This window comes from Monodon monoceros, unplaced genomic scaffold (assembly GCF_005190385.1).
Source record: "Monodon monoceros isolate NGI ecotype Baffin Bay Population unplaced genomic scaffold, NGI_Narwhal_1 Super_Scaffold_9, whole genome shotgun sequence".
NCBI classification, from domain to species: domain Eukaryota; kingdom Metazoa; phylum Chordata; class Mammalia; order Artiodactyla; family Monodontidae; genus Monodon; species Monodon monoceros.
The window spans coordinates 7839423-7983601 of record NW_021703786.1 but is presented as its reverse complement, the minus strand read 5'-3'; the positions used below and the strand labels follow the sequence as shown (position 1 = coordinate 7983601).

Below are 144179 nucleotides of genomic sequence, written 5' to 3'. Positions count from 1 at the left end.
GAGTGTTAAGATACCTAATTTGCCCTTAAAACAATGTTTCTATGGAAAATGTATTTCTAAGCCTAGCCACTGAGTCCAGAACATACCTCTACCAACTCCTCTCACCAGAGGCAAGGCTGCCGTACTTTCCCCCTTCATTTCCCTGTGTTTTGATGTTGAGACAGGCTCTCTCAGAAGACGATGTGTTTGGAGCTGGTCCTTTTGAAAGGGAGCATTTTTGTGGCAGTGGGAATCTACGGGTTTTGTAAAGAGGAACTGTTTTTTTAAACTGTACTGCAATTATGTTCTTTTCTCCTTGCTGCCAAATACTTGAGTGGTATGTCATACAGTGTGCCTTTTATCTAAAGCCTTAAGCTTATCATAATAAAAACTAGTATGACGGAATGTTGTGTTTGTGAAATATGTGGCATGCTCTCTAAAACTCTAAATTATTTCCTGAAGTATTTTTTTCCCATTTGTACAGTATCGTCCTTACAATCGCAGTCTTCTTCGAAGGATGTCCAATTGGCAGAATGTAATTTGGTGGTCTTTGGGGCTTTAACATTGATTTCCATGGACTTTTCCCAGCTAAATTGCATATTTTATTTACCACTCTTAGGATTGATATAAAACTTTTCCCATTTATTTTTATTACTGATTTAGAGAAAAACTGTGAATATGAAATATGAATGTCTTGGGCTTTAAAAAATTCACTAGTTTTATTTTAAATATTCTAATATGCCTAAAAATAAGACAGGTAGCTAAAACTAATTAAACAGCAACCTCATTGTTTACAAGGCTTCCAATGTGAATGAAGTTTAGCAATATCATTTTGTTCCATTAATCAGACACTAATGAGTTTTGGAGACTGTCATAATTGGTCAGTAAATTTCCTACCGTGTAACTAAAAATTTTCCTGTTTATCACCAGATCCTAGAACCCTATCGATATTGTCTCTGCTGTGTAAATAGTTCTGAGTAGTGCAATATTGCTTATAGGGTTTTGGTGTTTGGGAAGAACAATGGGCAGGTTGCAGAAATGATGCAGCTGAAACTGAAGCAACAGTCATCTTTGTTTAGGAAGAAAACAAATAGTAGAAGCTACTTTTCAATACATACATTAAAATCTGAAACTCAAAGGTCAAATTTTTTTTTTTTTAATTTATTTTTGGCTGCGTTGGGTCTTCATTGCTGCGCGCGGGCTTTCTCTAGCTGCGGCCAGTGGGGGCTACTCTTTGTTGCGGTGCACAGGCTTCTCATTGCGGTGTGGCTTCTCTTGTTGCAGAGCACGGGCTCGAGGCACGCAGCTTCAGTAGTTGTGGCACGCGGGCTTCAGTAGTTGTGGCATGCGGGCTTCAGTAGTTGTGGCTCGCAGGCCCTAGAGCGCAGGCTCAGTAGTTGTGGCGCACGGGCTTAGTTGCTCTGAGGCATGTGAGATCTTCCCAGACCAGGCCTCCAACCCATGTCCCCTGGATTGGCAGGCGGATTCTTAACCACTGCACCACCAGGGAAGCCCCAAGTTTTTATATATTAGAAAAAAGAAACACTTTCATTAATTTTAACATTTTGACAAATTAAACTTTGGTTTATTTGTGGTATAATGATATAATAGAAGTTTAGTGTTGAAAGGGACTAGATTTCCATCTCTCTCATTTAATAGGAGAGACTCAGAGGGAAGGTACTGGAGGCCACATAGCTGGTTAGTGAGACCAGAACTAGAACTTCTGCCACATATCTCAATCCTCTTATGTTCTTTTCTTCTGTACCAGACTACCAGGTTATATTCAGAGAGAATTTTTTAATGGACTAACTGCAGAGATATTAGATTTAAAACTTTAAAAAAACTGTTTAAATTTAATATTAGGTAAAGTCTTTACATTTTTCCCCCATCTGTGTGATTCTTATTGGATTTAATGTCATGTATAACTTTGGTCTAACTACATAAAAACAGAGTAATGAAAATAGAAGTAGAGGGAAGTCACTTAGACTATTTATTCATTTATAAAATGAGGGGTTCAGATCAGAGAATCTTCATTGTTTTTCTCTTTCTCAACATTGCATTGGCACCCTTTTTCCTTTTTTGTCCCCTGCTTAATCCATAGCCCACTGACTTCGCTAATAAGTAAATACTTCCCCTAGGTTTTATCACAAAATGTTCTGTTCAGTTCTTCAAGGAGGATAACATTCTACTCTCAAACTGTTTTTCCTCTTTTTAAAAAGTTTTAAAATTGTGGTTAAATACACATAAAATTTACCATTTTAGGCATTTAAAATGTAAAGAACTCAGCAGTATTAAGTACATTCTCATCATTGTGCAACCATCACCACCATCCATCCCCAGAACTTCATCTTTCCAAATTGAAACTCCACATGTTAAACAATAACTCCCAATTCCCTGTACCCCCTGTCTTTTAAAATCTGTTTAAAATTCTATTTGTTCTCTGAAATATTTTCCAAATAGAAGTGTGGGTATATTACTTAAAGGAGGGATGGAAATTTTTTTAAAAACCTTTTGAAAGCAGTGGTATACATATAAGTGCAGCTGTGGTGGGAAAGTGGGAAGTCCTGAATTTTAGCATTTGCCAATTTCCCTGGTGTATATATTTCCACCTTAGCCGAGTTTAAGCTATCAGCATGATGTCACTGAAAATGGAGTTGGAAAGACATGCAATAGTAGCATGTGATATATTTCCACTGTATAGATATGATAGACCTCAAGAGCATAGATAAGAGTAAAATATAGTAAAATAACTAGGAAGTTATGGTTTTTGTGTATATATTTGTTTTTAATAATTTATTTAGTTGTAAATTTAATAATTTAATTTTTAGTGATGGCTGTGTTTAACAATTGGCTTGCAAAAATGCCTAAAAATTTAGCCGGCTCCATCATGCCATTGATTGGAAGCACACTCTTTGGTATCATTTATTTATTTATTTATTTATTCATTCATTCATTTATTCATTTATTTAGCTGTGCTGGGTCTTAGTTGCAGAACGCGGGATTTTAGTTGTGGCATGCGGGATCTTGTAGTTGTGCAACGTGGGATCTAGTTCCCTGACTAGGGATTGAACATGGGCCCCCTGCACTGGGAGCGCAGAGTGTTAACCACTGGACCACCAGGGAAGCCCCTGGTATCTTATTAAAATATAAATTACTTAAGGGAAGGAACCACTTCTTTTTGGTACTATTTGGTGATTTTAGTACGTTGTGGACCCCCAGGTATTACGTGAAGCCATAGCTGAAACCACTCTCTTGAAGAGAAGACATTGTTAAATGGACTGTGGGATTATACTAGATAAATTTAAGCAGAACTAAAATATCAAGTTAAAAAACATTGGGCTTCCCTGGTGGCGCAGTGGTTGAGAGTCCGCCTGCCGATGCAGGGAACACGGGTTCGTTCCCTGGTCAGGAGGATCCCACATGCCGCGGAGTGGCTGGGTCTGTGAGCCATGGCCGCTGAGCCTGTGTGTTCGGAGCCTGTGCTCCGCAACGGGAGAGGCCACAACAGTGAGAGGCCCGCATACCGCAAACAAACAAACAAACAAACAAACAAAAATATATAGGCTTGGGACTTCCCTGGTGGCACAGTGGTTAAGAATCCGCCTGCCAATGCAGGGGACATGGGTTCGATCCCTGGTCCTGGAAGATCCCACATGCCGCAGAGCAACTAAGCCCGTGTGCCACAACTACTGAGCCTGCGCTCTAGAGCTGGTGAGGCACAACTACTTAGCCTGTGTGCCAAAACTACTGAAGCCTACTGCGCCTAGAGCCGGTGCTCCAAAACAAGAGAAGCCACTGCAATGAGACACGCGCGCACCACAACGAAGAGTAGCCCCCGCTCACCGCAGCTAGAGAAAGCCCACGCGCAACGAAGACCCAACACAGCCAAAAATAAATAAATTAATAAAAAAAAACAAAAACATAGGCTTAAGAATATCTGTTCCATAAACAAGGGCTCCTAGAATAGAGATTCTATTTTAAGGTAACCCTGGAGCAACAAATCCCATAATCCTAAGAATTTTGTGGTAACTTAATAAGTTTTAAAAACTTTTATTTAAAATTATGCGTTAGCATGTTATACAGGCCTTGAATTATACATAAAGCTACAGAATTGTGGTCTACTTCAATAATTAAAACAAATCAGGTCTTCAATGTGTAGAGCCTTTGCTTTATTTGATTTGTTCTACCCCATCCCCTCCCCCTACTTTCCATCCACATGTCATACAGGTTAGTGTACTTTTCTATATAAAGGAAAAGATAATTCTTGAGCATATTTTAATGTGGGAATTATGCCAACAGGAATTTCTTTATATATACACACATACATATATAGTAATTACTAATATGCTTAAAGAAGTCTAATTATTGATAGATTTAATCATGGCAGCTAATAGAACAAGTATATATGACAAATGAAATGCCTCCGTTTTTGGAAAACATTATAAACACTTTTTAAATAGAGAATTTCTAGATTTGTTTTTCTGGCTCATAGCAACTGCTTGATGTTAGAGATGCAAATCAGATACTGATTATTGGAAAATTTTTAAAAACAAAGGCTGACTCTTCAATTTCTACTCTAGAAGTTTTTGGTTATAAAGATAGAATTTTATTAATTGCAAAGTTTTCCAATCAAATTTAGGCCAATGATGAGAGAAATTATTAGTGATGGAAGCTTTAGTTTATCTCTTTCTGAAATTCTGTTCAATAGTGACAGCTTCTGACTTCAGAAGCATTTTAACTTCTGAGAACCATTTTTTCTTCCTCACTCTACCTTCCAAAGTAGAATCCTTGGTTTACTTTTTGTATAATAAAAATATCTGTATACTGCTTCTCATTGGATCTGAGAACTACTTTTAACAGTTTTTGTTGGTTTATACTTTTTCCATTAAGGATCCAAATTTTCAAGAAGCAATCTTTAGTCCAGAGCTTAAGTTGACAGAAAGGTCAGAAAGTCTTCTCAGCTGTGGGCTATGAACAGGAGACCTTCCCTGAGGAAATCATGTTTTGCCTTTCACAGTAAACTCAAAGGATGGTGGTTGTTTCCCTGACAAATTCAAGGCAGTACATGCTTTAAGATCTAGTAAAAGATGTAGAATTCCCCCAAATTAAGAATAATTTGTAGATTATATCACATTCAGAAATAAACCACTTTTAACACCCTGATATATATCCTTCCCAACGTTTCTCTATGTACGCACAAGTATTTTACAGCCTATGGAAGTTTTCTGCTTTTTCTCTCTTAGAAGTTTACTGCAGATCAAGGTCCCACGCTAGGACCCAGGTTAAATAAATTGGAGTTATTCGGACTGCTACTCCTGTATTAACGTAGCTTTTTGTGTGTAATTTATGACTCTTTAAGCCTTCCAGTTTTGGTCTGTGTGGCACATATTTGTAGTTCTTTGGTTAATGGGGTTGCAAATTATGTTAACAGCCGGAGTATCCCTGAAAATAAGTTTGTTCAGTGTTTTAATTTGAAACCATGTATCCTACCAGAGGTAGAAAAACTGCCTATTTGATGAGAGTGTTAGTAACCTTAGGGAATTCTTGAAGCCATTGCTAGTTCTTAATAGGGCATGGGTATTCTAGGTCAGGGGTCCCCAACCCCCTGTTAGGAACCAGGCTGCACAGTAGGTGAGCACAGTAGGAGGTGCGTGGTGGGCGAGCGAAGCTTCATCTGTGGATCCCTTGCATTACAGCCTTAACCATCCCCTATCCCCACCCCCGCCTACTCCCCCGTTCCGTGGAAAAATCATCTTCCACAAAACTGGTCCCTGTGTCAAAAAGGTTGGGGACCAATGTTCTAGATTATGGAGGTTCTGTATACTTTTCTATTTCCATATTTTCAAAATCAGTGTATATCATATTAAAATATGATACAGTATCATGTTTAGTAATACATCTTTTGGTTCATGAAATAATTATTTCTGCTGATCTTTAGTTCCAGAAGGCTGACTCTGATCTGGATTACATTCAGTACAGGCTGGAATATGAAATCAAGACTAATTATCCTGATTCAGCAGGCAAGGTAATCGGAAAAAGAAATGTCTTTTTAACAGAATATTTTATTAAAAGATTTTCTGATAGTATTTCTAATAGTAGTAGATTATAACAATTACATTATTAAATTTATAGAATCTTTTTTGTGTTGGAAACTTGGTCACAGAATATTGGAGAGATTATACCCATAGTCAAGGAAATTTGTGGCTCCTCTTTTTTTTTTTAACCCATAAATAAGAATTATTGAGTACAGGGGTGTAAACCACTATGGAAGCCTCTGAAATTCTGAGAGAATATAGATACCTCTAGGGCAGTGGTTAAATAAGAGGGGAGAAATCCTAGCAGTGATGATATTCTCTGAGGAAGATGATGATATACTATTAAATTCGATACATGAACTGTGATTTTTGCATAAAATTATGTACTTAGTTATTTCTAAGTTTAGGTTGATTATAAATATTATCTGTTTATATGCCATAAATTATAACTACATGTATACACGCCTATCTATAGAGATAAAGCAGACAATTTTTAAGCATTGTCTGCTAACATTAATTTAGCACTTAAAATATTAATTTACCAGTTAAATCATTAATGTTTATCTTTTATAGCATTTGCTAGCAGACAAGAAATATCATATTTTACTGTTTCTCAAAAAATTTATACAATTAAAATTTGGGAGGAATTGAGTGGAAGTGCAAATTAAAATAACATTTTATATAAAATTGGGAAAGCATTGTGAATGTTCAGTTTTTACTGCTTTACATGAAATAATGGAATGCCAGGATTCTATGGGAGTACAGTTTTAACTGTTCTACCTCCTTAGCTGACTTGACTTTTTCTTTGTCTTTTCCTCTTTTCTCTTTTACTGAAGAACAACCAACCAATTCTGGTCCAGTGGTACCACCTAATTGACTGGCCAAAGCACTCATCTGAGTCAGTATCTTTCGAGTACCATGTGGAAAACATTTCATGTGGGGCTTCCCCTTTTCTTCCACCTTCCATCTCTCATTTTAGTTACACTTCCAGTTGTTTTTCTATTCTACACCTTTTTTTTTTAAAACAGCTTTATTGACCTATAATTCACATACCATGAAATTCACCCTTTTAAAGTATACAGTTCAGTGGTTTTTAGTATATTTAGTTCATTGGAATTTTTAGTAATTTAGTATATTGTACAGCCATCATCACAATAAATATTTGAATATTTTCATCACCTCAAAAAGAAACCCATACCCATTAGCTGTTTCTCCCCATTAACAACCACTTCTCCTGCCCCTGGCCAGCTCCCAACAACTACTAATCCACTTTCTGTCTCTGAAAACTCTACAGATTTGCTGTCTGAACATTTCATATAAACGGAATCATACAATATGTGGCCTTTTATGTCTGGTTTCTTTCACTTAGCATGTTTTTTTTTTAAATTGACATATAGTTGATTTACAATGTTTCAGGTGTACAGCAAAGTGATTCAGTTTTACATACATACATATATATATATTCTTTTTCAGATTCTTTTCCATTATAGGTTATTACAAGATATTGAGTATAGTTCCCTGTGCTATACAGTAGGTCGTTGTTATCTATTTTATATACAGTAGTATATATCCGTTAATCCCAAATTTCCAATTTATCCCTCCCCCGCCTCTTCCCCTTTGGTAACCATAAGTTTGTTTCCCATGACTGTGAGTCTGTTTCTGTTTTGTAAATAAGTTCATTTGTATCATTTTTTTTTTAGATTCCACATTAACTGATATCATGATATGTCTTTCTCTTTCTGACTTCACTTAGTATGATAATCTCTAGATCCATCCATGTTGCTGCAAATGGCATTATTTCATTCTATTTTATGGATGAGTAGTATTCCATTGTATACATATACCACATCTTCTTTATCCATTCATCTGTCGATGGACATTTAGGTTGCTTTCATGTCGTGGCTATTGTAAATAGTCCTGCTATGAACATTGGGGTCCATGTATCTTTTTATTCATTTATTTTTTGTGGTTCGCGGGCCTCTCACTGCCGTGGCCTCTCCCGTTGTGGAGCACAGGCTCCTGACGCGCAGGCTCAGCGGCCATGGCTCACGGGCCCAGCAGCTCCACGGCATGTGGGATCTTCCCGGACCGGTGCACGAACCCGTGTCCCCTGCATCGGCAGGCGGACTCTCAACCACTGCGCCACCAGGGAAGCCCTTTTTTTTTTTTTAAAGAAGATGTTGGGGGTAGGAGTTTATTAATTAATTAATTAGTTTTTGCTATGTTGGGTCTTCGTTTCTGTGCGAGGGCTTTCTCCAGTTGTGGCAAGCGGGGGCCACTCTTCATCGCGGTGCGTGGGCCTCTCACTATCACGGCCTCTCTTGTTGCGGAGCACAAGGCTCCAGACGTGCAGGCTCAGTAGTTGTGGCTCACGGGCCTAGTTGCTCCGCGGCATGTGGGATCTTCCTGGACCAGGGCACGAACCCGTGTCCCCTGCATCGGCAGGCGGACTCTCAACCACTGCGCCACCAGGGAAGCCCCCTTTTTTTTTTTTTTTTTTAAATTAATTAATTTATTTTTGGCTGCATTGGGTCTTTGTTGCTGCATGCAGGCTTTCTCTAGTTGTGGCGAGCAGGGGCTACTCTTTGTTGCAGGGCGCGGGCTTCTCGTTGCAGTGGCTTCTCTTGTTGCAGAGGGAGCATGGGCTCTAGGCGTGTGGGCTTCAGTAGTTGTGGCACGTGGGCTTAGTAGTTGTGGCACACGGGCTTATTGGCTCTGCGGCATGTGGGATCTTCGTGGACCAGGGCTCGAACCCGTGTCCCCCGCATTGGCAGGCGGATTCTTAACCACTGTGCCACCAGGGAAGTCCTGTAGGTTCTTTTAAATTTAGTAACACAATTAATGGCATGTTTCCTTTTGTTTCTTTCAAAAGACTTAGTTTTTTGCTCACATATTGGCTTTTCTTCTTCCTCATCACTAGCACTGTCGTAACCAGAACACTTCTTGTATATTTTTGTGAGCTACCAAAAGTGATCACCCATTTATAATAAATAAAACCCTAAAACGAATTGAAATGTTATAGGCACAAAATTAAATAAAGTGCAGAATAGTTTGCAAACACTAATAAAAGAACACAGTGGCTCCCAAGAAGCCAGTCACTCAAAACAGGCTGTGTGCACAATAATGTTTTCCTCTGTGGTGTGGTGCTAAGTCCTAAAATCACGTTTCCTGAGTTAATCATTGCCATCTCAATTTTACTAGACTCAGTTACTGTCACAAAACATGTAGTATGGGTAATTGACTAACTACCCTACGTTAACTCTTAGCTCTATGGCTGTTTATTCCTTACACCTTATTCACCAATTCCTTCTTTTTTCCTAGTTTGGGAGATCATCAGGATTAGTTCTTAACACATTTTTTCCCCTATAAATTTGTATCAATATTTGGGGAATTCGTTATTCTTATGGTTTATATGTACAGTTCTCTGATCAATTCACTACTGAGCTCCATTCTAAAGATCATTTATAATTGCCTGATCCCCTGCCATCTCACAGTTGATGTCCTCTACCCTCAAATCAATTTTCCTCCCAACCTGAAACTTTTATTTTTGTCAAATTAATTTTTATAAATAATTAGAAAAGTAACAGAAGTACATAGTTACAAATAGTAATTCCTTGTTTCACACTTTTATTTCAGCATCTTCTTGTATTTACCTCTATATTTCTAAGTAGTATGCTTATATTGCTATTTTTCCTCTGATCTGAAATATCTACTGATTTCCTGGATACAGACTATTCTAGTTCAAATCCCAGCTCTGCATTGTGATCTTAGGCAAGTCACTTAACCTCTCTGTACTTAGTTTCCTCATCTATAAAATGGTTTATTACTTCCTACTTTGTAGGTTAAGAGAGAATAAAATTATATATATACATAATGTGTTTAGAACTGTTTGGTCCAGAATATGCGATATATTTTAGCTGTTATTATTAATAACTTCCTGTTATTGAAGATAAAGATTAAATACTTTACTATCCATAAGTATCCTCATCTTCACAATTTCTGGATATATCATTCAGTATTTGTTTATATTATTACGTCTTAGTCTGTTTTGGGGGCTGCTATAACAAAATAGTAGACTGGGTACTTTTTTTTTTTTTTTTTTTTTTTTTTTTTGCAGTACGCGGGCCTCTCACTGTTGTGGCCTCCCCCCGTTGCAGAGAACAGGCTCCGGACGCACAGGCTCAGCGGCCATGGCTCACGGGCCCAGCCGCTCCGCGGCACGCGGGATCCTCCCAGACCGGGGCACGAACCCGTATCCCCTGCATCGGCAGGCGGACTCTCAACCACTGTGCCACCAGGGAAGCCCTGGGGCCTTCTTTTGGGTTGCAGACTTTTGGTTGTATCCTTAAATGGCAGAAGGGGAAGATCTCTCTAAGGCCTCTTCTATCAGAGCACTAATCCCATTCGTGATGGCTGTACCCTCATAACATAATCACCTCTCAAAGATCCCACCTCTTAATTCCATCACCTTGGGGGTTAGGTTTCAACAAATGAATTTTGCAGGGACACATTCAGATCACAGTAATTATGGCTCTGCAAATATTGCTTTTATCCAAGTCGTGCAATATACTATGTTTGCTTTTCCTTTCTTACACAACTTGTTTTTCTGGAGCTAATAATTGTTTTCTTTTTTTCCCCTTCAATTTTCTTAGTTTTTCTATGCATTTATCATTAATTCAGCCTCAGACTTTTCTACCAGAACTGTTAAACTCCTGTCAACATTGTCAGACACATCACATGATCCCTAAGTTTCATTTTCTTCCACATCCCTTGTGTGCTGTCTGTCCTCTTGCTCCAATCTAACCTTCGGCTCTACAGGCTTCCTGCATGGCTGGGAATTTCTTTAACATAATTTTGGTAATTCCCTTTGTTTTACTCCCTTTAGTTTGGATCATATATTTCACTCTTTGAGATGTCAGATGTTTGAAAATGTATTTACTTAACCCTTATTTAATCCTTTAGTTGATGGATGGTTTGGTTGAGTATGGAATTCTAGATTAGAGATTATTTTCTCTTAATTTTAAAATCATGGTTTTGTGGTTTCCTAGCTTCCAGTGTTCTTGTTGAGAAATAGATGCCATTCTAATTCCTGATCGGTTGTATTTGTCTTCCTTCTTATTTTATACCTTCCATCCCCCCCCCCCCCCGCCCCCAAATCCTGCAGCACACCTATCTGTCTTGGAACTTTAAGAATATTTTATCTATGCTGTGAAATTTTATAATTATTTTATAATTATGATATAGGTCTTTTCATTAACTGTGCTGTCACTTGGTGGGGCTCTTTAAATATGAAACACGTGAATCTAAAGTCATATCACTTTTCTTACCTATATATTCATAAGAAAAGAAATCCTCTTTTGTGGCCTTTCCCATTACTGAAATATTGGACTCCCTGAATCTATCCTCTATTTTTCTTATCTTTTCTTTCAATTTTGTCTATTTCCCCCCTCCTTTTTAGGATATTTTTTTGACTGTATTTTCCAGTTTTTCTACTGGCAATCTCTTAGAATATCTAGATACATTATGAGAAATGAAGGGTTAGGGTACAGGTCTCAGTGTCATTGGGGTGTTTACTGAGTAGATATCCCAAAAGGCATCTTAATATACAGTATTTGCCAGACTATACATTTGGTGTCATCTATATTTCTTTGCCCATATCAAACATACTATAAGTTTTCTTAACTTTTTTATGGTGTCTCTTTTGTCCTTTTCCTGCTTCTACTCTTCATGCCATAGGTCTTGGTCACTCTCTGCAGAGTTATTTTAACAGTCTTTAAGTTAGATTTTCTGTTCTTATTCATTCCTGTTAGAATCATCTTTATTTATCAATCTCCAAAGAGGGGAGTAGAGGGCCATGAACTGAGCCTCTGACTATAGCCATGAGGTAGGGTCCACAAAGGAGATACTTGAAGAGTGGGAAGATAACCAAGATACTATAGTTTTGTGGAAATCAAGAGTCCATTTTAAGAAGATTAGAATAGGAAAGAAATAAGGAGAGGCAAAAAGAGGGATATCAAAATTATAGAGCAAGTCTGACTTTTTGATTGTTTAAAATAATTTGGCAAAGGACTCTGGTCTATGGGGTCTTCTATTATTATTATTTATTTATTTATTTTTGGCTGCTTTGGGTCTTTGTTGCTGTGCGCAGAGCTTTCTCTAGTTGCGGCGAGCGGGGGCTACTCTTGGTTGCGGTGCGCAGGCTTCTCATTGCTGTGGCTTCTCTTGTTGCGAGGCATGGGCTCTAGGGGCACGGGCTTCAGTAGTTGCAGCACACAGGCTCAGTAGTTGTGGCTCACAGGCTCTAGAGCGCAGGCTCAGTAGTTGTGGCGCACAGGCTTAGCTGCTCCACGGCATGTGGGATCTTCCCGGACAAGGGCTTGAACCCGTGTCCCCTGCATTGGCAGGTGGATTCTTAACCACTGTGCCACCAGGGAAGTCCCAGGGCTATTTATTATTAAAAGGCCTAGGAAATGTATTATTATAGGACCTAGAAGGTTGGTGGCAAATGGAGTAAGAAAAATGAAACTGGTTTTGAATTGCAACAGAGTCAAGAGAAGAGTTAATTTTCCCCTCAGTATAGGGAAAATTTATAAATATTTGAGGTCTGTATAGAGGGAGGTATGAAAAGGTTATTGAAATATAGGAAATTTAAGGTTCTGGAGGATATGGGGAGGACACAACAATAATAGTGGTAGTGGGACTTCCCTGGTGGCACAGTGGTTGAGAATCCACCTGCCAATGCAGGGTACACGGGTTCAAGCCCTTGTCCGGGAAGATCCCACACGCCGTGGAACAACTAGGCACATGCGCCACAATTACTGAGCCTGCGCTCTAGAGCCCGAGAGCCACAACTACTGAGCCTGCGTGCTGCAACTACTGAAGCCCGTGTCCCTACAGCCTGTGCCTCGCAACAAGAGAAGCCACGGCAATAAGAAGCCTGCGCTCTGCAACCAAGAGTAGACCCCGCTTGCTGCACCTAGAGAAAGCTCGTGTGCAGCAAAGAAGACCGAATGCAGCCAAAAATAAATAAATAAACTAATTTATTAAAAAAAAATAGTGGTAGTGTTAGGGGCTAAGTAAGGATCAGAATGTCCAAAGTGTTTTCATTTTCAGTGAAAACGCAGGAGTAGAAACTCCTAGATGGTTTCTGTCTTCTCAGTAAAGTAGTTGGGGTGAGGTCTTTTGCCAAGAAGGGGTGGATGGGAACTGGAGGGAGTGGAGAAAGTTTGGAATAGCTAGTATTGGAGGGTTTGCTAAGAAACCACCAGGGAATGAAAAGAATAACCAAGTGGCAGAAAGCACCCAGTTGAAATGTCTTTTATGGAATAGTGGTTTATATTCCAAAATGAATTTGAAAAACTAATGTAATTTATAAATATAGTTGCTTGAGTTGGCATGCATTTTGTATAGTGAGGTCAGTGAATTGGTGCTCATACATACTTTAGCCCCATGACAGTGTATTTAAGAATTTCAGGACTTCCCTGGTGGCGCAGTAGTTAAGAATCTGCCTGCCAATGCAGGGGACACGGGTTCCAGCCCTGGTCCGGGAAGTTCCCACATGCCACGAAGCAAATAAGCCCGTGCGCCACAAGCCTGCACTCTAGAGACTGTGAGCCACAACTACTGAACCAGCGCGCCTACAGCCTGTGCTCTGCAACAAGAGAAGCCACGCAATGAGAAACCCGCTTACGGCAACGAAGAGTAGCCCCGCTCTCCTCAACTAGAGAAAGCATGTGTGCAGCAATGAAGACTGAATGCAGCCAAAAATAAATAAATTAATTAAAAAAGAATTTCATCATAAGTGGTTTCAAGTTGTCTTATTCAACAAATCATAGTTCCTTAAATCACCTTCTGTATAATAACATTTAGAACTGTATTTTAGAAGTATGGTGTAATTAATTATTGTGAGCTATACATCAAATATTACATATCTAATGTGACCTTATTTGCTGTTTAATATTGCTGTTTTGTGTGTGTGTGTGTGTGTGTGTGTGCAGGGGAGGGGTTATTTCTGTGCCTAGGCTTTAAATTCCTTGAGAATAGGATGTAGGTCTTATACTTCTCTCTTTTTTCCTTCCTCCCATCCTCTGTCCCATAGCTGTGTATTAAATACAGTGTTCTATTAAATGGATGGTAGAATGTGCTGTATATATTTTAATTCTTAAAAGAAGCTTAATTTTTCCTTTCCAGGTTTAATATATATTAATTTTTTTCCTGCTGTAGAAAAATCCTGTTACACTCTTAAAGGAATTGTCAGCAATAAAGTCTCGATATCAAACTTTGCATGCACGCTTTAAACCAATTGCTGTCGAGCATAAAGAGACTAAGAGCCACATTTGTGCTACTTTCAATAAGACTATGACCTTGATACAAGAACTACAAAAGCAAACAGACCTGAAGGTAATGCTTTCAATTGACCTGTTGGATTTGTAGAATTTTAATTCTGAATTTCTCTTTGAAAGATAAATCCCCAGTAACTCTCATTTTGAAATTCAGCAGTTGGAACTGTTGATAGAAATGAGATTTTCCTGATTCCCTGAAGTATAATAGCTCTCATCTTCTTTATTTTATAAATTTAATTTATTTTTGGCTGTGTTGGGTCTTCTTTGCTGTGCGCGGGCTTTCTCTAGATGCGGTGAGCGGGGCTACTCTTCATTGTGGTGCGCAGGCTTATTGCAGTGGCTTCTCTTGTTGCAGAGCACGGGCTCTAGGCACCTGGGCTTCAGTAGTTATGGCACGTGGGCTTAGTTGCTCTGCAGCATGTGGGAATCTTCCCGGACCAGGGATCGAACCCTTGTCCCCTGCATTGGCAGGTGGATTCTTAGCCACTGCACCACCAGGGAAGTCTCCCTCCTTTTATTTTAAAATGAGCAGGTGGACTTGACATGGTTAATGAAGAGGTATGCTGTCTTGGATTATGTAGCCATGGCAGAAGAGAAATCTTACTAATACTTATTAAATCTACCAGTTCTGCTGGTTCCTGTAAGAACTAGTGAGACTGAGAAATCTAGAAAGCATCTATACCAGTGACTTTTTTTTAGTTCTCCTTTTCTTCAGTTGGGTTGGTGGACTTGGGTAAGCCTGACCTTCATCCTCTTCCTCCATTCTGCACCCCCTTCTCATTTACTGTAAGAATCTCATTTAGTGTAATCCTCTATCACTGATGTGTAAAACTCTTTAGATATGTTGGAGTAGGAAAAAGAATATGAACTGCTGACCTAGGCACTGAGATCTCGAACAGCCAATTGAAGAGTTTGCTCGCATTTTCATTTACAATGCAAAGGTGAGGGCTTTTGAAAGAAAAGATAGCCTAATGTAGATGGAATCATAGAGTTGAATTTAATTATCTGGACAAAAGATGTCCAATAGGTTTTAATTTCTGGTGCTAACTCCAATCGGTTAACTGGTAACACCTGCTTAGAATGCTGTATTAAGGAGCTGTGTCTGGGCATGGCAAAAAAGCTATCTGCTGTGGCATGCTGCTAGGGGCAGCATACATGGTATTTATTTGCCAAGTCTGAACTAAATTATGGCTTAAGTTACTTGAATTATAGGCTTGCAGCAAGAGTAGATCTCAAAGGTTGATTACCCAGGTTAATTTGATGAAGAATTCTTTATGTTACCAATGGAGGAAAAGAGAACAGTGCCTGGGTAAAAATCGTAAAATGACACCTTAAATGTATGTGTTATGTCATGGAGAAATGAATAGTGGAAGAGGGGAGGGCAATTAAAAAGGGCACAGAGGGAATAGGGAGCAGGAATTTAAATAGTATGGGTGGCGTCACCTGCTAATAAATAAAATGCAAAAAAGATGTAATAACCTTTATAAATAAAATCAAGTCACATATTCTTCATTGTACATGTGATCAGAGCCTGACAACAGAAGCACATAAACTTGTTCTAAGGAAACAAATCTTGAAGAGAGACTAAGAGTAGTTCTGGATGTATATATCAACATATATGTATAGAAATCCATGAATTTATTGAAGCACAATAAATTTGGGTGAGTAAAGAGAAAAATGAAAGAGAAAAATGATTTTTTGAATATTTACTAAAAATTGTCTCCATTAGATACAATAAATAAATGGCATATTTATGAGATTAAAAAAGTGGTACAGAAAAGTAGTTATGATAGTGATAGGGGATGTCAAATCATTTAAATATCTATAAAAGTCTTCATTTAGTTAAAAGAAGTATCTGAAATGAGGAATAATTATATCAAAGGTAGGAAGCTAAGGGTTTTCACTTTGGATCAGATGATGACAAATAAGGAGAAATGACTGAAAGGCAGGTTATAAACCTTGAAAAAGGAGATCATATTTTAGAATCAATGATAGCCAGGTTGGGAAATGTTGAATATAGTGGGTCTTATACCCACTAGTTTAAAAATGAGATAGTAGTAGAAAATTAAGGGAAATTTTTTTTTTTTTTTTTGCGGTACGCGGGCCTCTCACTGCTGTGGCCTCTCCCGTTGCGGAGCACAGGCTCCGGACGTGCAGGCTCAGCGGCCATGGCTCACGGGCCCAGCCGCTCTGCGGCATGTGGGATCTTACCGGACCGGGGCACGAACCCGCGTCCCCCGCATCGGCAGGCGGACTCTCAACCACTGCACCACCAGCGAAGCCCAAGAGAAAATTTTTATGATCAAAATGTGGAAGAAAAGGGAATGGCATCTATAGAGAGTTATATAACCAAAAATAGTTCTATGAACCCAGAGTGTAAAGGACGTGTAAAGGAATTTCAAGTATAAAAAGAGGTATATTAGACATATGGTCAGAACTGTGAGAATAGTTAAGAAAGCCAAAGGCTAGATTGAGCTGAGGATTCTGAAAACTTCTAAAATAACCAAAAGGGCTTTTAAAATTATTTTGGGAACATGAAGAACAAGAAAGGGATCTCTACTTAGGGCAAATGGTCCTTTATTCATAAACAAAAGAAAGCAAACAAAGTAAAACGGTTCAGTTATCTTGCTATGATTTTTATCAAGTTGAGTGGTTTTTCATTTGGAAGGACAGAAAATGTATATTTGAATTAAAAGAACTTGAATTGGTAATAGTAAAAAATAAATAGGGAGATAAGAATAGAAAAGGAGGTGGAAGGAAGGGAATACATATTAATTTCCTGATCTTTTTAGTTGCTGTTAAGACAATGAGGCTTAAATATAGTTAATTGTAAAGGTGACCATCAAAAGAAAAAAAGGACTAAACCTGTTCCAAATAGAAGATAGCAAAACAACCCCTCCCAAACAAAAGTATAGCAATAAATAGAAAATTAAAAAGGCATTAAAGATAGAATGTATGGTATTCCATCGATGCTCTGAAACATTTGTATTAAAGAAGAAAAATTTCTACACATTTTAGACTAGTTAACTCCTGGAAAACCTCTTTGAAGTTTTATTTTATAAACAGATGGTCTGAAATCTCTCTGAATTTCAGAGATCACAATGAGAAACATGGATTCATGGAGAACAAAGTCTTGCCAGAATAATGCCATTTCCTGTTTTTGAGACAGAAGAGGGAAATTCTGTTACTATTTGAGCTGCAGTAAGGCCTATGATTGTTTTTCATTTTATCCATGTGAACATTTTGGGCAAATGATGGCTTGATAAACGAAACCAGGTGGGGTGTCCAATGGCCTCATGTGGCTATATAAATTAAAATTAAAAGTAATTAAATAAAATTAAAAATTCAGTCCTTCATCTACTGATTGGACCGTGCAGATACAGAATATTTCCAGCATCACAGCAAGTTCTATTGGACAGCGTTGCCCTAGAGCTTCTGATTCTGTAGGTATGAGGTGTTCCAGATTTGGCAGTCTCTCTAGAGATGACCTATATAGTTAAGCAGATTTGTAACTATTTGAGTGATTCTTCAGGTCCTACCTCCTATTATTTCCTCATTAACCCTATGTTTCAGCTAGCCTGTTTGTTGGTGCTCTGTGAAAGCCCCTTACAACTTGCCTTCGGCTTTTCTTTGTTTTTTGTTTTTTAATATATAAATTTATTTACTTATTTATTTTTGGCTGCGTTGTGTCTTCGTTGCTGAGCGTGGGCTTTCTCTAGTTGCGGCGAGCAGGGGCTACTCTTCGTTGCGGTGCGCAGACTTCTCATTGCGGTGGCTTCTCTTGTTGCAGAGGGTGGGCTTCAGTAGTTGTGGCTCATGGGCTTTAGGCACAGGCTCAGTAGTTGTGGCGCATGGGCTTAGTTGCTCTGCGGCATGTGAAAATCTTCCCAGACCAGGGCTTGAACCCGTGTCCCCTGAATTGGCAGGCAGATTTTTAACCACTGCGCCACCAGGGAGGTCCCCTTCCCTTTTGATATTTAGTAGTCCTTCTACCTGCTTTTGTGAATTCTGTTTGCTGGTTGTTTTCTCAGCATCTGTTCTCTCTTCCTGCCTAAAAGATTACTGACTCTCTTGAGATGTGTGCCATTCCTCAGACTCAGGCCTGAGGTAAAGTTGCTGCTATCCTCAGCTTCAGGGGTGTGTGCCTGATTTGCAAGGGGAATGGATTTTCCTTTAACTAACATTGGTTCAGGAATAGGTTTGTAATGCAAATGACATATGAGGAGGGAAAGTCTGAAAGTAGGAAATTAGGAAGAGTTTCCCCACTGCTGAGAGAACCCTGGGAAGAGAAAGCTTTACTTCTTCTAAACATTGTGTACAGATGTGATACCTAGCACCGCTAGAGCCACTTTCCTGTCAGCTTGAGGATAAAGCCACCATCAAGGATATCAGAGCTGTTAGATGGAAAAAACTGAGTCCTTACATTGTTGAGCATAAACCAGCCCTGAAACCTGCCCTTCTTCTGTATTTATTGTGCAATGATAATACATTTTCTTATTTATCCATTTTCAAATGTGTCTCTATTACTTGCAGATAAAAGCATCTTAATTATCCTTCAAAATTTAACCCAAATCTCTACTTCTGAAGAAACTTCCAGACTATTTTTGTTCCCATTTCTTTTTCAAAGTACTTTTAGAATATGCTGTTCAAATGTGACTTCCTTGGTTCTGTTAAATTACTGTCCTTAAATTGTTTGATTTCTTGGTCTTGTTTCTTCAATTTAATTGCAAGTTCTTTGGAAACTCAAACATCAAAGTAGCTTGTATATAGATAGCCAATATGTATTTTTTCCTTGCCTTCCTAAATTTGTGATTACATACATAGTATGAACTTATGGAAACATTTATTGGTGTAACAAAGCAGAAATTAATTTAGCAGTGTTTAAAGATTTTTTTAATTAAAAAAATTATTTTATTGAAGTATAGTTGATTTACAATGTGTTAATTTCTGCTCTTCAGCATAGTGATTCAGTTATATACATATATACATTCTTTTTCATATTCTTTTCCATCATGATTTATCACAGGATATTGAATATAGTTCCCTGTGGTATACAGTAGGACCTTGTTGTTTTAAGGGATTTTGAAATAAAGATTTTGTCATTTGTTTTGTAGCTGTTACCACTGACTGAAGAAGAGAAAACTGCGGCAGAGCAATTAAGAGCTCACATGTCAGACTTATGATGAAGAAATGGACTTGCAAAAGGGAACTCTAATGGGGAAGAGATCAATTCCAGAGAGATTTAGGAAGCTGTCTTGTTAGCATTTGATGACTGTTGGTGGGGGGATGACAAAGGAGATTTGGCTTGGGTTACTGGATAGTGATGCCTTCCACGAGAGAGGGGAATACAAGAAGAAGGTCAGATATTGTACTCATAATGTTCAGCCAAAGGGATGGAATGGAAATAAAGAGATTTAAAAATATATATGCGTGTACACTTAGTCTTGTAATTTCAGGCAAGTCTCAACACCATTTTGTATCTGTTTTTGTATAATCAGGATAACACAGATGTCCTGGCCTATTGTAAAAGAAAATTATGTACCACAAGTCAGTCAAATGTGACTGAACATGCTTTGGAAATTAAAGGATAGAAAAAAAATTTGTATTATGTTATATATATGTATATAATTTTATTATTGAAAATTCTGATTGCAGATGTGGTCACATTATTGGTGAGACTGCTAATGTGTGACTTAACAGCCTCCCATAAAACCTAACTTAGTAATAAGCTGGCTTTTCTGTGACAGCCTCACTTTTATTTTTGTCCTATTCCTTCTTCCTGCTAATGTTGAGCAGCATGAGCTCTGCTTTCAAACGCTGTTTTAGATTGTCCCTGTTATACTTCAATACTACCTTTGTTCTCCTCTGGTCTATATTACTGTAATTGTTCATTCTACTGTATATGAAAGCTAAGAAACTGAAATGAGAGGATCACTGGCAACCGCTACTTGCCAGTTTGTCTTGTGTGTGCGTGCGCGCGTGTCAACTTCCCTATTTATTAAAAAAAAGAAAAAACTAATGGCAAGTAAATATGAAAGTAAATCATGGTATATCTATACAACAGAAGGTCAGGTTGCCAGTAAATTATTACTGTTAATGTTCTGGGAAATGTTAAAGCTACGCTAAATAGGTAAGAGGAGAAGCAGATACTGTAGCTTTGTCGTCAAGATTGAGCTTTGGACTCATACCGGATATGTAAACACAGGTTTTAAATTCTAGCTGTACGACCTTGAGCAAACCACTTGACTTGTGTGTGTCAGGATGGCTGGAAGCACAATAAGATGGTAAAGTATTAGGGTTTGATATTTAGTAGTCCTTCAATAAATATTTCTATATATGTCATAAAAACAAGGCATTGAAAGATTAGGAAAAGTATATCAAATGTTAGTTTTACAGGTTATAGAATTATACTTTAATGTAATTTTAAAAGAATTTGTTATGTTATTAACAAACTTACAATAGCTGACAGACAGGGTTGGAAGAGTAGCTTCAGTTAAAATTGTCTTGTCTCTTCTGAATATCTGGAGAACAGAAAGTAACCCCCCCCTTTTAAATTACAGATAAATAAGTCACACCTTAGTAACAGATAATATTTTTCTTCAGTACTCAGGCAATTAATATTGAGGAAGTTCCTGTCATGGTATGGCTCTGGGATGTGATGGTGATGGTGATATTGAAAAATGGTGGTTATCATGAAGAGGTCTTAACAAGTTACTGGTGTTAAAGGGTTTTGCTTTCAATCAGAAAAAAAACTAGATTGTACTGTTTTTCCTCTATGACTTACTTCACAAGTTACCTTCTAAATGTTGGTTCTTCCCCTCATCCCTCTTAAAATTGCTCTTGTTTATATATTCATTTATTTCCCAAGGTTCATTTATTGCCCTTTTGGGGAATGATTCCCAAGTATAACTTATTTCACTAGACCTAGATCCAAATTTCCAATAAAAACCTCTACCTGAATATTCAAATTGAACATGTCCAGAATACTTAACAGATTTTCTTATTTTGTTAACAGCAACTATTCTGTTAGCTGGAATTAAAGTTTGCATCCCTTTATCTTCTTAGTTAATAAAATCTATAATTCTATAATCTATAATTCTTTGAAATCTATAATTCTTTGAAATGTTTGTTGTATCCAACCTTCACTTTACCTTCACTCTTACTACCTAATTTAGACCTTTTTTATTTCTCATCTGGATAATTGTTTTCTCCTATGTGACTACTAGTGTTTTTGTCTTAAGTTGTGATACAAATTAATTTTAATTAGGTTGTATTTTAAACACAACTTTAATTTTAAGAAATTAAAAAAATATAAGTATGCTTATTCTCCCAAATAACTGCAACTTTTTCAGATGTTTCTACACGTATACAAATTAAAAAACATTTTAAACAAAAATAGGCTGATACCATATACTGTACTGCAGCTGCACCCTTTTTTTTTATCTTAAAAATATTTTTGGTATCTTCATATCATTCTTTTGAACAGCTGTATATATAAATTTACCATAATTTTTACCAGTTCCTCTTTTATAGGCGTTTAAGCTGTATAATACACAAGTTAGGAGATTTGGAGGGTGGGTAAAGGAAGACGGCAAGGTCAGCCTTTCCTTAAGGAATTCTCAAAGAGCACATGACAGTTTTCTCAACGACACACAGCGGTTTAGCATCCTGCCAACTAAATTCCTTTTTTGCTTAAGTTAGCCAGAATCTGACTTAGTGCTTGCAAGCAATGACCCCTAATTAGTTGTACGGGTTTTCTAATTTTCCACTGTTATGAACTATTGCAATAAATCTTTAAACATTTTGGGGCTCTTGGGCAAATATATCTATTAGTACAAGAACCTATTTTAATATTTATCATACATTGTAATTTTACCTATTTGCTTTCTGCTATGCTGGGTTGCAAAGACCACTTCTCATTACCCTTTGAGTCCCAAGTAGTATAGTACCGTGTTTCACAAGTAACTTTTTAAATTGGGGTAAAATTCACATACCATAAAATTAACCATTTGCCATTATTAAAATGTACAACTGAGGGCATTTTAGTATAAAAGATGTGCAACTGTCACATCTATGTAGTTCCAAGACCATAAATAATTTTTGCTGAAAGAATTTTTTCAGGCACAATTATTCCTAAATTATATCTTTGTACATGGCTCATGTAGTTAAAAAAAATTGTTATGCCCACTACTTATAAGAAAGTCCAAATGCTGTGATATTTAAGAAATTCTTCCTAGATAATTGTTGATTCTCTTCAGGTGCATTCACTTTCGGTTAAGTGTAACAGTTGTTTGCAATAAACTGGAAAGGAAAAATTAAACTCAAGAATTTGATGTACATCCTTTGCCTCACACCTTCAATTTCTGCAATCTTTAAACACTTCTTACGCTAGAAAACTGTAGAAAGCAGACGCCAATATGGGAAAGCTGAATACAGCTGATACTCTTGCACTTTCCACAGTCTCATGGCGATAGCTCACCTCGAGCCCCAAGCAATGCAGGGCGAGTGTGGTTGGGTGTGGGTCTGACGTCTACACCGTCCGTGGTCCCGTCCTCCCACTCCCGACTCTGAAATTACCGCTCTAGGCTTCACAATCTGGAGCTTTGCTTCCGTACGTGGGGCGGAAGTCTTAAAAACCTGAGAATCTGGGCTTGCTCCCCGAGAAAGAAGCACTAGCCACGAATCCTCTGCACCACAGTTTCTCAAGGTGCGGGCCACAAGCCACCTGCAGCCAAATCACCGACAGAATTTGTTGAAAACGATTTCGTGGAGCCCCACCCTAGAATCACGGAGTCCGAATACCTAGGGGTGTGGCTCCGGAGTCTGCATTTCCCACAAACCCTCCAGGTGGCTCCAGCCTTTGGCGCGCGAAAGTTTGAGAAGGGTAGAGCGCCGCCCCTCCCCTGAGGGAGACGGGGCGCGGTTAAGCGCCGCGCCCTCCTCCGCCTGCGCTAACACGGGCCGAAGGCACGCAACCCTGCAGCAGCCAGCGGCCAAATCTCGTGTGCTCCCCTGCACCGCGGGAACTAGGCGCCCGCCGCTGGTCCGCTCCCTTAGCGCTGCGGCCTGTGCGCATGCGTGCACGCGGGCCGCGCCTTTTCTCACACCGCACCTTCCGCTACCCTGGTTACCGTTGGTGTTTGCGAATTCCCAGCGGCAACTGAGTCGCGGAAGACCAGCGCCGCCGGGCTTCAGCTGCGGTTTGATAGGCGCGCGCCCGCGTCACGTGGGCAAGGCTCCTGCTCGGTCGCTGGCGGGCCGCTCAGCCGGGAGGAAAGAAGCTTGTGGCTAACGCTCACCCTCCCACTGCGCCCTAGGGCTGGCGCGCGGATAAAAATGGCGAAGTGTGGGTAGCTGGCGCCGAACCCGAAGTGATGGGGCACGCAGGTGGGGCGGTGGTCGGAGACCCCTGATGTAGGCTCCCGGCTGTTCTCCGCGGCGATTTGACTTGGTGACCTCAGGCCGGCGCCTAACAGGTCAGACCACGGACTCCGCGGGTCGCCGAGCGCCCCGCCGAGAGCCGGAGGCAATGGATGAACAGAGCGTGGAGGTGAGGGGGCTTGAGGAAGGTGGTGCTTAGTCTCCCTCGCCACCCGCTGAGCGTTCTTTATTCGAGGCGCTTTGCCCTAGTCCACCCTCTCGTAGGGCGCCTTGCCCTAGTACCCCCACCCCGCCGCTGCCTTTGTGGAGGGGGCTGGCCCAGTGCAGAGGACGCCGTGCTCGTTCTGCAGCCCTCCGGCTGCCCTGTGCTCTGACCCGCAGTCAGGTGGTGCGTATCCTGGCGTTTTCAGGATGTCTTGGCACGGGTACTCATCCCCACAGGGTTTCTGCAAACTACAGCCTGTTCAGAGCAGAACTACAGATTCTTTAGACGAACGTGCGCTGCGACTTGCCACCAGTTCTTACGAGTTTTTGCGCGGATCCAAATCTCCCTCCGAATGAATAATCATTCCCTCCCAGTGGTACATTTTGTAGACATCTGCCCTTCCTAGATTGATTGAGGATATAATTTTACTATCCTGTTTGACTGTAGTTTTCCAGAGCAACCTATTCTTTTTATATATGACTCTTGTAAACGATGATTTCAAACGTTTGGGGTATTTACGTTAATGCTAGGAACTTTAAAAAGATTGCTTATTGGACATAATTGTATAATAATAATAATTGTCAAGACTTGAACCTTGCAATTACTAAAATACTAAATCCTTGATAAGGAACAGCTATATTACCTGGGCACTCCACTTGAAACTAGTTCATCCAATGGTCGTATTGTCCCCCGCCGTACCCCCCATCCCCCAACGTCTGCATCTCACAGATTCTTTCTGGTCCTGCAGAGTCATGGTTAGACTCGTGAGTAATTTTCTCCTTAATTCCTCATGTAAAAGTATTATAAAAGTTTTGTAACCTTATCTTGGTTTTAGAAGAGTTTAATTCCTCTGGAATGGAGTAAAAATAAATGTGAGTACTGTAAAAATAAACTTAAAATATATAATAACCTACATTTAATTATATCTGTTTTCTTGTCAGATACTTCCTAAATGGATTCATGGATTCATGGCTGGCAAAGATAATACTGCTTCTTCTGTTTACGTATTTTTTTTCTTCCCAAAGCCTTCATAGAGCTACCACCAAAATTCTCCATACGGACAGAATTTCAGGCTCAAATAAGTAGCTAGTTGGTTGCAGCAGCATGGCAGAAATTCAGAGCAGAAATTCAGATTTCTGGATTCTGAATTACATTGTTTCTCTCTTGATCAAAGTATGCTGCCATTAATGTATCTTTTTATACTTAAATTATAAAAGCAGTGCATCCCCCTTGGGGAAATTGAAGAAAAAGTCACAAGTTCATAGTGTTCATACAGTCATAGTTTGCCTTTTTTTTCCTTACTGTTACACATCATAAGGGTTTTTTTTGATCATTAAACAATTCAAAAATATTTCTGTGACTATCATAGTCTATGTTAACTCCTGTAACTTAATATTTTGACGTTTGGGCTATAGCCAGATTCTTGCCATTATAATTGATGTTTCCATGAAAATATTTGTGCATGTCTATGTTTGCATTCCATATTCTTTTCTTAGACTAGAACCACTGTGAAGCTTAGAAAAAAGGCAGCATTTTTTTCCCAGGAGATGTTCTTAGGTACCCTGGACCTTGACTAACCAAGTCCTGATATGGAATATAGTTAAAACTGGGATGTTATCAACCCAAAATAAATGTAATTGTCAGGTGAATTATTGCAAGCATGCCTTTTACTCATGATTCAGTAGCGTAATCTGGTGAACCTTATATCTTTTATTATTTTCAGAGCATTGCTGATGTTTTCCGATGTTTCATTTGTATGGAGAAATTGCGGGATGCACGCCTGTGTCCTCATTGCTCCAAGCTTTGTTGTTTCAGCTGTATCAGGGTAAGTGGTATCTCTTTTTACATACATTTAGTATATATAGGGTGTATTGTAAAAACCATTTTCTTTATCTTGTTTTAATTTTACATTTTATGTCCTTTTAAAAATGTTATGATTGTTTCTTAATAGGGAGACCATCAATGTATATTGTTTAGTACTATGGAGATGAATAATCATCAAGTCATAATTGCCATGAAGTGTCTGGAGACCAAAGCCCAGTGTAATTTTAGTATATTTACATTATTAAATCACTGTGCATTTAACAAGTACATACTTAGTGCTTACCTGCGTTGTGTTTGGGGTTGAGGATACTAAGTGATGGAAGTGCCTGCCTTGCAGGAGCTTAAATCTAATTGAGAGAATGGTCTTTGTGTTTATATTGAAGAATGTGCAGTGTCCTCAAGAGGCACTCACAAAGTGCTATGAGACTCAGGAGGGAGAGTTTATACTTGTTTGATGGGTAAGATAGAGAAAAAGCTAGTAATGGGTTAAAAGGCACATAATAAAATCATATAATCTTATAGTTAAAAGAGACCTTAAAGATGAATATAATCCAGTGGCTTTAAAAATTGAATGTAGGTGAACCCCAGAAACAAAATTATTAGGAAGCTTAAGATGTAAAGCAGAAGAGCTTATTTTGGTTGTGTGTGGGGATTCAGTCACACATCTGCAGGCCATAGTTGAAAACTGCCTGGCCCACATGACTCTTAGTAGATTATTTCCTTTATTGAGAAAGTCAAAGTCATCTAACATGCTCATCATCTCAAAATTTCTCTGTGGTTCCTTATTCCTGCCTGAGGAAGATAAATATCCCTTTGTCAAGAGTAATATCTGTAACACTTAAATCATTTGCTTCCAGTCACATATTTAGCAAATGATGGAGCTGGATTTGAACCCAGGAAGCCTGGGTCAAGAGTCTGTGTTCTTTGACACTACACATCTACAGAGGGCCTAAGTTACATACCATGCTGGTTCTCCCACTCATAAACTGAGAGACTTGATCTTAGCGTTGTTTTCTCAAACAATAGAATGTGGATAACAAGATCTGTCTCACAGGATGGTTGTGGTGTTGAATGAGATAAGCTAAAAGGTAATTTAGAAACTAAAATGTAGTTAAGACTTCACCTTCCAATGCAGGGGGTGGGAAGTTCGTTCCCTGGTTGGGGAGCTAAGATCCCACATGCCTCTCCACCAAAAAACCAAAACATAAAACAAAAGTAATATTGTAACAAATTCAATAAAAACTTTAAAAATGGCCCATATCGGGACTTCCCTGCTGGCGCAGTGGTTAGGAATCTGCCTGCCAGTGCAGGGGACACGGGTTCGAGCCCTGGTCCGGGATAATCCCACATGCCATGGAGCAATGAAGCCCTTGCGCCACAGATACTGAGCCTGTGCTCTAGAGTCCGTGAGCCACAACTACTGAAGCCTGCACGCTTGGAGCCCGTGTTCTGCAACGGGAGAGGCCACTGCAGTGAGAAGCCCGCGCACCGTAGCGAAGAGTGGCCCCTACCCCCTGCAACTAGGGGGGGCACGTGTGCAGCAACGAAGACCCAACGCAGCCAAAACTAAAAATTAAAAAAAAAAAAAAAAAGGTCCACAACAACAAAAAAAGAAAAAAGCTGATGGTGGACACTTGTTTAAAAAAAACACTAGAATGTACTCTCCATTTGTAAGGTGTTGTATTATTCTGTTGTAAAAATAGCAACTCATACATATCATTATGTTTTATAAATGGTAAAGCTGAATGAAGCTAGAGAAATTAAGTAATTGGCCTCTATCACTGTAGTTAATTTATTGGTAGAATAGATCTGGACTCAGCCCTTTTGATGAAGGTTCAGCATACATATGATCTCTGGTTATTACCTTATACCTCACTGATTCTTTTTTTCGTTAAGTTTTTTTTTTTTATTTTTACGTGGACCATTTTTAAAGTCTTTATTGAATTTGTTACAATATTGCTTCTGTTTTATGTGTTTTGGTTTTTTGGCCCTGAGGCATGTGGGATCTTAACTCCTGGACCAGGGATCAAACCCACACCCCCTGCATTGGAAGGCAAAGTCTTAAGCACTGGACTGCCAGGGAAGTCCACTCATTGATTCTTCATTTCTTCACTTTTCCTCTTCCTCCTCCTTTTCCTTACAAGTATTTATTCCTTAAATATTGTGCTGACATTCTCTATTTTGAAGTTTCTGGGAAATTTTTATCTACTTTGAGAAATTTGATTTACTGTTGCAGGTTTAACTGTCATCTTTGTGCAGGGCTCCTAAATCTACTCCTTCAGCATTGACCTATAAGTGTCTTATCTGATTGTCCTTCCAGCATCTTGAACTTTGTTCTAGATCAAATTCTTCCTATTATTTTCTCAAATTGACTCTTTTTGAATTTTTTTTGTTTGTTCTTTTCTACTAATCAAACTTGAAACCTCTGACACCAATAATTTTTGTCTTGTCAGTTATCTCCTAGTGTCATTTATATCTGTCCTACCTTTCCGTTCTTATTATTACCATCTTAATAGAGAAATACAGACACCTATTACCTAATGCTTAGATAATTATAGTTACTATCTAACTGATCTCTCTGTCTTGAGTCTTTTCTTCTCTCGTCCATTTTGTATCCTGCTGCCATATTGATATTTTCCAGTAATGTCATTCTTTTTCCTCCCAGAAGCCTCAGAGATTTATTGCCTGAAGGATAAAGTCCAAGAACATTAGCCTTATATTCAGACCATCTGAATAATATGGTTCTAACCTTCCTTTTTCAGAGTTGTTCTGGTTCCTGAATTCACCATTCATTTGTTCATTCATTGAACAAATATTAATTGTGGACTTGGAGTTAGGCACTGACTTCTCAAGGAATTGACTTGTTTTCTAGTTGGGATATAGGCAAAAAAGTAAATGGCTATATGTTAGATATTCTTCATAGCATAAAGAAAAATGAAACTGGTTGAGGGTATAGAGTAGGGACTTAGAGAGGTAACTGGCAGGTTGGTAGCTATTTTAGATAGAGTAATCTGGGAAGGTCTCTCTGAGTAGATGGCATTTGAGCAGAGACCAGGATGAGAGTGATGGGAATATGTAGGGAAAGAAAGTCCCAGGCACAGAAATCAAAAGGGGCAAACGCCGTGAGAAAGAAATATGTTTATTGTGTTGAGAAATACCAAAGAAGCAGTGTGTTCAGAGCAAAGTGGACAGAGGGAGAGAGGGAAAGGAAATGAGTTTGAAGATATAGCTTGAGGCCTTGGTCAAGACCTTGGATTTTATTTTAAGTGTGCTGCTAGCCATTGAAAGCTTTTGAGTGATTTGAAGTAATTAATGTTTTGAAAGCTGTCACTCTGGCTACTGTGTGGGAAGTGGACTGTAGGCAGATGGGGAGAGAGTGAAGAGAGCAGTTAGGATGTGCTTTATTAGTGAAAGATGAATGGTAGTTTAGACCAGAATGGTAACAGTGAAGGTGGTGAAAAATAGGGCAATTCTGGGTATGGTTTGAAGGTAGAATCAATGGATTTTCATACAGATGGGATGTGAGGAAAGTTTTTTACAGCATCTGGGTGAATTAATGGTTTCCCATTCTGAAATAGAAAAAACTGAGGGAAGAACAGATTTGGGTAGGTTATAGATGTAAAAGTGTTTTTTTTTTTTACTTTTAAATTACATTTTACTTAGTAACTACAGAAAACCATTGTTTTTGCTAGTGAGAGCAATATGATTTTTTATTATTAATTAATTTATTATTGGCTGTGTTGGGTCTTCGTTGCTGCACATGGGCTTTCTTTAGTTGTGGTGATTGGGGGCTACTCTTTGTTGCGGCGCGCTGGCTTCTCATTGCGGTGACTTCTCTTGTTGCGGAGCACGGGCTCTAGGCACGAGGGCTTCAGTAGTGGCTTGCAGGCTCAGTAGTTGTGGCACATGGGTTTAGTTGCTCCGTAGCATGTTGGATCTTCCTGGACCAGGGCTCAAACCCATGTCGTCTGCAGTGGCAGGCTGATTCTTAACCACTGTGCCACCAGGGAAGCCCGCGGTATGATTAAATATAGTTCTTTCTTTAAAAAAAAAAAGAAACAAAAAACTAATTTGTGACTCTGTGATACTCCAGTTCAAAATTTTGGACTAGTTCACTTTATTACAATACTTGTAATTTTTAAAATCTTAAAAAAAATTAGATATAATTCACATAACATAAAATTCACCCTTTTAATGTATAAAGTTTTTTTTGTTTTAATATGTAAAGTTTGAGATGTTTATTATACATCTAATTGGAGAGGTTGACAGTTGGAAATATGAACCTGGATTTGAGGAAGGGGACGTTAGAGAGATTGAATAATTAGCATATAGACAGTATTTAAAGCCAGGGGACTAGATGAGACCACCAGATTACCTCCTGTGGGAAGAGATTTTTAGGTCTGAACTCTGGGTCACTCAGTGTTTAGATGTTAGGAGAAGGATTCAGCAGGATAATAAGAAGGAGCCAGGAGTAGGGAGGCATCACAGAATTCAACTGAAAAACATGTTTCAAAAAGGAGTGGTTTAGGGCTTCCCTGGTGGCATAGTGGTTAAGAATCTGCCTGCCTATGCAGGGGACACGGGTTTGATCCCTGGCCCAGGAAGATCCCACATGCCGTGGAGCAACTAAGCCTGTGTGCCACAACTACTGAGCCTGTGCTCTAGAGCCCGCGAGCCACAACTACTGAGCCTGCGTGCCACAACTACTGAAGCTTGCGTGCCTAGAGTCCTCAACAAGAGAAGCCACCACAATGAGAAGCTCGTGTACCACAACGAAGAGTAGCCTCCGCTTGCTGCAGCTAGAGAAAGCCCACACACAGCAACGAAGACCCAACACAGCCAAAAATAAATAAAATAAAAAACTAAAAAAAAAAAAAGAGTAGTTTAGCTGTGTTATATGGTTCTAGCCTGGGAATTGACCATTGGATCTGATTTTTTTTTCTTTTTTTGGCTGCACTGCGCAGCACGTGGGATCTTAGTTCCCCGACCAGGAAGTGCAGTGTCTTAACTACTGGACCACCAGGGAAATCCCTTGGATTTGAGAATATGTAGGTTATTGGTGACCCCGATAAGTAGTTTCAGTGGAACAGTGGGGGCAAAAACTTGATGTCAGAGAGTGGGAGGAGAATGAGACAGCAAGTATAAAAACTGTCACAGAATCTTGTTGTAAAGGGGAGAACCAAGGTAATGGGTTGAAGGGGGATGTTGAGAGTCATCTTTTAGGAGAAGGTTTATACCTTCCTGGGACTGAACCAGTCGAGAATAATTGACGCTGGAGAGAAGAGGGGTAATTCAGGAGCAAAGTCCTTGAGATGCTGAGCACTCCACACAATCATATTGTAATATTGTTTATTTGAATGCTTTCCCTTCTCTTCCATCTCATCTCTGTTCATTTGTCCACAGAAATTGAACTATCTTTGGCAGTCCAGATACTTGTGTCATTTTAACAAACTAAGGCCCAGACGCATGAATAGACTTGTCCAAAGTCACATAGTAGTTGGTGACAGACCAAGACTAAACTTATCCCCAGGCCAGCACTCTACCCACGACTCCCTGATGCCTCCACAGGCATACCCCAAAGCAGGGACATTGGCTGTGTTTTCAGGCCAGGTCTTCATTTATCTAGCTGTACTCAGCTGATTTTCTCTCAATACCTGTTCCTGTTTTGTATTTTTTCCCGTTATTTTGCCACATCTTTCTCATCCAGTTTTTTCTTACCCCCTCTTGATTTTTAACATTGGTAGCAATTTGCCAATAATTATTGACTTTGTTCTTAATTTTTCAGCCTTTTAAAATTAGGTATGTTTGACATACAATAAACTGCACATATTTAAAGTACACAGTTTGATAAGTTTTGACAAATGTATACACTTGAAAAACCCTCCCTACAGTCAAGATAATGAACATATCTCTAATCCCCAGAAGTTTCTTTGTGCCTCTTGGTAGTCCCTACCTCCTCTTATCTTGTTCTCAAGCAACCAGTGATCTGCTTTCTATCACTATAGATAAGTTTGCATTTTCTAGAATTTTATACAAATGGAATCTTATAGTATGTACTCTTAAGGGTCTGGCTTTTTTCACTCAGCAAAATTATTTTGAGATTCATCTATGTTGTTGTATCAATAGTATTCCTTTTTAAAATGGTACAGATGAACCGGTTTGCAGGGCAGAAATAGAGACACAGACGTAGAGAACAAATGTATGGACGCCAAGGGGGGAAAGTGGCAGGGGGAGGTGGTGGTGGTGATGGGATAAATTGGGAGATTGGGATCGACGTACATATACCAATATGTATAAAATAGATAACTAATAAGAACCTGCTATATAAAAAAATAAATTAAATAAAGTTAAAAAAATAGTATTTCTTTTTATTGCTGCATAGTAGCATTCCGTTGTATGCATATGCCGTAATTTGTTTATCCATTCACTTGCTGATGGACATACAGGTTGCTTCTAGTTTTGGGCATTTACAAAGAAAACTGCTATGAATGTTTGTATACAGGTCTTTCAATGGACTTAAGCTTTCATTTCTCTTGGGTAAATAGGAGTGGAATGGCTATATCATATCGTAGGTGTATGTTTAACTGCTTAACAAATTGTCAAACTGTTTTCTAAAATAATTGTATCATTTTACATTCTCAACAGCAGTGTATGAGAGTTCCCATTCTTCCATGTTAATGCCAACACTTGGTATTGGTATGTTCAGTCTTGAATTTTAGCCATTCTCATAGGTATGTAGTAGTACATACTTCCCCCTTAAGATCAGGAAAAAGACAAGGATGTGTACTTTTATTACTTTGGTCCATTACCCTCCCCCAACCCCTGGTAACCACTGTTCCTTCTTTACGAATTTGACTACCTTGTATAAATGGAATCATAGAATATTTGTCCCTTTCTGTTTATTTCTGGGCTCTCTATTCTATTTCATTGTCCTTATGCCAGTACCAAACTTTTAATTTACCGTAGCTTCGTAGTAAACTTTGAAATCAGGAAATATGAGTCCCCTAACTTTGTGACAAGTTTCCAGTCTTTCACCATTGAGTATGATGTTTGCTGTGGGTTTTTTATGTATGGACTTTTATCAAGTTGAGGAAGTTCCCTTCTTTTCCTGTTTCTTGAGTGTTTCTTTGTTTGTTTGTTTTTGTTTTTTTTGCGGTACTCGGGCCTCTCACTGTTGTGGCCTCTACCGTTGCGGAGCACAGGCTCCAGACGCGCAGGTTCAGCGGCCATGGCTCACGGGCCCAGCCGCTCCACAGCATGTGGGATCTTCCCGGACCGGGGCATGAACCCGTGTCCCCTGCATCGGCAGGCGGACTGTCAACCACTGCGCCACCAGGGAAGCCCACTTGAGTGTTTTATTTTTGCGGTACGCGGGCCTCTCACTGTTGTGGCCTCTCCCGTTGCGGAGCACAGGCTCCGGACGCGCAGGCTCAGCAGCCATGGCTCACGGGCCCAGCCGCTCCACGGCATGTGGGATCTTCCCGCACCGGGGCACAAACCCGTGCCCCCTGCATCGGCAGGCGGACTCTCAACCACTGCGCCACCAGGGAAGCCTGAGTGTTTTTATTACGAAAGGTTATTAGATTTTGTCAGATGCCTTTTCTGTATCCATTGAGATGATCATGTGGGTTTTTCCTTCATTTTCTTAATGTGATTGATGTATTATATTGAATGATTTTTGTAGGTTGAACTATCCTTGTATCCCAGGAATAAATCCCGCTTGGTCAAGGTATATACTCTTTTTGAATTTGGTTTGCTAGGTTTTTGTTGAGGATTTCCCTTAAACAGCTTTGCAGAGTAGGAATGCTGATTCTCTTGTTGCATATGAGGAAACTTGAGATCAGTCACATGTCTGGTGTCGCATAGTAAGTGCCAGAGCTAGGAATAAGACTCAGGTTTGAATAATGTCTCAAGCTTGTGATTCTTCCATTTAATGAAGGAGAGAAATTAATTCTTGTTTTTTAAATTTTATTTATTTATTTATTTTTGGCTGTGTTGGGTCTTCTTTGCTGCGTGCGGGCTTTCTCCAGTTGCAGCAAGCGGGGGCTACTCTTTGTTGCTGTGCGTGGGCTTCTCACTGCAGTGGCTTCTCTTGTTGCGGAGCACGGGCTCTAGGCGCGCGGGCTTCAGTAGTTGTGGCTTGCGGGCTCTAGAGTGCAGGCTCAGTAGTTGTGGCGCATGGGCTTAAGTTGCCCCGCGGCATGTGGGATCTTCCCAGACCAGGGCTAGAACCTGTGTCCCCTGCACTGGCAGGCAGATTCTTAACCACTGCGCCACCAGGGAAGCCCGAGAAATTCTTAAATTGAATGTGAGGGAATTGCTACAAAGGTGTTTCTTTAATATTATTTGAGTACTAATATTGTATTACTGGTTCTTACCTTTGGTTTTGGTTTGGTAGAAACATTGTTTTTCCTCAAAGTATTAAAATTGCCATATTTGTTTTGTGATTAAATTAGATTATAGAATACAAGGTAAAAATGCCACAAATAATAAGAGAAGGGAAAGATCACTAGCCTGGGATAGGCAGGAAAGTATTATGGACATAATCAGTGGACATTCCCATGGGACAGCACATGGATAGAGGGACAGTATAAGCAAATACACAAATAGGATGCCAAGAGTGGTATATATTATAGCAATAAGCCTGTTTTGACTGGAAGGGAGGGGCATAATAAAAAATATAGACTGGGTCATTCCTTACCATGGTCCCAACCTTTATAGGGCTTTTACTTTAGTAGGGCAGGGGAGACAAACAAGTCAGTATACCAAGTGTTATAGGTACAATGAAAGGGGAAGTATAGGTTACTGTGGTAAAGCATGACAGTGGTATTTAAATAGTCTATAGACGGAGTTTTCTGGAGGAAGTGACATATAATCTGAAATCTAAAGGATGAGCCGGAATAATCTAGTTAAAGAGAGTTGTTGAATATCCTGGGCAGAGAGGGGAAACATATTTAAAGACTTAATCTTGCTGGATCCCCTAGGGTGAGGTAGAAGATGAGGCTAGAGAGGTGTGGGCTGAGACCAGTTCTGGAGGAGTGCTATGACTTTAGCAGAGCATTGTCTGAGGGAAAGAAACCTGACCTAAATCTTGTTTTGCTCAGGGACCAAAGAAATGATGTTCAAGGTTGTTAATGGAATCCTTTCCCATCTATTTTTTTTCTTACAGCTTTATTTTCTGTGCTATGAAGTACACTTCCCCCATTTAATCTTCTATTGTTCTTTGAGGATTCCTTGGGAATTTTATTTCTGAGTTAATTATTTGCCTTTAGGTAAAAGCTTAGGTTCTTTCATAGAAATAGGAAAGGATAAACAGAAGTAACAGATATTGAGAGTACATAGCTATTGGATTATATATTTATCTACCTCAAAACCTGTTTACCAGACAATTAAAACAAAATATTTAACCATGGAGCTATTGTTTTTGGAAAGATATTAGCATCTCCTTTGTATATGGTGTAAAACTGCTCCCTATCCAATAATAACTAAAATGGTTAAATTAATAGAATTTGAGGTTTAGTAGAGATATTATTCTCTTGTAAAACTTTTTATAATTACAAGGAAACCAGGTTATATAGATGTTTAAATGACTGAACTGTAGAACTCTTTTAAGACAAAGTTTTGCTGTATTGCTTATTTATGTTTTTCTGTCTAATTTATATAGCCATAATGTATATACCTTACAATTAGATTGCTTTTCAAAAAGGAATTTAGTAGTACCTTAAAATTCCTCAGAGATTTTATGGTGGTGGGTTAGTTACAAGTAAATCATCATAGTGGCTTATTTTGGGGGGGGTAGTAACAATATCATTATTATTTTTGTGAAGATTATTCACACCTTCCCTGTGAGATCCAGAGTCCTAGGATCACTTTCTTACCTGTGAGAGAATAGCTTCTTAGTAATTATTTTGGAATGAGTTCTGTGCCTTTGAAAATTTATTCCTGTCACGATGATAATGAGACAGATTGCCTGCTATTCTATATGTATCTCTATAATTAATGCAGGCACTAGAGAGTTAAACTCATTAAATTTGGTATGTAAGGTTTCAGTATGTACAAATTAATGGTGTTATCTGCAATCAAAATCTAATTTTTTTGCCTCCTTAGCGCTGGCTGACAGAGCAGAGAGCTCAATGTCCTCATTGCCGGTAAGTGTTTTACTATGATTATTTGTGAATTTGGAAAGTAGTAAGGTGATGGGGTCAGCGTGTGTCCTAATACTCATAACGTTCTTTCTGCAACCTGCCACATTTCTACTCCTTGCAAATACAGTTGAAAAGAAAATAAGCAATCTATCTCGATAAAGAAATGCAGACTAGTTTACCTGACTTAGAATTATGTAGAATACATTACATTGTTTACTTTCTTTTGGAAAATCATTGTGTAACTTCTTCACTTACCTTTTATAACTAAAAAAAAAATAAAGTTTCTGTTAAAAAAAATCCAGATAGTAATAAAAAGGTTTCTGATTCTGATACCCGACTTGATTTTTTCATGATTTAACTTTCAGAAGAAATTGTTAGTGTTAGGTTTGGGTACCTGTTCTTCTAGACATTTTTCTATATATGTACTGATGTATACATAGAAATGTTTTCTTAAAAAGCACAAATGATATAATATTATTTTGCTTTGCTTTTTTTTTCCATGTAAAATATGGTGATGCCTTTATTGATCATATGTACATATATGTCATTTAAAATCAGTGTTTGAATAATAATCCACTGTAAGATTATACATTGATTTTTTTTTTATGCTTATATTGAGAGACATATAGGTTGTTTCCATTTTCGAATATTTCAAATGATGCCAGATTGCATTGAAGGGAAAGGTTTTTTACCATTTTATGTTCCTAATAATAGATATTGAAAATGCTTCTTCCTCACATTCTTGCCAACACTGGGTATTACCAGTCATTTATTTTTTTGTCATTCTGCTAAGTGAAAAATGGTATCTCGTTTTTAATCTGCTTTTTAAAAAAATGATTGAAACTGAGCATCTATTAAAACATTTTTAGCCATTTATAATTTCTTTTTTTCTTAAACTACTTCATATCTTTTGCCCATTTTTTTTCATGTACTGTTCACTTTTTTCATACTAACTTTTAAGAAGATCAGCAGTATCAAATAGAACTTTCTGTATGATGGAAATGTTCTATAGCCTTGCTGTCAACTGTGGCAGTAGAGCACTTGAAGTAAGCCTAGTGTAACTGTGTAAAGAAATTTTCTTTTTTTTTTTTAACTAATTTGAATTTTTAATTTAAATAGTCACATGTGAGTAGTGGCTGTCATTTTGGAGAGTATAGCTTTAGACTAAGGAATTAAGAATTCAGTCCGTAATCTGAATTGCTAATTTTTTTATTCAGTTTTTTTTGTAAATGATACATTATTGTAAAAATAAGTTACAAACCATACTTTTCATTGTGTCTTTGTTACTATTTTGATAGTAATATGGTATGAATATGACTGTGAGCCCTATTTTGAGGAGTGTTTATTTTTTCTTGATTTATAATTTCCTTTTTTTCCCCAGCTTTGTTGAGGTATAATTGACAAAATTGTAAGGTATTTAAAGTATAAAATGTGATTGTTTGATACACATATACATTGTGAAAGGATTCCCCCCATTGAGTTAACACATTTGTCACCTCAGTATTTACCTTTGAAATGTTTTAGAAAATGATCTCAAATTCCTGACTGAGAGTACATGTATGTATATTTTCTCTCCAGTGCTCCACTCCAGCTACGAGAACTAGTCAACTGTCGTTGGGCAGAAGAAGTAACACAGCAGCTTGATACTCTTCAACTCTGCAGTCTCACCAAACATGAAGAAAATGAAAAGGACAAGTATGTCCTTAGTTTCTTTGTTCAAGTGTTTCATAGATTGTGCCACATAGTATTTTAATGACATTATTGAAAGTTTAAGCTTCCTAGGTGAACACTAAGACAATTTTCTTCTGGCATGGTGTGGGTGTCTCTATTTGGAAAGCCCCTTCTAACTCTGACTTCTTTTATTAAAGCCTCTCATAAAGGATTAGAACTGCCACAATTTGCTAATTACTAATCTCTCTTCTTTGCTTCTTGATGCCTACTGGCCCCCCCCTTGGGTTTGCTAAAGGTGCCTATATATAAGCCATTGATTAATAATGGTTCTGATAAATTTCCTATATTGTAAAAGCTATATTCTAAATTCAGTAGTGTGGAAATCATGCTAAATGAGATAGTATCTAATATGCTGTTTCTTCATGCTTTTATTAATTTCCTATTGGATATTCAGATTACTTATAAATGAGAAATACAAAATGTCGACCTATTTAGGTATTTTCTGTAAGCTCTGTGTGATTTATCAGTGAAAAGCTTTTTAAAATTGCAACAGTGTGTCCCCTTTATAGGCAAGAGAAACAATTTTTTAAATTGTGGCAAAAGAAACAACATAATATTTACTATCTTAACCATTTTTAAGTATACAGTTCAGTAGTGTTAAGTGTATGCACGTTGTTGTACAGCAAATCTCCAGAATTTTTTCATTTTGCAAATCTGAAGCTCTCAATTCATTAAACAATAATTTCCTATTTCCCACCATTTTACTTTCTGTTCCTATTTTCTCCCATTCCATAGATTGCCCTTTTTCTCTGTTTATTGTGTCCTTTAATGTACAGAAGTTGTTAATTTTGATGTAGTCCAATTTATCTATTTTTACTTTTGTTGTGTGTGCTTTTGGTGTCATATCCAAGAAATCATTGCCAAATCCTGTATCATGAAGCTTTTCCTCTGTTTTCTTTTAAGAGTTTTATCATTTTAGGTCTTATGTTTAGGTCTTTGATCTATTTTAAGTTACTTTTTTAATATGGTATAAGTTAAAGGTATTTAACTACTAGGGCTGCCATAATAGAATACCACAGGCTGGGTGGCTTAAACAACAAAATTTATTTTCTCATGGTTTCGGAGGCTGGTAGTCCAAGGTCAAGGTATTGTCAGGGTTGGTATCTGGTGAGGCCTGTCTCCTTGACTAGGATATAGGTACTTCTCACTCCATCCTCACGTGGCATTTTCTCTGTGAGTGCACACTCCTGCTGTCTCATTCTCTTCTTGTAAGGACACCAGTCCTATTGGGTAGGCCTCCACCCCTGTGATTTCATTTAACCTTCATTACCTCCTTAAAGGCCCTAACTCCCAGTACAATTACATTAGGGCTTCAATGTAGGAATTTGGGGGCACACAATTCAATTAATAACCATGTCCAACTTTATTCTTTTGCTTGTGGTTATTCAGTTTAAGGGAAAACTTTTTTAAATTGAATTGTTCATTTCTAATGAGGATCTGGTATTGTGCAATTAATCACCTGTGTCTTGGTTATTGTTGACTTTGGTCACATGTAGAAAAAGTGTGCATGCATACATGCTCATGTAGGCATGGACACATAATCTGATTTGCCCAAAATGTAGTAATAGGATAGAATTTATCGTCTATACAGTTTCTCAGAAATGATGTTATCTTTGTACTTTAAATAGAAACTAGTCTGCATTTTCATGTAATTTTAAAGTCCTTATAGATGGATGAAAACAATACTTAAAAAAAATTGTCTCTACATGTAATTGTTCAGCTTAATTCACAGAAGCCATGGAGTACATTTTATATTTCCTGAGATATAGTCATTTAAAATTGACTGACCTGTTTGCCCAAACTTAGGAGTTTGTTGCAGTAACTGTGTTCCAGTTTTTAAATTTATTTAATTTATAACTGTACTTTTTTTTCATAATGTATAGATGTGAAAATCACCATGAAAAACTTAGTGTATTTTGCTGGACTTGTAAGAAGTGTATCTGCCATCAGTGTGCACTTTGGGGAGGAATGGTAAGCGGAACAAATTCAGCATATTATTTTTAATTAGAGTGTAGAAAGCACAGAAATATTTGTTTGATTTAGATAGAAAGTAATATCATTTTACTCTGTTTTTGAATGAAAATTAAATGTATCTGCTTTATAGCGGAAGGTATTGTACCTTCTCTTATTCCAGAGAAACTTCTTTTGTTGGAGATTTTGATGTATGATGTGCAACCCTTACATAAATATTTTATTTTAATTAAAAACCTGTAAAATGTCTACTCATATCAGTTGATCTGATATCCTGGCTGTGATTTCCAATTTTAGTTTCTTTAAAATGGAACAAAAACTTTATAGACATTTGTGAAACAATATGAATGCAGACATCTAGTTCTTATGATTTTTTTTTTTAATCTTTCTTCCTCAAGTACCTTTCTAATTTATTCATTTGTGCTAGAGACTAGGGGTTCAGAGATGAACACGGCAGATATCAAACAACTAGTTCTGTACTTAATTACTGTTGTGATAAATACTAGGAATAAGTATACAGTGCTGATGAGAGTGAATAACCATGGGACCTGACCCTGAGTTAAGCTCCAAAGGATTGAGTAGGAGTTAAGTGGGTGGAGAATTTGGACAGGGTGGATGAAAGAGAATTATTTTTGAATAAGACGTTTCTTTTGCAATGGGCTGTGGGAAGAGGTTTGAGGTCATGGAAGGAGGCTAGTACTGACCAAAAGAAGAGTGACAAATAAGGTTGTGTCAGGTGGTTTGGGCCATTGTTAAGGATTTTGCTTCTTTCTAATGAGTGAAAACTTCTAGATAAGTAAACATTTTGCTAAAGTCCATTATCTAAAATCTTGAAGGATTTCCTATATGGGCCAAGCGATTTTAAGCAAACTCTGGCCTGTTTTAACTAAGTGAAGGCAGCCAAAAGATAAAATTCATTTGAAATTATTTACCAGTTTATTAGTATCCATAGAGTGTTAAGGAAGGAATGTAAATGCAGATGAGATATATGGAAATGTTCAAAAACTACTCATTACTTTAAATAGCATGGTGGACATACCTTTAAACCTTTGGCGGAAATTTATGAGCAGCATGTTACTAAAGTGAATGAAGAGGTAGCCAAACTTCGTCGGCGTCTCATGGAACTGATCAGCTTAGTTCAAGAAGTGGTAAGACTACTACTGAAAGATCATTATCCCTTTTATAGTCTATAATATATATTTTTTATAATATAAACCAATCAGATGTTGAACTCAAGATTTGAAATTTTGATAAGATATATTTATAGTTCTCACCAACTTCAAACTAGCTGAGGAATTTGCATCCAAACCCCTTGCCTGTTCTGAAGTTGGAGCCAGAGAATTGCCTCCTCTTATGCAGAAATAGCGAATCAGTGAATGAATTAAATAAGCCTGTTTGTTACATAGTCAGTAATTGACTCCTAAACAGAATCAGTATTGACTTTTACAGTCATTAAGTCATTCATTCTTTGGGAGAGTTTCTGCTACCAGGGAATGAACTATTTCTGATGTCCTGAATTAAAACTGAAGAATTCAAAGAGTAATATTTAACACTACTCTTTAGATACTGTATGGGTCAAAGAGCTCTGGTGAGCTATTTACCATTTGTAATATTATTTCTATGGGAAAATGTAATAAGCATCAAACATTTAAGTACTAAATATACTTTTGGAATATATTTTGTTTAAAGTTACCAGAATGACAGTTATTCCTGAGGTTTGCAGACCATTCCTAACTCAAGATGTTGTCTTTATTTTACTCATGTAGGAATCAAGATCGAGATCATCATTTATAACATTCTTTATACAGAAAATAATGTTTTTGAGTTACATGTATGCTACACAAAGTCATTTTGGAATATAAACAAGTTGGATGGCTTCTATTTGGCCTTCGTTTAGTTACCTTTTTTTGTATTATTTTCTCTTGACAGCATTTTAATTTGCGCATTAGGGAGGTTGTTCTAGTTTGAGATTTTCACTGCTTGTGCTTATAATAATACTAAGTATAGGAAAGATTGCTTTTTATTTTTGGTAGTATGCTATTAAAAAAACTATGTACTCTGCAGTCTTTAAAAACCCTATTTTTTTCTTTGTTTGTTTCGTTCTGAAAAAAATTTTAAACTTTGTAAATTGGAGTAGATGTGGTTTTTCAAATTTTTCATTTGTTTTAGAGTTTTGTGTGATGTGAACTGGCTTTAGTATAATTTTTTGGTTTTGAACAGTGGTTTCCTATATGACTGGGGCTTTGAGTATGTGTTTTGTATGTGTTACCCAAAGCAGTTTTTTTTTGTGATTACATATCTTTCTGTTTAACTGTTAAAATATTGTATACTTTGTTACGCTTTAATTGTTTAAGAATTTTTTTCTGAGTTTCAGGAATTCAACTGACTTTAAGAATAATTGCAGTGATTGCATTAATGTCTGTTTACTTCTATTTAAAAAATTCTTCAATTAAAATTTTTTTATACATTTATTTATTTTTGGCTGCGTTGGGTCTTTGTTGCTGTGCACAGGCCGTCTCGAGTTGTGGCGAGCGGCTGCTCTTCGTTGCGGTGTGTGGGCTTCGCATTTCAGTGGCTTCTCTTGTTGTGGAGCACGGGCTCTAGGTGCTCAGGCTTCACTAGATGTGGCACGAAGGCTCAGTAGTTGTGGCTCGCGGGCTCTAGAACACAGGCTCAGTAGTTGTGGCGCACGGGCTTAGTTGCTCTGTGGCATGTGGGATCTTCCCGGACTAGGGATCGAACCCGTGTCCCCTGCATTGGCAGGTGGATTCATAATCACTGCACCACCAGAGGAGTCCTAAAATTTTTTTACCTGCTTATCTTCTAGGAAAGAAATGTCGAAGCTGTAAGAAGTGCAAAAGATGAGCGTGTTCGGGAAATTAGAAATGCGGTGGAGATGATGATTGCACGGTTAGACACACAGCTGAAGAATAAGCTTATAACACTGATGGGTGAGTTTTTCTATGCTGCTTGTGTACATGGTGCTTTGAACCTCCTTGAGGTTCAGTGGTTGGTGAGTTATTATAGGCTAGGAAAAGATTGCTTTAAAAAATAGAAGTTCTACCTGTTAATTGTTCCTCTGTATCAATTAACATTACACCAAATTGATACAACTTCTGCTAACTTCATGGGATATGCTTCCAGCTCTTCAGACTTTGTGATTTACAAAGTAGGTGGTCTGATTTGGCAAGCGTGCCTATCTTTTTTTTGTTTTGTTTTGTTTTTGTGTCATGTAAAGCAGTTTCTTTCTTCCTTCTCTATAATAATAATTTCTGTAACAATAATTCCTTTATCCTTCTGTGTTTCCAGCTTCTTTGAGACCATTTTCCTCTCTGGACATTCTTTTTTACAGGTTCCTATTATGTTCAAAGCACATACCTCTTGCTGACATTTAATATAAACAAATGGCCCACTTAACTACATTCTTCTTTTTAGGCCGCATTTAAATTTGGGGGGAGGAATTATTTTAGAATAGTTGATTGATTAAAAATGTTAGTTTTCTATAGCTTTATATTCCTTTAGAAGAAGCAATAATGTTAATTTCATTACAAAGTATACTGTCACTGTATATTTCTTAGAAGTATTTAATAGACCTGCATTGTCTGTAACTGTACTTAGGGTTGGTTCTGAAATCCTCTTGTCAAAGCTACTATAATTAAAACTCTGGAAAAAATTTTTAGGGTAGCTGTAATGAAGAAGTTTTGCTTACTTGAGATTGATTCCTTGTCATTGAACATGTTCAATGAAATTTAACTTTACTCTTGAACCATAAGAAGCCTGAGTGTTGGTCTTCTCCTGTTTTTTAAATAGGTCAGAAGACATCTCTGACACAAGAAACAGAACTGTTGGAATCCTTACTTCAGGAAGTAGAGCACCAGGTGATGAAAAATTAAATGAAATGAGATAAAGTCTTTATCCTTTTTCTGTTCATGTACTTTAAAAGTTTTTTTGTGTTTTGTTTTTTGACAGATTATGTAAGATCAAAAGATCTGGGGATCTGTGTGCTATAGTAGGGATTTTTATGAAATAGGAATCAGCTGATTCAAGGTTTCTCCATCATGTATAGGAACTAGATAAAATAATACTAATTTTGTTTTTGAAAAAAACAATTATTTTTACTGGGAATAATAGCCATTAGGAATCTTTAAAAGATTAAAATCTTCTGACATTGTGACTTAAGTGGTGACTTCGAGATAGAATATTATTGCCAATTACTTACACATAATGATTCTTAGGGTAAAATTAGCATTTTTATTTATTAAGGAAATTTTTATTACATACCAAATAGATAGCAGGCATTGCTTTAGGTGCTTTGGAACACAACAGTGGACACAATGGCAAAATAATCCTCAAAGAGTTTATAATTTAGATTCGGGGTAGGTGGGGATAAAGTACATAGTGAATGAATAAATAAAATGTATCGTGTCACATAAATATTTGATAATTTTATCTGTCTTGAATTTGGTTTTTGGAATTCTCGAATTCCTCTTTATGCCTGATACACAGCTGTCTCATGCAGTTGTTCTCTTAATTATCATCCTGGGGATCCCCTTCATTTCTTTCTTGGGATTCAACCCAAGAATCCTGATTCCTGATTTTCATGGCTTCCATGCTCTTGATTTACACATTTGTTTTGGTATCACACTTCCTCTGTGGCTTTCATGAAAGAGTAATCAGAATAAATTTTTTGAGACTGCATGTCTGAAAATATTTTTATTCAGTCTTTACATTTGGTTGATAGTTTGGCTGGTAGAGTTCAGTACATAAGTATTTATATATTGTTTTTCTCTTCAGTATTTTTTTTTGACCGTGCTGCATGGCTTGCGGCATCTCATTTCCCCAACCAGAGCCCTTGGTGGTGAAAGCTCGGAGTCCTAACCACTGGACTGCCAGGGAATTCTCCAGTATTCCCATTCTTAATTGTGCATGTTGTTCTCCTAGTCCAGAGATTTTATTTTATCCCTTCCGGAGAATAAACTAGCAGCCTTCTGCTGGAGTGATAGGACAAATTTAAACCAGCTATAAGTGGAGTAGGGGTGGGATCTGGGGATCTGTGCACTTTTTTTTTTCTTTTAACAGCTTTATTGAAGGATAATTGACAACAAATAAGCTGCATGTATTTAAAGTGTATAATTTGATAAGGTTTGACAAATGTATACACCTGCGAAACCATCACCATAGTCAAAGTAGTAACTTTTTTCCTCCAGAATTTTTTGTGCCTCTTTATAAATTCTCCTGCTTCTCCCAACATTTCCCTCTCCAGGCAACCCCCTATCTCCTTTCTGTCATTATAGATAATTTTGCCTTTTCTAGCATTTTATGTAATTGGAATCATACACATTATATACTTGTTTTATGTCTGACTTCTTTACTTAGCAGAATTATTTTGCAGTTCATTCATATATCAATAGTTGTTTCCTTTTTAATTGCTGAGTAGTATTTCATTGTATGTATATACCACAATTTGTTTTTCCATTCAACTGTTTATGGTCATTTGGTTTGCTTTCTGGTTTTGGGTTTTACAAATAAAGTGGCAGTGAACATTCATTTACAAATCTATAGATGGACATATATTTCCTTTTCTCTTGGGTCCTCCTAAGATAGAGTGGTAGATACATGATTAGGTTTTCAATAAATGCTGTCTGTTTTCCCAAAGAGATTGTACCATTTATATTTCCATCAGTAGTCTTTGAGAGTGCCAGTTCCTCCACATCCTTGCTAACACATGATATAGTCAGTCTTTAATTTTAGCTGTTCTCATAGGAGTGTAATAATATTTCATTATGGTTTTAATTTGCATTTGCCTTATACCTAATGATGCTAAGCATCCTTTATTGAACTTATTTGCCATCCATATATCTTCTTTGTTGAGGTGTCTGTTCAGATCTTCTTCTTTGTTGTTTGAAGTTCAGATCTTTTGCCCATCATTTTATTGACTTGTTTGTTTTCTTACTGAGTTTTGAGAGTTTTTTATAAAAAAACTGGATAGAAGTCCTTTATTAGATATGTACTTTGCAAAGATTTTCTTCAAGTCTATGGCTTGTCTTTTCATTCTCTTGAAAGTGTCTTTTAAAGGGAAGTTTTAAAATTTTGATGAAGTGTAAGTTACCAATTTGTTCTTTTGCTGTCATAGCTAAGAAATCTTTACCTAACCCAAGGTGGCAAAGATTTTCTCCTGTGTTTTCTTCTAGAAGTTTTGTAGTGTTAGGTTTTATATTTAGGCACATGATCCATTTTGATCCTTTTTTTTAAAAATTTTATTTATTTAGCTGCACCAGGTCTTAGTTGCAGTATTCAGGATATTTTAGTTGTGGCATGAAGGATCTAGTTCCCTGACCAGGGATCGAACCCAGGCTCCCTGCATTGGGAGCATGGAGTCTTAACCACTGGACCACCAGGGAAGTCCCTGGTCCATATTTGTATGTGAGGTCTGGATCCAAGGTAGTCTTTTTGTTTTTGTTTTTTATATATGGCTATCCAGTTTTTCCAGCACCATTTGTTGAAGACTAGCCTTTCTTCACTGAATTGCCTTTGCATCTTTTTCAAAACTTAGTCCATATACACATTGTCTATTGATTTATTTTATGTCACTACTGCACTGTTTTGATCATTGTTGGTTTATAATAAAAGGCGGTGTTAGCTCTCCAACTTTGCTCTTCCTTTTTTTTTCTTGAGTTGTTTTTTGTTATTCCAGATCCTTTGCATCTTCATCTGAACTTTAGAATCAGCTTATTAATTTCTGCCAAAAAAAGTTTTGGGGTTTTGATTAGAATTACATTGTATCTATAGATCAATTTAGGGACATTTTAGCAATACTGAGTCTTCATTTCATGAAGACTTTATTTCAGCAGTGTTTTGTAGCTTTCAAGGTACAAGTTTTTCACATCTTTTGTCAGATTTATTCAGTATTTCAGAATTTTTTATATGATAAAGGATGTTTTTTTAAAAATTCCAATTTCTGACTTGTATCTATACAATTGATTTTTGTATATTGATCTTGTATCCTGTGATTTTGCTAAATTCATTTATTAGTTCTAGTGGCTATCTTGTAGGTTCATTGAATTGCCTGCAGATAGTCATGTCATCTCTGAATAAAGACAGATTTCCTTCCTTCCTTCCTTCCTTCCTTCCTTCCTTCCTTCCTTCCTTCCTTCCTTCCTTCCTTCCTCCCTCCCTCCCTCCCTCCCTCCCTCCCTCCCCCCCCTCCCTCCCTCCCTCCTTCCCTACCTCTCCCTTTCCCCCCTTCCCCCTTCCTTTCCTGTCTTTCTGTGTTTCTATTTATTTATTTACTTGGCTGCTAGGTCTTAGTTGCGGCACATGGGATCTTCAGTTGCAGCATGTGAACTCTTAGTTGCGGCATGTGGGATTTAGTTCCCTGACCAGGAATTGAACCCGGGCCGCCTGCATTTGGAGCGTGGAGTCTTAGCCAGTGGACCACCATGGAAGTCCAAGACAGATTTTTTTCTGATCTGGCTGCCTTTTATTTCTTGTTAGGTGTTACTGCCCAGAACTTCTCGTATAGTGTTGATTCAAGTATGATGTTAGCTGTGGGTTTATTGTAGATGTCCTTCATCAGGTTTAGGAATTCGTTTCTATTCCGTTTGATGAGAGTTTTCATTAGGATTGAATGTTGGATTTTGTCAAATTCTTTTTCTGCATATATTGAGATGATCATATGGTTTTTCTTTTTAGTTCTTAAAATAGATGAACATTTAAGAAAAATATTAAACCAACTTTTATCCTGGGATAAAAACCCTAAGTTGATTGATGTATTGTCCTTTTAATATATTACTGGATTTGATTAACTAAAATTTTGTTTAAGATTTTTGCACTTCTGTGCATGAAGGATATTAGACTGTAGTTTTCTTCTCTTAAAGAATTGTTGTCTGGCTTTGTTATCAAAGTAATGCTGGCCTTAAAGAATGAGATTTAAATTATGCCCTCTTCAGTATTTTGGAAGAAGTTGTGTAGAACTGATAATGTTTCTTCCTTAGTTGTTTGATAGAATACACCAGTGAAGCCATTTGGGCCTTGTTTTCTTTGTGGAAAGAAAGAAGGAAAACAAAAAGTTTTCAGTTTCGTTAATAGATACAGGCCAGTTCTTGGGACTTCCCTGTTAGTCCAGTGGTTAAGACTCTGTGCTTCCTCTGCAGAGGGCACAGGTTCATTCCCTGATCAGGGAACTGAAATCTTACATGCTGCGCAGTGCAACCAAAAAAAAAAAAAAAATTTAGATATAGGGCAGTTCATATTGCCTACTACTTCTTTTTTTCATTCATTCATTTATTTTTGGCTGCATTGGGTCTTCGTTGCTGCGTGTGGGCTTTCTCTAGTTGTGGCGAGCGGGGGCTACTCTTTGTTGTGGTGTGAGGGCTTCCCATTGCGGTGGCTTCTCTTGTTGCAGAGCACGGGCTTTAGGCGCACAAGCTTCAGTAGTTGTGGCTCTCGGGCTGTAGAGTCCAGGCTCAGTAGTTGCGGCACAGGAGCTTAGTTGCTCCGCGGCATGTGGGATCTTCCCGGACCGGGGCACGAACCCGTGTCCCCTGCATTGGCAGGCGGACTCTCAACCACTGCGCCACCAGGGAAGCCTGCAAGCGGATTCTTAACCACTGTGCTACCAGGAAAGTCCAAGGACTGTTATATTCTCTTGATGAATTGTTTCCGTTATCAGTTTGAAAGACCTGTTTGCTTTGAAATCTAGTTTATTTGATGTCAAAAAGCCATTTTAGCTTTCTTTTAACTAGTATTACTATGTCATATCTTACTCTGTCATTTTATTATTAATGTATTTTTTCCTAAATATTTAAAGTGTGTGTGTCTTGTAGGCAGCATACAATTGGCTCTAGTTTTTTTAATTCAGTCTGACAGTCTTTGACTTTTAACTGGGATGTTTAGTGTGCTCACTTATAGGGTGAAGTTTGAGTCTAATATCTTGCTGTTTGTTCCACCTGCTCTTTGTTCCTTTTTTTTTTTTGGTTATTTTTAGGTTGAGTATTTTTTTGGATTTTGTGTATTGTCATTAGTGGATGACACTGACATCAGTAATAAAAATAAATGTAAATGGATTAAGTTGAAGTTTTAAAAATCCCATGGTGAACTTCTTAAGACAGATCTAGAGAATGATGAGAAATTTAAAGTGAAAATATTACGAGTGATAAAAAGGGAACAGTCTACCTTAGGAAGATAGGACAGTTATGATTTTGTGTTCCAGAAACATAAATTCATTATATATAATGCAGATGCTGACAGAATTATAAGATTTTCATAAAATTACTATCTGTAGTGAGTGATTAAAAATAAATTATTTTATTTTATTTAAATCTGATAAACTAATAATTCCAACTAACAAAAGATTGTAAGAATAGAAGATCCTTGAAAAAGAAAATTGAGAGCTTTATTTAAAAGGTATATGTGGAATTCTGAATCCCAAACTGAAGAATATATATTCTTTTTAAATCCACAAGGAACAGTTTCAACATTTTGTCACATACTAAGGTATATAGAATTCTGAAGAAATTTAATAAATTTATATAAACAACATGTTCTGTGACCACAGTATAATTAAGATAGACATCAAAAACACAGTTTAAAAATTTACATATATGTATGTAAGTACGCATTTAAATATATGTTAGGGCTTCCCTGGTGGCGCAGTGGTTGAGGGTCTGCCTGCAGATGCAGGGGACGCGGGTTCGTGCCCCGGTCCGGGAAGATCCCATATGCCGCGGAGCAGCTGGGCCCATGAGCCATGGCCGCTGAGCCTGCGCGTCCGGAGCCTGTGCTCCGCAACGGGAGAGGCCACAACAGTGAGAGGCCCGCGTACCGCAAAAAAAAAAAAAAAAAAAAAATTAAATATATGTTAAATATCTACATAGTTCTTAAGTGAAGGAGGACATTGCCATTGGAATGATAAATTATTAAAATAGATGTAGCTAAAGGATATTTAGAAGGAAACTTTTAGTCTAAAATGAAGTTTAAGAAATTATGAATAAGTGAAAAAAGACAGAAAAAAGAACAATGGTATAGAAGCATAAAATGGAAGGAAATCACAGAGGCAGTGATGAAATAACAAGAGAGTGCCATGAAATAGTTGAGAGGATCAACATACCCAGTATTGGATCTTTGAATAAATTAATTTAATAGAAGATACTCTAACAGGGTTGATTAGGAAAAATGAAGAAAATGTCCAACAGTATATTGGGAAGAAAAATGGGACATGACTACAAATATAGTAGAAATTTAAATAATAAAAATGTTTTACAAAGTAAGTATGGATATAGCATTTACTATATACCAGGCACTATTCTATGTGCTTTACAAAAATGAGCAACTTTATTCAGGTAGAATCTACATGAAGAAGATAGTTTTCCAGGAAATTGTAATTACCAAAAATGACTTAAGAAAGAGTATAATTTAAACTAAGAAACATTACGTAAATTATATTGGAAGTATATAGTCAAAAGACATCAAAAAACATCAGATCCAGACTAATGGAAAATTTTTACCGGATCTTTAAATATCTGTTATCTATCATAAGCACTTTTTTTTCCTAAAAGAATACAAAATGTACCAAAGCTAACATCTCAGTCTTTGAGATTGATGTAATGTTAATAACGAGTCAGCATAAGAACACTGTAAGAAAACGAAATTAAAGCCCAACTCTATTATAAACATAAATACCATAATCTTAAAATACTGACAAATCAAAATTAGTAGGATACTTACTAAAACAAAACAAGAAAGCAAGACTTGGTAGAGTTAATCAAAGGAATGAAAGGAATGTTTCATTATCAGAAAAATCTCTTGATTGTAACTCAAGAGTTTAAAGGGCAAAACTACAAGAACATATAAGTAGAAATGAATAGAATAATATTAATTTTTAAAATAACATTCAATTATATTCGATCCTCATTCATGGCCAAATTATTCAGCAAACTAAGAGTAAAAGGAACTACCTTAGCTTTATTAAAGGTATCTATTTAAAAGTCTACCTTTGGAGGAAATAAGGTCAAGGAGGGATACACATAGTATGCATTCAATAAATATTTGAATGAAAGCTATAAATTTTGGTATTTATCATATGATACCAGTTATATCGTTATTCTTGGTGAGCTATAAGCAACTATCTTTTAAAAGACATAAACCCAGTTGTAGTGGGTTTTATGAATATCATTTGTATGGCACTTGATAGTGTATTAGTTTGTTAGGGCTTCCGTAACAAAACACCACAGACTAAGAGGCTTAAACAACAGAAATTTATTTTCTCAGTGTTCTGGAGGCTGGTAGTCCAAGATCAAGGTATTGGCAGTTTGGTTTTCCCTGAGACCTCTCTCTCCGGCTGCAGATGGCTGCCTTCTCGTTTTGTCCTCTGAAGGACTTATCTCCAAATATAGTTACACTATGAGGTACTGGTGGTTGGGACTGGAACAAATGAGTTTGGGGTGGGGACACGATTCAGCCCATAGCAGTTTCCAAGCTGTCTCACATACAGCTTCATGCTTGATCTAACAAACCAGCAAAGCAAGCAGCGGTAGATATTATTCCAGTTTTACACATTAACAGACTCTGAGCCACATAATTGGTGTGTGGCAGGACTAGGACTTCAAACTGGTTGTCTTGAGTACAAAATCAGTAGTCTTTTAACTACCATGCTTATTTTGCTAAAGTTGGATTTCTCACTTTTTACCTTTGGTATAACTTAATGTTTCCTAGATTGATAGAGGTTAAGACTTTTTTCTGTGTGTTAGGTCGTAACATTTCTCTGTTCCCTGGAGTGCAATTTGAGAAATCCTTGTTTGAAGGTCATTGACTTTTAGGGGTTTGTTCATTTATATACATAATGGCTTCACTGTACCAGTCTAAAATACATTTGTAGTTGCTTAGAATTGGATTTATGCTAATATACAATGAGAGAAAAATACATTAAAATCAAATACATTTACTCAATAACTTTACTGTTATAATGGAAATTAATAAACCTAGATTCTTAACTTTCAAACCCACTTTGAAAGAAGCTATTGTGTTGGCCAAAAAGTGCCTTCGGTTTTTAAGTAAAAATAAAAGACACATTTTTCATTTTCACCTAGAACTTTATTGAACAACGTACTCACCCTTTTGTTCCACTACCTTCTGCCATTTTTCAGACAACTTCATAATTCCGTCTTCTGAAAACTTTTTATCTTTTTGAGCAAAGAATGTTCCAGGTACCTTTTGCAGTTTTCCAGGGAATTGAAATTTTTTCCATTAAAAGAATTTTGTAAAGACCTAAATACGTGGAAATCTGAAGGTGCAGTGTCTGTTGAATACAGCACATGAATCAGAACGTCCCAGCCAAGCTGTAACAGTTTTTGCCTGGTCATCAAAGAAACATGCAGACTTGCGTTGTCCTGATGGAATATTATGCGTTTTCTGTTGACGCTTTTTGTCGAGTGCTGCTTTCAGTTGGTCTGATTGGGAGCAGTACTTGTTGGAATTAATTGTTTGGTTTTCCGGAAGGAGCTCATAATAGAGGACTCCCTGCCAGTCCCACCATATACACAGCATCACCTTCTTTGGATGAAGACCGGCCCTTGGTGTGGTTGGTGGTGGTTCATTTTGCTCGCCCCATGATCTGTTCTGTTCCACATTATTGTTCAGTATCCACTTTTCATCGCCTGTCATAACTTGTTTTTTTGTTTTGTTTTGTTTGTGTTTTTGCGGTACACAGGCCTCTCACTGTTGTGGCCTCTCCCATTGCGGAGCACAGGCTCCGGATGCACAGGCTTAGCGGCCATGGCTCACGGGCCCAGCCGCTCCGCGGCATGTGGGATCTTCCCAGACCGGGGCACGAACCCGTGTCCCCTGCATCGGCAGGCGGACTCAACCACTGCGCCACCAGGGAAGCCCTGTCATAACTTGTTTTAAAAACGGAATATTTTCATTACGTTTAAGTAGAGAATCGCATGCGGAAATACGGTCAAGGTTTTTTTCACTTATGTGGAACCCAAACATCAAAGCAATGAACGTAACCAAGCTGTTGCAAAGGATTTTCAACACTTGATTTGGATATTTTGAGTATGTCGGCCATCTCCCGCATGGTATAACGTCAATTGTTCTCAATTAATGTCTCAATTTGACTGCTATCAACTTCAACTTGTCTACCCGACTGTGGAGCACTGTCCAGCGAGAAATCTCTAGCACGAAACTTTGCAAAACACTTTTGACATGTTCAGTCAGTCACAACACCTTCTCCATTTGCTGCACAAATCTTTTTTTTTCATTTTGGTTGCGTTTTTACCTTTCTTGAAATAATAAAGCATAATATGCCGAAAATGTTGCTTTTTTTTCTTCCATCTTCAGTGTTAAAATGGCTACACAAAAATTCACCAATTTTGAGAAGTCTTTCTTTAAATGCACCCTGATATGACAGCTGTCATATACAATCTAACAAAACTTTTGAATGAAGTTAAAGACAACTAAGTGCTACTACAGCCAGCTTACAGAAAAAACCGAACAAAACTTTTAGCCAACCCAATATTTTTCTTTATCTCAGTTTTTTCAGTATATAACAAGAATAATTTCCATTTTCCTTCTTTATTAAGGGTTTTGGGGGTGCCAGTGCATAGTAATTTTTTTATTCAGACAGTTCTTTTCCTCAAACAGTTGCGATCTTGTAGTAAGAGTGAGTTGATATCTAAGAGCTCAGAGATCCTCATGATGTTTCAGCAAGTTCATCGAAAGCCCATGGCGTCCTTTGTTACCACTCCTGTTCCACCAGACTTTACCAGGTACGACACATTTTTTTTTACTTTATTTTCTTTTGAAGTTTATGTGCAAATGCATATACTTGTTTCAAAAGAAAGCTATTGCTAACAACTAGAACTCAGGTAGTTCTCCCTGACCAATAAGGTAAGTCTTCATTTCTTTGTGAATTAACAAGCCAGATACAATATTTATATTTTATTCAAGCACTGAATATTAATAAAAGGGCTGGGTATTTGCTCTTGTTAAATAGATTTGAGTCAACTAAGGATATTCATTAATATTCCAAGGCTGGCTCTTTGATAGTGTGGTCAGCCATTTCAGTTTTGAAGATACCTTTTCTGAATTACTCTATCCGTCATCAGTGGAATGAAACGAGTTTTGATATAAATACCATATATGAAGATAAGGGTTTTACAATTCAGAATAGGGTACATGGATCTCCTGTATCAGAGCCAGCAGGAGTGTTGTTCCAAAATGAAAATTCTCAGGCCTGTTCCCTGACAGTCTTTGGAGATGGTATCTAGAAAATGAATCTTGAGCACCTCAAGTAACTCTGCAGTAAAGTTTGGGTACCATTGATAGAGGTAAACTCCTATACTGATACTACTTGCAACAGGTTATCAGGCAAGCAACTCTGCTTGACTTCTTTTTTTTAAAAAAATATTTATTTATTTATTTGACTGCGCCAGGTCTTAGTTGCCGCACGTGGGATCTTCGTTGTGGCATGTGGGATCTTCAGTTGCGGCATGTGGGGGTCTAGTTCCCTGACCAGGGAACAAACCTGGACACCCTGCATTGGGAGTGAGGAGTCTTAGCCATTGGACCACCAGGGAAGTCCCTCTGCTTGACTTCTTGAGTGTCAGTCTCTGTCACATCCAGTGATTATTTTGATTTCCTTTTTTTTAAAATTTATTTATTTACTTATTATTATTTTTTTGGGCTGTGTTGGGTCTTCGTTGCTGCGTGCGGGCTTTCTCTAATTGCGGCGAGCGGGGACTACTCTTCGTTGCAGTGCGTGGGCTTCTCATTGTGGTAAGCTTCTCTTGTGGAGCTTGGGCTCTAGGTGTGCGGGCTTCAGTCGTCATGGCACGCGGGCTCAGTAGTTGTGGCTCATGGGCTCTAGAACGCAGGCTCAGTAGTTGTGGTGCACGGGCTTAGTTGCTCCACGGCATGTGGGATCTTCCCAGACCAGGGCTCGAATCATGTCCCCTGCATTGGCAGGCCGATTCTTAACCACTGCGCCACCAGGGAAGTCCCTATTTTGATTTCTTCTTCCTTTCTAATTGCACAAGGGACTCAGAACCCCAATAATACCTTCCTTTCACTACCTTCTTTTTTGGGTATAGATGGAAGGGACTGAAACTGGGGTTGGGATGGGGGAGGTAGGAGGCACATCAATAAAGAAAAAACCACCAAAAAATAAAAAATAAAACTCTGATAATTAAGGAGATTTCCCTGGGAAAAGGTCACCTTAGGGCCCTCTCCCTCTCTAGTAAACCTTACTGTCTTACTGGAAAACTTGCCTTATAACTTAACTAATTTTTATTAGAAACTTAGTTTATGATTTGCAGTGTAGAGGAAGCAGGTGTTCCATCTGTTGATTCATTGATCAGCAAAGAAAAGAGGCCAAATAAGAAAGGCTAGGGGCTTCCCTGGTGGTGCAGTGGTTAAGAATCTGCCTGCCAATGCAGGGGACATGGGTTCGAGCCCTGGTCCGGGAAGATCCCACGTGCCGCGGAGCAACTAAGCCCGTGCACCACAACTACTGAGCTTGGGAGCCACAACTACTGAAGCCCGTGCACCTAGAGCCCACGCTCCACAACAGGAGAAGCCACTGCAATGAGAAGCCTGTGCACCGCAATGAAGAGTAGCCCCTGCTTGTGGCAACTAGAGAAAGCCTGCGTGAAGTAAGAAAGACCCAACGCAGTCTTTTTTAATTTATTATTAAATAAATAAAAACATACATACATACATACATAAAAAGAAGAAAGAAAGGCCAGCATTTATGGACATTAAGTTACAGACCAAAGTTTAGATGTTCAAAGCAGTGGTGATTGTTTCTAAGCTTTGAGGTCATGGAACTGAGTACCTTATATTCCATCGGTTGATGATTTGTGATAGAGCTACAATGGTGAATAAAAGGTCATTAAACAAAGTAATGTTATTTATTAAAGGTCATCTATGTGCTCAGCACTGTTGTAAGTCCTGCATAGGAGCCATGGAAGAGGAAGTAATCTTACTGGATATATATTCCACATGAAATGGTAGAGAATTGTATATTAAAATTGAATATTTGTTACTTAGTTACATCAGAAATTTTGAGAAGTCAGGGTAGACTGCTGTGGTAAAGATGACTTCATAGCCTAGAAAGGAATTATGGAAGACCTTGAAAGATACTTAGAATTTCATTAGGCAGATGAGAATAGGATATGTATACAAGAGCAAAAATATGGGGATGTGATAAGAGCTGCTATATTTGGAAGTCAGCAGAGAAATCATTTCAACCAGAATTTGAAGGGCTGTATTGTTGGGGCATTTAAGTCTCTCAGGGAGGACTTAAATAGCAGAAAAGTACAGTTCTCAGTCCATAAAGAGTTTTGGTTTCTGGGAGAATGGTCAAGTTGGGATGGAAAACCAGTTTTTATGTAGCTGACCAGTCTGTTTTCTCAAGGGAACAATGGATACTTATCCTGTTTTTCTTCCGTTCATCCCTTAAGTCATGATGAAGTCTCTGGTCTAAAGATTTGCAAATCAGTATTTTTCAGAATAGTGGGCTAGAGATGTTTTGAGGCTAGCCTCTCCATATTCCGTGAAGCTTCACTGACATCATCGTGAGATGAATCCAGTCATCATAAAGACCAGAGTAGAAGAGGTATAGAAATAAAAGTTTGAGAACATAAAGCTGTGCCTTATTTGCAGACACAGAGTGGTAACACCAGTATGATTATAGATAACCTCTGAACAAGCGAGCATAATGTGGAGATGTTAATAAATACTTAAGGATGGTAGAATTGATAGAAGTAGGTGGCTTAGTGGTCGTTGTGGCTTTGTGTATATATGTAAAGAATGCAAAAGAAATTTTGAGTAAATACTTCTACCAAATTACAAGAATTTTCCAGGAAGTATTTGTAAATATCCATTCATTCAGTGAATATTTGAATGCCAGCTATGTTCCAGGCACGTGCCAGGTACAAGTAGAGAGCACAATAGAGAGTTCTTGTTTCCTCATATTATGATTTAGTGAAAAAGATAGGTGATTGAAGCAGTAATAAAATAAAATGTGATGAATTGAAGCAGTAATAAAATAAAATGTGATGACTGGTGATAGGGGAAGTATATGTATCCTGTTTTAATGCTTCCCCATAGCACTAATTTATTATAATGTTATTTGTGTCTGAAAAGTTTTGGCTAAAAAATTATACATATGTAGGAGTATGTCATAGTAGGATTGATAATTGTTTTCTGTGCTCTGAATGTTAACATTTATTCTCAGCAAGTGAGAGCCATACTGTACCCTCTTGGTTAGTAAGCTTTAGCTACCTGTATGCTTTAATTTGTAAGCTTTCTATCTTGCTGTTCTAAGTTAAACATGTCCTCTTCATCTTCTGTTTATTTTGTGTCTTGGTGAGCTCTTTGGCCCTCAAGAGCTGATTAAAAATAGGACAGTGATATTCTGGTCTTAGAACAAAAACAACAACAAAGGAAATATATCACACTGAGTATTAAGGACATGGTAGAAGAAACAGTATGAAGATCAGCAGGCAACTGGGGATTGCCTGCATAATGTCTGTAGACATTTTGAAAGATGTTTAGGGGGAGAACTGAACGACGTTTGTGCAGTTGGAAGTTGCACAAAATTATAGCCAAAAGCATATTATAACTTGACCAAATTTGAAGACTATCCTGGAGAGATTCCTTGGAGCTCTGATTAGGTTTTTGGTTCCAGGAAGGCTTCCCAGGCATTAATTGCATTGGTTCTGATAATTGGAGTTTTGTGTATATTGAATGCTAAGAGAGCATATCAGTGGGGAGAAGTTAGAGCAGACCTCCAAAGGTATGTGACTTCTAATTTGTTATCTGAAGGAATTGTAAGGATTAACCAGACAAAAGGATCTAGGAATGAGGAATGTGAGAAAAGGTAACTACTGCCTAGGGCTATGGTTAGGGGTGCTTGACAATTGGAAAATAGCTCTACAGTTAATAGTTGCAAGGCAAACCACATCTACTTGTGAAAAAGATGTGAGCTGTTTAGCTACATATACTTAACCATAAAATAAGACTGATGTATTTTTAATAATGTATACTATATTTTCACTGGCAAACCACTGATTTCTTCAGGTACTGTCACAGTGTGAAAATGCTTTAGATGCATTTTATGTCTTATTTTGGTAATAACACATTTTCATGAACTGAACTTTAGAAAATATAGCTGAATATGTGGTGAAATGGCTTGCAGTTTATCTTTTTGGTAAATTTATAATTTTATATATTAAATATATTACACTGTATTACAACACTATGTATGATAAGTGTCTTTATCATAAATGTTTTACTATCTCTGACTTTTGAGGTGTTCTAATGACAGTGCTAGAGACTATTAGCGTGCTGTGGGTGTAGTTTAGTTCTCTTTGAAGATGTAGTTTAGTTCTATGGATGTAGTTTAGTTCTCTTTGGAGAAGACTGTATGGAACTAAAGTTCCCTAGGTAATCTTGCCTTGCCATGAAACTGTTAATGTGCTTATCCTGCTTGACCCCTATGTGATTATGTATTCTTATCCTATAAAATGGTATAGATTTATTTGCTAGTAAATAGTCTCAGAGTATTTAGGGTCTGTCAATATTCCTCATAATTTGTTCCGAAGAAGGAAGTTTGGGGATTTATTGTAATATTTTATCCTTTTGTTGTTTCTTTTGATTTTTTAAAATAGTTTATATGTTTTCTATTTCAGGTGTCCAGCCTAAGCACCTAATTTCTTTCTTTTCCTATTTCCATATTAGTTTTTAAATATCTCTTATAGTTATTTTAATACTTAATCATATATTGCCTTTTTTAAAAAAAGCTATATTATAAAGTATTTGTTGAGTCTCCAATTTAATTGCAAACCTTTGATGTCAGCTTTTGATGGTTTTATGAATTCATTTGATTTAATGTTTAATAAAGTTTTAAAAATATTTCTTAAGGCCTTATTTTAGTTTAATAAAATTTGTAAGATGTTAGAGACTTAACTTTGTTTCTTTTTTTTAAATTAAGATTTATTTATTTTGGGGGGCTGCCTTGGGTCTTCATTGCTGAATGAGGGCTTTCTCTAGTTGTGGCAAGTGGGGGCTACTCTTCGTTGCGGTAGCGGGCTTCTCGTTGCGGAGCATGGGCTCTAGGAGCACGGGCTTCAGTAGTTGCAGCACGCGGGCTTCAGTAGTTGTGGTTCGTGGGCTCAGTAGTTGCTGCGCAGGCTCTAGGGCACGCGGGCTTCAGTAGTTGTGTCTCATAGGCTTAGTTGCTCCCTGGCATGTGGGATCTTCCCCGACCAGGGATCGAACCCGTGTCTCTTGCATTGGGAGGCAGATTGTTAACCACTGCACCACCAGGGAAGTCTGACTTTGTTTCTTAATTAAATGAAATGTTAAACTTGTATAAGCCAAATAATTTTTTTCTCTTTTGTTTCTTTTTAGTGAATTGGTACCATCTTATGATTCAGCTACTTTTGTTTTAGAGAATTTCAGGTAAGAGTTTTTGACAACTTCAGTGTTTTTTTGTATGTGTACGTAAGTAAGAGCTAGGTAGGTGTCGTTCCTGGGTAGCATACAGACCTAATGAACTTTGTCACTCAGTGTGTAGTCTTCGAAGAAACAAGTTTTGTATTAGATACATAGAGGTCATTTGTCTGGATTGTTTTATATCTTCTAGATGGATTGCTCCTGTAGGGTGGGGAATGGAACTTTTTTTTTTTAAAGAAGAGGGTCTACTTAGCCTTTGCTAGTAAGGTAAGGTGAATGGGATGATAGAGATCAATGAGCCCTCCTACCCATCCTCAGAAATAAGAGTGGTGGGAAGTAAGAAATTGTGGATGGGAGGGTATTATTGTAAGAAATTTGTAAGCTTTGTAACTTGCATGCTAAGTTTGTTAGCTTTTACAGCTTTTTCTCTAAGATTAGAAGCCAAGATATTAAAACACAAAGGTCCTAAGGGACTTGTCTTAAAGGGCAGCATGGAAGTGGGGAATGAAGAATATAAAAGGTCTTGCCTTGGGAAGAGAAAATCCCAAGAGGTGATACCATCAAACTAAGGCCAAACTGAGAACTTATACCACTCCCCATTTAATTTGTTTTTTCTTATGGGATAATTTTGTGGCTAAAATATAAACCGAGGATTACCCCACATTTTTTTTCCATATTAAAAAAGGATAATTATACTGCGGGGATGTGAGGAAGAAACTTTTTTTTTTCCTTTAACGGTGGAAGACTGTTGAAGTGGTAATTAGATTCAAGGCACTTAGTTATATTTTTCTTTTCCCTTAAATGACAAAATTTTGAGGGTTTTTTTTTAACCTGAAACTTAAAAGATACTGCTGAATATTTCTGTATCATTAAAGTTTCTTTTATTTCAGAATGTTAGTATATATAAATTTATACAGTGGAATCTTGACTTCTTCAGTCACCTTCATTTACTGGTCCAGGACTTCAAATAAGTAACATGAAGTGGTTGGGTTTTGTTTTTGCCTGTTTGCTATTTCCCAACAGTTTTGATCTTGGGATTCAGTTGGTTTTCTTTTACTTTAGTACTTTGCGTCAGAGAGCAGATCCTGTTTACAGTCCACCTCTTCAAGTTTCAGGACTTTGTTGGAGGTTAAAAGTTTACCCAGTAAGTTTTTCATTATTTCTAATAAATTTTGAAACCAAGATCTTTCTTTTAGGGTTCGATAGTACACTGGTTCACTTTTTTAGTGGAGAAAGGAATTAAAGTAATGACAATTTTGTTTCTTTATAGGATATGTTGCTAAACCTGTGAAAAAAATGAGTTAAATATAAACAGTGTAAACACTGGCATATTACTGAACCTTATTTCACTAACATTTAGAAGAAATGTTTAAAATTCTTATTTTAAAAATCATTAAAAAAAATACATTTACAGATGGTCATCAGAAACACATGTGTGTTGACTGCATACTCATGGTGCATTCCAGTATGTTTCTTTGACCTGTAGATTTGCTGCATATTGGCAGCTGGACCCAGTGGTATGATGAGCTGCATAGTCAATTCCTATGGCAAGAATATAAGCAGTAGTGTGTGCTTTTATCACATCATATCTAGTTGCATATCTTTTTGTCATATTGATGCACATTGCCTACATCTGTTAATTCACTGGAAGTTGCAAAATAGTGATTCTCATTTTGTTTCTTTTTTGCTTATTACATGTAATGCTTTTATAAAGAGATGCTTACCTTTACCTATTGTTTGGTTATCCAGTATTACAGTTCATATAGAATAGGCAAGACTCTTTCCTGTTATTTAGTGATTTTCTTTATTCTCTGAAAGTAATTAACTAGGTTTTTAAAAAAAATATCATTATGAACTCATGGATTTATACATATTTAGTCTCTTTAAGTTGGCTTCTGTGTCACTTTGCTCTGACCCTAATAGTCTAGTAGTGACGCTAGTAGTTAGCTTTCTTGTCCTCTTCCGTGGCAAGATGTTCTAGTCTCATCTTGTACATTTCCTACTCTGTACCTGAAATTGGTCATTTTATCCAAAAAGCCCTGATTTCTTTTAGTGGGAAAATTGTATTTCAAGACCAAACTGGGCGTTAAGGGTGCTCATTTCTACCAGGTTAGTCACTGTTTCTAGGCTTTCTTCATGAACAGAACTAGGGAATTACATAGGCAAATGTATGTGGGGGTTTGGGAAGGGGGAGGGATTAATATGTATGTATGTATGTATTTAAAAATTTATCTAATAGACTCTATTTTTTAGAGCAGTTTTAGGTTAACAGCAAAATTGAGTGGAAAGTACAGAGAGCTCTATTCGCACCCTCTGCCCCCGCACGTGCACAGCCTCCGCCACTATCAACATGCCCTGTGCCAGAGTGGTACATTTTTTGCACTTGATGAATTTACATTGACACATTATCACCCAAAGTCCTAGTTCATTCTTGGTGTTATACATTTTATAAGTTTTATTTGTTTGTTTTTAGCCCAAAGACCATACTTTGAGAAAAACTGGGTAGGAGTGTGCTTAAAATTGAAGTGGAAAAACTCCAGTGATCTTAATAGAGAAAAAATATTTATGAACACTTTACAATTGCTATATAATTGTAGAATATCAGAGTGTCACATGTATGTATGTATTTTTTAGAGATAAAATAACTCCTGAGTTAATGCTCATGTTTACAATTCAAATTAAGGATTATAGAGTTTTTTAAACATAATCTCTTCACATTACACCTGTATCTCCTTTCTTCTATTCTAGGAATCCTACTTTTTGAAGCCATAGGAAATGATAGAATTATAATCTCATAATCAATCACTTATTTGCCTTATTTCACCTTACAAACACAAAAATCTCAGAAGGGGAACTCTAATTCCATCATTGATTTGATTACTGAGAAATGTTTAAAATTTTATTTGGAAATATACTCTCCACATTTCACTATGCCATGTCTGGACAACAGTTAGGTTGTTCAAAGCTTGTTCTCTAGTAAATTCTACTGGAAGGGCTAATGAAAGCAATATTTCCTGAATTTTTGTGTGTTGAAAATAGTTTGTATCCTTTATAAGCTAAAGCCAGTATTGCTGGATGCAAAATTCTTGGCTCATGTTTTCTTTCACTGGGTATCTTAAATATTCAATTCCATTTTCTTTTGGTAAAGTCTGATGATAAACTGATCCTTAAAATGCATTTGCTAATATTGTCTGGATGCCCAAATAATCTAATTCTTTTTTTAAGTTACATAATTTACTACTATATGTTTTGGTTGTTCTCGGTCAGTATTCTCAGTTACATGCTGGGCTCTTTCAATATGTAGTTTTAGACTTTTTAAAGAAAACGTTTCCTGAATTATAGTTTTAAATATTTACTTTGTTTCTGTCTTTGGTTTTCTCTCTTGGGACTTGTATTATCTTCATTTTGCATCTTCCTTGCCTGTCTTCAATATTTACCACTTTCCCTCTGAACTTCTCAGCTTTTTCTTCATTTCTTTTTAATTTTTAAAATTTTCTTTTGTTCACTTATTTTTTGAAAGATATAAACTGTTGTGCTTATTTGCTCTTGTGTTCCTTTTAGTTCAGTCTTTATTTCTTAAATAACTTTTCCTTTTATTTCTCTTTCCTTAGTCCTATTACCTGATTTCTGAGTTTTTCTAATACTGATTTGTGTTATTCTTTCATATCATATTATTTTCTTATTTTTTCTTTTCTTCCTGTGGGCCGTCATATTATTTTCTTAGTGTCTATTAGGTTCTTTTGAAATGGTTACAATTTTGATCTTTGAGTATGTTTTTCTAGGGTGCTTTCATTGTCTGTAGGGATGTTATTCTCTTTATTTCCTCTTTTTTTAATCTTGGTAAGTGATACATAACATAAAATTTACCATTTTTATCATTTCTAAGTGTACATTTAGTATTGTTAAGTATATTTACATTGTTTTGTAACCAACTTCCAGAACTGTTTCTACTTGCAAAACTGAAGCTCTCTGCCCGTTAAACAGTAATTCCCCATTTCCCCCTCTCCTCAGCCCCTGGCAACCACCATTCTACTTTCTCTATGAATTTGACTACTCTAGATACTTCATATATGTGGAATCGTAACACAGTAACATCTTCTTGTTACTGGCTTCTTTTACTTAGCATAATGTTTGTAAGGTTCTTCCACTTTGTAGCATGTGTCAGGATTTCCTTCCTTTTTAAGACTGAATAATATTCCATTGTATGTATATACCACATTTTGTTTATTCATTCATCTGTCAGTGGACACTTGGGTTGTTTCTACCTGTTGGCTATAGTGACTAATGCTGCTGTGAACATGGGTGTGCAAATATCTCTTCAATATCCTGCTTTTGATTCTTTCAGATATATGCCCAGAAATACTATTGCTGGATCATACGGTAATTCTGTTTTTAGTTTTTTGAGGAACCATATTGTTATCTACAATGGTTGCACCATTTTACATTCCCACCAGCAATGCACAAGGGTTCCAGTTTTTCCATATCTTTGTCAATACTTTTTGTTTTCTGTTTCTTAGATAGTAGCCATCCTGATGGGTGTGAGGTAATTCATTGTGGTTTTGATTTGCACTTCCCTAATGATTAATGTTGTTGAGCATCTTTTTATGTGCTTATTCATGGCCATTTGTATATCCTGTTTAGAGAAATGTGTATTCAAGTCCTTTGCCCATTTATTAATCAAGTTTTTTGTTGTGTTGTAGGAGTTTATATATTCTGGATATTGACCCCCTTATTAGATACCTGATTTACATGTATTTTCTCCTATTCTGTAAGGTTTCTTTTTACTCTGTTGATTGTGTCCTTTGATGCACAGAAGTTCTTAATTTTGTTGTTGTCCAGTTTGTCTATTTTTGCTTTTGGTTTCATATCCAGGAAATCCTTACCAACTCCAATGTCATGGAGCTTTTCCCCTATGTTTTCTTCTAAGGTTTTATAGTTTTAGGACTTATATTTAGATCTTTGATCTATTTTGAATTAATTTTTTTATGATGTAGGGGTCCAACATCATTCTTTTGCATGTGGATAGCCAGCCAGTGTGATAACAATCAGAAATCTGGTGCCTTGCTTTCTGAGAGATTTCCTCGTTCTTCTCCCCTTCTCATCTGGACCTTTTCCTTCCTTTGTTTGTATTATTTCTATGCTGTTTATCTTTTATTTTCCTCCTAGCATTTCCTTTGCAGTCTTTGGACCTGTCATAAAAGGCCGTACATATTCGTTTTTAAGAGTTTAGAGTGACTAGACTGCATTTAGTTTTCAGACTTTTTAATGTTAGGCCCCCTTATACCCAGTTGGTATTATATTGAGCAACTCTTCAGTTTCAGCTGTCATGTGGCTTGTGATGCTTTTCAGTGACTAACTTTTGTCCATCTTGTGGTTTTCCTTCTTTCGGGTCCATTAGATGTCCCATTGCTTCTCTTTCCTTTCTCCCACACTGTTGATATCATGCAGGTCTTTGTGGTTATAATTGGTATGTCTTTACCTGCTTGTGTTTTGGGGGTTGTGGAGATAACCTGTCATTTAATTTTGTTATAAATGTTGTTTGTGAGCTTTTGGCTTTGTTGTTCAGTTGTTTTGTTTTATGTTTGGATTTAGAGAGTTGTAAAAACTATGCTGCCATTTTGGCAGTCTTCCCAGAATCCTCTGCCTATTGAAATTCTTAAAGCTAGGGACTTCCCTGGTGGTGCAGTGGTTAAGAATCCACCTGCCAATGCAGGGGACATGGGTTCAAGCCCTCGTCCGGGAAGATCCCACATGCTGTGGAGCAACTAAGCCCGTGCGGCATAACTACTGAGCCTGTGCTCCAGAGCCCATGCACCACAACTACTGAGCCCGCCTGCCACAGCTACTGAAGCCCGTGTGCCTAGAGCCTGTGCTCCACAGCAAGAGAAGCCACCACAATGAGAAGCCCGCACACTGCAACAAAGAGTAGCCCCCGCTCGCCACAACTAGAGAAAGCCCACATGCAGCAACAAAGACCCAACGCAGCCAAAAATAAATAAAGAAAGAAAAGAAAAGAAAAGAAAATTCTTAAAGCTAGTATTTTGTTAGAGGTACAGATGGCATGTCAATAAAAGTAGTAAAAATTTTGTTCCTTAAGATTATGATAGGGCTTCCCTGATGGCGCAGTGGTTAAGAATCTGCTTGACAGTGCAGGGGACACGGGTTCGAGCCCTGGTCCGGGAAGATCCCACATGCCACGGAGCAACTAAGCCCGTGTGCCACAACTACTGAGGCCCTCGTGCCACAAATACTAGCCCGTGCGCCTAGAGCCCATGCTCCGCAACGAGAAGCCACTGCAATGAGAAGCCTGTGCACCGCAATGAAGAGTGGCCCCCACTCGCTGCAACTAGAGAAAGCCTGCGCACAGCAACGCAGACCCAACGTAGCCGAAAATAAATAAATTTATTTTAAAAATAAAAAGATTATGATAAAAATTAAGTCAAAGAAATTTCTAATCTTATTATCTGTTAAAATTAGGAGTGAAAAATGTTCATTATCTTTTATTAATTGATTTCATTCCAGGGAAATCGTTTTAGGAGCATAATTTAAAAGAAGAAAAAAACCCCAGCTATTTGAACAAGGATATTGGTTGATTTTTAAAAATCAGTGTAATTTGCTATATAATTTATGTTCAGTAATATTCACTAATTTTAGCAAGTTTTTACAAATATATATAGTTGTATAATCATTGTCACAATCATGACTTTTATCACCCTCAGAAGTTATGTAATTTATCCTTTTCACATAATCCTTTTTTCTCCTTTCCTGGCCTCTCTGCAACCACTGATCTGTTTTTGTTACTATAGTTTTGCTTTTCCAGAATTTCATATAGTAGGATTATACAACATATAATCTTTTGTGTCCAGCTTTTTTCACTTAAGTGATGATTGATTTATTCGTAATATTTATTGAGTGATTACCATGTCAAACCCTGAAAGCTGCCTCAGGACCTTTTGGAGCAAAGTAGCCTAGAAATGAAGGGGTTAAGAAGTACGTGTACCCCTCTATAGACATATTCCTGCCCTCAGCCCTCACAGTCTAGTTGGGGAAACAGATCTTTATACACATAGTTATAACAAATATAATCTTCTCACACAGTACTGGAGAAATACAGAGGGGAATAATTGTACTCATAAAAATCTCTGTAACAGAAATTTAAACAGCTTTTCAATCTCCAGACAGAATCTTATGTGGAATCCTAACATATAAAACATAGAAATTGTGGGTTCGTGCCCCGGTCTGGGAAGATCCCACATGCCGCGGAGCGGCTGGGCCCATGAGACATGGCCGCTGAGCCTGCGCGTCCAGAGCCCGTGCTCCGCAACGGGAGAGGCCGTAGCAGTGAGAGGCCCACATACCGCAAAAAAAACCAACAACATAGAAATTATATTTAATTACTTTCAACATCAATCAAGTGTTTCTTTTTTTCTATTTTACTCTCTTTTGATCTTATATATCTTTTTTTTTTTTTTGTCTCATTCCTAGTGAAATTGAGGCTTTTCTTTTTTTGGCGTTTTTCTTTGGGGTTTTGATTTTTCTTGGAGGCTCATTATTAAGAATTCTGTATGTGTTAAAACTCTTAACTCTTTCCATAGTAGTTGATGTTTTCTTTAGTTTGTATGCTTTCATATTTTTTTTTAATTGCAAAAGTTTTAAATTGTTATAGATTCAGACCTCTTGGTCTTTTTATTATCTCTTATTGTTTTTAAGCTTAAAACTACTTTGGCATCCAGATATCTGTATTTTGTTTGTTTCATTGTGGCTTAAATTTTTACATTTAAATTGATCTGGAGTTTGTATAACATCTTTTTCTTTTTTTTTTTTAAGGATGGAAATGGAGTTGTTCGTGGTTACTACTTATCTGTGTTTCTGGAACTCTCAGCTGGCTTGCCAGAAACTTCCAAGTAAGACATGCAATTAAGTAACAAACTTTAGTGTGTGTTTACATACCTTCTTAGCATTTTTTATTAACTACTTTTGTTAATTACTACATTATGTCTGTTAAGATGTATACTAGTATGGAATCCCTGGAATAGTGTGATGGCATAGACTGACAGTTCTCAAATTATATGGCCTCAGGACTCTTTATACTCTTATTAAATTTTACTGGGAATCCCAAAGAGTGTTTCTTTATGTGGGTTTTATCTATTGATATTTTCTGAATTAGAAATTGAAACAGAAAAAATTTTAAGTTTTTATTAATTCAGTTTAAAGTAATAATAAACCTATTACATATTAACATAAATAACATTTTCTTGAATAACTGTTTTTCTAAAGCAAAATAATACTTGGTGAGAAAACTTATTGTTTTGTGTTTTTAAAAAAATCTCTTAATGTATGGCTTTTCAATTTACTGTAATAAGTTGTTTTGGTTGAAGTATATGTATAAAATCTGGCCTCAGGGATTTTGGATTTCATATGTAGTTGGGAAAAGTTTTTTATATGAGATACAATTCACATACCATAAAATTCACCTTATAACTAAGTGTACAATTCAGTAGATTTTAGTATAGTCACTGAATTCTACAGCTATCACCAATATCTAATTTCAGAACATTTGATCACCCCACAAAGCAACCCTGTACTCATTAGCAGTCACTTCCCTTTCCCCTCCCCACCCAGTCCCTGACAACCATTAATCTTTTTGTTAGGGAGGAACGCTTTAAAAAGCAGTTTTAGATAACTGTGAATTATCTTTGATTTTACCCCCAAATTGAACAAGTGGTTGTTTCTTAAATGTAATTTGCAATATGAAATCTGGAACCATATCAGTGAATTTATTTCACTCTGTTACATTAAAATCTGTTGGTTTGGTATGAGATGTCTGCTTCCAGTTATGATGGAGTAATGGAAGTAACCGTTTCTTCTGCAACAACTGAAAAGAAAAATAACATTTCCTAGACACTGGATATGAGACAACAAATGAAAACAATCCCTAGAGACAATAAATAAATAAATCAGATCTATGATTGCCTCGCTTAACCTTGAGAAAGTTTTCAGGCTGTAACACGTGGAGGCACACTGCAAGAGTCTGGCTGACTCCTTGAGTTGAGGAGACAGTGCTGAGTGTCTAGGAAGACCAGCGCACCTAGAGTGCAGTGGACAGAACACCAGAGGAGAGAGCTGCACAAAGAACTCCAGAGACTTGTGGAGAGTTCTCTTCAAATATCAGCAGAGTACTGAGTAGGGCATGCACGTGAAGAAACCTGCCTGAGGTTGGGAGAATAACCATTTGAAAGGATTAGAGGGAGTGGTGCCTGGTGCCAGTAACTGTGTCAGTTCCTACCACTATAGTGGAGAAACTTGTAATCCATGGGACACTGGGTGAAGTACTCAGGAAATTTTTGCCTCGCTAGTGGGGAACAGTTAGTCCTAGACTGGACACTGCTCCAGACCCATCTAACAAATAAAGGCAAGACCTGAAAGGATCAAATTGTTTCCAAGTAACCTAACTGCATCCCAGAGCAGAGCGCAAGAAAATTTATAAGATTACAAAAATATCCAGCACCCAACAAAGTTAAGTTTACAATGTCTGTTGTTCAGTCAAAGATTAATTGGCATGCAAAGGGGCAGGAAGATATAACCAATACTGAGGAGAGTAATCAGTTAATTTAAATTGAGAAAGAACTGTTTTTTTGTTTGGTTTTTTTAATGTGGGTTATATCTATTGGTATTTTCTGAATTAGAAATTGAAACAAATTTTAAAAATCAATTCACTTATAATAACCTATTGCATATTAACATAAATAACATTTCAATGAATAGTAACTTTCTCTAAAGCAAAATAATATTTGATGAGAAAACTTGTACTGTTTGTGTTTTTGGAAATCTTTGTATGGCTTAAAAAAAGACAACTGGATTCTCATGTGAGAATTACGAGAGAATATTTAAGACAGTTTTTATAACCACTCCATTTGTTCAGAAGTTAAATAGAGATATGGAAGATATAAAAGACCCAAATTGAACTTCTTGAGAATGAACTATATTTGAAATGAAAAATACACTGGATGGCATGAACAACAGATTAAACATTGCAGAAGAAAAGATTAATGAACTTGAAGGCATTAGCAGTAGAAACTATTCAAAATATGAACATAGAAAAATGAATTCCTAAACTGAAAAACAGCTTGAAGTAGCTTAATGTACAGATATCTGGAGTCCTCAAAGGAGGGGATGGGAAGAAAAAAGTAAATACTTTCTGAACTTGATGAAAGCGTTAAATCCACGGATCGAGGAAGTTCAGTGAACTACAAGCACATGAAACATGAAGAAAACACCAAAGCACATGATAATCAAATTGCTCAAAGCCAGTGATAAAAAAATCTTAAACTGGCAGTGAAAAAAAAGATGTTATATTTAGAGGCAAAAGATAAGGGTGAAATCAGGTTTCTCACTGGAAACAATACAAGTGAAATGATAATACAGCAACACTTTTAAAGGATTGAAAGAAATATTAACCTAGAATTCTATAATCAGCAAAAATATATGTTAAAAACTATAGTGAAACTAAGACATTTTCAGGCCTGGACTATAAGAAATGTTAAAGTGCATGCTACAGATAGAAGGGAAATAATACCAGTTGGACCTCTGAATCTAAACAAAGAAATGAAGAGCATCAGAAATGGAAATTGCCTGGTTAAATAAAATTTTTTTCTGTTACCAAAGTAATTTTAAATGATAATTGTTCAATCAAAAATTATAACATTGTATTTTGGGATTTTTAACCTATGTAGAAGCAAAATACATGATAATAACAGCTGTATAAAGACCAAAAGAGTAGAGCATGGAAGTATAATGTAAGATTCTGACAGTATATGTGAAGTGTTATAATAACAATTAAAGCTAGACTGTGATAAGTTAAAGATACGTACTATCCTATTTCTGTTGCCTGCTATAACAAATTACCACAAACTTGCCAGCTTAAAACAATAGGAAAAATTTCCCTCACAGTTTTGGAGGCCAGAAATCCAAAAACTATTGGTAGGGCAAAATCGAGGTTTCAGCAGGGTTGTACTAGCTCCAGAGACACTAAGGGAGATCCATTTCTTGCCTCCTTCAGCTTCTGCTCGCTGCCAGCATTTCTGGGCTTGTGACCATGTCACTCCTGTCTCTGCCTTTGGTCACATGGCCTTATCTTTTTTTGTGTCTGTCAAATCTTCCTCTTCTTTTCTCTTACAGTGACACTGATGGTTACATTCTGAGTCCACATGGATGTTCCAGGATAGTCCCCTCATCTCAGGATCCTTGGCTTAATCACAACTGTATATTCCCATTCACACGTTCCAGGGATTAGGATATTGATATCTTGGGGACACTGTTCAGCCTCCCACAACTATAAACTACAAAGCCACTGCTAAAATGAGAAAGACATTTAGTTTATAAAGCAACAAAGGGGATAAAATTGAAACAAATCCTAATCTTAAGGAAGGCAGGAAAAGATAACAGGTAACAAAAAACAGATGGGACAGATACCAAGATGTGGTACTATAAATGGTCTACACACCCCAATTAAAAGGCAGAGATTGTCAGATTGCCTAAAAAAGCAAAACTCAAGTGTATGCTAACCCCAAGAAACATACTTTAAATGTAAAGATATACAATACTAGTACTAATCAAAACCAAGTTGGAACTGTTGTTTTAATATCAAAGTAGATTTCAAAGGAAAGCATATTACCAGAGATAAAGAACTTTATTTCATAGTGATAAAAGGATCAGTTAATGAAGAGGACATATAACGACTATAAACATTTCTGTTTATACCCTGATAACAGATCTTCAAAATACATGAAACAAAAACTGATAGAAGTATAAGGAGAAATAGACAAAAACTAATCTCTCAGTTGATATAACAGGTAGGCAGAAATCATCAAGGTTATAGTACATTTGAATAGCACTGTCAACCAACCTGACCTGATTGACATTTATAGACCATGTGATCCAACAGTAGCAGAATACAAATTATTCTTACGTGTGCACAGAATATTTACCAAGAAAGACCATATTCTGGAACATAGAACATGTCTCAATAAATTCATAAGTATTCAAATCATTCAGATTGTTTTTTTACCATAATGGAATTAATTTAGATGTTAGTAACAGATATTTTGAAAATCCGACGTATTTTAAAGTTAAATAACACACTTCTAAATAACCCCTGGATCAAAGAGGAGATTATAAGAGTTTCTTTTTAAGTGTTTTAAACTGAATTAAAATGAAAACACAACATACCAGAATTTGTAGAATGCTGCTAAAGCAGTAGGTAGGGGGAAATTTATAGCACTAAATGCCTACGTAAGTGAAAAGCAGAAAGACCTTAAATCAGTGATGTCAATGTCTACTTTAATAAACTAGAAAGAAGAAGTTAAATGGAAAGTAAACAGAAGAAAGGACATAACAAAGATCAAAGAGTGCAGTGAAATAAACAAACGCTGTAGAGAAAATCGTTGAAATCAAAAGGACAACAAAATTTGAGGGCTAATACTATATGACTAAGATTTATAATAAGGCCACAGCATCAGCATAATACAACATAGTATTAGCATAAGAATAGACAGATGAAGAATGGAATATACAGATTTCTTCCACTGTCCAAAAGGAGAGCGGTCCTATGAAACCTTTCGTAGGCTGAAATGGCATAAAGTGAAGGAACAATTTACCTTAGGACATATCTTGCTAATGGATGCACAAAATATATCAGGACGAAGCATAGATACTCACAGACACAGTTGAAAGCTATGGCGGCTTGATACTGAGATGCTGGGTATGATTCCCAGGGAAGGAGCTTGGCGGTGCCGCTCTTGCTGCTTGGAGCATGCCTCTATAATGGCTTTCTACAAAATAAGCACTGAATGCTGTTTTCACTTTTCAGCTTTTTTTGTAAAAACAAAATTTCTCTTCAGATTTATTTTGGTTAGCAAAAACAGGTACTAGTGTAGGTTCTTTTGTAAAAGTTAAGTGGCATAAAGAGAATGTTCAAAAATGGGGGATACCTGTACTATGATTCTAGAAATAAACACACATTCATTAGGAAACTATTTTTTGACAAAGATGCAAAGACAGTGCTATGGGGAAAGTGTAGTCTTTTCAACAAATTGTGCTTGGACATTTGGCTTTACATATGCAAAAAAATTGAACTTGGATCCATACCTCACACTATATACTTAAACTTACTGAAAATTGATCATAGACCTAGATTTAAGTCCTAAAACAATAAAACTTACTGGACACAACATAGGAGAAAATTTTCCTTTGGGTTGGGCAATGATAGTTCAGTTACAATGGAAAAACACAATCCATAAAGAAACACATTTGTAAATTAGGCATCTTGAGAATTGTAAAGTTCTCTTCTTCAAATTATGTGGATTTGTATCAAGAATATATAAGGAATTTGAAATTCAACAATAAAAAAATAAACAAGGTCTCTTTTCCGTAAGGGCAAATAGTTTGTCAGACACCCCACTAAAGAAGATTTATGGATGGCAAAATAATCCTGTGTAAGATGTTTAATAGTATAAGTCGTTAGGGAAACAGAAATTTATCTACAGGACTTCCCTGGTGGCGCAGTAGCTAAGAATCTGCCTGCCAATGCACGGGTCATGGGTTCGATCCCTGGTTCAGGAGGATCCCACATGCCACGGAGCATCCAAGCCTGTGCACCATAACTACTGAGCCTGCACTCTAGAGCCCGCGAGCCACAGCTACTGAAGCCCACGCTCCTAGAGCCCATGCTCTGCAACAAAGAGAAGCCACTGCAATGAGAAGCCCATGCACCGCAACAAAGAGTAGCCCCCGCTCTCCACAACTAGAGAAGGCCTACACGCAGAAACGAAGACCCAACGCAGCCAAAAACAAATAAATAAAATAAAGAAAATTTTAAAAAAATAGTAAATTAAAAAAAAAAAGAAATTTATCTACAATACCATTGTGTCCTATTAGAGTGGCTCTAATTACAGAGATCATACCACGTGTTGCCAAGAATATAGAGAAATTTGAAGTCTTATATGTTTCTGGTGGGAATGTAAAATGATACAACCACTTTTGTAAACCATTTGGTGATTTGTTAAAAAGTTAGACATATGGGCTTCCCTGGTGGTGCAGTGGTTGAGAGTCCGCCTGCCGATTCAGGGGACACGGGTTCGTGCCCCGGTCCGGGAAGATCCCACATGCTGCCGAGAGGCTGGGCCCGTGAGCCATGGCCGCTGAGCCTGCTCGTCCAGAGCCTGTGCTCCGCAACGGGAGAGGCCAAAACAGTGAGAGGCCCGCATACCGCAAAAAAAAAGTTAAACATACACTTACTGTGTGACTCAGCTAAACGACTCCTAGATATTCACCCCAGAGAAAAGGAACTAGATGTCCATTCAGAGACTTCCAGAAATGTTCATGGTAACTTTATTTGGAATAGCCAAATAAAATCAACCCTAATTGCCACCAACAGATGACTAGATAAGCAAATTTTGTTATGTCTATACAGTGGAATAACGCTCAGCAATAAAAAGTAATGAACGGTTGATACGTGCAACAATGAGAATGACTTATTTTTTTATTTCTTTTAATATTTACTTATTTATTTTGGCTGCGCCAGGTCTTAGTTATAGGATCTTTTAGTCGTAGCATGCAGACTCTTAGTTGCAGCATGCCTGTGGGATCTAGTTCCCCGACCAGGGATCAAACCCAGGCCCCCTGCGTTGGAAGCACGCAGTCTTACCCACCACCAGGGAAGTCCCTAGGAATGACTTTTAAATTAATTATTCTTAGTGAAAGCAGCCAGATAAAAAAGAGCAGATATATATGATTCCACTTATATAAACCTCTAGAAAAATGCAAACTAATCTATAGTGACAGAATGCAGGTGTGCGGTTGCTTAGAGATCAGACAGGCTGGGCTAAGGTTGGGTGGAAGGTGGAGGGAGAAGGTAAGAGGGAAGAATTACAAAAGGCAGAGGAAACTTTGGGGATGATGGATATGTTTAGTATCTTGATTGTCATAATGGGGATGCTTTTATGGGTATATATAAATGTGTGAAACTTATCAAATTATACATTTCAGTTACAGTTCATTAAAGCTGTTTTACCCATTGGTAAAATGTCATTGGCCTGTCTTATACTTTGCATGGATCTTTTACTCATGCGTGATTTTGTAACAACATGGAATAATCATTTGGAAAATAACAACTTAGTAGTGTTGACACATTTCATTATGCAGTATCAGTCACATTCATGGATATCACCGTTTTCACAACGAAAGTCTTGAAGTATTGGAAAGCTTTTAAGCTCATGTGGTACATACAAATTTTCCAGGATTATGTTTTTTCACTTGAAAGTGTGTTTTATCATTGGCAACAAACATTGACAGTTCTTTTCCTTAGTTGTTTTGGCACAGAAAATGTCTGCTGGGTATCCACAACCAAATAACCATTGTTTGTCAGTTCTCTGAATTTGAGGTTTCACAAAAAAAGTGACTGATGATCTTGGAACTCAGCTGAACAAAGTGATTTTTCCAAGGCAACCATTGCATATCACAGTGCAGCATAAGTACTTTATGTATATTTCCCATTTGCGACACCAAGCATTGAGGTTTAATAACATCTATCATTTTTACTACTTCTTCAAAGACATTCTTTTTCTAAAAAACTTTATTTATTTTATTTATTTATTTTTGGCTATGTTGGGTCTTCATTGCCGCGCATGGGCTTTCTCTAGTTGCGGCGAGCAGGGCTGCTCTTTGTTGAGGTGCGTGGGCTTCTCATTGTGGTGGCTTCTCTTGTTGCGGAGCACGGGCTCTAGGCGTGCGAGTTTCAGTAGTTGTGGCACACGGGTTCAGTTGTTGTGGCTCACGGGCTCTAGAGCGCAGGCTCAGTAGTTGCGGGGCATGGGCTTAGTTGCTCCACGGCATGTGAGATCTTCCCGGACCAGGGCTCGAACCTGTGTCCCCTGCATTGGCAGGCGGATTTTTTTTTTTTTTTTTTTTTTTTTTTTTTTTGTGGTATGCGGGCCTCTCACTGTTGTGGCCTCTCCCGTTGCGGAGTGCAGGCTCAGCGGCCATGGCTCACGGGCCCAGCCACTCCGCGGCATGTGGGATCCTCCCGGACCGGGGCACGAACACGTGTCCCCTGCATCGGCAGGCGGACTCTCAACCACTGCGCCACCAGGGAAGCCCAAAGACATTCTTGAGAGACATTGAAAAATTTTTTTCCCATCTGAAAGTGTGTAGCAGTGAATATAATGATTACTGGTACATTTTAACTACCGTTGCTTTTGCACCGTTAGTGCAAACGTCAAACACTGCGAAAAAGGCAAATAACATCTTAGCGTTATCATGAAGATAGTTTTGACTTTTTGGATCACTGAAAGGATCATGGGAACTGACCCCCAGTGACACAACTTCTGACATAGACTAACCTTAGTGCAGAATATTCTTGCCATGACTGGTGAGTCAAACTACGAATAATGCTAGTAATATGGAAAGGATTCTGGCCTCTGAGTTGTAAGTATGTTTTAGTCATAGCTCTGTTCCAAATCTCCTGTGTGATCTGAAACAGTGGACTTACCTGTATTGTTATTATAACAGCTCACCTCTGCTGAATATATACTCTGTGCTATGCACTGTGCCTTGTATAACTCATTTTGCTTTACTACCACCTCGTGAGCTGTTAAATGCTATTTATCACTCCCATTTCACAGGTGGAAATATCATAGCTAAGTTATTCACTCGAGTTCAGCATTGTTAAGGTACAGTCTTTTTAACATTTTTTTCTTTCTCTGTATTCTTTGTTCTTAACCACCAAGCTCTGTTTTATTTCCTGAAATCAGCCCTTGTGATTGAGAAGGTGGTTGATCTTAGGCAGAATTATAAAAAGTTTAGTGATTATAGGATTTTGTTCATAACCCCGTTGCTACCATTAATCTTGGTTCTCTTCTTGTCTCTTGATTAATTTATTTCCTATATATAGGCATACTTCAAGATATTGCAGGTTTGGTTCCAGACCACCACAATAAAGCAAGTTACATGAATATTTTGCTTTTTTGGTGCATATAAAAGTTATGTTTAAACTATACTACAGTCTATTAAGTGTGCACTAGCTGTATGTCTGAAAAAAAATGTACATACCTTAATTTAAAAATACTTCATTACTCTAAAATGCTAACCACCAGTGAGTCATAATCTTTTTGCTGGTAGAGGGTCTTGCCTCAGTGTTTGATGGCTGCTGACTGATCAGGGTGGTTGTTGCTGAAGTCTGGGGTGGGTGTAGCAATTTCTTTAAACAAGACAACAGTAAAGTTTGCTGCATTGATTGACTCGTCCTTTCGTGAATGATTTCTCTGTAGCATGCAATGCTGTTTGATAGTATTTTACCCACAGTAGAACTTCTTTCAGATTTGGATTCAATCCTCTCAAACCCTGACTCTGCTTTATCAGCTAAGTTGATGTAATATTCTAAATCCTTTGCTGTCATTTCAACAATCTTTACAGCATCTTCACCTGGTAGTAGATTCCATCTCAAGAAACCCTGTTGTTTTGTTTGTTTGTTTTGCTTATCCATAAAAAGGAACTCCTCATCCATTAAAGTTTTATCATGAGATTGTAGCAATTCAGTCACATCTTCAGGCTCTACTTCTGATTCTCATTCTCTTGCTATTTTTACAATATCTGCAGTTACTTCCTCCACTGAATTCTTGAACTACTCAAAGTCATCTGTGAGGTTTGGAATCAAGTTCTTTCAAAGTCTCCTTAATGTTGCTATTTTGACCTCTTCCCACAAATCATGAATGATCCTAATGGCATCTAGAATGGTGAATACTTTGCAGCAGGTTTTCAATTTACTTTGCCCAGATCCATCAGAGCAATCACTGTCTACGGCAGCTGTTGCCTTACGAAATATATTTCTTAAATACTAAGACTTGAAAGTCAGAATTACTCCTTGATCTGTGGGCTGCAGAATGGATGTGTGTTAGCAGGCATGAAAACAGTGTTAGCCTTGTACGTCTCCATCAGAGCGCTTGGGTGACTAGGTGCATTGTCAATGAGCAGTAATATTTTGCAAAAAATCTTTCTTTCCAGAGCGGTAAATCTCAAGTGGGTTTAAAATATTCAGTTAACCATATGTAAAGAGATGGGCTGTCATCAGGCTTTGTTGTTCTCTTTATAGAGCACAGGCAGAGTAAATTTAACATAATTCTTAAGGGCCTTAGGATTTTCAGAATGGTAAATGAGCATTAGCTTCAACTTTTAAGTCACCAGCTTACATTAGCTCCTGACAAGAGAGTCAACCTGCCCTTGGACGCTTCAGATCCAGGCATTTACTTCTCCTGGATAGCTTGCTGCAGCTTCTGTATCAGCACTTCTATGTTATGGAGACAGTTTCTTTCCTTCAACCTTATGAACCACCTCTGCTAGCTTCAGACGTTTCTTCTACTGCTTCCTTGCCTCTCTCAGCCTTCGTAGAATTGAGAGTTAGGGCCTTACTGTGGACTAAGCTTTTGGCTTAAGGGAGTGTTGTAGCTGGTTTGGTCTTCTATCTAGACCACTAAAACTTTCTTCATGTCAGCAATAACTGTTTAGCTTTCTTAATCATGTTTTCACTGGAGTAGCACTTTTTAATTTGCTTTTAAGAATTTTTCCTTTTCATTCACAACTTGGCTAACTGTTCGGCACAAGAGGCCTAGCTTTCGGCCTATCTTGGCTTTCAACATGTCTTCCTCACTAGCCTTAATGATTTCTAGCTTTTAATTTAAAGTAAGACATGTGACCTTTTTCTTTCACTTGAACACTTAGAGGCCATTGTAGGGTTATTAATTGGCCTAATTTCAATATTGTTGTGTCTCAGGGAATAGAAAGGCCCAAGAAGAGGGAAAGAGATGGGCGGGGAGGAGGGACAGATGGCTGATAGGTGAAGCAATCAGAACACGCGTAACATTGATCAGTTAAGTTTGTCATCTTATATGGATGTGGTTTGTGGCGTTCCAAAACAATTCCATCGAAGGTCACTGGTCACAGATCATGACAACAGATGTAACAATAATAATGTGAAAGTTTGAAATATTGTGAGAATTACCAAAATGACACAGACATGAAGTGACCAAATGCTGTTGGAAAAGTGGAGCCAATAGACTTGTTTGATGTAAGGTTGCCACAAACCTTCAATGTGTAAAAATGTAGTATCTGTGAAGTGCAATAAAGCAAAAACAATAAAACAAGATGTGTCTGTACCTGTTTCTTGTCTTGGGAAGATTCTCCTTCTCTTACTGGTATGTAGATTTTTTGACATTTCTATTGTTTTTGGTACAGGTTTCATCTTGGGTACTTTTATTGTTGACATATATACTTCAGGAATTTAAAGTTTACATTGTCTTATAAGCAGTAATAACATTATCAGTGGTAATGAAATATTATCATTCAGGATACTAAGGTTGAAAGAGATTAGAATTTGTGTATTTGTTAGATATTATCTGAATACCTTAATAAGAATGTTCTATTTGGATAAAAACAGACATCTTATCCTCTTTTTTTTTTTTTTTTCTGGCCATGCCATGCAGCTTGTGGGATATTAGTTCCCTGACTAGGGATTGAACCCGCACCCTCGGCAGTGAAAGCGCAGAGTCCTAACCACTGGACCGCCAGGGAATTCCCTTATTACCTGTTAATTCTCTTAACACTTTGGCAAGCCTAGAGAAGAGTCTTGAATGCTTTCTTATTAGTTACTGAAACGTCATTCAATTATGAAATTGAGAGTTTAACAGTGAGGTAGTTTTACGGTCAAAGTATGAAATAAAAATGTAAATCATTGTATTATCTAGTAGATTTTAATAACACTTGGGACTCTGCAGAAGTACTTTCATAATTTCATTATACTTAAATATCTTTCTCACTGTGTGTGTTATAATACACCTATGTAGGCTTTCTGAGGAAATTTGTGCATGAGTGACATCCTTGAATTGACTCTTAACAGTATTTACTAATCTGACTTTTGTTTTAGAGAAGGAAATTTCTTTGAGTTGCTTAAGCAAAGAGTAGAACTTTCCCTTGGGGAGTAATATTAATGAGACTAAAATTTTAAGTTAATAATTGTTAAATTCATTCAGACTTTCAGTTTGATAAAAGAAGGGAATTTAAGTTGAAATATTCAAATTTGAGGTTTTAGTTTTATCTAAGATTAGGGTTGAGATGCTCTATAAATAATTTAACTTGGATTAATTGCTGTATTTAATAGAAACATAGGTATATCTCTGTCATGATTTTAAAGAACTAATGCAGATGAAACAATGATCTTTTTTCAAACATTATATGCTTTTTCATACAAAAAACTGATTTTTAAAAAAGTGTTCTATATTGATTTAAAATTTTTACCTGTCTTGATCCTGGATGTATTTAACCATCTGCATTAATGTCTTTCTCCTTAGATTTTCAATATTCTTGGTTGTTTCTCTGAATTTTGAATTTTTTTACTACTCATTTTTAAAATAAAAGTAAAAATTTTTTTGAGGTGAGATTCATATAATATGTAATTAACCATTTAAAAATACACAGTTTAAGGACTTCCTGGTGGCACAGTGGTTAAGAATCCGCCTGCCAACGCAGGGGACGCGGGTTCGAGCCCTGGTCCGGGAAGATCCCACATGCCACGGAGCAACTAAGCCCGTGCGCCACAACTACTAAAGCCCGTGCGCCTGGAGCCCTTGCTCTGCAACAAGAGAAGCCACCACAATGAGAAGCCCACGCACCGCAATGAAGAGTAGTCCCCACTCACCTCAACTAGAGAAAAGCCTGCACGCAATGAAGACCCAACGCAGCCAAAAATAAATAAATAAAAAATACACAATTCAGTGGAACTTAGTGCATTTCCAGTGTTGTACAGTCACCACCTCTCTCTAGTTTCAGAATGTTTTCATCATCCTAGAACACCTCGTACCCATCCCTTCCTTCCCCCAATCCTAGACAACTACTCTTCTCTGTGTATTTGCCTATTCTGGATATTTCATATAGAAGTTCATACAATTTGGGATCGTTTATGTTTGGCTTCTGTTTACTTAGCATAGTGTTTTCAGGGTTCACCAAATGTTGAAGCATATATCAAAACTTCATTCCTTTATATTGGCTTAACAATATTCCATTGTATGTATAGACCTCAATTTGTTTATCAGTTCATCTATTGATTGACATATGGGTTGCTTCCATCTTTTGGCTATTACGAATAATCCTGCTATAAATATTCATGTATGAGTTTCTATATGGGCATATGTTAATTCTGTGTTTTTAACGTTTTGAGAAATTACCAAACTGTTCTCCACAGTGGCTGCACCATTCTCTGTTCCTACCATTTTAAGATTACATTTTATAGCCATCCTAGTGAATATGGAGTGGTATCTCATTGTGGTTTTGACTTGCATTTCCTTAATGACCAGTGAAATTGAACATCTTTTCATTTGTTTTTTTTGCCATTTGTATATCTTCTTTGGAGAAATGTCTGAAATTCAAGTCTATTTTCCATTTTTAAATTAGGTTGCTTGTCTTTTAATTGTTGAGTTCTGAGAATTCTCTCTGCATTTTGTATACTAAACCCTTATCAGACATATGATTTGAAAACTTTCTCCCATTCTGTGGGTTGTATTTTTGCTTCCTTGATAATGTCCTCTGATACACAAAAATTTTAAATTTTTGCGAAGTCCAAATTACCTATTTTTTTCTTTACTTGTTCATACTATTGGAGTCAAATCTACGAATCCATTGCCAAATTCGAATTCATGAATATTTACCCCTGTGTTTTCTTCTAAGAGTTTTATAGTTTTAGCCCTTACATTTAGGTCATTGATCCATTTTGAGTTAATTTTTGTATATGAAATTAGAAAGTTGTATATGAAATATACATATGAAATTTGTATGTGAAATTTGCACGTAGCAATCAGATTTTCTCAGCACCATTTGGGTTTTTGTTGTTGTTGTTGTTGTTGTTGTTGTTTTTGCATGCGGGCCTCTCACTGTTGTGGCCTCTCGCATTGCGGAGCACAGGCTCCGGACGCGCAGGCTCAGCGGCCATGGCTCACGGGCCCAGCCGCTCCGCGGCATGTGGGATCTTACCGGACCGTGGCACGAACTCGCGTCCCCTGCATCGGCAGGCGGACTCTCAACCACTGCGCCACCAGAGAAGCCCTTTGTTGTTGTTTTGATTTATTTTGTTTTGGTGGGATCCCAGTTGCTTGACTAGGGATTGAACATTTCACTGCAGTGAAAGCAGAGTGTCCCAGCCACTGGGCCACCAGGGAATTCCCTCAGCACTGTTTGTTGAAGAAACTTTTTTCCCTATTGAGTCAGAACCCTTGTCAAAAATCAATTGCACACTGATATTGGGGTTTATTTCTGGACATTTAACGGCATCCTTTGCCTTACAACTGCCATAATAATTAGGCAGACAAAATATCACAGCTTTTGTATTAGTTTGTGCCATCAATCTGTATAATGCACTGTGAGAGATACTAACATAAAAATCATTTGACGGTACTTAAATACGGTTGACCCTTGAACAACGCAGGGCTTAGGGGCGCCAACCCTCCACACAGCCAAAAATCTGCATGTCACTTACAATTGGCCCTCCCTATCCTGGGTTCCTCTGTATCCATGGTTCTACGTCCTTGGATTCAAACAACTGCAGATTGTGTAGTACTATAATATTTACTATTTAAAAAAAATTCACATTTAAGTGGACCATTGCAATTTGAACTTAGGTTGTTCAAGGGTCGCCTGTACACGTTTATTTGTAGATAAAGAGCTGTAATTTTTTCTTTTGCCTTTGCAAGTAGAAATAGCAGACTGAGGTATTGGGTTTTTCTTTTAAAAGTTTATCTCTGCTAAAAAAGAAGCTTTATGCCTACTGTTGGATGTTTCTTCTGATGATCTTTATTTTTTCACTTCTCTTTCTTGCAATAGCAGTACTTTCTTACTAAAAATGACTTCGAAGACTTGAGAGTTTTATACTATATAAGATACGCAAATCTAAATTTACTGGCTTTCCCATTTATACTTATTTTCTATTAGAAAATTTTATAGGCTTGAATTGCTGAATACACAGTTGATTTATGATAACTTGAATTGGAAAAATAGAGTATTCAAAATTTATTATTTATTTACCTCAAAGAAAATGGCAGAACATTGTGAGGAAACATAGGTCATGAATATATAGAAAAATACATAGTGTTGCTAAAATGTGTAACTTTGAAAGTACTATTTTATACAAAATTTATTCATTATTTGAGGTGGTATTTTATACCTGCTATATTGGTAAACATTTTTAAAGGGGAAGAAGGACCTAGTGCCAATCATATTGTGGTAGCCCATTTATATTACTGTTGTGACAGTCCTTTCTGAAAGACATGTAACTGTGTATATCAATAAGTTTCTTCTTAGGTACTTAATCACCTTAATGTTTTGATGTCATTTATTCTTGCTTTACTAACTCTATATTAATAGTCTTTTCAATTTTAGATACGAATACCGTGTAGAGATGGTTCATCAGTCCTGCAATGATCCTACCAAAAATATCATTCGAGAATTTGCATCTGACTTTGAAGTTGGAGAATGTTGGGGTTATAATCGATTTTTCCGTTTGGACTTACTTGCAAATGAAGGATACTTGAATCGACAAAATGATACAGTGATTTTAAGGTAATAGGAAACATTTATATCATGGCTTTTATCACAGGGAATAATGTCATCAGAATTTTAAAGTCTTTTCACTTAACAAAGATGAATATCGAAATTCATTCTAACTCTAACCTTACCATGTTCTTAATCATTTAATTTCAGAAGTCCTGTGTGGTCAGTGAATAAGTTTGTCAGAAATGTGTTTGACATCTAGTTAGTAGTTCCATAAAAAGTAAACTACTGGGGCTTCCATGATGGCGCAGTGGTTAAGAATCCGCCTGCCAATGCAGGGGACTCGGGATCGAGCCCTGGACTGGTAAGATCCCACATGCCACAGAGCAACTAAGCCCATGTGCCACAACTACTGAGCCCATGCACCACAACTACTGAAGCCCGAGTGCCTAGAAGACCATGCTCCGCAACAAGCCACTGCGATGAGAAGCCCACGCACCACAACGAAGAGTAGCCCCCACTCACCGCAACTAGAGAAAGCCCGTGTGCAGCAACGAAGACACAGTGCAGCCAAAAATAAAGTTTTTTAAAAAAATAAACTACTACTTCCAGTAAATGTGGTAATGTCCCATTTATCTATTGAACTTCTAGCAACCTCACCATTTGGAAATCCAAGAACAGTGTGGGATCAAGTGCTTTTTTTTTTCACGGTACACGGGCCTCTCACTGTTGTGGCCTCTCCCGTTGCGGAGCACAGGCTCCGGATGCGCAGGCTCAGCGGCCATGGCTCACAGACCTAGCCGCTCCGTGGCATGTGGGATCTTCCTGGACTGGGGCATGAACCCGTGTCCCCTGCATTGGCAGGCGGACTCTCAACCACTGCGCCACCAGGGAAGCCCTCAAGTGCTTATTTTTTTCCACTTGGCATTGTGTATTATGTTTGATGACTGGTTTTGAAAGCTTAATTTAACAAAAAGATTTTCAGTTTCTTCTAGATAACAGCAAATTAAAAGTAAGGGAATAGAGATGAAAATTGATGAAAATAAACTAAGTGATGGTAGTTGGTGTGTTATTTGCAAGAAAGGACAGAACATAAACAGTGACTATAAAGCTACAGCCCTATTTAATATTGGGGTAACCCTTGTAATTCAGTTTTGGGGCATCATTGCACCATGGTTTAATTTGATGATCAAAATGCAAGCTTGAGTTTTAAAAAATAAATTCAGGGACTTCCCTGGTGGCACAGTGGTTAAGAATCCGCCTGCTAATGCAGGGAACACCGGTTTGATCCCTGGTCTGGGAAGATCCCATATGCCGTGGAGCAACTACGCCCATGCACCACAACTACTGAGCCTGCGCTCTAGAGCCTGCGAGCCACTACTGAAGCCCGCGTGCCTAGAGCCCGTGCTCTGTAACAAGAGAAGCCACCACAATGAGAAGCTCACGCACCACAATGAAGTGTAGCCCCCGCTCACCACAACTAGAGAAAGCCCGCATGCAGCAACAAAGACCCAATGCAGATGGAGCCAAAAATAAATTTATTTTAAAAATTTAAAAATTAAAAAAAAAAAATTCAAATATGTTTTGAACTGAGTGGTTTCAGAATGTTTAACAGTTTAGTAAGTTTCCATCAAATAATTTTAAAAGCTCTTTTCCTTAAAAGAGATTTGAATGTACTCTTTTAAATTTCACTTATTCTGATTTCTTTGTCCTTGAGCATGCTGGATGAGTTGCTGTTATATCACCCTTTACTATTATGTGTTCTTCATAACTTTTCTGGGAGAATAAGGACGTATAAAAAGAGATTATTGCATTTTGAGTGTAGAAAAAAATTCATGTTTTTGTCATCTCTTTTGGGGGATTATTTTAGTATCATTTTATAACCTTTTAGGTTTTCTTAAATTATTCACTAAAAGAAATATGAATAATTTGTTCCTGTTTCACACTTTAACCAGAGAGGATTGTAAAACTATTCAGTACTAATTTTACCAGCCTGCAAAACAGCCTTTTTTTTTTTTGCGGTACGCGGGCCTCTCACTGCCGTGGCCTCTCCCGTTGTGGAGCACAGGCTCCGGACGCGCAGGCCCAGCAGCCATGCCTCACGGGCCCAGCCGCTCCGCGGCATGTGGGATCCTCCCGGACCGGGGCACGAACCTGCGTCCCCTGCATCGGCCAACCACTGCACCACCAGGGAAGCCCAAAACAGCCATTTTTTATGACCTTAGTCATCTCTTTATTGGAGTCATAGTAATGTAAATGGAGTCATGTTCAGCTATCTAACAAAGGTAGGGACGGGTTTTTTTTGCTTTAATAAGTATTAGTTTTTTTAAAGTACAGATAACTCTGAAGAGATCAAGATTCTATCGTGTATCCATTTATATGCTTTAATATAGAGATACTTGTTTTTTTCCTAACCCCAGCTGAAATATGCCATATTGTGATATATGGAGAGTTTTGATTTTAAACTGCTATCTGGATGGGGTTGGGAATGTAGGTTATTCAGAGCGTGTAATTCTTTGAGGGACAGTAAAGCAGTCCTGGGTAGTTGACCCTTTACGTGATTTTTTTTTTTTGCTGTGGAGTAGGAAATATGGGAACGGGAGATAGAAAAGGCATGACAGAGCAGTGCCTGAAACAAACTTCGTCTGTTTTACTAGGGTCTGACCTAGGCAAGAAAGGAGAAGGAAGGCATTAGCTGTCTCCTTCCTGCATAGTGTGATCCTCTTCTTCCCAGCTTATGATCAACACTGTATTTGAGCTAGATTATTATAGTAAATATGTTTTAGTAGATGAGTTTGGAAGTTTAACTGTGATGTGTAATGTTATTTCTTTAGAAAAATACAGTTTGAATTTAGACAACTGACTTTTCAGAACCATGTCATTATAATTTGTGAACTACATATATAAATGGCAGATACCAGGAGCTCTGAGTTCTGAATTTTGGCCTTATAATGTAATCAAGTAAACTTAAAATTCTAGAATTTATAGTTATAGATTTAAGGCTTGGTTCATAATATTTTACTGTTTGGATTATTTTTCACGTGCAGTTATTCTTTTAAGGTTTCAGGTTCGTTCACCAACTTTCTTTCAAAAATGCCGGGACCAGCATTGGTATATTACTCAATTGGAAGCTGCACAGACTAGCTATATCCAACAAATAAATAACCTTAAAGAGGTAAGCAAAAAAACATATTTGGTTTTAGTGTTTCATATTGTCTTACCGGCGTATTACATTTGTAATTAGATTTTGGATATTATTGCTGTTTGTAATTTTGTAGAAAAATCCACTTGTTCTTTATTCTCACTACCTCTGAACCTCTAATTCTGGACTGTCCAATTCAGTAGCCACTAGCCACATGTGGCTGTGTAGACATAATTAAAATTAAAAATTCAGTTCCTTATAGTAGCTAGCTTGTATTGGGAATTGCAGATGTAGAACATTTCCATCATTGCATAAAATTGTATTGGGCAGTGCTTCTCTAGTTGAGGCAAACTCTGTGTTTCTCTCAGTGACTTGGGTATTTCTCTTTCCCATGCTGTTTTGAATTTAGAGGATTATAAGCTATGGAACAATTGAATGTTGCCCTATCTTGAAGTCTCACTATTGTTGAACTGAGCGCTGGGGAGGATCAGTTAATGAATTTTTATTTTACAATGGTAGACTAAATTATGTAAGGGATGTTTCTTTCTACAAGTGGATGTGGGGGTGTGATGAGAAGTTTGAAGTGCTGAGAGTGGTTAATATATGACAGAGGAAAAGATGAATATTTTCAAAAATTTTCATGTTAAGTTAAACTGCCTGTATTTACTATGCGGTTTGCTGATTGTGTAGCTTGGGCTAGAAATGAGAAGAAAGATGAAAATAAATTGGGCAGTTTTTCTTTGTCATAGATTTTTCCATAAGCAAAAGTCAGGAAGATATGAGATAGATGGTGCAAGAAATGGTTTTATGAACATCTGGATATATGGTTTGTTTTTTTTTTTTGCTTGAAATAATTTTACTGTACGAGTGGAGGACTGCTTATGACTCTGCTTGTGTTGTTTTGTTTTAAAAGAGACTTACTATTGAGTTGTCTCGAACTCAGAAATCAAGAGATTTGTCACCACCAGATAATCATCTTAGCCCCCAAAATGATGACACTCCTGAGACACGAGCTAAGAAGTCTGGATCATGTGCTGACATGCTTCTCCAAGATGGTCCTACTACAGCTTCTGTAAGAGAGGCCAAGGAGGATGAAGAAGATGAGGAGAAGATTCAGAATGAAGATTATCATGTAATAATTAGACCTATTTTAGATTCATTTTGTGCTTGAAAAGAGAAATGATATCATGGTTTCCAACATATGATAGGGGGAATCAATGTGCTGAAAATCTTGTCCACTTATATTTTCATTATTAGTGTATGCCCTTTTATAACTGTTAATAAGTCAGAAGTTGTTGCATCAAAATTATTTCAAGGTTCTAAAAATTAATTTATTGTAGAAAACTGTACATTCTACAAAACAAACTGTGATGTACATTTTAGAAGCTATGTAAGTTGTGGATTTTTAAAATGTGTCCTGGGGCTTCCCTGGTGGCGCAGTGGTTGAGAATCCACCAGCCGATGCAGGGGACACGGGTTCGAGCTGTGGTCCAGGAAGATCCCACATGCCACGGAGCAACTAAGCCCGTGTGCCGCAACTACTGAGCCTGTGCTCTAGAGCCCGCGAGCCACAACTACTGAGCCCATGTGCCACAACTACTGAAGCCCACATGCCTAGAGTCCGTGCTCCGCAACAGGAGGAGCGATCGCAATGAGAAGCCCACATGCCACAACGAAGAGTAAACCCCACTCGCCACAACTAGGGAAAGCCTGTGCCCAGCAGTGAAGACCCGACGCAGCCAAAAATAAATAAATTTAGAAAAAAAATCTTAAAAAAAAAAAGGTGTCTGCTTTCCGTTCACTGAATCTAGTTAAAGTACCTTATCATTGCCTATGTATGTAGGATGATTTAGGTTTTGGGAGATAGCTAGGTTTTGTCCCAGCTAAACTACAACTAGAATGAGATTTCAAGAAGTGGTTGTTATTGTTTAAGATGAGAGACAGAAGGAGAGAAAAGCTCTTTTTGAGGCTTCAGGTATATGTTATAATGAAGGAGCCAATGGGGAGAAAGATTGAAAATAAGGTCCAGGTATTAACAAAACCATTTATTTAAGGAGATAATAGAGGTTGGAATGGAGCACTCAGGTGAAGCAGTTAACCTTTGATAGAATGAGTTAAAGGTAGGGTGGAGTTTGCAGGTAGGGCAGCTGAAAGTTGTGGGCATTTATGCTTAACAGCCAGTATGTTTTTCTTTGTAGATAGGTGACAGGGTTTTATAATCAGGTTGAGGATAATAGAGGTTAGATAGGTCTTGAGGAGTGATGGTTTGAAATGTTACTTTGTGAGGAAGCTGATGTGGACTATATGAAGCATTTCCAGTCATATTGAAGGCCCAACTGACATTGGCAGAAATAACTTATTAGTGGTACCAGGTAGTGTGGTTATGTGAGTTATCTCTACAGGGCACAGCAGTCTAGGCACAGGAGCGGAGAATTCTGATGATTACCTTATTCTTTGGTGCTGGTGCTTGGGCCATGGGCTGAGTGAAAACATTTGAGATAGAAGTCTTCTTTCTTTGCCTTAATCTAGCATGAGCTTTCAGATGGAGATCTGGATCTGGATCTTGTTGGTGAAGATGAAGTAAATCATCTCGATGGCAGCAGTTCTTCTGCCAGTTCCACAGCAACAAGTAACACGGAAGAAAATGACATTGATGAAGAAACCATGTGAGTGTTCACATTAACTACCACTATAAATCATCTAAGTGGTAATTATTAGAAGCATATTAATTAAGTTAGGCCTAAAAATGTGGATATTAAGGATTTTTTTTTCTTGATCTACAGTATCTTATATAAATAAAGGAACTTGAAGGGAAGAGTGAACTGATTTCCTCCCTGTCATCTCTGGGTTCCAAACTGAGCTTTAGTTTTTGCTTTAGCTTTAATTTTGCAATTATTTCATATTTAAGAAAAGTTGCAAAAATATTAACAGGGAATTCCCGTATTTCCTTTGCCCAGATTAATTCCCCAAATTTAATATTTTGCTTTGTTATGTTTCTTTTCTCTCACTCTATATAATTATTTTGTGAGACATTTGAGATTAAGTGAATATACTTCTCATTGTGTACTTCTAAAACCAAGTATGTCTCTTATGTAATTTCAGTACCATTATCAAAATCAGGAAGTTAACATTGATGTAATACTATAATCTATGACCTTATAGAAATTTTGACAGTGATGTCCTTTGTCTGGTTTAGGATCCAATTCAGGATCACATGTTGCTTTTTTTTTTTTTTTTTTTTTTTTTTTTTTTGCGGTACACGGGCCTCTCACTGTTGTGGCCTCTCTGGTTGCGGAGCACAGGCTCTGGACACGCAGGCTCAGCGGCCATGGCTCACGGGCCCAGCCGCTCCGCGGCATGTGGGATCTTCCCGGACTGTGGCACGAACCCGTGTCCCCTGCATCGGCAGGTGGACTCTCAACCACTGTGCCACCAGGGAAGCCCCACATGTTGCTTTTTGTTAAGACACTTTAATCTGCTTCAGTCTGGTTCATGTAGTCTTTTTTTTTTTTAATTTGTTTTTCATGAGTTTGACACTTCAGAGAAATACAGAGTGGTTATTTTGTAGGAAGTCCCTCAATTTGGAGTAGTCTGATATTTCCTCATAATTAGATCGAGGTTATGCACTTTTGGCAGGAATAAGACAGAAGTGATGATGTAGCTTTTTCAGCGCATCAATGTGAGGGGACAGTGGAAGGCGCATGTCTTCAATCTGTCCCATTATGGTTGATTGATTTAGAATACTTGGTTAAGGTGATATCTGCCAGATCTCTCTACTTTTCCCCGTTGTAATTAATAAGTATCATGTGGGGACATATTTGGAGACTGTAAATATCTTATTTCTTGTTGTACTTTAGTCCACTAATTTTATCATTCATTGGTGATTCTTGCTTGAAAAAGATTACTGTGTTGATTGCTGAATGATGATTTTCTAATGCCATCCTTCTACGTTTATTAATTGGAATTCTATTCTAAGGAAGAACTTTCCCCTCTGCCCCATTCATTAATTAACTAATTAATTTCATTAGTATAGACTCATGGAGTTTTGTATTTTTAAATCATTTAATCCACTTACTATCATAATTTATTGCTCGGATTGTCCCAGATTTGGCCAGTGGCAGCCTTTTAAAAACTCCTGTGTCCTTTCTAGATGTCCTCATTATTTTATAAGCACTTTCTTATTTTCTGGCATTACAAGACATTCCAGGTTCATCTTGTACTTTCTCTGTCCCAGCCCTGGCACCAGCCATTTCACAAGAGTAAGGTGAGAGTTTTAAACCCCCTATTTGACCTCACCCCCCATTTCCACAAATTAGCTCCTCAAAATAGACCTTTTTCACTTAATGTTCCCTCTTTAGCATACGTGGCAAATTGCCTAAAAGGGTTAGTTGAAATGTGAAGCCTTTAAGTCATCAAATGAGAAATCATTATTAGTGATATTTTTAATTATATAGAATAGAACTGATTAATTTGAATTAACATGGAAAATTCTTTTAGGTGGTGATTCTATAAAGTGGAATCCACCTTGATAATAGCTTAAATACATGGTTCTATCTGAATTAATTCCTTTGACTGTTAGGTCTCTTGACTTTTTTCAAGGTAGTTTTGAGGGCAATTGGATTTTACGTAAAATTGGATTCACAGCATCTCATTAGATTGACTTTTTAATGCTTTTTCTACTAGAAAGTATTCGATTATGTTCCCTTTATATACATCTACAATAATATCTTGATCCAAACTGTTTTATATAATTCATAGAAACAGCACAGTTAATCTTGAGCTAATTTGAGCATCTGGGGAATCATAAACTGTTAGCTCTTACGAATTAAGGTCAGTTCCTTGTATAGATGGGGAAATAGATACACAGTTGATTTGGGTGATGGTTATTATAAACAGCTTTTAGTTAACTAGAACACATGTATCAAGTAGGCCTTTCTTCTCTTCCTCCACCTCAGTCTTTCTATGATAGTATTATATATTTTCTTCCTGCTGTTTTTTTCTTTTTATTTTGAGGTAATTGTAAATTCACTTGCAGTTGGAGGAAATAATACAAGATCCCATATACCCTTTGCCAAGTTTTCCCCAGTAAAATTTGTATACATGCTTTGCAAATACATTCTCCCACTCTGTAGCTTGTCTTCTCCCACTCTGTAGCTTGTCTTTTCATATTCTTAACAGGATCTTTTGCCAATCAGATGTTTTTAATCTTTCAACAGTGTTTTGTAATTTTCAGAGTATATGTTTTACACATCTTTTGTTTAATTCATTCCTAAGTATCTTATTCTTTTTTATGCTATTGTAAATGCAATTGACTTTTCTTTTTAAATTTCCTTTGTGTATTGTTCTTTTGCAAGAACATGAAAATCCAGTTGATTTTTGTTTCTTGCAACATTGCTAACTCGTTTATTAGTTCTAATAGTTTTTTTAATGGATTCTTTAGGTTTTTCTATATACAGTATTACATCTGTAAATAGATTTAGTTTTACTTCTTTTTTTCCAATTTGGATGCCTTTTATCTCTTTTTCTTGCCTAAGTTCACTGCATAGAATGTTGAATAGAATTGGTGGTAGTGGACATTCTTTTTTTTTTTTTTAATAGATTTATTTATTTATTTAGGCTGCATCAGGTCTTTGTTGCTGCACGTGGGCTTTCTCTAGTTGCGGTGAGTGGGGCTCTTTGTTGCGGTGCACGGGCTTCTCATTGCAGTGGCTTCTCTTGTTGCAGAGCACGGGCTTTAGGCACGCGGGCTTCAGTAGTTGTGGTACGAAGGCTCAGTAGTTGTGGTTGTGGCTCATGGGCTCTAGAGTGCAGGCTCAGGAGTTGTGGCACAGGGGCTTAGTTGCTCCACGGCATGTGGGATCTTCCCAGACCAGGAATCGAACCCGTGTCCCCTCCATTGGCAGGTGGCTTCTTAACCACTGCGGGGAGTGGACATTCTTTCTTGTCTTGTTCCTGATATTAGAGGGAAAGCGTTCAGTCTTTCACCATTAAGTGTGATGTTAGCTGTGGGTTTTACATCTATGCCCTTCTAGTCCTGGTTTATTGAGTGTTTTTGTTATGAAAGGGTATTGGATTTTGTCATATTCTCCTTCTGCATCTATTCAGATGATCATGTAGTTGTTTTTTTTTAATTCTGTTGATATGGTGTTTTACATTAGTTGATTTTCAGATTCTAAACCAACTTTGTATTCCTTGGTTAAATTCTATTCTGCTTTGGTGTGTAATTCCTTTTATGTTTTGCTGGATTCCATTTGAGAGTATTTTTTTATGTTCTTAATAGTGTTACACCTTTCTCTGTGGCTCAGTTTTTAGCGGCTGCTTCCTTCTGCAGGCAAAATCTCTGAGCCAGAGCTCTGAAGCTGGAGTGAGCACAAAGGTGTGCTTATTTCTCCCACTTTAGAAGCTGACCCATTGTGGATGGGCAAGTTGGGGGCTGTAGCCTCAGATCTTTTCGGTTTGTCTTCTCAGGCCTGGGACCTCTGCTTTATGAGTGAATTGGGGCACTGGGGATCTGGGCCCCAGTTACCTCAGCATGCTGCATCCAAGGTAGAGCCTTGGGTCTGGGTAGAAGAAGGGAACCCCTACCTCTTGGTCACATACACCTGACTTTAGCCTCAGCCACGGGTAGCTGGGAACAGGATGAGAAATGCTGATGTCTTACTCCTCCTGGGAATATAGCCCTTCTGTTGGGGAGCTGTGGGAAATGGGAGCCCTATGTTCTTGGCTGCACCAGTCTGAAGTGGAATTTCTGTATCACTGAATGGGGGTGGGGAGTGGTCTTGGTTCAAGTACCACAGACTCACTGTTGTTACCAAATTTTAGTACATTTTTTTGAGGAGGTGTTTTCATTTGCTATATGCTCTTAGAACCATTTCCAGAGTCTAAATGGTTGCTTTAAAAAATAATTTTCACCAATGTCACTGGAAAGCAGATCAGTAGAGCTCCTCGTGCTGTCAGTCCGGGAACTGATTTTAAGACTACTTTAAATACTCAAAACTAGCACTGATTAGTGCTGTTCCATATAGTACTTTGTCATTTAAAATAAGGTGATTGTGTTTTGATAGACAACACCCTCTTTTCTGAAATAGTATTTTAAGAAAATAGTGTTTAGTCACATATAGTAATTTAAACATCTTTCTTAACCTTAAAGTGTACTGTGTTAAGCCTAATTTACTACCATTAAGTTACAAATCCTTTGAAGCTATAATCTCTTCTGCTTACAATGGTTTTCAGATTTTCTATTTTAAAAATTAAATGTTGCCAACCTATCTTGGTATTTTAAAAAGGTAGATTGAACATTAATAATACTGCCCATACATGTGATAATGACAAAAGTCTTTTCCCTCAATTTTGTATTTAGAAATATTCTATTACTTCACAGGAGAAAGCTATACGCAATTGTTATGAAGTTCACTGAGGTGTGACAAGTAATATTAATTGTACTTACTATGTGGAATGATGAATTATATATTCTTAGGTCTGGAGAAAATGATGTGGAATACAACAACATGGAATTGGAAGAGGGAGAACTCATGGAAGATGCAGCTGCAGCAGGACCTTCAGGTACTGAGGCCAGGCCCCACAAGCTGTTCTGCCTTCTCTCTGCTCTTCTCTGAATGTATCATATTTTGATATGTGGCAGCCATTGCTCTACATGTTTCATGGTGTTAGAAGGACTATATTTTATGTATGGATTTTAGAGTGAATTACTAATAGTATTTAAAACAGTAATAATAGCTAAAATTTAATGTGTTCCTATGTACCAGGCACTGTGCAGAAGCACTTTATGTGTACCTTATCTCATTTGCCTATAAAATTCTTGGCGATAGGTTTTAATATTGTCTTCTTTTTATAGCTATAGAAACTGATGTGTAAAGGAATTAAGGAACTTGCTGTCTTTTCACAATTAAGTAAATGAAAGAGAGGAATTAGAGTTTTCAGTTTATTTGAATGCAAAGCTCATCATCTTATCTACTTTTATATACTTAACTGTCTTTTATGATACATAAGTCTTACTTGTATACCTATCTCAATTATAAGAATAATCTTAATAGAATTGTTGAATCTTTGACTTAAAAAGGACCTTTTGAGAACTCATTTTATATGTGGAAATAACTCAGAGATTTAGTTGCTTAGATCACATAGGTAGTTGTTGGTATAGCCAGACTAGAACCTCATATCGTCTTCGTGGACCCAGTTTTTTGCCAAAGTACATTGCTCCTCCTAGGATAACCTTACTTAAATAGTAGGTGTTTCTTTTGTGTTCTTGGACCTATTTAATTAAGCATGGGAAACTTGGCTAGAACAATTATCAGCTTCTGCTTTACTGGTGCTGCTTCTGTTTGTACTGCTTCTGCTTTACTGGTGCTGCGTCGGGTCTTAGTTGCGGCACACCGGATCTTTTGTTGCGGTGCACAGGCTCAGTAGTTGTGGTGTGTGGGTTTCTCTCTAGTTGTGGCATGCAGGCTCCAGAGCGCGTGGGCTTTGTTGCCCCACGGCATGTGGGATCTTAGTTCCCCCAACCAGGGATCGAACCCGTGTCCCCTGCATTGGAAGGTGGATTCTTAACCACTGGACCACCAGGGAAGTCCCCCATACTGTTTGGATGATTGTAGCTTTGTAGTGTAGTTTGAAATCAGGGAGTATGATACCTCTAGCTATGTTCTTTCTCTAGATTGCTTTGGCTCTTCAGGGTCTTTTGTGTTTCCATACAAATATTAGGATTCTTTGTTCTAGTTCTGTGAAAAATGCTGTTGGTGTTTGAATCTGTAGATTGCCTTGGGTAGTATGGTCATTTTAACAATATTAATTCTTCCTATCTATGAGCACAGTGTATCTTTCCATTTGTGTTGTCTTCAGTTTCTTTCATCAATGTCTTAACAGTTTTCAGAGTGCAACTCTTTTATCTCCTTGGTTAGATTTATTCCTGGGTTTTTTTTTCTTCTTAATGAAGTTGTAAATGAGATTATTTTCTAATTTCTCCTTCTGATAGTTTGTTACTAGAGTATAGATATGCAACAGATTTTTGATTTGTATTAATTTTGTATCCTGAAACTTTACAGAATTTGTTGAAGAGTTCTAGTAGTTTTTTGGTGGTATCTTTAGGGTTTTCTATGTGTAGTATCATGTCATCTGCAAACAGTGACAGTTTTACTTCTTCCTTTCCAATTTGGATTTTTAAAAAAATTTTTCTTCCTGTCTAATTGCTGTGGCTAGGACTTCCAGTATTATGTTGAATAAAAGTGGTGAGAGTGGACGTCCTTGTCTTGCTCCTGATCACAGAGGAAATGCTTTCATCTTTTCACTGATGAGTATGATGTGAGCTGTGAGCTTGTCATATATGGCTGTTATTATGTTGGGATATGTTCCCTTTGTACCCACTTTGTTTATAGTTTCTATCATAAATGGATGTTGAATTTTGTCAGAAGCTTTTCTTGCATTTATTAAGATGAGCAATTTTTATTCTGTAATTTGTTAATGTGGTGTATCACATTGATTGAGCCATCCTTGCATCCCTGGGATAAATCCCACTTGATCACAGTCTCTGATCTTTTTAATGTTTTGTTGAATTTTGTTTGCTAAAGTTTTGTTGAGCGTTTTTGTTACTACGTTCATCATTGATATTGGTCTGTAATTTTCTTTTCTGGTGGTGTCTTTGGTTTTGGTATCAGAGTGGTGCTGGCCTCATATAATGAGTTTGGAAGCATTACTTCCTCTTCAATTTTTTGGATTAGTTTGAAAAGAATACCTGTTAACTCTTTAAATGTTTGGTAGAATTCACCTGTGAAGGCATATGGTACTGGACTTTTGTTTGTTGGGAATTAAGTTTTTTTTATTACTGATTCAGTTGAAATTTTATTACTGGTAATCAGTCTGTTCCTAATTTTCTATTTCTTCCTGATTCAGTCTTGGGAGACTGGACATTTCTAGTAATAATCCATTTCTTCTAGTTTGTCCATTTTATTGGCATATAATTGTCTGTAGTAATCTCTTATGATCTGATGTGTCTCTTTGTATTTCTGTTGTGTCAGTTGTAACTATTCCTTTCCTTCTACTAACTTTGGGTTTTGTTTTTTCTTTTTTTTTTTTCTTTTTTTTTTTTCTAGTTCCTTTAGTTGTAATGTTATGTTGTTTATTTGAGAGTTTTCTTACTTCCTGAGGTAGGCTTGTATTGCTGTAAACTTTTCCCTTAGTATTGCTTTTGCTGTGTTCTATAGATTTTTTGGATCATCGTGTTTCTGTTTTCATTTGTCTCAGGTATTTTTTTTATTTCCTCGTAGATTTCTTCAGTTGATTAGTAGCATATTGTTTAGCCTCCACATGTTTGTGTTGTTTGCAGTTTTTTTCTTGTCGTTGATTTCTAGTCTCTTAGTGTTGTGGTCAGAAAAGATGCTTGTTATGATTTCATTCTTAAATTTCCTGAGACTTGTTTTGTGGCCTAGCATGTGATCTGTCCTGGAGAATAATGTTCCCTGTGCACTTGAAAAGAATGTGAACTCTGCTGCTTTTGGGTAGGATATTCTGTATATAGAGATCTATATCTATATATCTCTATTAAGTCCATCTAATAGACGGACTAATGTGTCATTTAAGACCAGTGGTCTAATGTGTCATTTAATGCCAGTGTTTCCTTATTGATTTTCTGTCTGTATGATCTATCCATTGATGTAAATGGGGTGTTAAAGTCTCCTACTATTATTGTGTTACCGTCTATTTCTCCCTTTATGTCTATTAACATTTGCTTTATATACTTAGGTGCTCCTACGTTGGGTACATATTTATTTACAATTGTTATATCTTCTTGTTGGATTGATCCCCTTATCATTACATACTGACCTTCTTTGTCTTTGTTATGGACTTTGTTTTAAGTCTGTTTTGTCTGATGTAAATATTGCTACCCCACGTTTCTTTTTGTTTCCGTTTCCATGGAATACCTTTTTCTATCCTGTCACTTTCAGTCTGTGGGTGTTTTTAGATCTGAAGTGACTCTTGTAGCCACATATATATGGGTCTTGTTTTTGTATCCCCTGGGCTACTCTGTGTCTTTTGATTGTAGGGTTAGTCCATTTATGTTTAAAGTAACTATTGATAGGTATGTACTTATTGCCTTTTTGTTAATAGTTTTCCGTTTCTGTATTTCGTTTTTGTTCCATTCCTCTTTTGCTCTCTTCCCTTATGATTTGATGACTATCTTTAGTGTTAGTTTGGATTTCTTTCTCTTTTTTGTGTGTGTATCTATGGCTTTCTAGTTTGTGGTTACCATGAGGTAACACACACACACATACAGACAGACACATGATTATTTTAAATTGCTGATTTCTTAAGTTTGAACACATTATAACAACCTTGAATTTTTATTCCCCTCCCTACCCCCACTCCATGTTTAATGTTTTTATGTTATATTTTACCTCTTTTTTGTACCTCTTAACTGCTTATTGTGGACATAATGAGCTTTTATCCTTCGTACTTGCCTTATAAGTATTTGATCTACTACAGTCAAGATGTTAAGTTGTCCGTTAAACAGATCTTTCTTATACAGAAGCCTAGGTATATAGTAAAATAGTATATACTAAATTTAATTTTTTAGACAGTATTAAATAATGATATAGCTTAAAACAAATATTTAGTGACTCAGGTGGCCTCATTCCCATAAGAATTGCTTTTAGTTTATTCAGTTATTTTCTTTTAGTTGCAAGAGAATTTAGGCTTAATAATATGTGCTGAAAAGGGTTTTAAATATTTTTCTAATGTAGAACCTTAGCTAGTTGAATCAGCTGAGTATGAAAAATCTATTCTGTTGATATAATTGCCTGCCATGTGTAACTTATGAAACACTGCAATAATACTTCTAATTTGAGAACTAAAAAGTTTTGACAGTATAATACTTTTGTAAAACAAATTGACGTTGTATAAAGTTATTACTCAAAACATCTGTTATATATTTCAGGTTAAAGATTTTTAAGGTTACTTGTTCCACACATGTTTAATGAACACCCACTAGGTATCAGCCATTGTGTTGTTCATTGGGTTTATAAAATGAATGAGCATCACTTTTGCAGCACTAGTCATTGTAAAACTTTGTGGTTGTAAATATAGATACAGGGTGACACCAAAAATGGAAAGAACAGCTAATTGGAAATGGGTGAAAAAAGGTTTCAGAGAGAGAGAGTGATACTTGATCTTGCTCTTTAAAGATGAGCTCAGTTCATTAGGCGAACAGGGAAATAATGAGATTAAAGAGCAAAGGCATTCTAGGCAGAAGTCGCAGCATTGTCCTTTTTGGGAACTTCAGATATTTGAGAGTTTAGTTTATATGGGGGCAGGCCAGTGTGAGATTGGTAAGCAGGAACAAGATTAGGTAATGGAAAGTCTTATTTGCCAGACTAAGGAGTTTGGGTTTTAAAGGTCTTTCTTTTTTTTTTTTTTTTTTAAATAAATAAATAAACGTGCATTGGGTCTTCGTTGCTGCGTGTGGGCTTTTCTCTAGTTGCGGAGAGCAGGGGCTACTCTTTGTTGCGGGGTGCGGGCTTCTCATTGCGGTGGCTTCTCTTGTTGTGGAGCACGGACTCTAGGCGCATGGGCTTCAGTAGTTGTGGTACGCAGGCTCAGTAGTTGTGGCGCACGGGCTTAGTTGCTCCGCGGCATGTGGGATCTTCCCGGACCAGGGCTCGAACCTGTGTCCCCTGCATTGGCGGGTGGATTCTTAACCACTGCAACACCAGGGAAGTCCCCACTAAAGGTCTTTAAAAGGGAATGTGATCAGATTTGTCTTTATAATGGAAAATGGATGAGCTAAGATTAGTTAGAAAACTACCGCGGGAATTCCCTGAGAGTCCAGTGGTTAGGACTCCATGCTTTCACTGCTGAGGGCACGGGTTCAGTCCCTGGTTGGGGAATTAAGATCCTATAAGCTGTGTGGCAGGGCCAGAAAAAAGAAAGAAAGAAAAAAAAACTACCTCAATATTCCAGGAGAGAAATTTTCAGGGCCTAAAATAAGGTAGTAGCAGACAAGGTAAAGAAGAAGAAACCTTTTGAGAGATGTTAAATAGTGTCTACACAACTTGCGAGTGTCTTACTGGATTGGTTGGAGTTGGTGGAGATGTGGGGATGATCCTTAACATTTCTAGGTTAGCCCGTGCCATTACATAAGCGAATGAGTCCAGGAGCAGAAGATAGTATATTCCGTTTGATCCATGTTGGTCTTGAGAGGCCTATGGGACCCCCATGTATTGATCTCCAGACCCATATAACTGGCTGCTTAGAAGACCACAGGTGTGCAGTCTGGTCTATTAATGTATATTGCTTTTTAAAAATAAGTATCAGAATTTTTATTCATTAGAATAAATGAATTAATTTAAAATATTATTCAAAAGTTTTATCCATAATATATAAAGAACTTTTACAAATCAATAAGAAAAAGATAAGACAACCTTTTAGTAAAAAAGACAAAAGACAAGAATAGACACTTCACGAAGGAGGCTGTCTAGGTCACCAGTACACATTTTTAAAGGTGCTCAGCCTCTTTTGTCAGAGAAATGCAAATTGTGATGTGTCCCAGTGTGGATCTCTTGAGTTTATCCTACATGAAGTTTGTTGAGTTGAGTTCTTTGGATGTTTAGATTAATAGATTTCATTATATGTGGGAAATTTTTATCCATTTTTCTTCAAATAATCTTTCTCCTCCTCTCTAATTCCCATTATGTGTATGTTGGTACACTTGGTGGGGTTCCACAGGTCTCTGAGATTCTGTTCATTCTCTTTTTCAGGAAATGCCAGATAAAAACCACATTATGATACCATTGCATACCCACTGTAATGGCTAATACATTTTAAACTGGCAATATTAAATATTGAAAGCATTTGGAGAGGTGGAAACTCTCATAGCCTGCTGGTAGGAATGAAAATTGATACCACTCCTTTGGAAAACTGTTGGGCAATATGGGCTGAAGCTGAACAAACACATCCTATGGCTTTCCCAGTTCCAACAGAGTGGGAGGTGGTGTTTGCCAGTCGAATTTTACAAGATAATTTAGAGCAGCATTGTTCTTTTTCAGGTGGTTTTGTTTTCTTGCGTTTTTAATTTAAAAAATATAAATGTAATTTATAACAAAGTAAAGGATGTGAAAAACTGGAGAAGACTAGAAAGGTAGTTTGGGTCTAGACTGTGTAAAACCTGGAATGTCATTCTAATGCATACAGGCACAGAGCTTAGATAGATCAGTGTAACATTTTAGCAGGGTTAATCTGCCTTGGCTTAGGAGGAGAGGATCCATTTTCTTTTTTATGAGGTGTTTTTTTGTTTTTTTGTTTTTTCCGAGTGAAGTTCAAGAGTATATATCTGCTTGTAAGTTCAGTAGCTTTATTCCTAGTAGCCAAAAGCTAAAAGCAACCCAAATTCTTTCCTAATAGTAATAAGGAAAGAAACTGGATATATTCACATTTTGGAGCCCTGCACAGAAATAATGAAAGTGAATAAACTGCTATATATAACAATATAGATGAATCTCATGAATATCATGTTGAGCAAAGAAGCAGGATATGAGTACAACTGTATCATAACATTTATGTAAAGTTCAAAAACAGGCAAAACTAATCTATGGTGTTTAACTCTGGATGGAAGTTACCTTTGAGGAGGAAGGTTAGTGAGCAATTTTAGGAGGCATGGAGGAATTTTGGGGTGCCATTAATTTGTGACCATACACTAGGCTGTATACTTATGTATGAGACACACACACACACACACACACACACACACACAGAATGATGGCAGTGTTAGCTCTGAGAGAGGGAAACTGAAATAGATGCTAAAGTCTTTGATGCCCGTGGATGAATGTGATAGTGAGTAGAAAGGGTGGGAACATGGGAGGGAGGGAGTAGCCGAAGGGCATGAACCACAAAGGAAAGGAGTTTTTGTTCATTGGTGAGAGTAGTGACCTGGAAGAGGGGTTAGAAACAGAAGACTGTTAATGCTCCTTTCTGTACTGGGGGTCCATTTAACATGGGAGAATGAGCAACTTTTTTTTTTAAAGAAGAACTAGATATCCGGGCGGTAGATACCATACTCTGGGCTACTGAGTTTATTTACTAAACAATCAGAACCACCTGAGTAGCTTTTTGGAAAAAGGTCCTGGGTCCCATTCTAATATTCTCGTTCAGTACATCTAGAGTAGGGCCAAGAATTTTTAAAATTCCTCCAACTGACTGATATGCAGCCTGATTCGGGAACTCCCTAGTAAAGGAAAATGGCTAAGAAACAGTTTCGAGGTGGAGGGGGGATAGTTTTCTGCCTTTTAAAATAGGAGTTGCAGTGGGTACAGAGGCTGAAAGAAAAATTGGCAATGGGATAATCCTTAGAAGAGGAAGAGGATGGGGACTTCCCTGGTGGCACAGTGGTTAAGGATCCGCCTGCCAGTGCAGGGGACGCGGGTTCGAGCCCTGGTCCAGGAAGATCCCACATGCCGTGGAGCTACTGAGCCTGCGCTCTAGAGCCCGTGAACCACAACTACTGAAGGCCGCGTGCCCAGAGCCCGTGCTTCGCCACAGGAGAAGGCACTGCAGTGAGAAGTCCGCGCACTGCCACGAAGAGAAGACCCTGCTCGCCACAACTAGAGAAAGCCCGCACACGGCAACGAGGACCCAATGCAGCCAAAAATAAATAAATAAATTTTTTTTTTTAAAAAAAGGAAGAGGATGAAGAAGTAGGAGAAGGTAAGGACATAAGAATGTGAACATAGATGAAAAACATATAAGTAAATAACTGGCCTGAAGCTTCTGAATAACTAAACTTTTCTCCTAAGTTTTTCCCCCAGATCTCTTTGGAAGCACTCATGAATAGTCAGAACCTGATTATTTCATGCTATTTTTTATATTATCTACTTTAAGACTTTGCTGCATGTAACATTATTTAATGTTGTGTTTCTTTAGAATATATTTAAATAGCTTTATTTAAGGAGGTCAATTTTTTTTTTTTTTTTTTTTGCGGTACGCGGGCCTCTCACTGCTGTGGCCTCTCCCGTTGCGGAGCACAGGCTCCGGACGCACAGGCTCAGCGGCCATGGCTCACGGGCCCAGCCGCTCTGCGGCATCTTCCCAGACTGGGGCACGAACCCGTGTCCCCTGCGTCGGCAGGCGGACTCTCAACCACTTCGCCACCAGGGAAGCCCAAGGAGGTCAGTTTTAACCAACATTTCCATATCTAACACTTGTTAGGCATTGTACTAGGCGCTAGAGAGAAGTCAGATGGTTTCCTTGGCTTAAGGAGCTTATTATCAATACAGGTAATATAGAGATGACATTATTTTCAGATGTCTATATTATGCATCTGTCATTAGCAAGGCAAGTCTGAAATCGTCAAACTGTACTTCAGTATTTAATCAAACTAGAAAAAATGTCTGCCAAACCGTCATGACCTGAGCATTTTGCTGTCCAGAGACCTGGAGAAGACTTCTGCTATTTTGGTGTCTAGTTCCTTGGGATCTGTTATACCAGGGAGCTTGACTTTGATCCAAGACCACTGGGTTATGCGATATATTCTCCTTTTCCTTACCCTCATACCCCTAACCATATATACTGTACACATTGTCACCTTTTTATTTCTAGGGTTCAGGATGGGGTTGAGGATTATGCCTGAATTTTGAGTAGTAATGAGGCCAGTCGTCAGCCACTGTTCTTTGTACACCTCTCTGGGCAATATGGTTTCTTCTCTGTGCTTCTTATCATGAACACCAACTCCTAAGAGGTCCATAGAGAAGTATTCAAACAACATCAACCAGTTTACTTTTTCTTTCTTTCTTTCTTATTAAATCTGTCCAATTATATAGCTTTCATTTTCTACATCTCTTTCTTTTGCAGGTAGTAACCATGGCTATATGGGTGCCAGTAGCAGAATGTCAAGAAGAGCACATTTATCCTCTGCTGCTACCAGTAGTTTATTAGACATTGATCCTTTAATATTAATACATTTATTGGACCTTAAGGACCGGAGCAGTATGGAAAATCTGTGGGGCTTACAGCCTCGCCCGCCTGCTTCACTTTTGCAGCCCACAGGTAAAATATTAGCAATAATTTCCCATTTTTCTGTGCTTCTCCAGAAGAACTCTTAAATTTGAACCCAAGTATCTTAAGTGTTGGAACATGGTATGTTTCTGTAGCAAATTGATTTTTCATTGTATGTTATAAAAATATATCAAATCAATTTTTTGTTGTTATTGTTCAAAGGTGTTTTGTGCAAAAATAATGTCAAAATGCCTGTAAGAAGGTTTTTATATGATTTGCCTTTTAGATTGTGACTGATTGACCGTTTGATCTGTATGAAATACAGTTGTCCTCTTTGTGAATGGACTTCAAGTTTTGCAGGCTTCATGAATATCCTAACTTCTTAGTGGAACTGTGTCTAAGTTAGAAATAGAAAAAGAAGGTTTACTTATGTTTTGATGTTTAATAGCCTAAAAATGTATACCAATTAGTATTTTTTTTTGAAAAATTATTTGTTAAAGAGGAGTGACATTTGTGTTACTGTAATACACTGTATACACATACACAATTTAAATGTATAGTCAAACCTGGACTTTTTGAAACTTTTAGACATAGGCATTTACTTTAAAATGACACATTTTAAAAACCATTTTTGTTGGAAAGCTTCCTAAAATATACTGCACATTTTTCTTTCTCTTTTTTTTTTTTTTAAGGAATATTTATTTTTTGGTTGCATTGGGTCTTTGTTGCTGTGTGCAGGCTTTCTCTAGTTGCAGCGAGCAGGGCCTGTTCTTCGTTGCAGTGCACGGCTTCTCATTGCAGTGGCTTTGCTTTGTTGTGGAGCACAGGGTCTAGGAGCACAGACTTCAGTAGTTGTGGCATGGGGGCTCAGTAGTTATGTCTCACGGGCTCTAGAGCGCAGGCGCAGTCGTTGTGGTGCACGGGCTTAGTTGCTCCACAGAATGTGGATGCTTCCCAGACCAGGGACCGAACCTGTGTCCCTTGCATTGGCAGGCACATTCTTAACAACTGCACCACCAGGAAAGTCCCTACTGAACATTTTTCTACCTTCCTAAACAACAGTTACTATACAGATTAAATCAATGATTTACAACAGTGATTTTGATGCTTCTTTAAAGCAGCAGAACTCATTTTTCAAGTAGAATTTAAGGCAGAGTCTCAGTGTAGAAAACAGAGAAATAGAGCTGCTCTAGTGGGGGATAGATCGGAGCTTGGATTATTTAGGCCTCTTTTTTCCTAAGGTATACTTCCTGGAAGCCTGGGTCCTCAATCTGAGTGTCTCCAATCAGGTTATGAAACAGTTGCGTTTTATCTATGGTCGAAGTACATTTTGTATTATGCCTGTACTCTTGTAGTACTTACCACATTGTAAATAATTTTACATTTTTTTTCTGAGACATTTTTGTTTTAGAAAACTTTTTTTTTTTTTTTTTTTGTGGTACGCAGGCCTCTCACTGTTGTGGCCTCTCCCATTGCGGAGCACAGGCTCCAGACGCACAGGCTCAGCAGCCATGGCTCACGGGCCTAGCCGCTACGTGGCATGTGGGATCTTCCCGGACCGGGGCACGAACCCGTGTCCCCTGCATTGGCAGGCGGACTCTCAACCACTGCGCCACCAGGGAAGCCCTAGAAAACTTTTAAAATATAGAAAATTGTAAAGAAGAAAATAAAAATTACACATAGTTCTTGTGATCAACAAAGAAATACCCTTAAAAAAAACGCAACTTATCACATTGGCAAAGGTTTTGCTTAAATTATAACCAGTGTTGGGGATTCCCTGGTGGCGCAGTGCTTGAGAATCTGCCTGCCAATGCAGGGGACACGGGTTTGAGCCCTGGTCCGGGAAGATCCCACATGCCGCGGAGCAACTAGGCCCATGAGCCACAACTACTGAGCCTGCGCGTCTGGAGCCTGTGCTCCACAACAAGAGAGGCCGCAATAGTGAGAGGCCCGTGCACCGCGATGAAGAGTGGCCCCCGCTTGCCGCAGCTAGAGAAAGCCCTCACACAGAAACGAAGACCCAACACAGCCAAAAATAAATTAATAAGTTAATTAATTAAAAAAAAATTATAACCAGCGTTGTTTGCAAAGACCTAGTGAAACAGACAAGTTCTGTTTCTGTAGGTAGATGTATACATTGGTTTAACAATTTTGAAGGAAAATTTTGTAGTAGGTGTAAAATACCTCTATCCTTTAATCCTGTGACTTCACTTCTAGGAATATATTCCAAAGAGAAAATAATCAGAGTTGTTGAAAATATCCAACAATTCAGTTATGGTTGAAAAATTACAGTTTTGCCATGGAATAGCATATTTTATAGACAGGTAAAATCATGTTTTTGAAAAATATTCAATGTCATTGGAAAAAAAAGAATGCAGACTACATAAACAGAGTTAAGATCTTGGTTCTCTGAAAGTTTAGCTTTCTGTTAAAATTAATAATATAAATGAGATGACTTGAGTTTCAAATCCAGGTGATTAAAATGCTGATGACAAGGAGGATGGGGGAAATAGTAGAGAGAAAGAGCAAGGCTTGGATTTAAACATCTTGAGTTTGACATACCAGTGGGATATCACGGTAGAGATGCCCAGTAGACAGCTAAAAATTAAGAACTGGAATACAGGCAGTTATTTGCCTAGAAGTGATACTGGCTAATTAAAACTAAGGGAGTAAGATTGCAAAGGGGTGAGTTTCAAGAAGTTTTTCAAAGAAAGGGGCTAGGGACATAATCATGGTGAACATCTATTTTTATTGAGTGTGTGGAAGATGAGTCAGATGAAGAGGCTTTGGAAAGGAGAGAGAACAGAGTCATGGAAGCCAAATGAAGATAACCTTTCTATGAGAGGATATTTAAAGGATAATGTTAGAAAAAGATCCAGCTTTCTTTTTATTAAAAAGATTGCTTGGATTTCGATGTTCATTTTTGATTCTTTGCATATTCTTTCCTTCTCAGTCTGTATATTTTCATTTCCTTTTTTTGTCATACTGCATTAGCTGGAACTTCCGGTAGAGATTAAAAAGGAGTGGTGAAAAGGTGTTCCTGATCTTGATGGGAAAGCTTCAAGTTTCTCACCATAAAGTATGATACTAGCTGTAGGTTTTCTTTTTATATATATATAAATTTATTTTATTATTTTAAATTTTTGGCTGCGTTGGGTCTTCATTGCTGCACGCAGCCTTTCTCTAATTGTGGTGAGCAGGCGCTACTCTTCATTGCAGTGCGATGGCTTCTCTTGTGGCAGAGCATGGGCTCTAAGTGCGCAGGCTTCAGTAGTTGTGGCACAAGGGCTCAGTAGTTGTGGCACAAGGGCTCAGTAGTTGTGGCACAAGGGCTCAGTAGTTGTGGCACAAGGGCTCAGCAGTTGTGGCTCGTGGGCTCTAGAGTGCAGGCTCAGCAGTTATGGCACACGGGCTTAGTTGCTCCGCAGCATGTGGGATCTTCCCAGACCAGAGATCGAACCCGTGTCCCCTGCACTGGCAGGCGGATTCTTAACCACTGTACCACTAGGGAAGCCCTATAGGTTTTCCATAGATATTCTTTATCAAGTTAAGGAAGTTCCCCTTTATTCTGAGGTCTTATCGTGAATGGTTGTTGGATTTTGTCAAATGCTTTTTTTTGCATCTGTTGACATGATGTGATGGATTACATTAATTGATTTTCGAATGTTGAACCAGCCTTGCATACCTGGGATAAATCCCACTTGGTTGTGGTGTATGAGTTTTTAAATATGTTGTTGAATTCAGTTTGCTAATATTTTGTTGAGGGTTTCATGTTCATCAGAGATACTGATCTGTAGTTTTCTTGTAATGTCTTTGTCTGGTTTTGGTATTAGAGTAATGCTGACCTCATAGATTGAGTAAGGAAGTGTTCCCTCTGCCTCTTGCAGAGATTGTAGAGAATTTATCTAATTTCTTCTTTAAATGTTTGGTAGAATTCACCAGTGGACCCATCTGGGCCAGATGCTTTCTGTTTTGGAAAGGTATCAGTTACTGATTAAATTTCTTTAATAGATGCAGGCCTATTCATATTGTCTATTTCTTCTTGTGTGAGTTTTGGCAGATTGCCTTTCAAGGAATTGGTCCATTACATCTAGATTATCAAATTTGTTGGCATAGAGTTGTTCATAGTTTTCCTTTATTATCCTTTTGTTTCTTTCAACACATATTGAGTGAACACCTATCATGTATCAGACTCACTGCAGGTTTTTGTTCTTAACCACTGTGCCATAGAAAGAACATCGTAAGGGGCATCAGGGTTTGAACAACAGATAATGTAGCCGAACTAGATTTTAAGATACATGTAGTGGTAAATAGAAGTGGAAAGTCAAGTTGGATCTGTTCTGTGGAAGGCCTTTCATGCTTGCCTGAGGAATTTATTCATAGTGGACAGTGGGGAGCCATTGTTTTAGTTTAGGAATAGTTTGATTCAAACTGTATTTTAGAAAGCTTGCAGGGCTGAGAAAGCTATCAGACATGAAAATCTAATCAGGGTATAGTTGTAGAAGTTAATTGTGGTTCCTAGTATGAGAGGACAAATTCCTACATTTCTGTGTATTTTCTCAATTATTATATGCTTAAAAATATGTGGAGCTGGGATAAGGCCTTCAGAATCTTTTGACATTATAAAAGTTGTACTTAACCTCTAGGGAACAGATTAACCTAGGCAATGTATAATTAAGATTTTACTTATAGCAAACAGTTATGCTTGTAAAGGTAGAGTTTATGGGGCTTGGCAACTAACTGTAACATGGTAAAGAGGACTCTGAAGTGGCTTAGGTGACCAGGAGAAGGGTGACAGCATTGACAGATACTGAAGTCTGGAGGAGAAGCTGTAGAGAATTGTCGTTCTTGAAAGGTACAACTGAGTGATATGAAAGAAGTGTTATAGCTGAGACTCTCAGTTCCATTAACCTTATAACTTGGCAAATTCAGGAAGGCTTCTCATCTTCAGTGCAGTAAGTATCCTTAAGTTGTCAGGTTCCTTTGGTGAAATTCCACAGCACCTTACACTCTCCTGTCTTAGCACTTAACCACACAGTACTGAAGTGGATTGAGAGCTTTGTGAGGGCAAAGACCGGGTGTTCGTCTTGTTCACTGTTATATCCTCTGCCTAGCACAGTGCTTAGCATTTGAAACAAACTCAGTAATTGTTTATTAACTGATTTTTCAGATGATGGAGGTTTGTTTAAGTCTGTTTTGTATTTTCCCATTTGGGCTTCCTACTTTTAAAAATTCTTGTCAGTTTCTAGTAATAATAAACCGAACCATGTGGTTTAATACAGGTTTTCATATTTAAGTCCAGGTGGATGTGGGGTGGGAGGTGGGAGCCACAAAGATTTTATTTAGCAAAACATTTTGAGTATTTTGTGCCATAGGCTGCTTGGCCTGGAATATAAAGATCACTAAGATGTAATCTCAGCCCTTAAGTTGTTCACATTCTACGTGTTTGTCTTCCTTACTGTAATGTGATAAGTGCTGCAGTAGAAGTGGACTCCCTGTGCTCTACAAAATTAGGTGAGAATTGATTTGAAAGAAGGGGAGCAGCTGGTGGTTTAGGTGCCTGAAGAAGGAGACATTTCAGATTACACCTGATGAGTTTGGGTTAGTAGAGCAAAGGAAAGAGGACTTGTGAAAAGGATGAAAGCGAGATAGAACATGGCTGGTATGTTCGAGATGCAAACAGTTCCAAAAGATTGGATATGTTTGGGATAGAGGCAGAAGATAAAGCCACTGAGAGTGAAGGTGGAATCAGATAATGTAGGGCCTTGTGTGCCATGCTGGTGCTTTCCTTAGTGAATCTAAGCGGGAAAGTAATATCTGATTTGGGTTTTAGAAAACTGCCCTGACATCTTGGTGGACAATGGGTTGAATGGAAATGTGCTACAGAGTGTTTTCACAGACATTAAATCTTCTGAGCTTCACAACCGTCCTGTTACATGTATATTATTGCCTTCATTTTACAAATAAATAATAAGTGGACTCAGAAGTTGGAGGACTTAAAGGAAGTTGCAGCAGCTAAATGGTAGATCTGCAACCAAATCCTGGATTTCTAAAACCTCTCTCTTATTCTTGCTTTCAACTGCAAGTAACAAAATGCTGCTAATCGTGGCTTAACTAATAATAATAAAGGCACTTTATTATGCATATTAAGCCTGGAGGTAAGTGATTCCAGGTTCATCAGGTATTTAAAGGCAGGGCAAGGGATGGTCTTCCTGCAGTTCTCTTGCCTCTTCTGTCATGGCCATAAGGTGACTGCCACAGCTTCATACATCATTTATTCACAAGAATATGTTACTAGCAGGAAAGAAAAGACTGGATGGAAAAGAGACTTATCTGTGACGCTGGAGAGCAAAGTTATTAATATTAAGATCACTGACTTTGGAGGCAGACTCCTTCGTTTGAATTCAAGCTCCTCTACTTATTATCTGTATCACCCAACATAATAAAATCTCCTTATCAGGATAGAAAATCTCTGCCTCCCCTCCCCCCAGCTTTTGGCTGAAACTCTGAGCCATGTGCCCACCCTAAATGCTCAAAGAGGAATGAGCTTAGACCAGTCCTAGACTCATATCCTCTGGGGCCGAACAAAGGATGGACCTAACCGTCCAGAGCACACTGCTGCCCACCTAATACCTGAACACAATCTGGGTTCTTTTCGCATGGTAGAAGTGGGGTGATAGCTGTTGCACACACTAGGATGCTACCTTGCCCTGTTATATGGCAGTAGATTGTTACAGTGTGTAAGCAGGTTCAGCTATCATTCCGAATTGTTCTTTTGTCTACTTAGGGTACCTATTGGTCCCCTGTTTGTTGGGAGGGGTGTGTGGTATTTTTTTGGGTAGGGAACTTTGTTTCTTTTTGCTTTGCGTCAGTCATAATGTTCTTTGATTTCCAAAATATCTACCTCATTTGCTCTTCCTGCATAGAAAGTGTGTGTTTTCCTTGGTCATTTCTCTCTTCTTAATATTTGGGTGGGCGAAAAGAAATTAAAAACAACTTTAACTACTTTCTCTTGGAAGAGTGAAAGCATTGTTAGTTTAGTGGCTGCAAAGACTCAGTGACAAGGAACTAGTTTTTTATGATATTCCATGGCACTTAATAGCTGTATCTACATTGGATGATAGTTCAGTAAATCAATTTTTTAAATTCAGTTAGCATATATTTTTTATATAATATGTATAGCATATTAGACTAAGTGGCTTCTAGGTTTATGTTTTTTCTGGTTTTTTTTTATTGTGAACATAATAAAAGCTCAGTATAGAAAATTTGAGAAAAGTGGAAAACTATAAAGAAGAAAGCCCAGGCAGTAGGGCAGCTTTTAAAACTTTTAGAAGTAAATACATAATTCAGATTTGAGTGATTATAATGTGACCCAGATTTTAACTTTGTAGGTGTGAATAGAGTAGGATACTTGTGTCTGTCTTTATTTTCATTAATGGGATTTAATGCATGCTTTTATGTTGATACCACCTAAATCACCTTAAGTTATTTACACCTCAAATTTGCTTATAGTCACAGTATAGAATGGTTTCATGAATGTTAAAGTCTATATTAACATGACTTGTCACTTTCTCTCTGAAGCATCGTGTTCTCGAAAAGATAAAGACCAAAGGAAGCAGCAGGCAATGTGGCGAGTTCCCTCTGATTTAAAGATGCTAAAAAGACTCAAAACTCAAATAGCTGAAGTTCGATGTATGAAAACTGATGTAAAGAATACACTTCCAGAAATAAAAAGCAGCAACGCCGCTTCTGGAGACATGCCGGCAAGCCTTCTTTCTGTTGACCAGGCAGCTCTGGCTGCATGTGGAACCGAAAACTCCAGCAGATTACAGGATTTGGGAATGGAGCTCTTGGCAAGGTCATCAATTGCCAGTTGTTACATACGAAACTGTAAGTGAGAAAGATTCTATTAGTTTTATTTCTCCATGTGTCATTTGGGAAGCTAGAGGACAGGTTATTTTCAGAATAATAATATTCAAACATCTCCCTCACAATGAATTAAGACTACAAATGCAAACAGCCTTTTCTCCCATCCAAAACTGACTCTGTATTTTCTGCTGTGTAACAGAGCTAACATTTCTTGGTTGCTTATTCTATATGGGTCAACAAACAAGACAAAATCCTTAACCTCGTGGATCTTGCATTCATGTATTCATGTGATAGGAATTGGACATTAAAATGTGTAGACAAGTAAAGATAATTTCAGTTAGTAAAAAGCACGTGAAGTAAACAACAGAGTGAGATGGGCAGAGCAAGTGAGGTGTGTGCTATTTTAGTTAGGGTAGTCAGAAAGTCTCTCAGGAGGCAACAGTTGAACTGATATCTGAAAGTTAAGAAGGTGGCAGCCATGCAGAGATCTGGGGGAAGCATTCTTCAGGGTAAACAGAAAGGAAAATGCAAAGTCCCATATAAAGGATTTGCTCTGCATGTTTGAAGGCTCGAAGGAAGACCATTTTGGCTGAACATGGTGAATTAAGCAGAGGCGAGAGTGACAGGAAATAAGTCAGAGAGGTAGGCAGGAGCTAAATCAGGTAGGTCTTATAAGACCTCAATAAGGAGTTTGAGTTTTATTCTGATTTTAGGAGAAAGTCTCTAGAGAATGAAAATCAGGGGGGTGTTTATGATCTGATACACCTTTTTACAGAGATGACTTTCTTTGTTGTGTGAAGAAGGGTCTGAAAAGGGTTGAGAGTGGGAGTTGTGAGGCCTGTAACAATAGCTTGTGTGAAATACGGTGACTTATTCTGGAGTTACTACACTGGGTAGGTGGGCTTGCTCATGGTCTTCCAGCCTTTCTTAATTCTCCCAAGGATGGTATATAACTAGTACTACTCTAGGTACATAGGACAGAAGTTAATCTATTACATACAGTAGATATTTTACACCAGGAGGGCTCAGTTCTTTGCCACAAACCTCGTAAGAAAGGTTTAAGGGAAAGAAAAAAACTAAGAATGATGTTTCAGTGTTTGGTCTAAGCAACTTAGTGACAGGTGGTGTCATTAATTGAGACACAAATCAAATAAGGAAGAAGCAGGTATGGGGATTGTTGTGCCATAGGGGCAGGAAGTCGGGAGTTCTTTTTTAAACATACTAGGTTTGAGATGTCTGCTAGATACTCTAGTAAATATCTCATAGGCAGTTGAGTGCTACATAAGTCTGAAGGATATGGGGTTAAAGCTGGATATAAACAGTTGGAAGTCAACAGTATCAGATGTTGTTTAAAGCCAGGGATCAAGTATGAAGGGAATGTAAATGGAGAAATTTTGGTTCTGGGCACTTAAATATTTAAAGGCCTGGTAATGAAGGGGAAGCCAGCAAAGGAAATTGAAAAGAGCAATCATTAAGGGCAGAGAAAAACTAGAAGAAATGAAATCTCAAAAAAATTTTTAAATGCGTCTCAAAACAGTGGAGTGGTTGTATCATTGAGAGGTGTCAAAATGAAGGGCAGGTGACCCTTTTAAGAACCATTTCCATTTAGGGGTATAGCAGAAGTGAATGAGGTGAGAAAGCAGAGCATGTCTGCGCAGCTCCTTCAAGAACTGTCACAATAAATTGGGTGGTCACTGGAGGGGTTGTGGAGTCAGGAAAGAGTTTGTTATCTGTGTGTTGTTTTCTTTCATTTTCTTAAACATATATGCTTTTCTTAGCTGGGTGTTTTTGGTGGTACATATACATAACATAAAATTTACCATTTTAACTTTTTTTTTTTTTTTTTTTTTTTGCGTTATGCGGGCCTCTCACTGTTGTGGCCTCTCCCGTTGCGGAGCGCAGGCTCCAGACACGCAGGCTCAGCAGCCATGGCTCACGGGCCCAGCCGCTCCGCGGCATGTGGGATCTTCCCAGACCAGGGCACGAACCCGTGTCCCCTGCATTGGCAGGCGGACTCTCAACCACTACGCCACCAGGGAAGCCCCATTTTAACTATTTTTAACTGTACAATTCAGTGGCATTAAGTACATTCACACTGTCGTGCAACAGTCATCACTATTCACCTCCAGAACTTTTTCATCATCCCAAACTGAAATTCTGTATCCTTCGAACAGTAACTGGGCATTCCCCCTTTCCCCTACCCTCTGGTAACTACTATTATACTTTCTGTTTCTATAAACTTGACTATTCTAGATATCTCATATAAGTAGAATCATACAATATTTGTCTTTTTGTGTCTGACTTATTTCACTTTAGCATAATTTCTTCAGGGTTCATCCGTATTGTATCAAGTGTCAGAAATTCATTTCTTTTTCAGGCCAAGTAATATTCCCTTGTATGTATATGTGTGTGTGTGTATATATATATGTATATATATATATATATATATATATACATATATATATATATATATATACATATATATATATATATATACATATATATATATATACTACATTATGTTTACCCATTCATCTGTTGATGGACATTTGGGTTGTTTCCACTTTTTGGCTGTCATGAATAATGCAGCTATGAACACATGTGTGCAAATATCTGTTCAAGTCTCTGCTTTCAGTTTTTTGGGGTATATACCTAAAGTGGGATTGCTGGTTCATATGCTAATTGTGTTTAATTTAAAAAAAGTTTTTTTTAAATCATGGTAAATTTTAACACATTTTGTTAAACAAAATTTACCATCTTCACCTTTTTATGTGTACCTATCAATGGCATTAAGTACATGCACGTTGTTGTGCCAGCAACACCACCATCCATCCACAGAACTTTTCTTTTTATCTTGCAAAACTGAGTCTCTATACCTATTAAACGGTAGCTCTCCCTTCTTCCTCCCCCCATCTCCTGGCAGCAACCATTTTGCTTTCTGTCTGTATGAATTTGATTTCTCTGGATACCTCATATAAGTGAAAACATAGAGTATTTGCCCTTTTGTGGTTGACTTATTTCACTTAGCATAAGCTTCTCAGGGTTCATCCATGTTGTACCATTCAGTGCAAATATCTGTTCAAGAATAGATGTTTCATGAACAGACACAAGGAATATCTTGTGGGTTGCTGATATTCTCTTCCTTTTTATGGCTGCATAATATTCCACTGTGTGTGTATATACTCATTTGTTCACCCATTCATCTTTTGATGGGTACTTGGGTTGACCATGTATATGAGGATTTATTTCTGGGCTCTCCATATGTGTGTTTATTAAAATGGGATATATTAATGCTTGGTACTGATGGCAATAATACAGTAGAGATGAATAGGAAAGGGGATAATTGCCAAATACATAGGATTCTCTTAAATAAAGATGACAGTATAATAGAAAAATGAGTAAAGGTTATGATTAGGTTGTTAACATAAGTAGAAATACAAAACGGCAGTAAATGTATGAAAAGATACTCAACCATATCTAGTTGTCAAGGAAATGAAAATTTAAAACCAAAAGAAATAATGCTTTTTGGATGGACTTTTGCAAAAAGTTTTTGTTACATATTTCTGCAGATACTTCCCCTGTTGTCACTTGTTTTTGTTTTCTGCTAAACATGAAATTTTAAATTTTTAAATTTCAAGATCTATTAAGAGTATTCATGGTTTGGGGATTTAATGTTTTTATTTGGAAGGCCTTTTCAACTCCAAGTTTATAAAAACAACACTTATTTTCTTAGTTCTAGTTTTGTTTTTTAACTTTTTTACATTTAGGTCATTATTCCATATGTAATTTGTTTTTTCCATGATGGTGTGTGAGGTAATAAGTTCAGTGATCCACCCCCCTGCCCAACCCACCCACCCAAACGAAACATGTTTTTTGTGTTTGTTTTTTTTGTGGTACGCGAGCCTCTCACTGCTGTGGCCTCTCCCGTTGCGGAGCACAGGCTCCGGACGCGCAGGCTCAGCGGCCATGGCTCACGGGCCCAGCCGCTCTGCGGCATGTGGGATCTTCCTGGACCGGGGCACGAACCCGTGTCCCCTGCATTGGCAGGCAGACTCTCAACCGCTGCGCCACCAGGGAAGCCCACGAAACATGTTTTTTGAAGAATCTGCTCTGCTCAACAATATGGAACTCATCCTTTATATTATAGACCAAATTGCCGTATTTACATAGTTCTGTTTTTAAATTCATTCATAGAGGCTGAACCAGGTGAAATTGCCAATATGAGACTTTTTGTTTGTTTCTGGCCACACCACTCGGCTTGCAGGATTTTAGTTCCCCGACCAGGGATCGAACCTGTGCCCCCTGCAATGGAAGCACAGAGTCCTAACCACTGGACTGCCAGGGAATTCCCAAGAAACCATTTTCTTTCTTTCTTTCTTTTTAATATTTATTTATTTATTTGTGGTTGCATCGGGTCTTAGTTGCGGTGTGCGGGATCTTTCGTTGTGGCACACGGGCTCTTTGTTGTGGCATGCGGGCTTCTCTCTAGTTGTGGCGCATGGGCTCCAGAGTGCATGGACTCCAGAGTGCATGGGCTCTGTAGTTGCGCACGCAGGCTTAGTTGCCCCTCAGCATGTGGGATCCTAGTTCCCCGACCGGGTATCGAACCCGCGTCCCCTGCATTGGAAGGCAGATTCTTAACCACTGGACCACCAGGGAAGTCCCATGAAACTTTTTTTTAACATATAAAAACAGCAATTTGATATTGTTCAACCAGATATTTGTTGTGTTGTGTACCAGACCCACACTTTTTTAACCATTGTAGTTTTATAGTTTGTAATACTGTGATATGTTTGCCTTCTTTTTTTTTAATTTTAATTTTCAAAAAATTTTATTGGGGTAATTTACAATATTGTGTTAGTTTCTGCTGTACAGCAAAGTGAATCTGTTATACAAATACATACAATCCAATCTTTTTTAGATTCTTTTCCCATAGAGGCCATTACAGAGTATTGAGTAGAGTTCCCTGTACTATACAGTAGGTACTTGTTAGTTATTTATTTTATATGTAGTAGTGTGTATGTCTCAATCCCAGTCTTCCAATTTATCCAGCCCCACTCCCCAGTAACCATAAGTTTATTTTCTGCATCTGTAACTCTATTTCGGTTTTGTAGATAAGTTCATTTGTAGCCTTTTTTTAGATTCCACATATAAGCGACATCATGTGATATTTGTCTTTCTCTGTCTGACTTACTTCACTCAGCGTGAGAATCTCTAGGTCCATCCATGTTGCTGCAAATGACATTATTTTGTTCTCTTTTATGGCTGAGTAATATTTGACTGTATATATGTACCACATCTTCTTTATCCATTCCTCTGTTGATGGACATTTAGGTTGCTTCCATGTCGTAGCTATTGTAGCATTCATTTTATTTTTGTTTTCAAAACTTCTTTGATGGCTCTTACATGTTTACTCTTCCAGAAATTAATTTTGACTGGAATTGTGTTACATTTAATGCATTAATTAACATTTAATTTGAGGAATTGACATCTTTTCAGTACTAAAACATTCAAATTTAGGAATGTGGTGTTTCCATTTATTCAAGTCATCTGTTATGGACATATACTTCTTCAGAGTTTTAGTTTTCTTCATATAAGTTCTGCATGTGTCTTGTTATTAATTTCTAGGTATATTATAATTTAGGTTGCTGTTGTGATGGGATCTCTTTTCCCCCCATAATATTTTCTAATTATTAGTTACTGACATACAGGAAGACTACTGGTTTTAATATGTATTCAACCCACTTAGTGAACTTTTTAAATTGTTAAGTTTTTTAGTCAATTATATTGAATTTTCTATGTAGACAATCATATCATCAGGAAATATTCATCGTTTATCCACTCCTTTCCTGCCTATTTACTTTTCATATTGCATTGTCTAGGCTGGGACCTCAGAACAATGTTAACTAATAGCAATAATAGAATTTTTGTAATGTTTTCAACTCTATTTGGGAATTCCTTTAGTTCTTAATCTCATTAAGTTCGAATTTTGCTATATGTTTATGTTTCAAAAGGTAGTTTTTATCAAGTTGAAAAATATATCTTTCTATTCCTAACAACAATAATGGCTTACATTTACTATAATGGTTAACATTTACTAAGTGTTTATTGTGTACCAGGTATCATTCTAACTATTCTGAGTCACATGTATTAACTCACTTAATCCCAACAACTCGATGAGGCAAGTTATTTTTATCCCCAATTTACAGATAAAGAAACTGAGGCACAGGGCATTAAAGGGTCCTAGAGTTTCACAGTGGTAATTGCAGAGCTAAGAACTTGAACCTTAAAGCCTGTGGCTTTCACCATTACACCAAACTACCTCTTTTCCTACTGTGAATGAAAAAATGTTGTGTGCCATATCAGTAAACAAAGGATGTTGCAGCTGCGTGAGGAAATTCAGAATGGGAAAGAGTCCTGAGGGAATTCAGGATGAGAAAGAAAGGAATGATTTCAATTAGCCCAGACTCTTGCATCTTCCCATACGTAGAAAAGTGCTAATTCATTAACTTGAGATATCTGTGGGATTTTTTGGTTTTTTTGATATTTTGTAACTGACTGTAATCTTTTGATGTGCCAACTACCTGGTCTTTGTTGAAAAAACCCATATATATCCTGGCTCCTCCATTGCCTCTTTGGAACAGTCCCTCAGAACTATTCTGAGAGGCTGCCTCCCGGGCTTGAAGTCCTCAGAAACTCCGCCAAATAAAACATAATTCTCAACTTTTAGGGTGTGCATTTTTTTCAGTCAACACTACTTACTAAGAGTTTTTTTAAGCCAAGAAGTTGTGTAGAATTATGTCAAATGCTTTTTTATTGTCAGTCAAAACAATCATATTATTTTGCCCTGTTACTTTGTGAACACAGAGAATTATATTATTTATCCAATACTGACCATTCTTGAAATTCTAGAATGAGTCTTTCTACTTGGTTTTGGTTTGTAGTTTTTTAATATACCATTGACCCTTGAACAACATGGTTTTGAACTGTGTGGGTCCTCCTACCCACAGATGTTTTTCAATGAATCTGCAGTTGGCTGAGTCTTTGGATGCTGAACCACCGGTAAGGAGGGCCGACTCTAAAGTTATACCTGGATTTTTGACTGCGTGGAGGGTTGGCGTCCCTAATCCCCTATTCTTCAAGGGTTAACTGTACTGGCTGTTTTTAGTTTGCTAATACTTAGGATTCGTTTTTTTTTTGGCTGCGCAGCATACGGGATTTTAGTTCCCCCTACCAGGGATCGAACCTGCACCCCCTGCAGTGGAAGTGTGGAGTCTTAACCACTGGACTGCCAGGGAAGTCCTAGCTAATACTTAGGATTCTTGACTATGTAGTCAATAAGTAAAATTGAGCTATAGTTTCATTATACTATCCTTAACACATCTGAGTTCCAAATTTATGCCAATCTCGTAGAATAAATTCAGAAGCTTTTGTCCTTTTCTATGCTGTAAAATTATTTTAACATGTTATCTGCTCGTTAAAAGTGTAATGAAACTCATCCATAAAACTATCTGGTGGTTCTTTCAGGGATAAAACTTTAACAGCCTTTTTCATTTCTGTGTGTTTATTGGTCTCATATTTCTGCTGCTTCTTAAATCAGTTTTCATAATTAATTTTCCTAGAAAATTAATTTTATTAGATAAATGTATTGGTATAAAGTCATTTGTTCCCTTAAATTTTAGAAACTTCCTCTGCATATGGGATATTAACTTTTTCAGTTATATCATTGCTTATTTGTGTTTTATTTTTTCCCTTGATTTGACTTGCTAGAGGCTTGTCCATTTTATTCATGTCTTCAAAGACCTAGTTCTTAGATTTATTTCATCTACTGTCTTCTTTTTATTATGTTAATTTCTGCCTTTGTTTCTGTTAATGCATCTCTTCTTCATTTTTTTCCCTTAACCAATAGTTTATGTATACTTTGCAGTGGAGAAATTGGTCATAATTTTTTCTCACAGCACCTTTTTTCCCCAGATGTACAATTCAGCAGTTTTTAGTATATTTACAGAATTGTGTGACAGTCACCATTATCTAAGTCTAGGACATTTTCATCCCTCCTCTTATTACCAAACTTAGGTTCGGCTGCTTGCTGCTCCAAAGCCAATAATTTGAGAGGCAAGTGTCAGTAGAAAGGAAAGGTGCTTTAATCAGAAAAGCCGGCAGTCTGGGGGGACGGTAGACTTGTGTCCAGAGGCCAACTGCGAAGATCATGCTTAGCCATGACAGTTTTTTTTTTTTTTTTTCATGACAGTTTTTAAGGGGAAGAATGGGGTGGGGGGGTGGGGGGGAACCTCAGTGAATCATCGAGGCAGGAGGTTGGGTTCTGCATCATTCTCCAGTCTGTGTGCACATTGGCTGACTCTCCCTTCAGATGTTATCTTGCCCAAGTGATCCCAAGCAGGATTGCTTAGGGGGGCTGTTGGGAGTAGAAAGCTAGTCATTTTTTTAAACTGCTAAATTCTTCATTCTTACTTCTTTTTTTCTAGGAAAAGAATCAACAAGGCATGGTGTGCATTCAGGAGAGCAAAAGTCAAGAGTTGAGTTAAATTGCCTAGTGATCTCATTCCTATAATTAGGTTCTTTTAAGGTTAGAGGGGAACAGAAATGGGCAAACAGGAAAGGGACAAAAGAGCTGCTTTCACTCTTGCCGTAAACTCCATACCCATGAACTGTTATTATTCCCCATCTTCCCCTTCCCCCTATCCCCCTGGTAACTGCTAATCTATTTTGTCTATGTGGATTTGCTTCTGGACTTTTCATATAAATGGAATCACACAATATGAAGCCTTTTGTATCTGGCTTCTCTGGCTTAGCATAATGTGTTCAAGGGCCATCTGTAATGTAGCATGTATTATTTCATTCCTTTTTATGGCTGAATGATACTTCATTGTATGTGGGTACCACTTTTTGTTTGATCTACTCATTAGTTGATGAGGGCTTGGATTTTTTTTTCCCACTTTTTAGCTATTATGAATAATGATGCTATGAACATTCATGTACAGTTTTTTGTGGGGACATATGTTTTTATTTAAGTATATGCTTAGGAGTGGAATTGCTGGATTGTATGAGAACTATGTTTAACTTTTTGAGGCACAGCCATACTGTTTCCAAAGCAGCTGCACCATTTTACATTCTTCAACAGTATATAGGGTTCCAATTTCTCCATATCCTTATCAACACTTGTTATTGTCCATCTTTTCTTTTTCTTTGCCCATTGAATTATCTTGGCCACCTTGTCAAAAATTAATTGACCGTAAATATAAGAGTTTATTTCTGGACTCTCAGTTCTGTTCCATTGGTCTATACTTCCGTCTTTACACCAGTACCACAATCTTGATACTATAGTTTTATGGCAAGTTGTGAAATCATAAGTGTGAGTCCTCCATACAAGAGTGTTTTGGGGTATTCTGGATCTTTTGCATTTTTCTATGAATTTTAGGATCAGCTTGTCAATTTCTGCAAAAAAAAAAAAAAAAGACAGTTGGAATTTTTATAGGGATTGTGTTGAATCTGTATTGTAGATCAAGTTTGGGAGTATTGCCATGTTAACAATATTAAGTCTTCCAGTTAATGAACACAGAATATTTTTCCTTTTTTCTTTATTTTCTTTCAAAAATATACAAGTCTTAACATTTCTTTGTTAAATTTTTCCCTAAGTATTTTATTCTATTTGATGCTATTGTAAATGGAATTGTTTTCTTAATTTCATTCTCGGCTTGTTCTTTGCTGATGTATAAAAAGTCAGTTGATTGTTGATCTTATATCCCACTACCTTGTTGAACCTGTTTATTACCTTTTTTTTTTCGGTACGCGGGCCCCTTACTGCTGTGGCCTCTCCCGTTGTGGAGCACAGGCTCCGGATGCACAGGCTCAGCGGCCATGGCTCACGGGCGCAGCCGCTCCGCAGCATGTGGGATCCTCCCGGACCAGGGCACGAACTTGCATTCCCTGCATCGGCAGGTGGACTCTCAACCACTGCGCCACCAGGGAAGCCCTGTTACCTTTTAATGCATCTCTTCTGCTTTCTTTTTATTTCTTTTTATCATTTTTCCATCTCCTTGAGTTTATGCATGTTAGGCCATTTAGTTTCCGTTTTTTCTAATTCTTTTTTTTTTTTAAGAAGCTACTCTTTATTTTAGACAAATTCATAGAATTATTTTCACACGTCCCCACTTCTTACCTTTCATCCTCTTAGTTGAAAAGTCTTGAGAGAGGTGAAAGAAAAATCACAGAGGGTAAACTTTGCAGCAGTAACAAAGTGCTTCCCCCAAGTACAGCTAACCGTTTCCGCAAACTGGCATTCTGCAGAACAGTCTTCCAAAAAGTGTTGCTAGGTTTTCATGGGATAAAGGAGTAGGGGCTAAGACGTCCACGCTCAAATAGTGTGGGAAACGGTAGATTAAGGTTGGTGTTCTGTACTGTAACAGGAATTCTCAGAGTCCTTAATATTCTAAGGTGGGTTGATCTTCAAGAGGAGAAAAGGGATATGGAATATTCCCTAAGCTTTTTGAGCAAACAATCTTTTTTTCACAGAACACAGCAGAAGCAGTTTGAAGTGCGCAGTAATCTCAGGTTTTTGAGCCGGAAGTTAGAAAGCCTGATCTCTTCACATTTTCCCTCCCATTCTTTGCTAATGCCAGCAATAGAGTGACTCTAGAATCCAGACCACAAGTCATATTTAGAAAGGACAAGTTCATCAAGGATGGAATGGAAAGAGCCAGCTACCTCCTCCTTTTTCATTTTACATTTTTCTTTAAACCTCCCCCTCCCCGTGTAAGTTAAGCAATACGTACACTTCCTCCCTTAAGCAATCCTTGGCTGCTCTTTCCCTGCTTTTGTGACAGAGCAACTAATTCATCACTACCTGAGGAGACAAAAAAGTGCTACCAAGGCAAGATGGTGGGCTGCCGGAATTTGTCTAATAATAGCTAAAACACCACAAAGAGCAGCACACTCAAAGAGAGGAGGACAGCCTCAAGAAATAATGTGGACACATCATCCAAGCAATACTTTTCCAAGCACTGGTCAAATCTCCACCAGCACAACTGAGAAAGCATTTATGTGAATACCTCAGGCCTGGGTACTGGCCTCTTGGTTTGAGATGTGGCTAGATTTTCCTGAGAAAGGCATCTGCCTTAGACTCTATCTCATTGGTTTACTTTGTTCAGTCTCTTCCGGGCCTGGGCACAGTTCTGCCACTGACCTGCAGCAAACTCCTAATTCCTAAAACAGTCTGACCACATCAAAGGGTTGTAAAACAATCTCCATGGTTATTTAGCTAATTAAACTTGCATTCAACATCATATGCTGATAGGATGAGGCAAAGGATAAGATTCCAATCTTGGATCTTTCCAAGCAGGGCATGTTAGATGGTGACAAGAGAAGGATTAGTTGCTAGCTGGATCTGAGCTCAGGCTTGGCCATGGAGGGAACTGGTTTGGAAGTGTGAGGGGTTCCCTGAGCTCTGGTGCAAACTACAACGGTTTCACTCAAGGAAGGGTATGATGTGGGCATAAAACCATGCTTCAGACCGTTGAAGATGGTCCCCTTCGAGAGCCAGGAACACCAGCTGTCCTGCGTTGTCCATTGCCTTTAGCCCCAGGGGGTCCTGTGTGTACAGGGTGCTCTCCTGTAAGGGAATGATTTCCTTGGCTTGGCCACTTCTGTAAAATCCAAACCACTCAGAATCCACGGGGTCCACAGTGGAATCATTGAGGAATTTCACCTCCACAAACTTCTTCAGGGCCATCAGGTTTTTCTTGTAGGACTCATTGACACCTCTCTCCTGATTAATATCTGCCAAGAAGATGCTGTGGTTGCTATGTCCTTCTTTATGGGGTCGTGCCAATATTCTTCTTGAACCAGGCGTTCTTGTATAGCTTTGTTGTAAGCTCCAGCATTCACTGTTTTTCTGATCAAGTCACAGATGTGAGAGCTCTCTCCTGGGCAGTGAGGGAGTCCAAAAACACCTTGATGTTGTCCCTCAACTGAGATGAGATTGATCATAGGAGCATCTCTGAGCCACTGCCCTCAGAAATTGGCCTCCCTGGGAGAATCCCATAGCATTGTAGCCTTGCTGCAATTTAGGATCCTTAGCAAGAATCTGACACACCATTTTTACTTGGGAGTTGACATTCAAAAAGAAGCTGTTCTCCACATCCTCTACCAGGATCTTACCAATCTCTAAAGATAAGACGTAACCCGACCATTTGTTTAATAGTGCCCGTGCTTAAGGGATTACAACAGCTGTCTCCCATCCCATGCCAGATCACCAGGGGCAGTGGCACTGGCAGGTCGAGATGCCCCAGCACCAGGGAAGTGCAGGACCCCGGCAGGAAAGTGGGAGCCCTAATTAATTCATTTTAAGGCTATACATTTTCCTCTAATTACTGTTTTAGCCACAAACATCTTGAAGTATTATAATTGTGGCTTGTTTCTAATTTAGCGTTCATTTCTTTTTAATCCAGTAATATTCTACAGTTTCCAAGTGTTTTGGTGGTTATTGTTCTGTTGTTAATACTTAGTTTAATTAAACTGAGATTAGAGTTCATGTCTGGTACAATTCTTCTTTTGGAGTTCACTGATAATTTTCTACTTTTGTAAGTTGAGACTGTTCCACAAGCAGCAAAATAGGAATACCTTTGGCATAAAACCCCAAATAAACCAGTTGGGACCAGAGTGTTCTGTTTATTTTTGGACACAGTAGATGGGAATACCTTTCATGGATGATAAGATTAAATCTTTCTCTGACTTCCTAGGTAATAAGTTTTGTGCTATTTTATCATAATCAGAAATATTTTAAAATGTCTTTACAGCCACAAATAAGAAGAGTAATTCACCCAAGCCAGCTCGGTCCAGTATAGCAGGTAGTCTGTCACTTCGAAGAGCAGTAGACTCTGGGGAAAATAGCCGTTCAAAGGGAGACTGTCAAACTCTGTCTGAGGGTAAGTTTGGAGAGTTTAGAATGTGATCTTGGTGGGTAGATGTCTGTTACTCGAAATTGATCTGATGGTATAGCTTTAGACCTCTAAAGGCACCAAAAATGCTGAAACTCAATTTGAAAGTTCCTTGATCACACAGAACAGACCCATCAGTAAGAAAGTGCAGCCATTAGACCGCATATTAAATAGTTGGCATCAAAAAGACTAGGTTATATTTTAAAATTGTTTTTGAGTTTTCCTGCAGTTTAAAAATATATGTATAGTGAGATCTCCTAACGTGGAAACTAGAGAGAGAACTTTTTGTTTGTTTGCCTTCTTTCTGAATATCCCCTTCATTTTTTGTAGGCTCCCCAGGAAGCTCTCAGTCTGGGAGCAGGCACAGTTCTCCCCGAGCCTTGACACATGGCAGTATCGGTGACATTCTGCCCAAATCTGAAGACCGGCAGTGTCAAGCTTTGGATTCAGATGCTGTTGTGGTTGCAGTTTTCAGTGGCTTACCTACTATTGAAAAAAGGAGAAAAATGGTCACCTTGGGGTAAATTAAGTTCTTTTGTTTATGTAATGGAATAATAGCTAATAGTTTTGTTTGGCACTTTAAGTCTACAACGTAATGAACATAATAAACTTCTAGTTCGTTAATTTTTTAGCAGACAGTTTATTTGTTGTATTAAAATGTAACTTCAAGCATCAGAGACCTTACCTTTTTCTTTCTTCACAGAATGAGATAGTACCAGAAGTTCAGTTTGAATACATTAGAGCTCATTTTCACTGAAGTTAGGATAATAATGTTATTTAACCTTGGGTGACCCCTGCCTTGTGACATTTTTGGGTCAACTTTTTTTTCCATCTGTCCCATATTTTTCAAAGACATTTGTGCTATGCTATGTTATGTCCCATAGGTCTTTTACATGAATTTTGTATAGAACAAAGCACTTCTGGCGATTTTATTTTAAAACTGCTTTTCTGCTTTCATCTCACCTTATTTTTCCCTTTTATGAAAGTGTCCTCAAAACACATAGTTGGAATTTCCCAAAAGGATATATATATGTGGTCATCAGTACCTTTATCTCTCTCCCAGGAAACATAAACTCAAATCCCAGTCATGTCACCCAAACATAAACTCAAATCCCAGTCATGTCAACCAGTCGACATTGTCAATTAAACTTCCATCCATTTAAAAGAGAGTGATTATGGAATGTATTGTCTGTGAATGTGCTAGATGAGCCATTAATATCCATTTGCTGATCTATTATATGGATATTAAATACATTTCTAATTTTAAACAGTGGAATAATTCTACCTTGGAGGCTTTGAAAAGAACTTTGAATTAAATTTAGAGAAAGATTAATATCCCTTAAGTTTACTTAATTGTATAGAGTTTTAAGATCTGGATAATTACCACATCTAATAGGACAGCTGGTGGCTGTTTTCTGTTCTAGCTCAAGTTTAAGCAGTGGAAGGGTGTTACAATCATTGGAGATTGTCTTGTCCTCCCCATTTCCTAGCCTGGTTTTATACATGTTCCTTTCAAGATGAAGCTGCAACTAGTTTTTATATTTGTTATGGAGATTTATATCTGCCTTTAGTCATAAAGATTAAATGTGTATGAATGTGCACTTTTTTCTAGATTGTAAAATCCTGTATAAATGTGTAAAGCTCATAGCTATAACCCTCATTTTACAGTTAATTACACTGCCAACCTGGGTCATGTGGTGTTTTCCAGCTTGTGTTTTTTTTCCTTACCTGATTTAAGGTAGTGTAAGCAAAAATTTTAAAGTGCTAGTAATAAATGGTTCAAAAATGGAAGTTAAAAAAAAGAATATTAAGTTAAAATTTCCCCATCTTTGTCTCCCATCTGCTTTGTTTTCCAACCTTCTGCCCACACACATTCCTGCTGTTTTAAATTTTTTGTATATGCTGTCTTCTCAGCTTTCATGCATATTTAAGCAATATTTAAGTGACCATATAGCTTTTTTAATACAAAAGGTGCACCTTGTTTTCTTACTCAGTATACCTCAAAAGTCTTTCCATATTGGTGAGAACATGTTATTAAGGACTTCTATTTATATTTATTTTTAAATTGGAATTCTTATTGAGATAATTGTAGATTCACATGCAATTATAAGAAAGAATAGAGGGAGTCTGTGTACCTTATCCAGTTTCCCCTAATTATAACATTTTGCAAAATGCTGATATATTATCACAACGAGGATATTGACGTTGATGCAATCTACCACTTTATAACCTTTCATTGTGAGTCTTCTAGTGAATCTTTTAAAAGTAAAACTTGAAATTTAGTATTAAACACCAGTGCCCTATACCCTACTTAGTTTGCTCAGTTTCTGGACAGGAAAAAAATTTAGATTATTATATCAGTGACTAGTTATACAAGAATATCAGGTTATTTTCTCCCTCTTTGAGGACTAGTGTTAAAGGAGGTCGTCTGGAAGGAATGCAAATGACTGATTTGGAAAATAATTCTGAAACTGGGGAATTACAACCTATACTACCTGAAGGAGCTTCAGTTGCCCCAGAGGAAGGTAAGGAATGGTAAAGTCATAGTTGGCGGGAGGCGAAATAATCTTTTTTTGGTGGTGGTCGGGAGTGGTTGGTTTAATAAAACAGTTACTGAGATGTTATCTACTATCTGACACGCTTGATCTGAAAACAGCATTTGTTGTGCCTCTGAGTTTGATTTACTAGGACATTAAGCACAGTGGAAGGCAAAATGGATAATCGACTACATAAAAGGACATCTTACTAGAACAGGCATTTACAGGGGGAAAGTCTGCAGATACTTCATTTGCTCATTCATTAAATGTGTTATGCTACCTACATGATAGGCACTGAAGTTTTGTTAGATATGAAAAGATTAAATTGGATATGTTCAGTGTCTTACGGGAAAAACATGCCCCCAAACAACTAATTAGAATATTAAATGTTAAGTACCTTGTCTTTTAAAGTCAGTCTTGATTAATGTTTATAGATTACTTTGCTCTTTTAGAAGGATTCCAAACTTTAACCATTTAAAAAATCCTTTATGGTAACTGACTTCTACTCTGCCAGTTCATTCTCAGTTACATTTCTAGTATTTGTCTACATGTTCTTCCAGGTCCATTATTCTTTATCTGAAAGTGTAGAAGACTTTTTTGTAATTTTGAGTTAACAGAAGGTGCTTGAAACAAGGCTATGTGTGTTGCCCTTGCTTGTCCTTTATATGTTAGCAGAAAAGCATGTCAACTTTATTAATGATATTTGACACTGAGATTTTTCATTTCTTAGTGAAACTCTGCCACCTACCACCTCTGCACTTATTTGAATTTCAACGATTGATGAATTGTAGCTCAAAGCATATATAAAAGGTGCCAGCATCTACCTCTGACTGCTCTGTGAGTGTGTGGGGGTGGTGGCATTTTTAGGCTTTTCAGTTAAAGAACACTAAACATTTTGGTCTTCCATCTTAGTTGGTGCTCCTGTGGTGGGCAGCATTATTTCAGTAGAAATTAAATGGAAAGGATTTTCAAAGTGAAGTGTTGATTGTTAAAACAACAGGAAAAATATATTATGATTGATCTTTATAGAAAGGACCTATAAGGATTAGCTAGCAGGGCTTAGCTAGTTTCCATGCATTTATACATACTGATTATAGATTGTAGTGGCTTAAATTGTTTTAGCATGTGCTGGAATTATAGGCTCCTTCTATTTATGCACCATTTGTGAAATGCTTCTAATTTGTCTGGCATTGTTTTGATGCTGGTGATAAAGTAATTCCTGAACCTACTGTTAGTTCAGGGTTTCTCTACCTTGGTGCCATTGACATTTTGGGCCAGGTGATTCTTTGTATTAGGGGCCTGCCCTGTGCATTGTAGAATGTTTAGCAGCATTCTTGGCTTTTAACCACTAGGTGTCAGTAGTACCTCCTCTGAATTACAGTAACCAAAAATGTCTCAAGACATCGCCAAATGTCCCCTGGGAGGCAAAATCATCCCCAGTTGAGAACCACTGGTTGAGTTGAAAACTCAAACCAGGGGTGGCAACTCCTTAAGAATCACTTGCCAGAGTGGGTCATAGTTACAAATGGGAGCAAGTTGTCCTCAAGTATGCTGGGTATGTGTTGGTGGTGGTGGGAAGGGAGCAGGGAGAGCAATTGAAAACCAAACAACAGGTGTTAGAGACCAGTTAATAGCCAATTATAATATGGAACGATGAGTGCTGTGATGGGGTATATAGGGAGCTCAACTAACAGGTATGTAATAATAAAAATAATAGATAATATTTGCAAGCCCTCATTAGGTATTAAGACTGCTAAAGACTTTACCAGTATTATGTTTTCTCAGTACAGACCTACATGGTTACTTTATTATATTGATTTTACAGGTGAGTAGGCTGAGGCCTAGAGATGTAAGTTACCTTACTCAAAGTCACAGAGCCAATGCTCTTAACTGTCACCTCTCTACCAACCTAGTCCACACTTGGAAAGATCATCCTAAGGGATGAGTATGAGTTAGTATGAGTTGTGAAGACTGGTGAAAGATGAGGCCAGAGTGGAGGCAGAGGTCAGATCATGAGGAATTATACTGTATGTCTAGCTAGAATTTGGACTTTGTCCTTTGAATGGAATATAAGCAAGGAGTGAAATAACAAAATTATGTTTTAAAATTCCTACTCTAGCTGAGTTGGGGACTGGGAATGGGGTGTGGAACTCTGGGGACAGGAAGACTGGTAAAAGAAGAATGTTAAATTAAACTTGGACTTTTAAATTTCAGCCTTCATCTCATAAATTCACATTTTCTCAGCAGTTTTTCTACGTAAATAGCTAGTTAGCACCCAAAACACCCCATAAGTTTGGACATTAGTTCCATTTCTTTTTTTAAAGCGAATCATCAACAGCTTATCCTAAACTGGAGAAAGGCATTTGCTTGGCCACATTCAGGATCTGCTCTGCACTTTCAAGTCTTTGAATCTGAGATTTAGTGCTGTCAGTGTTACTCAGTAACACATTTTTTCTTACGTAAGGAGTGTTGTAGTGATGCAAAGCACCTAGAACTCAATAAGAAAAGTTACTGTAAACATGCAAATCAGTAGTGCCAGGAAAGTCCACTATTGCAATTTGTTGGTATCTAAACAGCTTATTTACCACTAGAGTCCCAGGATAGGCAGTGAGGAGACTAATTGATAAGGCTGGAAGAGGGGAATAGGTAAACTAAAGGAGCTCTGTGCCTTTTGAAATTTGCTTTGTGAGAGGAGAATGGGGCCTTACTTACTGCTGTGGGCATATTCTATCATCAGCAGGAGCCAGTTCTCAAGAAAACCTTTGTTTTTCGCACCGGTAAGCCTTGGTGAAAAGTTGAGTGGGGTTGTCTTACATCTGTGCTTAGGAATAACGAGCCTCTTTATTCTTAAGCAGAATGCCTAAAAGAAAATTTTCTGTGGTAGGTCACTGTAAATTAGTGTCTCTTTCCTCTCCTCTTCCTCCCTCCCTACTGCCAGGCTGTTTGAAGAAACTTTAAAATTTTTTTTAAAGTTTCCAGTTTTAAAGTTTTTAAAACTTTAAAATTCTTTGTGTTTACTAGTTGGGAATTTGGGACAACTAAAGTGGACTCTTAAATGTTCCTGAGAGTCAATAAAAAGTGACTTTTCTTAGACTTGACAGTCATCAACAGGCCTTTTCCTTTCTAACTGGGATCATATGGGACAACCTTGTGTTAATCTCCTAGTTAATGGCTGCATTGCAAAAATCTTGATTTCCTTCTCACACCCTCCCTACCCCAATTGATACCTACAGAATTCCTTAGGTAGACCGGTCTCTTCCTTGTTCTTTCTAAAACTGGAGACTATGCGATTGACTGCTGCTGAATTAGCACAGTCCTTTTCAATTAAGTCAGGGGTGTCACCCATCCCAGGGAAAGCCATGGCATGCCTATTGCAAACCTTACTGGCACCCTATCTAAGAGTAGTACACAAGTCTGATGCTCCAGCATTGCTGATCCCTTTTGGTGTATCAATGAAGACATAAGTTACAAAAACCCAATCAGCTGGTTTAAGCAATAGGAAGATTTACTGTCTTGTATTAACAAGAAGTCTCACCTGACTCTGGTAGGGCAGTTTCAAGGTTGGAAAATTTACCTGCTTAATGTCATCAAGAACTCATTTCCTCCCACCAGCCCCGTCCCCGCATCTTTTGCTCTGCCATTCTAAGTGAGTTGGCTTAGCTCCCCTCAGGATGGCAAGGTGGTTGCTGCAGCTCCAAACTTTATATGGAGTCAGAAAAACGTTCTGGGAGTAGGGGAGGATTATTTCATTTTATATGTCTCTGTTTATCAATGTTTATCAATGAGAGCACATCTCATTAATCAGTAGTGAAAAAACAAGGAAACTTGGCAAAGTCTGAACATTTGGTTCCCCTCCCTGATCCATTCCACGTGGCCACTTGGAGAAGGGAAGACGGCTGAACAACATTGAGGTTCTGCTGGAAAGGAGGAAGGCAAGTGAAGCATTAGTGTTTGGTCTACCAGGTGGTTAATGTATTTTCCAAGCAGCTGAAGTTTGAGCACCCCTGAATAAGGGCGTTATAACTCAAAAGTTAGCTTTCGACTACTGAGCATATAGTGGATACTCAAAAAATATGGTAGGTGATTGATATAGAAATACCTTATTTCACATTTTACTTTAAGATGCAGGGTTGATTTTGGGGTTTTTTTCCCCCACATGAACATCTCTGAAGCATCTTCCATTTAATGGTATCTTACAATAATTATCATTGACAGCCAGTTTTGTGAAAACTTGTTGACACCTTCTGGTGAGATTAAGAAAGGTCCTGTATTCAAATTTCTTATAGTTGGTGAAATATCACTAGTTTGCTTTAACCTTTACTTAATGCAGTGGGTAGACATTGCAGTGTATGAGGCAAGGCACATAGCAAATAGCTTGTGACCTGTTACTTGACAGTAGCTACTTTCATTTCCAAAAAATGAAAGTATTTGACCTTATGTTGTGTTTACTTGCTCTCACTGATGTCAATGGGTTGTACAGGACCTGGTGACCCCATAGGTCAACTATTAAGCTAGAGGTCAAGAGACCAATTTGTTTTTCTCATTACATTCACAGAGCTAGGGAACTTCAGATCTTAGGACTTGATAAAAAAACAAGCAGTGTTTTCATGCAGGAATTTGTTTCCAACGCTTCTTGGGAAATGCATGTTTTTCTGAATCCTAAGAAAAGTAAGTCAAGAAATCAGAAAACCGGAAAAAATTATTCTGGTTCTCCTGTTCATCTTAACAGTCAACACAGAAACATGGGGACTTCCTGGCGGTCCAGTGGTTAAGACTCCACGCGTCCACTGCATGGGGCACAGGAACAGTCCCTGGTCGGGGAACTAAGATCCCACATACTGCATGACGTGGCCAAAAAATGAATTAAAAACAAAACAAAACAGAAAAAAACAGAGAAACATGACTGCTTTGGAAGAATCCACTAATGGCAAGTTGAAAGTATAAACTGGAAATGCTGGTACCTAGAATCAAAGGTTAAGATCAATGGGAGCACCTTGAAAAGAAGCAATTGCAGTCAAATCAGCCCTGGCTATAGCTGTTGCCATTTTATAAGTATGTGTTCATGGCCCTGTCTGCTGCTATGTAAATATTAATGAGTCTATACTATACAGGAATTCTGTGAGTGGTGCTCCAAGAAATAGGAAGTTTCAAAAGTAAAAGAATTCCTCATATTGGCATTTTTTTAAATAGATTTATTTTTGGCTACGTTGGGTCTTCATTGCAGCGCACGGGCTTTCTCTAGTTGTGGCGAGCGGGGACTACTCTTCGTGCACGTGCTTCTCATTGCGGTGGCTTCTCTTGTTGGCGGAGCACGGACTCTAGGCGCACGGGCTTCAGTAGTTGTGGCGAGCGGGCTCTAGAGCGCAGGCTCAGTAGTTGTGCACGGGCTTAGTTGCTCCGTGGCATGTGGGCTCTTCCCGGACCAGGGCTCGAACCCGTGTTCCCTGCATTGGCAGGCGGATTCTTAACCACTGCGCCACCAGGGAAGTCCCCGTATTGGCTTTTTTTTTTTTTTTTTTTTTGCGGTACGCAGTCCTCTCACTGCTGCGGCCCCTCCCGCCTAAGAGCACAGGCTCCGGACGCGCAGGCCCAGCGGCCACGGCCCACGGGCCCACCCGCCTGGCGGCAGGCGGGATCCTCCTGGACCGGGGCACGAACCCGCGCCCCCTGCATCGGCAGGCGGACTCCCACCCACCGAGCCACCAAGGAAGCCCCCCCCATATTGGCATTTTTGATGTGATTCCATGTAGTGCTATAAACCTTACAAAGAGTTCTAAGTGTACATTATTCAACTATTACCCAGTAATGTTCCCAGCATTTTCCAGTATTTGAATATTCACTGTAGGCTACAGTTCTTGTAAATACTACAAACTAACCAAAAATTTTAAAAGATATATAACTTTATTAGAGTTTGAAAAATATCGTAAGTGTTTAAAGAATAACTTGAGATTTGGGGAATTCCTGAGAATTCCAGTTCCTCGTTTGTGAATCCTGGAGGTTAATATATGTCAGGAGTTCAGAAACACTAGTACGAAGAGGTCAAATTTGTGCCTAGAATTTCAGTAACTCATGTGGGTTTGAGTTTTCAGCAGCAGTTCCATGAAGGGCCAGAAGGTGGAGGTGGTGCTTCATGCAAGTAGCTGGTTTATTCTCTAAACAGTTAAGTATCACTCTTGACTCTTGAGAGCAGGAAAGTTTTTTCCTTTGCTTAGTAAGGAAATTTCAGAAACGTCCACACATCCAGCCTATCTTCAAAATATTTAAGGGAGAAATAGTACTACACAAACTCTTATTGAAAACAGAAGAGAAGGAATTCACCAGTAAAGCCATCTGGGGCTACAGTTTTCTTTGTTGATCTTTTTTTTTTTTTCCTTAAAATTTATTTATTTATTTTTGGCTGCATTGGGTCTTCGTTGCTGCGAGCGGTCTTTCTCTCTAGTTGTGCTGAGCGGGGGCCACTCTTCGTTGTGGTGCATGGGCTTCTCATTGCGGTGGCTTCTTTTGTTGCAGATTACGGGCTCTAGGCGCACGGGCTTCAGTAGTTGTGGCTCACGGGTTCTAGAGCGCAGGCTCAGTAGTTGTGGCGCACGGGCTTATTTGCTCTGCGGCATGTGGGATGTTCCTGGACCAGGGCACAAACCTGTCCCCTGCGTTGGCAGGCCGATTCTTAACCACTGCGCCACCTGGGAAGTCCCAAGGAAGTCCCTGTTGATAGTTTTTTAAGCTACAAATTCCGTTTCTTTAATACTTAAAATACCTATTCAGGTTATTTTTACCTGAATGAATTTTGGTAGTTTGTGTCTATCAAAGAATTTGTCCATTTCATCAGTGTTCTTGATTTCAAGAGCATAAAGTTTTTTATACTGTTCCCTTATTACCCTTTTAATGTCTGTAGAATCTCTAGTGATGTCCCCTCTTTTATTCCTTTTTTTTTACTCTCTTTTGTCTTGGTCTACCTAGAAGCTTTTCAGTTTTATTGGCGTTTTCAAACAACTCTTGTTTCAATGATTTCTTTTTCTTTTGTTTTCCTGCTAATTTAATTTCTGTTCTTTATTTCCTTTTACCCAAGTTTATTTACTCTTTTTTTTCTAGTTTCTTAAAGTAAATGCTTAGACCATTACTTTTAGGCCTTTTTCTCTTCTAATATAAGCATTTGATGCTGTAACTTTATCTTTAAGCACTGCTCTAGCCACATCCCCAAACTTTTGATATGTTGTACTTTTATTTCCATTCAATTCAGAATGTTTTTCATTAATTATGGAGAATTCTTGGCCATTTTCTCTTAATATATTGTCTCTCCTTTGCTGTCTTTATGGCTGTCTAGTTGACACAGTTTGAACCATTCCTTTTTTATCCCTGTGTTTCTTAACCTCTTTTTTATAACGGCAATCTCATTGTTCTTTAAAACTCTGGTTAATTTTCTCAGTTCTGTCTTTAAGTTTTTCAACCTTGCCTAAATTCATCTATTAATAGTTTAATTTTAATGACTATATCTGAAAAGTCTAGTAATTAAAAAAAAATCTGTCCTTTTCCACATTAAACAGAATTTTGTGAAAAAATTCATGGTATTATCCTTCTATTTGTATATCTGCTGACTCTTACTTCAAGTAGATTGTCTGCCTTGTTTGTAAATTTTGATTGGAACATAACTTTTTGAGACTTTTTCTACCCCTTGTGAGAATCATCCCTCCCACCCCCCGCCACTATAATTGTTGTGACCTGGATTGTGGAAGCTTCTCACCAGAGAGGTCTTTTAAATATGTTTCAAGACTATTCATGAGCATTTTTATATCTGCTTTAGTCTGTGTTAGATAATTTCAACATTATCTCTGTCATCTCAGCACTGATGTTCGTTCTTGTCTTTACCTGGTTTTTCATACGGTGAAGCAATTTTGGATTGTATCCTGGACATTTTTAATATGATTTTATGAGACTCTGGGTCTTGTTTAAATCTGCCAATTTGTTGGTACTTCAAATTCTTGTCTACACCAATATGCCTGTCCCTATTTACTTTTCAGAATCCTCAAATAGCCACTTCATGCATTCTGTCCAGGTTTTATAGCTGCATTCAGTGGGAAAGATGGGGTGGAATGTGCTTGCTTCATCTTACCTAGAACCTTCCCTCTAGAGGAATAAATTGCTTTATTCGGATCACACTAGCTCCTGACCAGTTTTTATGTTACTTTCCTAAGATTTGAACCTCAACCTTAATCACAAACTTAAATGATGCTCACAGGCCTTAGTTTGAATTCTGAGGTGAGCTGAGCCCAGAAACAAGACAAAATTCCCTGCTGTCTTCCTGTGACAGTAGACAGAATTATTTAGTTTATTCTTTCAGTAAGAGTTTTAGCTTTTTGCAGGGAGTGCAGTTTTAGTCTCACTTTCAACTCCCTTTCTATGTTGGATCCAGAGGTTTTTTCCTATCCCCAACAGAGTATTAAAGACTTCCGTATCAAGCTCTCTGGGGCAACTGCATCTACCCCACTAGTTTTCCATATCCTTTTTGTCTCTATACCTATGGATTTCCATTCGTTCTTTTAAATATAGCTGTTCATTAAAATTTTTAAGTTTATATTTTATCTAGCATTTATAAGGGTTTGTAGCAGAAAGATTTTCAGATTTTCTTGATCACTGTCTTGTTGAAACAGAAGTAATTTCTGTACTATAAAAATTCTATAGAACTTTTCTTTTAAAAACCTACTCATATGCAAAAAACAAAATTGGAGGCCCAAATGGGACAGTAACTCACTTATTGCTAAAATTACTGGAATTTTTTTATACACGTAGCTAAATATAAGTGTAAATACGTATTTGTATTTATGAGTGTTTATATATGTTTTAGGCTAGAAACTGTTGAATCAGGATTAAAAGAGCTGTTATCTCTTATGACTCTTTAGGGGGGAAAAAACCTATGTTTGCCTTGGAAAAAGTGTTCTCAGTATAATGAAATTAATACTGGCTTCAGATTCTAACTTTTCAGGTACTGTGGAAAGGGCAGTTTTAATTTTTGAGGACGAAAATAAATACTGCTCTAAATAACTAAAGAGAACTTAGGTTTGTGTGGTTACTTTTTTCTTTGTTTTGTTTGCTTGGTATCTTCTGTTTTCTTGGCATTCAGTGTAAAATTCACTAGGAATCTCAATTTATGATAGGGAGATTGCCTTTTTCTTGCAGTGGTTACTTGTCAGAAACATGTTCTCTGCTTCTTTCCTGCCAGGAATGAGTAGCGACAGTGATATTGAATGTGACGCTGAGGACGAGGAGCAGGAGGAGCGCGCCAGCCTGGGCAGATTTAGCGACTCCTTCATGGCACGGCTGCCGGATGAAGGTGCAACCCATGACGTCATTTCATGGGGATTAATTAAACCATTTCTTCTGCTGCTTCCTTTGCTTCTCTTTCTGCTTCTGCTTTGCTGCTTCTGCTGCTTTTTCTTTTTTAAATTATTGTCATTTGTGAGACGACATTCTGTGGGATAAACTAAATGGTGCGCGTACTGAAAAAATTTGGTAGGCGGTCAGACACCACCTAATGCATGCTACTTACTGGGTGGAGCAAGTGTTGGCAACCTGCTTTGGTACAGCCCATGACCTGAGAATGGAAAAAAAAAAACAAGCCAAACAAAAAAGACTTTTCCATGGAGAACATTTGTGGCCTGCAGTGCCTAAATATTTACTATCTGCTCCTTTGTAGAAAATGTTGCCAGCCCCTGGGGAGGTTTCAGATTTTTTTTTTTTTTTCTTTTCAGAGATATTTGTAGCCTAGCTAATAAGGGAACTTTTTTAAAGATAACTCTTTCTGACTTCTTAGAAATGGATGCTGATTATGGAATCATTGATTTTATTACCACTTCCTCCTAAAAAAGTCTTAGGAAAAAACTCACTGAGAGAAACCCATTGTTAGTATTTTGTTTTGTTTTACTTTAGGTATACAGCATAATGATTTGATATATGTATACAATGCAAAATGATCACCACAATAAGTCTAACATCCATCCGCCACTGTTAATATTTTATCCAGAGACCTTAACGATCAATCTGAGCGTTCCTCTATAAGAGTTCCTGGAATAACAACATTGTCAGGCTTATGTTAATTGTCGGCTTTATATTTTACATATTTCTCTGATATTCTAGTGTCTTTCTTAGTACAGACTCAGTCACTTGATGATTTTTTAGGTATTAAGGTACTCTTAGCAATCTTCTCTGCTTATAGAAGAAGCAGCCAAATTTCAGGCAAGTTATCTTGAGTGCTGATGAGTTTTTGTAGTGATATTTGCATGCGCAGTTTAATTGGCTTTGAAATACATTTTATATTTACAAAATCAGTCTTTAGAGCGTGCATCGTCATCGTTTCCTATTCCCTTCTTTAGCTGCTCCCATAGTGTCCCCAGGGCGACAAAGTCAGGCAATGCCTTTCGTCTTCTAATTGTGGGCGTCTATTACACATTTTGGTTTTTTCTCCTTTATTTTCCCTTTGTGTTTGTTACACTTGACTCAGATCAAAAATTCTCTAAAAATAGAGATTTGTTCACAACCCAGCACATCTTTATCACTTAAACAACACACTTGGTAAGATCGTTTCGAGATAAGGAAAAGAAAATACTGGTCTTTTAAAAATGTTAACTCTTTTTTTTCTCCTAGATACACGTTCCAGTTTTCCTGATGGTGAACAAATAGGCCCTGAAGATCTCAGCTTCAATACTGATGAAAGCAGTGGAAGGTAATTTTCAAATCAAGAAAACTGACTTGCAAGCTACCTTGTATTTTGCTGTAGTTGGTGCTCAAACTTGTCAACAGTCAGATAATCAGATTTGGTCTTATTTTTTTCATCATCTCTACTTGAAATAGTAATTCTGAAACTTTAGAAAGTAGCACAATTCTAGTGTAAGACATTAGTACACAGGAAAAAGTTGTGTGGGAAGAATTCTGTGTAATGTAATGAAATAACAGTGTAGCCTCAATTAATTTAGTAAATAGTATATTCATAAAAGGCAGTTTGTCTACTGTAACAGAAGGGCAATTAACTGCCAGGAAACGTACCTGGAGACAGTGCATGCATTCAGTAACCTGCTCAGTATCGGTGCTCTTCTGTCTTGGCTAGACACTCAGTTGTGTTTAAATGACCACCTTTATATTTTGGGTTTTAATTATAGTTTATAGTTTCACTAGTGCCTGTAGATTAGTGAGCAGAAATATTACTAATGTGTAGATTCTTCCCTGTAGACACTTTATGTGGATAACTGAAGTAACACTAGACTGAATCTCCTCTTTGGAATACGTTGACTGACTGAGGTTAATTTATTTATCTTTTCTTGTTTGTTCAAGTGCAGGCACACTAATTAATGACACCTAAGCTTTCTTTTGTGTGACCTTTACAAATGTAATTTTAAATGAATTAAGTTAATATGGATTGGTTATGTTTCTGGTCGTATGAACACATGTAAGAACATTTAAAATTATTTCGTTTTTTCTGCTTCTTACTAAACAATTATAATGTAACGGGTATTTTAAAACCCTGTTTTCTCCTTTATTTTCATTAGTTGGACATTGATTTCAGTGTCAATACATTTAAAGATTCCTATATATTGTACTGTGGCTTACATGAAACTGTGGTATAAAGTTTACCTTCATACTCAGAATTAGTCCAAAATAATTGCCAAACTTCATCATTGTGCTCTTGCATTTGTTTTTGAGCTGCTATGCTATTTGTGAAAATTACACTGAAAGTTGACTAAGAGACTATTGAAAAAGCATGAATATATACACGTGAGAGGCATCTCATCTGCTTATTTTTTACTTAATGAATATTGTTCCCCTTTCCATGTCTAGTGTCTTGCCGAATGCTGTGTGATTCATGGTTTGCTTTTCTTCAAAACAGTTGGCACTTTTTGTTAATAAAATGATGCTGAGAAAATGTTATGCCTCTGCAATTTATTAAAAGTGGAGCAGGAAGCCCCCCTTTTTCCTATTCCTATTGCCTGTGTATAATAGAGGCTGTTGAGCTGTAAGTAGATGCATGGGGAAGTTAGAAGACTTATTTATGATCTCCATAATGTGTAATGTGTGGTTACTTTTTCTCCTTAAATTAGTTGGAAATATTTAAGTAGTATAATCACATGAGAAGTTAAAATTTAGCATTTGCTTACTACCATGATAGCATTGGCTTGCTGTCGTATAGGTATTAGGTAGCTTATTGTGCAATGCTCTGAAACATTACTGATAAGTTCTTCACATTTCATTTTCTATTAGCTGGAAATGTATTTATGTTCATTACATTTTGATGAGATCGTATTCTAAATCAAACTTATTTCTGTGCTACATTGTAATGGGTAAAACTATAATGTAAGAACTTTGCACCTTTAGTGTTGAGCAAATCATTGTAAGAACTGATTTTGTAGAGGTTTATTTTTTAATTTAGGCTTATCAGAATTCATAAAGACAAGTGTGATTGACTCTGCTTTGGAACTCTCACTATTGCGTAGCTGTTTCTTGACCTGTTATATGATATAGAACTGAGTGCTTTCCAGTGTACCTTTATAACTTATTTTCAAAATATGGAAAACCACTGTGGTTAAGAACTAAGAGAAGCCAGAGAATAGACTGTTCATTTGGGGAAATTTACTTGTAAGAGCTTTTAGCACAAGTGATTTAATCATGAGATTCTTTTGGGTCATTAATCTAGACAATAACTTCTTTTTTTTGAATTTTTGAATTTTGTTTTATTTTTTTATACAGCAGGTTCTTATTAGTCATCCGTTTCATACACATCAGTGTATACATATCAATCCCAATCTCCCAATTCATCACACCACCACCACCACCACCCCGCTGCTTTCCCCCCTTGGTGTCTGTACATTTGTTCTCTACATCTGTGTCTCAATTTCTGCCCTGCAAACCAGTTCATCTGTACCATTTTTCTAGGTTCCACATATATACATTACTATACAATATTTGTTTTTCTAACTGACTTCACTCTGTATGACAGCCTCTAGATCCACCCATGTCTCTACAAATGACCCAATTTCATGCCTTTTTGAGGCTGAGTAATATTCCATTGTATATATGTACCACATTGTCTTTATCCATTCGTCTGTTGATGGGCATTTAGGTTGCTTCCACAACCTAGCTATTGTAACTAGTGCTGCAATGAACATTGGGGTGGGTTCATGTGTCTTTCTGAATTATGGTTTTCTCTGGGTATATGCCCAGTAGTGGGATTGCTGGGTCATATGGTAGTTCTATTTTTAGTTTTTTAAGGAACCTCCGTACTGTTCTCCATAGTGGCTGTATCAATTTACATTCCCACCAACAGTGCAAGAGGGTTCCCTTTTCTCCACACCCTCTCCAGCATTTGTTGTTTGTAGATTTTCTGTTGATGCCCATTCTAACTGGTGTGAGGTGATACCTCATTGAAGTTTTGATTTGCATTTCTCTAATAATTAGTGATGTTGAGCAGCTTTTCATGTGCTTCTTGGCCATCGTTATGTCTTCTTTGGAGAAATGTCTATTTAGGTCTTCTGCCCAGTTTTGGATTGGGTTGTTTATTTTTTTGATATTAAGCCACATGAGCTGCTTGTATATTTTAGAGATTAATCCTTTGTCCGTTGCTTCGTTTGCAAATATTTTCTCCGATTCTGAGGGTTGTCTTTTCGTCTTGTTTATGGTTTCCTTTGCTGTGCAAAAGCTTTGAAGTTTCATTAGGTCCCATTTGTTTATTTTTGTTTTTATTTTCATTTTCATTACTCTAGGAGGTGGATCAAAAAAGATCTTGCTGTGATTTATGTCAAAGAGTGTTCTTCCTATGTTTTCCTCTAAGAGTTTTATAGTGTCTGGTCTTACATTTAGGTCTCTAATCCATTTTGAGTTTATTTTTGTATATGGTGTTAGGGAGTGTTCTAATACATGTAGCTGTCCAGTTTTCCCAGCACCACTTATTGAAGAGACTGTCTTTTCTCCATTGTATATCCTTGCCTCCTTTGTCATAGATTAGTTGACCATAGGTGTGTGGGTTTATCTCTGGGCTTTCTATCTTGTTCCATTGATCCATGTTTCTGTTTTTGTGCCAGTACCATATTGTCTTGATTACTGTAGCTTGGTAGTATAGTCTGAAGTCAGGGAGTCTGATTCCTCCAGCTCCATTTTTTCCCCTCAAGACTGCTTTGGCTATTTGGGGTCTTTTGTGTCTCCATACAAATTTTAAGATTTTTTGTTCTAGCTCTGTGAAAGATGCCATTGGTAATTTGATAGGGATTGCATTGAATCTGTAGATTGCTTTGGGCATTATAGTCATTTTCACAATATTGATTCTTCCAATCTAAGAACATGGTATATCTCTCCATCTGTTGGTATCATCTTTAATTTCTTTCATCAGTATTTTATAGCTTTCTGCATACAGGTCTTTTGTCTCCCTAGGTAGGTTTATTCCTAGGTATTTTATTCTTTTTGTTGCAATGGTAAATGGGAGTGTCTGCTTAATTTTTCTTTCAGATTTTTCATCGTTAGTGTATAGGAATGCAAGAGATTTCTGTGCATTAATTTTGTATCCTGCAACTTTACCAAATTCATTGATTAGCTCTAGTAGTTTTCTGATGGCATCTTTAGGATTCTCTATATATAGTATCATGTCATCTGCAAATAGTGACAATTTTACTTCTTCTTTTCCAATTTGTATTTGTTTTATTTCTTTTTCTTCTCTGATTGCCATGGCTAGGACTTCCAAAACTTTGTTGAATAATAGTGGTGAGAGTGGACCTCCTTGTCTTGTTCCTGATCTTAGCGGAAATGCTTTCAGTTTTTCACCCTTGAGAATGATGTTTGCTGTGGGTTTGTCGTATATGGCCTTTATTATGTTGAGGTAGGTTCCCTCTGTGCCCACTTTCTGGAGAGCTTTTAATTATAAATGGGTGTTGAATTTTGTCAAAAGCTTTTCCTGCATCTATTGAGATGATCATATGGTTTTTATCCTTCAGTTTGTTAATATAGTGTATCACATTGATTGATTTACGTATATTGAAGAATCCTTGCATCCCTGGGATAAATCCCACTTGATCATGGTGTATGATCCTTTTAATGTGTTGTTGGATTCTCTTTGTTAGTATTTTGTTAAGGATTTTTGCATCTATGTTCATCAGTGATATTAGTATGTAATTTTCTTTTTTTGTAGTATCTTTGTCTGGTTTTGGTATCAAGGTGATGGTGGCCTTATAGAATGAGTTTGGGAGTGTTCCTTCCTCTGCAATTTTTTGGAAGAGTTTGAGAAGGGTGGGTGTTAGCTCTTCTCTAAATGTTCGATAGAATTCACCAGTGAAGCCATCTGGTCCTAGACTTTTGTTTGTTGGAAGATTTTTAATCACAGTTTCAATTTCATTACTTGTGATTGGTCTGTTCCTATTTTCTATTTCTTCCTGGTTCAGTCTCAGAAGGTTGTGCATTCCTAAGAATTTGTCCATTTCTTCCAGGTTGTCCATTTTATTGGCATAGAGTTGCTTGTAGTCATCTCTTATGATGCTTTGTATTTCTACGGTGTCTGTTGTAAATTTTCCTTTTTCATTTCTAATTTTATTGATTTGAGTCCTCTCCCTCTTTTTCTTGATGAGTCTGGCTAATGGTTTATCAATTTTGTTTATCTTCTCAAAGAGCCAGCTTTTAGTTTTATTGATCCTTGCTATTGTTTTCTTTGTTTGTATTTCATTTATTTCTGCTCTGATCTTTATGATTTCTATCCTTCTGCTAACTTTGAGTGTTGTTTGTTCTTCTTTCTCTAGTTCCTTTAGGTGTAAGGTTAGATTGTTTATTTGAGATTTTTCTTGTTTCTTGAGGTAGGCTTGTATAGTTATAAACTTCCCTCTTAGAACTGCTTTTGCCGCATCCCATAGGTTTTGGATCGTCATGTTTTCATTGTCTTTTGTCTGTAGGTATTTTTTGATTTCTTCAGTGATTTCTTGGTTACTTAGTAACGTATTGTTTAGCGTCCATGTGTTTGTGTTTTTTACGTTATTTTCCCTGTAATTGATTTCTAACCTCATAGCATTGTGATCAGAAAAGATGCTTGATATGATTTCAATTTTCTTAAATTTATTGAGGCTTGATTTGTGACCCAAGATGTGATCTATCCTGGAGAATGTTCCGTGCGCACTTGAGAAGAAAGTGTAATCTGCAGTTTTGGATGGAATGTCCTAGAAATATCAATTAACTCTATCTGGTCTGTTGTGTCATTTAATGCTTGTCTTTCCTTATTAATTTTCTGCTTGGATGATCTGTCCATTGGTGTAAGTGAGGTGTTAAAGTCCCCCACTATTCTTGTGTTACTGTCGATTTCCTCTTTTATAGCTGTTAGCAGTTGCCTTATGTATTGAGGTGCTTCTGTGTTGGGTGCATCTATATTTATAATTGTTATATCATCTTCTTGGATTGATCCCTTGATCATTATGTGGGTGTCCTTCCTTGTCTCTTGTAACATTCTTTATTTTAAAGTCTATTTTATCTGATATGAGTATTGCTACTGCAGCTTTCTTTTGATTTCCATTTGCATGGAATATCTTTTCCATCCCCTCACTTTCAGTCTGTATGTGTCCCTAGGTCTGAAGTGGGTCTCTTGCAGACAGCACATATATAGGTCTTGTTTTTGTATCCATTCAGCAAGCCTGTGTCTTTTGGCTGAAGCATTTAATCCATTCACATTTAAGATAATAATCGATATGTATGTTCGTATTACCATTTTCTTAATTGTTTTGGGTTTGTTTTTGTAGGTCCTTTTCTTCTCTTGTGTTTCCCACTTAGAGAAGTTCCTTTAGTATTTGTTGTAGAGCTGGTTTGGTGGTGCTGAATTGTCTTAGCTTTTGCTTGTCTGTAAAGCTTTTGATTTCTCCATTAAATCTGAATGAGATTTTTGCTGGGTAGAGTAATTTTGGTTGTAGGTTCTTCGCTTTCATCACTTTAAGTATATCATGTCACTCCCTCTGGCTTCTAGAGTTTCTGCTAAGAAATCAGCTATTAACCTTATGGGAGTTCCCTTGTATGTTATTTGTCATTTTTCCTTGCTTTCATTAATTTTTCTTTATCTTTAATTTTTGCCAATTTGATTACTGTGTGTCTTGGTGTGTTTCCTCTTGGGTTTATCCTGTATGGGACTCTCTGCGCTTTCTGGACTTGGGTGGCTATTTCCTTTCCCATGTTAGGGAAGTTCTCGACTATTATCTCATCAAATATTTTCTCGGGTCCTTTCTCTCTCTCTCTCCTTCTGGGACCCCTATAATGCGAATGTTTTTGTGTTTAATGTTGTCCCAGAGGTCTCTTAGGCTGTCTTCATTTCTTTTCATTCTTGTTTCTTTTTCTGTTCCATGGCAGTGAATTCCATCATTCTGTCTTCCAGGTCACTTATGCGTTCTTCTGCCTCAGTTATTCTGCTATTGATTCCTTCTAGTGTATTTTTCATTTCAGCTATTTTATTGTTCATCTCTTTTTGTTTGTTCTTTAATTCTTCTAGATCTTTGTTAAACATTTCTTGCATCTTCTCAATCTTTGCCTCCATTCTTTTTCCGAGGTCCTGGATCATCTTCACTATCGTTATTCTGAATTCTTTTTCTGGAAGGTTGCCTATCTCCATTTAGTTGTTTTTCTGGGGTTTTATCTTGTTCCTTCATCTGGTACGTAGCTCTCTGCCTTTTCATCTTGTCTGTCTTTCTGTGAATGTGGTTTTTGATCCACAGGCTGCAGGCTTGTAGTTCGTCTTGCTTCTGCTGTCTGCCCTCTGATGGATGAGGCTATCTGAGAGGCTTGTGCAAGTTTCCTGATGGGAGGGACTGGTGGTGGGTAGAGCTGGCTGTTGCTCTGGTGGGCCGAGCTCAGTAAAACTTTAATCCGCTTGTCTGCTGGTGGGTGGGGCTGGGTCCCCTCCCTGTTGGTTGTTTGACCTGAGGCGACCCAGCACTGGAGCCTACCCTGTCTCTTTGGTGGGGCTAATGGCGGACTCCGGGAGGGCTCACGCCAAGGAGTACTTCCCAGAACTTCTGCTGCCAGTGTTCTTGTCC

General features: G+C 37.7%; 2 protein-coding genes and 1 pseudogene across 4 annotated transcripts in view; 2 read left to right on the top strand and 1 right to left on the bottom strand.

The window, feature by feature from the left end:
• Positions 1-19965, top strand: part of SKA2 (spindle and kinetochore associated complex subunit 2) — a 28334-nt gene extending 8369 nt beyond the window's left edge. Inside the window, 2 exon segments of the mRNA XM_029213233.1 lie at positions 5918-6004; positions 19471-19965. Of these exon segments, the coding sequence (XP_029069066.1) occupies positions 5918-6004; positions 19471-19483 (100 nt within the window). The 3' untranslated portion in view covers positions 19484-19965.
• A 3401-nt stretch (positions 19966-23366) lies between these two features.
• Positions 23367-138065, top strand: TRIM37 (tripartite motif containing 37). Of its 3 annotated transcripts, none has more exons than XM_029211623.1 (24): positions 23452-23906; positions 25666-25767; positions 35874-35914; positions 37490-37606; positions 39526-39613; positions 40639-40761; positions 42441-42564; positions 43424-43491; positions 53255-53379; positions 59027-59077; positions 60134-60215; positions 66899-66975; positions 82544-82723; positions 85715-85829; positions 86710-86928; positions 88326-88462; positions 93274-93359; positions 102648-102842; positions 110373-110681; positions 123476-123604; positions 123947-124136; positions 126023-126141; positions 135371-135481; positions 136792-138065. In XM_029211623.1, exons 1-24 carry the CDS (start codon positions 23886-23888, stop codon positions 136872-136874), a joined length of 2892 nt encoding a protein of 963 aa, XP_029067456.1. In that variant the 5' UTR covers positions 23452-23885; the 3' UTR covers positions 136875-138065. The 3 variants fall into 3 exon arrangements, with proteins under 3 accessions (XP_029067458.1, XP_029067456.1, XP_029067457.1); XM_029211624.1 differs by lacking the exon at positions 23452-23906 and adding an exon at positions 24029-24125; XM_029211625.1 differs by lacking the exon at positions 135371-135481 and having other exon boundaries at positions 23367-23906; positions 136792-138064.
• LOC114888572 lies at positions 122146-123112 on the bottom strand (annotated as a pseudogene).
• Positions 138066-144179: the final 6114 nt, after the last annotated feature.

Excerpts from the sequence above, each read along its gene's own strand:
- TRIM37 (XM_029211623.1), top strand. The coding sequence starts at position 23,886 with ATGGATGAACAGAGCGTGGAG. Across the intron at positions 59,078-60,133 it reads TTTGTTTTAGAGAATTTCAG|TACTTTGCGTCAGAGAGCAG; the intron begins GTAAGAGTTTTT and ends CTTTTACTTTAG. Across the intron at positions 93,360-102,647 it reads AGCTGCAGCAGGACCTTCAG|GTAGTAACCATGGCTATATG; the intron begins GTACTGAGGCCA and ends TTTCTTTTGCAG.